General features: G+C 40.8%; 1 protein-coding gene across 1 annotated transcript; it reads right to left on the bottom strand.

The window, feature by feature from the left end:
- Positions 1-447: 447 nt before the first annotated feature.
- Positions 448-71,392, bottom strand: SYT14 (synaptotagmin 14). Its single transcript, XM_033144841.1, is given in 12 exon segments — positions 448-1,848; positions 3,014-3,070; positions 6,296-6,485; positions 13,674-13,939; positions 13,942-14,122; positions 15,977-16,020; positions 16,023-16,244; positions 45,770-45,893; positions 45,895-45,989; positions 48,919-49,083; positions 65,905-65,952; positions 71,136-71,392. Coding segments are annotated over 12 exon segments (1,719 nt in total). The 5' UTR covers positions 71,149-71,392; the 3' UTR covers positions 448-1,534.
- Between the last annotated feature and the right edge of the window lie 50,530 nt (positions 71,393-121,922).

The raw sequence follows: 121,922 nt of genomic DNA on the forward strand, positions 1-121,922 counted from the left end.
ATGCATGAAGCTGCCTTTCCAAGATTTATATGATTAACACATTGCTGAGATTAAATAAATTGACAGATGTCATAGATGTTTATTTCCCTTATTTATTATCTAAGATTACCCAAGTCCTTATTCCCAGCTGTTTTAATCCTTAGATTTTACCGTCTTTGAATTTTCAAAGGTTTGTTATACAAGGTTCATGTAAAGACCAACTGATTTAATGACAAAGAAATCTTAGTAAAGTTATTAGTTGTAGTCCTGCACTCTGCTACCTAAACAAAAATACCACTGGTATCAGTGAGACTTGCCAGAAACTGCATACAGGATTTCAACCATGCTCTACTACTGGGGGAAATAGGATGACTTTAGTTGTGTCCTGGTGCTTCTGTTCATGCAGTGAAACTTTTTAAAAAAAAAACCAACAACAGCCTCCATACTGTGAAAAATCCTCTCAGTTTCAAAGCATGGAGGGTTGCTATTTGAGAAACACATCTCTAAAGCTCCCGTAGGCGCACTGAATTAGTTGTGCAGATCTTTAGATCCTGTGTTTTCAACCTGTCTAAATAGGCCTGTGAGGGATCCGTAGACTAAAAAAGTGATCACTGCATGACATAAAGTAGAGATTATTCCTGAGGTGGATTCAAAGACAATTTTATCAATGCCAAAAATATTGAGACCTGATTTGACAGATCCAAGGAAACGACATGCAAGAGGATCCTGCATGGAAAATTGGCACTCTCACAATAGTTCAAGAGAGCAGAAAGTTTTTTGAGAGAGGCTTCCCTTCCCATGGTGTACACATACATTTTTCTTTTCTCTCACTGCTGCCACTGGTCAAACAAGTCTGTAAGCTCCTGAAACAACACAAAAAGGTGTTTGCCAGGGATGAATTGTGATGGGTTTATGCACACCATTAGCAGTGATTCATCATTCTAACAACTTCCGCTCTTGGAAGCAAATAGGGAGTTACAACTCCCAGCCTAAAGCAGGCACCACAGAGGAGCTGTTTGTGTATCTGATAAGCAGGAGTGCTCTTGCATGTTGTTCTTCAAAATTAAACTCTGTTAAGGAAATGTTAAGTTCCTAAGGGGGTGGGGAAGCAATGTTCCAACTACTGTGTGCCCAAATTCTAATTTTTGTGTTCTACTATTTAACTACTCCCCCAGCTCTCTAAATCTGCTTCTTGACAAGTCATATATAACACAGCATAGCACCTCTAAGAAAACAAACACAATCAGAGAATTTTGCAATTGTAGATGATTTACACAAAATACCTATTAGTTAAATGGAAAACTGAGATGTGAACCAAAACAATCCTGAAAGCGTCAAAATAAGGACTTGGGATTGCTCTTTCTTCTGCGTCCAGTGCATGTCACCTGAACTCAGTGGTGTTAACTGAAGATGTGAAAGTAAATTCTGCTCCACGGCATTTTGTGCATCTGTAAAAGTGGAATGTTGAATTGTAACTTCTGCAACACTTTCTCTTGGTTGCATCTGCGGGGCAGCCTTGTGGAATCCTGACATTACGTGGAGCCACAACTACTCATTAAGATTCTAACAACGAGTGCCACCTACATACTTGTTGTCCTTTGGATTCCTTCATCTCAGTCCAGTGATTTAGTTCCTCTTCACCAGAACTGTTCAAACCTAAAGAAATCCAGCCTATCATTTCCTTTCGTTTCATGCTGCGTTTATTATACACAGACAATATGAGTGTAACGTCAGAAAGCTGAAACAGTGCCACCTGGAAAATAAAGGTCTCTTTGTAGACTGGATTCGGTTGCCCTCTTCGGATAGATGTCTTGCATTTGGACATCTCTTGGCCCATAGAATTCAGCAACGTCAGCTTAACAAACGTATCTACAAAATAAACAATGTCATGCATAAGATGCTTTAGACAAAAGATTTCTCGTACGGAAATATACCAGACTATCTTTAAGGTTATGGCGTATACCATGTTGGATTTTGAGTAGTTGACTAAACTTAAGCCATGTTTAAAAAAGGAAGTAAACATTGAAGCTCAACTTTTACTTAATTGCATTATCCTTACATAACAAGTTTACTTAAAGGTATACCTCATAATCCTTCTATCCATTCACCCCCTGCTCACTTGCATAAAGCAGACGTGTAGCATTAACACTCAGCAAGCTACAGCTGGCCACAACACTGTAAAGCATTTCAGAGTTTTCAGATAATGTAAACAGGTGGATAAAAAGAGAAATGAAATAAACAAATATTTTACAAGTAAAAATATATGTATGAGGTGGAGTGCAGTGATGACATCATGGGTGCTCAGAATGAAATGTTTACTGGGGGGAAATTCTCTGCATGGATGTGGTTCAAGCGTTGTCAGTTTTTTCTTTGATTTGTGAATATTTAAAATGCCAAAAAACAAAATGCATTGACAAGCTGATGCTTACTCATCTGAGTAAAGCTCTTCATGCCTAATTTTTAATATTCAATGTGTTGTTTTGTTACATTATTTGGGCACAGTTGCTTTATAGTGCTTTTAAGAAGTACTATGCTGTAACAATAGCTCAGATATTCAGGCCACGATCCAAAATCCTATCTGCATAGGGGGATATATTCCAATGTTGATAGAAGAGCCTCTATCTGTGCACCAGAGCTACTGAATCGTGGACATGAATTCATTAATACAACATTTGACACAAAAAACTATCAGTTTCATTATAGTGTTTTCCACTTTGTCTGGGAAAATACACTCACGGGCACTGAATGCAGCATGCTGCATCCATATCCTATTTCACGGTATTTAGAAACAGACAGTTTTTGTGTCTTCTTTTTTGGCTTACCCATTAAATTAGACTTCACATTTTAATTTTCAGATCTTTGAAATACCATCATCCAGTCAGAGATTTGGTCTATCTCCATTGTAAGAGTGAAATAGTTAATTAAGGTAAATTGTCAGAAACCAACATGGTGGCGAGTGGTGGAGAGCTTTGCTGCTGGCAACTTTCTTTTGCATGAAAAAGACAACATCCAATTAGTCTCTACAGGAACTCACCTCGTATTATATAAACCTGTCCACCTATCAAGTGTTTTAGACAACAGAACAGTCCGTCTGACAACAGGGGGTGGAAAGCAGTAAAAGAAATAATGACCAGATGTCAATAGTTGGGTGAGAGAGGATCAAAGGTTAAAGTTTAAGAGGAAACACTATTCACCAGAGTGGAAGAAAACGAAACCTTAACAAATCAGTTTAGAGAGAGGGACCAAACAAAAGGATTGGCAGGTACAATTTAATGAAATGAATTCTGTAAGGTTACTATGTAATCTTTAACAGGGGGGAAAAATTACACCGTTTCAAGTAATGGGATATTTTAGTATTAATTTCTATTGTTTCTAACACAGAACATACAGATTCATGCAAAAGATTACACTACAAAACTACAGAAATCATAGTGTCACCTTTACCGGACCATCCTCTTTTTCATGCAAACTCCAGCTTTTTGAGTAAGGGTCAGTTCAATGACCTCAAACTAGTGGAGCCTCATTTGAGGTCAACGGGATTACAAAAGGGTAAGTGGTCACTGAATTGAATCCTGTATATATTACAAACAATAAGGTGAAAGCTAATTGGATTAAACATTAGTTTGATCAATACACTGGTGGTTGGGTTTTAAAAAAAAAAACCCCACAACACTATTCTGTACATTTAATGCTACTTTAGACCATCATTCATCTGAGATAAATTATTATACCAAAGTACAAAATCATGTGATCACAGACCATCTAAAGCTTTTAATGGCTGCTTCAATGCACCCATAAAGCTCTCCTGTAAGCATCGGCTTTCTACTCAAGCTACAGTGTCAGGGAAGCCTGAGTGAAGAACACAGTGAAAATTAGTGCCTAGATCTGTTCCCAACACTGCAATGAACAGACAGAAAAAAATTGGTGTGTGCATCACAACACCTGCATGTGCAAGGAGATTCTAGATCAGGGCACCAGATTCTTAAACTCATGACTGTAATATGGGTCCATTTCAAACAAAATGGAAGAAGATACAGGGCAGAACACATATAACTTTTTTCTTGTCTTGGATGTTCAAGACTGTTTAAAATGTTTTTTTTAAAAAAAATAATGCTTGCAGCAACCCAAACGGATAGATAGAAGTGTATACAATTATGAATGGCATGGAAGAAGTGGATAGAGAAAAGTTTTTCCCCCCTCTCTCATAACACTGGAATTCAAGGACACTAAGCCGAAAGCTGGAAGATTCAGGACAGATAAAAGAAAGTATTTCTTCACACAGCACATAGTTAAACTACGGAATTCACTCCCCCAGCAGCAGAAATAGCCACCAACCTAGATAGCTTTAAAAGAGGATTAGACAAATTCATGGAGAGGGCAATTGATAGCTATTAGCCACAACGACTATCTCCATGGTTAGATGCAGTAATACTTCTGAATACCAGTTGCTGTAAACAGCAGGAGGGGAGACTGCTGTTGCACTCAGGTTCTGCTTGCAGGCTTCCAACAGACACCTGACTGGCCACTGTGCGAACAGGATGCTGGACTAGACGGGCTATTGGCCTGATCCAGCAAGCTCTTCTTATGTTCTTACAACTTAACATCTTGGTAGCAATGGTTGTTGAGTATCGTACCTAGTTTGTCTTTTCTCCTCCCTAGGTTCTGACTACCACTGTGGTTTTCTACTGCTTACTTTTTTCTTTACTGACTTATATATGCGTGGCTCCCAGGGGCTTTTGGGTGCTAGCACAATGTACAGCTGATTCCTGGGCTTGCTTGCACATTCTGGTCCCGACAAGTGAACAAAAGGAAGTCAATTATGCCCAGTTCAAACACATTCCTAGCTCCATCTGAGGCTACAGGGTGGAGCAGTCTAGTGGAGGCAGGAAAGGAAGAATTCACAGTGCAAGAACAGAGCCTTGACAGTCTTGTGATGACTAGGCTGGTAGGTGGGTGCCAGGCCGCTGCAGGGAAAATATGTGGAAGTTCCAATACATCCTTTTCATCTATTGTTGGGGGCATGCCAGGGGCATGGTAGGTAACTTAAGGCCCGTGGGCTGGATGCGGCGCAATCGCCGCCTCAGTCCAGCCCACGGATGGTCTGGGAATCAGCGTGTTTTTACATGAGTAGAATGTGCCCTTTTATTTAAAATGCATCTCTGGGTTACTTGTGGGGCCTGACTGGTGTTTTTACGTGAGTAGAATGTGTGCTTTTATTTAAAATGCATCTCTGGGTTATTTGTGGGGCATACGAATTCGTTCATTTCCCCCCAAAAAATATAGTCCGGCCCACCAAATGCTCTGAGGGATGGTGGACCGGCCCATGGCTGAAAAAGGTTGCTGACCCCTGCTTTAGATCGTGTGGATCCAATGTCTCTTTCATTCTTCCCTGACGTGTCCCCTTTCCCTTACCAACACAGCAGAAGCACTGGTGACAGAGGAAACTTCCAGTTACAGAAGTTCCCTCTAGGGATAGATCTCTGCCTGCAGATCTCCCTCTCCACCCATGGAGTGGGAGGTCTGTAATTTCTTAGGATTGCACCCTTATTTGCCCAGTTTATCCATAAGGGCAAGCCAAACCATGGCTCAGCATGACTGTTCAAGTGCAGGGGTACTTACAGTAGAAATCACAGCCACTTTGCTCCTTCCTGGTCTTGCTACTGCTGTCCAACCCAATGCTACCCCGTGGTTTGGCTTAGCATTATGTCTGAACTCGGGTTTGTTGTCTGAGTACCCCATACAAACAAGAAGCAGGAAGCCAAGAACAAACCATGACTGTCTTCCTATCTATCTATCTCTAGAGTGTGCAACATTTCTTCATATCTGGTACCAGGAATAAATATAATATAAATCATATTATATTATGAGAATATAAAATCTAAATATACATGTCGGTATCAGTTAAACTCTTACACACTGATAAACTCTTACAAGAGGATCCTTAACCGCAGTAGCATCAACACATTTACATAAACATTCATTGGCACACACTTTTAAAATACATTATAACTTTTTATATTGGCTCTGTGATGTGAGGCATTAATAGTTTAGCAATTAATCATTATGATAAAGGCAATTTATTAGTCAGCCAGTCATGAAAAATTAAAAGGATCTTGTCAAATCACAACTAATATTTTGAATTTTAGATTTCTGCCATTTCCCCAATGACTGGAAATATAAAACATGAAACAGATTAACTGATGATTGCAGTATTTCAGTTTGACTGGATAAAGCTAAATGATAGGATTGAAGTCCCCACCAGTGAAATCCCCCCAAGTGCAGAAGTATTAGGATAAAAAAAAAATATTCCACTCACTGGGTGGTCTGTTTGCTGCCAGGTTTTTGAAGTGGCTGCCTTTTATCACTTCTGCTGCTAGTCTTCCAGTTGTGGCATTATAAAGCAGTCCAATGAGGATTTCTGGAGCTGAGCCATGTGCCAGAGACTGACAGGAGGAGGTACTTTCACTGCAGGACATTTCTGACATGCTCATTTGGGAGTCGCAGCCCTAGAGGCAAAAGCAAAGCGTTTGCAAGCATTTTAAGCAGCCAAGATACTGAAGAACCCATTCCCAGTATTTATATTTCCCTAGATTTTGACTCTAACTTGATCTTAACAGCACATGACAGCTTAATGAAAATAAAAAAATGGTGTGGTGTGGATCTGAAAGAACAATACATATAAGAGTGAAATATAACCCTCCTCAAAATATAAAGAAGGCCACCTTCTATGCCAACAGAACCAGTATCACAAATAGGAATAACAAGTTCTCAAAGTGCTTGAAAATGCTCAGTTTTGCTCTTTGAACAGAGCTGCATGTGATAAACTATGGGTGAGGAGGGAAAATCCATGCACAGAAAGGTTTTCACTACCCTCTTGGTCTAAGAATGAATTCCCATGCTCAACGCCTGCAGAGAGACACACAGTGTCCCTGCACCATTCCTACAACATTAAACCAAGGACCAGCCCTGATCACTTTTTACCAGAGATCAATTCCAGTAACCGGTTTCCTCTATCTTTCTATAACAGCTGTAGGAGAATGCAGCAAGGCCAGATTCTAGGGGCCCCCAATGTTCAGAGCAAAGCTGAGGCAAAATATCAAGCTGTGAAATTCGATGCTCAGTTCACCCACCCCAGAAAACAATTAAATCTCATCACATACATTCTAAGCCAGGATTACATTACCATCCCAGCCCAAACAACTGGAATTACCTTGCCTTAAGTCAGAAACGCAGTATGATAAATCTAGTTGCTGGAAATCAAAGGTATGCTTCTGCAGGTTTCCCATAACTGCAGGCAAGGGTCTATCACCGACACTCAGTGTGGTGCAAAGCCACGTGCAACCTTCTACAAATCAGTAGGGTGCAACAAAGCAGCAAGCAATTCAAATGACTCGGCAAGATACAGACAAATGTTCTCCAATAACCCCACATTGTGTAAACGAAAGATCGCTGCAAGCACAAATCTAACACTCAAGGAAGCAAGCACAGAACCAAATGTAAAATTATGTTTTTGAAATGTGTATGTATGTGTATTGCATCTCAACTGAAGGGACAACTCTCTACCAGGGACCTGCCTTTTCAAAACCCTGGTTCGTGTTCTTATAAATTAGGAATCTTTTCCAGAAAGCAGTTGCAAGCATGTGTTTGCTGCTAATAAGCACATTCTACTCAAAATGGGTGCCCTGTATTTGCCTTTGTTTTGGACAGTAAATAATGTAGTGGACAGTAAATAGTGTAGCCAGGATGCAAGATATCACATATCAGTCCATCTTTGTATGTGGGTAGGCATTTGTAGGCACCTCTTCCGGCAGCAACCACATCCCATGCATGAAAACTAGGAAATCTGAGACCTCTCTTCCCACTTGGATTTCTCTCCTAACAGACACCTCTGCTTTTGAGGAAGGTTCACTGAAGAAGAAGAAGAAGAAGAAGAAGAAGAAGAAGAAGAAGAAGAAGAGTTTGGATTTGATATCCCGCTTTTCACTCCCTGAAGGAGTCTCAAAGCGGCTAACATTCTCCTTTCCCTTCCTCCCCCACAACAAACACTCTGTGAGGTGAGTGGGGCTGAGAGACTTCAAAGAAGTGTGACTAGCCCAAGGTCACCCAGCAGCTGCATGTGGAGGAGTGGAGACGCGAACCCGGTTCCCCAGATAACGAGTCTACCACTCTTAACCACTACACCACACTGGCTCTTTTCCAATCAATAGTAAGGGCCCTGGAGACCTGCAGCTCCTGTTAAGCTGGACCTCTGACAAGAAGGGTAAGGTAGTTATAGCCTGACCTCCATCTCCTTGTGCCTTCTCTTGGCTACCAAGAAGCACACCTGTGCCCCATGTAAATATACTTTCTTATTTCTCACTTCATTCCAGATGCCACTTTTGTCTTCTACACTCTGTCACCTCTACTTCAGGTGCAACTGGGTATCAGAGGATGTGTGAAGCAGATGTTCTTCTCTTCCAGGGTTAATACCAAGATGAGGGTAACTACCCAAGATAGCAAGAATCCATTTGGGCCAGATTGTTTAAGGATCTTTTCTACTTTTTGGAAACCTCAGCATGGGGCTTCTTGGTGACTCAGGATGTCCCTTTTTCAACACTGGTGCGAGGCTTTAATGGGGTGGAGAAGTGCTACAATGAGGTGTCCTACTGCCTTCTCAGGAATCAGGTATCAAGAGAATGTGTCTCAAGCTAGGATTGTCTTATATGCAACTACAATCTCTGGCATACACTTAGAACATCTCCATTTTTTCCAGTGGAAGAAGTATGCATGCACAATTTGTTAAATAATCTACTAGCCATTCTTCCTTGGTAGGGGTTGTATTTTCTTTCCATCTCTGACCTAACAAAGTCTGGGCAGCTGTAGTCACATAAATCTTCTGGTCACTTGGATCTCTGCACCTAAGATTTCTAAAAGGAAAGCTTCTGGTTTCTTAGAAAAGGTGATCTTGAAAAAGGAATGTTCCTGTTTTTGCACTGAGAGGGTAACTTACTTTATTTCTACAATTCTACATGCTTCCCAGGTTGACTCATGGTTAGAGACATAGACCATGGGTAGGTAAACTAAGGCCCAGGGGCCAGATCCGGCCCAATCGCCTTCCAAATCCGGCCCGCGGATGGTCTGGGAATCAGCATGTTTTTACATGAGTAGAATGCATGCTTTTATTTAAAATGCATATCTGGGTTATTTGTGGGACATAGGAATTCGTTCATTCCCCCCCCCAAAAAAAATATAGTTCAGCCCCCCACAAGGTCTGAGGGACAGTGGACCAGCCCCCTGCTGAAAAAGTTTGCTGACCCCTGGCACAGACTCTACAGAATTGCATGAAGTACCTAATCAGAGTTTTAGAAGAATTGGTTAAAAGACAACTTCTCAAAGGCCTTTGCTTCTAATTTGTTTGTTTTTTTCAATCTCAAGAGGGCAAACTGGTAGATGCACTATTAAAAATCTCCTTCTGTCTTGGGCAAAAAACACTGATTAAAGTAAAATCAAATGAAAAACATAATTCCTTCACTGAGTATAATCAAGAGACTCAAATCTTTAAAAATTATTACATACAGCTGTAATTTATTACTACCGAGTCAATAAAGTTATATCAAATTTCCTTCTGCAAATCATAAATGATATGTGAAATATATGCATAGGCAAATTATTCTAAGAACAAAAGTATCACACTATTCACAGATCAGCTTTGTTCCCAAACTTAAGCTACTGTGAATAATATACTCTCAAAATGAAATGACAAAACAGAATTTATATGTTTTGGCAAATCAGTGTTCCAACTTTCTCAACAGACATTTGGCAAGGTAAGAATGGCACCCTTGTGCCACTTTTCTCATTTGATGCACAATGCAGTGTCTTTATAAGTTTTCTAATAAAAATTATGCAGTACATCTTAGTGGGTAAAAATGAGAAGATAGATTATTTAATTTGTTTGGAATGTGCTGTGACAGAGCATTAAAATTATTGCCTAGAATAGTGTCATATGCAAGGCATCTTTCGCTGACAAACATACTTCACAGCTATGTAAGAATGTAGTCATAAAAACTTTTCAAACATTTGATTAAAGGGTAAGCAGGCACATATCAGTCTATTTCTGGTTTATGCCTCTTTCAAACAATGTTCTTTCATAAACCCATTTCATCATGTTTCTGCATTAATCTACAAGATTTTAAAAAACTCACAAAAGTCAAATTTAAATAATGTTTTTTTGAACATATTTTATCTCTAAATATGCATTTATAAATGTATTTTACCTCAAATACTTTACATATTTTTGAGTGAAAAACTGCAACAGAAAATTCAGAAGAGTGCTAAATCTAAAGAATAACTAGTTTCAAATCTGCATAATAGCTTGGGAGGTGTGGGTCAGCTCAGTTTCTATCATAATTCACAAAGAGCAACTTCCTCAGGCACCCCCGATAAAGGGATCCCAAGTCAAAAATCACAACCTAACATAGAGTTAACTGCACATGAGGTCAGTAGTAGCATGACACTGGCATCACTGCTGCTTACCTGGACAGGTGTGGGGACAGGCAATGAAACCATGTAGCTCTAACCCACGGGTGTCAAACACAAGGCCCGCGGGCCAAATCCAGCCCGCCAGACCTCGTCATGTGGCCCGTGTAGCCGTGTAGACCTTCTGGTTGTCGAAGTCGAGCCGGGATTTGGGGCTGAAGCCCTGCACTCACAACATGGGCAGCGCATAGCACACGTTGTCCTCCAGGAACCGCACGAAGGCGTACATTATTGTGGGGGGAGCAAGGGGCGAGTAGGGGGGGGAGGCGGCCTGGCGACGAGCTGGCGGGGCGGGCGAGCAAGGGAGGGAGGGGGCCGCGCGGCTCGGCTCCCTCAGCCCCAGCGCTGTTATTGTTCCTGAAAATCCGGCTCGGCGCTCGGCTGAGCCGGTCTAGGCTGCACAGGCTTCTCTTTGGCAAGGCAGCCTCGGGCTCGGGCTGCGAGCAAGCAGCACGAGTCGAGCGCCGAGCGAAGCGAACCTCAGCCTGGCGCGCGTCTCAGAGAGAATCGGCGCAGCGGAGAAAGTGCCGCTCGCTCCCTGCCAGGGGATGGCGGAGAGCATGAGTGGGAAGAGGGAATTCCCAAGTTATGGGTGATTTTCGGGAGCATGCCTCCCATCAGCCAGAGAGAGAGATGCCAGCGGCTGCTCCTGCGCGCCTTGCGGGTCCGCGCTCTCTGCTGGGGCTGGGAAGCGGCGGCCCCGATCCTCCGTGCCACGCGTGGCAGGGGAAGCTGGGGCTCGCGGGCGGGGCTGTCCAACGAGATCGCAGTCTGCTGTGGAGGAAGCACCTTTCCCACAGGCTCCCCATCACCGATCCCTATGAGGAGGCGAGCAAGCGGGGGGTTGCTCTTGGTGAAGTTCAGCCACAATTTAAACGTCTCTCCCAGCGGCCCGCTGGATGCCCCCTCAGCGGCGGCTGCTTCCTCTCCCGGTGGGAAGGTTGTGAGCCACCCAGAGGGGATAGGCGAGCGGGCCATTGCCTGTTGCTAGCTTGGCCTCTCTCTCACCCCCACCCGCCGAGGCGAGGGGAAGCGAGCTGTGCCTTACACGCCCTCCAGCTCCCAGAGGGCTACAGAAGAGGGAGCAAAGGCGGCAGGTCCCCATACAAGTAACAGTGAACAGATACAACCGGCCCTTTGAGGGTGACCAAACTGCTGATGCGGCCCTGCCTTGTCCAGGTAAGCTGCAGAAATGCCAGTCAGAGGAGGCCACAGCACACACTACTAAAATTCATGGTCTTAAATGTTAATTCATGGCTGTGTGTACTCTGAAAGAACAGCCCATTATCAAAATAATGGCAGTCACCTCATGATTATTATTTTTTTGCAAGCTTTATAGAACGCCCCCCCCCCCAGAGAATATTGCATGTGTGTGTATGTGCGTGTGTAGATCCACTATTCTTTGAGGAATCCGTTCTATAAAGAAAGCATATGACCTGTAAGCGATAGATAGCCCCATTGTCCTTAAAGTCTTTTGATGGCAGACAGATGTTTCTTGAATATAGCATATGATGCTCCCCTGTCTCATTGCAAATTCAGTTGGGAAGGATTTGGTTTACCGTATTTTTCGCAGGGCGCACCTCGTTTTTAGAGGAGGAAACAAGGAAACAAGGAAAAATTATTTTTCTGGTTTTCCTCCTCTAAAAGCCCTGTTTTTTTGAGGATCAGCTAAAAGTTTTGCAGCTTTTTTGCAAAGGGGGAAAAGCAAAGCTCCTTTTGCAAAGGGGGAAAAGCAAAGAGGAAAAGCCCCATTTTTATGGGGTTCAACTCACATTTCTGCAGCTTCTAAAGGAAAGGGAGCCTTTTCTACCGTTTCCAGACAGATAATCTAATCAGCCAGTCACATGTCGCTGGGGAAACAAACAACCTCCCTCTGCAGCACATTCAACAATGGAGGGCGGGGCTGAAAGGGAGCCAGGACTCTTATCTCTCTCCCGAACTCTTGCTGATCAGCTGCTGAGCGGGGTCCTTTCAACACCCCCTCTCTTTGTAAAATAAAAAGCATGATCCTCTTTTGGCCCCTGGGCAATTCAGCTCCAGGGACCACCATTCGCTCCATAAGATGCACAGATATTCCCCCATACTTTTTAGGAGGAAAAAAGTGTGTCTTATGGAGCGAAAAATACGGTAGTCCTGCCTGCACCTGATGCAGGGTGATTCACACCATTTGGAAGAATCCTACCATGCTTCTTACAAGGTGATACAATAAACACATATCTGAGGAACCCAGAGGAAACTGTGTAGTAAATGCAGGGAAAACTAACTGGAGCTTAGGAAGCTGAATCATTCTGTTCCTTCTCCTTTCACCCCTCTGTTTCCCTATGCACATTTGTCTCTAGTCCCACCAGTTTCTCAAACCTAGACTTGAGCAACAGTTGTTCATTGTGGAGCTGTTCAGACAAGCCACTTACATTATTTCAAAGAGCTCACACATTCCAACTTAGTAATACTCATCTTGTATTACACAAATGAGAGCCATGTTGTTTACGTTACATTGTAGGATAAAATGATGTGCACACATTGAGCTGGATTAATTATCTCAGATTTAACATTTCCTGAAAGCACTCCCTCAGATGATAATTATTACAAAAACAACTATCAGAGATCTCACATTTCTTTCTGTCTTGGTCTCCAATGGAGTAAACCTTCCTGTATTTCTGATAGCATCCTGTTACAGAGGAATTTCAGCTGACACACAACAGCAAAAGCAATACAGTTCAAAGCACAATTAATAGCATCCATTTTTTAAAAATAATAATAATTAATTAATTTACTATTTTCAGGTAGTTCTCACACACACACACACACACACAGAGAGAGAGAGAGAGAGAGAGAGAGCACTCTCAAAGGCCAAGATAAAGAGGTGTGTCTTTAGCATATGACAAAAACTAAATAATGGTAATGCTGCATGGACCTCTGCTGGGGGGGAATTCCAAAGTTTTAGGGCTACTACCAGGGCCAGTCCAAGACATTTTAGCACCTGACGTGAACTCCAAAATGGATGCTCTCCTTCCCCACCAGAAAAGAGGGGGTGAGCAAATTTCATTAAATAAACCAACTACTCATCACCCCACTGTAACAATTTTCCTGCTGTACAGAAGTATATTTCTTTGTGGCACAAATAACTGTTCTAATCAGAATCCTTGGTTGTACACTTTTCTGCATGATTTAATACTCACGGAAATAGGGTACGCTGGCTCCAATGTCACTGGTACCGACATCTTCCCTTGAAGATTTAATTTGGTTAAGTAAAATATCTTTTCTCCCAAAATCCTCTCTCTTTTTACACGGCGTATACTGTACAGTCTAAAGCGCACTGCATAATTCCCAATCATCTCAGACTCAATATGATTAAATTTAAATGTCTCAGTGAAGACAGGGCATGGACCCCGCTGGATGCTGGTCTTTGCTCTCTGCTTCTTGATAGGAAGAAGAACCAGGTGTACTGCCATAAACTTCCACTTGTCCTGCTATAATTTGGAATGTCTGTGACAGCTGTCACTGTTATCAGAAGCCTCTGTTCCTGCGAGTCGTAGTCAAAAGTCACATCCAGGGTGCCATACTTAGCTTCTGGTTCAGGATCAAAAGATTTAGGGAGCTGTGATGATGATCCTCGAGCTGACAGATCCTAAATGAAATGGAGCAGAGGTTTTACATACATTCACGCCCATTTAGACATCTATAACTGTATTGATACACTCTGTGATACATCTTGTTAAAAGTGATTTCGCAAGTATGTGTCTTTACATAATTGTTAAAATTAAAATGCTTGTCCTCAGTGATGGAGTATGATGTTTTTGTTCATTTCACACACAAGGTATTTGAATATTCAAGGAAGGACAGCATGCTGTCAGGCAGTCAAACAAAAAATGAGAGGGCTTCTTTTACTGCTTGTGAAAAGAGCCAGTCAGAAGAGAGAAAGGCAAGAATAAAATGTTCATAGCAATAAGGGCAAAGTGTTTGGGAACAGTTGGGAGAATTGGCTAGGACAATGCTGATGTGGTTGGGAGGAGTTGGAGAATTAAACGACAATGTAATTCATCAATGACACAATAAACCATTTTGAAATGTTTGCATAAAATGAATAAAACAGAAATAAAACAGAAATAAGTGACAATTTTTGGATTGTGCAGCCTGCTACATAGAAGCAGGGGCTGTAGAAACTGTGCTTTTAAAGGCAAGACTAGGAGATGCCATTCACGACATTATCAATTGTGGGCATGACATTTTAAAAGTTAAAAGCACGTGCAGGAGGTCTGATCTGGATCAGGATTCTGATACAGGAAATGGGTGGGTAAGCTAACCCCTTTCCCCCTACTACAGTCACTTTCAGGATTAGGCCTTCTGCACCTGCTATGTCTACTGGGGGAAAGAACTTCCATTGGTGATGATGATGATGATTATATAGCTGTTTCAAAACACCTGGTGATTCTTCAGAGTGCCAGATTTATTTTAAGGGACGGACAAATAAGTAATCCCTGCATGAGGGTGCTATGTGCTGACACCACAGCCTTTTCCCACCCTGTGCTTTACTAAAAAGAAAACCAAAACCCTGCTACCTGACTGGTCAAATGACCAGTCAAAGTGACATTTGGTATGTGAGAAGACTTAATTAAAAATAAAACACCTTCCTAATTGCATGCTGTACATTTAAACTATCCAAGCACATTATTAATTAAAAGTAAGAATGAGATTCACATGTGTAGCCAAATCTGCTAATAGTTATGGTTGTGGTGGATGACGGTGGCATTATCTGTGTACCAAACATTAAGATTCCAGTCAAAGAATTCCACTGAAAAGTTAGCAAGTCTAACTATAATAGACTTGCATGTATATATTTATTTGTTGCAATTACTTCTTTCCCACCTTTCAGGATACAAATCCTTCCACAGTGGCTTAATAGTGACATTAAATTACTTTTTTAAAGAACGCAATATTTTACTATGAGGATAGTAAAAAGTCATGGCTATTCTTCCCACAGGGCACTTGGTGGAAGAAAGGCTCAGGGGCAGGGATGGGGAAGGAGAAGTTAACTCCAGGCCCTGAGGTGGTCTTCTGATATGTCAGAATTGGGGAGTGTTTTTCAGCCCGGGGGCCACGTTTTCTTCTGGGCAAGTTTCTGGAAGCCGCATGGAAGTGATGAGTGGGGCCAGAGGGAAAGGTGGTTTTTACCTTTTTACAGTAGGCTAGTTTCTACATACTCACACACACTCCTTGATCCTCTATCAGGCAAGCAAGAAGCATTACCACATCCTCTCTGATGTAAACTCTAGTAAAGGCCTTGATAGAGGCTGCATCTCAGTTCTCATGCTCAGCAGGAGGAGGAGCTTAAAGAGCTCTCTGCCTGTGTCTCAGGTGGTGCATGTATGGGTCACTGGGGAAAGCCATCTTTCAAGGCCCAACTGAGCTGTAATGTATTGGACCAATGCTGCTTCATTATATCCTGAATAATTTTGGTACAATTGGGAGAACATGTGTTTACCTCTGGGCTAAGGACTGCAGTGCTGTCACTGGGTACATCTTCTCATATCCTTTGTTATGGAAGCTTTCTATTTCATGCCCAGTGCTCCCTTCGCTTGGGCATTTATATGAGCATCTTGGACTGTTGCTACACTGAGAGAATTCACATTTGCTGTCACCAACTTCGGAGGGCGTGCATGAGAGATGCGGGGAGCCGCTATCATCTTGGTACGGTGGGGGCTGCAATTCATCAAGAGGAGGTGTTTGTCTCATTCTCTGAATGCAGTTTGCTAGGAATAAATAACAGTTATCATAGGCTTTCATTCTGTAAGAAATGTGGCTGAAGAGAAAAACATCGTTTGTTTAGCAAGGTGGTGCTTTACAAGGAATTCAAACACGGTGGCCCTGATCCAAGGAGTTATGTGCTGAGCTTGGTGCATGAAGAAGGGACTGCATCCCTCATCTCTAGGTATGCTCCCTTACCACTCCTGCCCCATGGATCCAGATACTCTTTTGCCCTGCCCTGGTTATCCGGAACTTCCAAAACAACCCAACTTCAATATCCTCACAGTTTTTGCCTCATCTGCTATCCAACAATGCATCACCAGGTGCACCAGGTTGAATTCTACCTCAAAGTGCCACCTGTGCCTTCTCATAAAAAGTACTTCCTAGGTGTGATCTTCTGTCCTTGATAAGATCCTGACAATTTCTTGCACTTCTTTCCTTGCCTAACTTTCCTAGCTTGATACTTGAATCATAACCGGGAGTCTGTCACTATGGGGCATGTGCTTGCTTGACTGCTATAGTTGAATTCATCTCCTGGTTCTGAGTCTAAGAGCGCACCTACAGTTCTGATTCTGTATTATTCAGTCCGAGTCCAGATCATGCAAAGACAATCAAGAGTACCAAATGTTGCGGCTACGTTTTCCAAACATATAGCCAAGTTCTTTTAAATGGATCTTTATTTTAACTTTGCAAGTACTGTAGTATATTTTAAATATTATTAGGGGGCTGCACCATTTAGCTGATTAAACAGTTATCAGTTTAAAAGCTTTTTAACTGATCAAAAGATGCCCCCAATGTATAGGGAAAATTGATTAATTACTTAATGAAGGCTGCAATCTTATACCTACTTACCTGGTAGTAAGTCCCATTGAAGTCAGTAGGGATTACTTATGAACAGATATGTATAAGATTGCACTGTAAACCTCAAACAATTAATTAAATAACTTTAAGAAAGAAATAAAGGACAGCCCTAATATATTTCAAGACAGATGGAAAGTACATACAGAAGAAATAGTCAAGTAAAACCTATGAAAACACTGCATTTGCCCCCTCCCCCCCAAAATAAGACAAAACAGAAACAAATTAGAGTTTTCCATTAGCAAGGATTTATATGAAGTAAAGTTTGAAGTAAAGTGTATGAGTATATGGGATGCATCTAAAAGCTGGATAAGATAATGAAGAAAAGAAAGGTGCATTTTGGAGTCAGGAAAGAAGCAGAGAAGTGATTAATGCTACTAACCAATTTAAGTGGGTTGCAAATTTCCTGTAGAAGGAAACAAATGGAATCTATATTAACAGCAACCATTACTGTTTCAGATGTAAGCTCCATCTTATTCTTTCTTTTTTCTCTCCTTTGAAATGTTCAACTTTTTCGTTTCAATTGCAAGTTTGGTCCCTTGCCTTACATTTTACTTACTCGCAAAAATACAGCATTTGCTAGTAAAGTTCTTTTGCATTGCGTATCTTGCAGTTTCCCACAGGTCTTCATCATCTCCACTCTTCTTGTTCTATATTTGGTTTCCCCAAACCATGCCTACACTGTCTGCCTCATTAACATCTGGAAACTGCTGCCTTGTCTCTGAGGTTCAAAATCCCTAGCCAGAGAACTGCTCTACCAAATCTGGTTTTGCACATTAGCTTTGAGCTTCTCATGAGCTCCTTTAAATATTCATAATAATCAGAAAAAAGGCCTATTGTTATCAATGAGCAACCCAATTCCGGCTTCCTTGTATAGCTTGATAATTTTTGCAAGTAATGCTTTGTAATCATCATGGCTGGTTTCTTTCTCAGCAGCCTACTTGCATCTCTCTCTCTCTCTCTCTCTCTCTCCTGTCATTCCTCCACATGCAGGATTATTCATGTTTATTTTAAGCTAACCTAAGTTTCAAAAGTTTAGTGCTTCAGGGGCTTCTCGGCAAATGTTAAAACAATTTAAATAAAACATAAAATGAAATACATGTTTAAAAATTAAAGGAAACCCTTTATTTTGAATGATTAAATACCCACAGAGGTTTCTGCTATGCTACTCCGATGAGCGCAAATGGAATTTTCATGTTTTAATATTTTTGAGCTGGGAAAAGTTCATCTCACCAAATAACCCTGCACCGCAAAGAGAGTATAGAAGATAAATAATAAATATTAATGAAGACCCTGGGGCGCTTCCCCCCCTTTTAAAACAGAAAGATTACACGAGCGTACGCAAACATTGTTATTTTACAACGAAGTGGGTTGTCTCAGCATCCTGCTACAGAGGAATCTCGGCTTATACCACCTGCCTACCAAAATGGAAACAACATATATTAAACATGAAGGGTAACTTGTGCAGCGAGAAAATAAATATACCTTACGAGTAGATTACTGGGTTGTTTGGGAGGAAGACAAATCATTTTGATTTCATTTCCAAATAAATTGCTACTTTGGACATTCCTAAATTCTGAAAGCAAGCTGAACTCAGGGAATGTGCATTCAAACACATTATAATGCAGTGAAAATTCACAGTTGGCATTTGCATCCTCCTTCCCTTGGGTTTTCATCTACTGGTAGATGAAACCCTTTGGTGAGGGTTCTCTCCTCACTAAGGGTGAGAAAGGAGAGGCCCACTCCATCAGCTCAGCTGAGAAATGAACTTCTCTTTGGCTCCTCCTCTCCCTGGACTGTCTCCATTCTAGCAGGTCATCATAAGAAAAATTAAATAACTCTAAAAAACTAGGGCCCAAGTGGCTTGCTTCCCTCTTTTCTCCCCAATCCTATTTCCTTATGTATCACAATGATTAGACAATACGTTTGCACGCAGCAACTCTAGTTGTTATTTTTTTTGTTTTGTTTTGTTTTTTAAATTTTTGACAGTGGTTAAAAAGCTGCAAGTGCTTTATAAATTATTATTACTGTTGTCAGTAATGGCAACAATAATAAATTTATTAATCATGCTATGTATGTGTAGTGCTGGGTGACAAATGAGGGAAAGGAGAAGGCACTTGTGGGCTGCTCCACTTGATGTGTAGGAAAACCATGGGGTGATTTCATTGAATCATAAAATCATAGAATTGTAGAGTTGGAAGAAATCCTAAGGGTCATCTGGTCCAACCTCCTGCAATGCAGGAATCTCAGTTAAAGCATCCATGACTGATACCATACCTGAAGGAGGGTCTCCACCCCCATCATTCTGCCTGGATACTGAGGTCCAGCGCCGAGGGCCTTCTGGCGGATCCCTCGCTGCTAGAAGTGAAGTTACAGGGAACCAGGCAGAGGGCCGTCTCAGAAGTGTCGCACGCCTGTGGAATGCCCTCCCATCAAAGAAATAGACAACTATCTGATGTTTAGAAGACATCTGAAGGCAGCCCTGTTTAGGGAAGTTTTAACTGACTGATGTTTTAATGTATTTTTAATCTTTTGTTGGAAGCTGCCAGAATGGCTGGGGAAACCCAGTCAGATGGACAGGGTATAAATTATTATTATCATGCCATGGCAGCTTTGATGAGAGTAGGGAGCAGTAAAACAAGCACTAACCCTGAGCTGGTTGGGTCTGGGAGTTATGCTCAGTGCAAGCATAACGCACACCCATGCTGGGTACCATTGACTATTTGGCTAGCACATACCTGCACTGTGTCCTTTTGGCTGGCCCCTGCCTCCACTAAGTTACTATACTTTGTCACCATACCACACAAATGCCACCATATTTTGGTGAACCATGCTGACATTGGAGCCCAAAAGCAATAAATAGCACAGCTCGGGGGGGGGGGAGCATGTTTTGTTTTTCTTGTGCTTAATGAAATAAACTAAAAATCAGTTTAGAAAATAACACCCCCAAAATCCCATTGAAAGCGAGAAACTCTAGAATCTGAACCCTATTAAAGAATGTGTCATAACAAGATTTTCCATCAATAATCAGCTCTGTACTAGAAAGGAGCAGAAGAAAAAGGCAGCCTGACAGAATGAATGAACAAGGAGGGAAGAAAAAAGGAGCGGGGAGTGGCACTTACATTCACTTGAAGACAGCTCAGCTGTCTTGCTCAAAAGCTGAAATAAGCATCAATCAGACAACCCAGTTCTAGTTTGCTACCTACACAACCTATCCCCTTAACTGATGCTGGGCAGAACAATCCAAAAGGAAAGTACAATCAAAAGTGAGCAAACACCCTAATCCAAAGCCACATTGGGCTTGTGTCAGTATGGCAGAAAGCAGTGGTGTGGGTTCTTCCTCCTTTTCATTGGTTCACTGCTACATTTTAAAAATTAAAAACAAAATCCGTGCCACTGCTTCCATGCAGCACACCTGCATTATCTGTTCCCCTGTTCTAGGATTGGAGACACAGGAGTGCCTAGATCCAATGTTCCAAAGCCTCCTTTAACATGCCTGCCCCCCCAACATCCCCCCATTGTTTTCTCTGCTGTCACTCCACGGCAAGCAACATGTTACAACCAATCCCATGATCCCTCTTCTCTCTTTCTAAGAAATGTGGGGAGGCGGGAGAAGTAGTGAAATGGGGAGAAAGGGGAACTTTCTAGTACAGCTCTCTTCCCTGTGGCTACCATTTTATTTCCCCAGAATCCCTCCTTGGAACAACACAATTTAATCATTCTGTGAGAGGCTTCTGTCAAATAAATAAAATGGTGTCCCTTGACCACCATTGCCCCTCTCCCCGCAAAGCTACTTCAGAATCATCCTATTGGGGGGGGGGGTGGCAGCTGCTGGGAAGAGTGCTATTGCCCAGCACCATGAGAAAAGTCGTGTTGAAGAAGGGTAAACTGTAGGGTGACTTTGGGGGTCCTTTTCCCTTGACTGCCACTCCTCCCCCTGCCCCAAAATTTCAGACTGAAACATCGCTGAAGCTAACTTTCAGCTGAGCACTATTTATTTAACCCAATGCAGCCTGGGCAGGCTGTGCGTCTAAGTCAGGGTTTGGGAACCAGTGGACCTCCAGACATTGCTGGACTACATCTCCCATCATCCTGATCTTTGGCCATGCTGGCTGGGGCTGATGGGGTTGGGAATTCCACAACAACTGGAAGGCCATAGGTTCCTCACTGCTTGTGGATGAAGGAGATGTGGGCAGAGATTTAACCTTCTCCCGATCCTGCAGGAAGACGCTTCAGCTCAGAATTGCTCGACCCAAATTGGTGGACCCAAACTGCTTATCACCAACATGGGAAAACATACAAGGTTATTATGCCCATTCAAGAACCAGAATGAGTTCCTTCCTAATGGAAAGCTAATCATCAGAAGACAATCTGACTGTGGGGAGACACAAGTACTGAACAATCTACTCTCAAGTGCTGGTTTTACCACCTTACAGTCAATAATGTCACAATGGAAGTTGTAAAAGCATATTTCAAAGAATGCTGATGTATTTACTATTTACAGTTATTAGTTTACACACTAAACATTTTCATGGGCATAAAATGTAACATTTTAGATACCTAATTTGAAAATTACTGTTTTATACAGCTTGTTAAACAACCCATTTGCAGGTAGCAGATAAGTAGCTAATTACTAACAAATCTGACAGCTACAGCTGCAAAATGTTTGTATGATAATTCCAAAATTGAAAATGGTTTATTGAAGATCCATTCAGAAGCTAAATGACTTATCTGGAAAAAAACCACACGATTAAAACATTCCAATGTTTTTCTATAGGGATACAAACAAAGACCACTTTCATTTCATTTCTTCTACGCGGAAAAAATCGTTGCATGTTGGGACTGCTTAGTCCAATAAAAAGCAAATAAGAAAATATAATTCTAGCTTTCGATGCCAGCACAGTAGAATGGGGGGGGGGGAATGTACAGCCAATCCTTTAAAATCATGTATTAACTGGGCACTGTTTTGAAGGTGTGGAAATTATTTAATAGCAAATCAGGAAAAGAGATATTAGGGGGTGTATATATTACAACACTATGTATCGGTGTTTTTAAGTGTAGGATTTTAAAACATATAATAGGGAGATTTGCATTTAACTCCTTCACTTTGGTCCTGATTCAGATTTATGATTTGCACAGCAGAGGGGTGGAGGACTGTCATTTGCTTTTCTACGAGTGGAGGCATAGTGGAGGACAAATGGTTAAGCCCCTTCTCCCAATCTACACTTATTATTTGTTACATTTATATCTGATATTTCCTCCAAGGAGTCAAGGTGACATACAAAGCTCTCCCGCTACCCATCATTCATTCATTCATTCATTCAGTTAACTCATATCCCACTCTTCCTCCTGAAGTAGACCAAGGTGGCAAAGATGTCAATAATAGTAGTTAGTAGTAGTAGTAGTAGTAAAAGCATTCTTAAAACAGTAAAAAGCATTATAGAAACTGTGAAAAGCATTCTCTCAGCTAGTGATCTGAGAGTTACATCAGACCCTCCAAGCTTCCCTAATTTCCAGGGACACCCCTGATTTAGAGAAGCCGCCTGGTTTCTATTTTCATTGCAGAAATGTTGGCAGTTATGGAATTATCAAGCCACCTGAAGGCAATCCAGTTCAGGGACGTTTTTAAAAAATGTTTTTATATATGTTGGAAGCTGCCCAGAGTGGCTAGGGCAACCCAGTAAGATGTGTGGGGTATAAATAGTAAAATTATCATTATGGAATGGAGTGTCCCTATTTTCATCGGAGAAATGTTGAAGTGTATGTTATTTCCTCACAACAACCCTGAGTGAGAGGTGAGCCGAGAGGTTATGACCAGCCCAAAGTCACACAGCCTCATGGCTGAACAGGGATTTGAACCCTGGTCTCCAAGATGGAAAACAAGGTACTTAAATGCAAAGATATGTAGCTAACATATTCTTAATATAATATATTTTATTTATACCCTGCCTTTTTTCCTGATGGGACTCAAGGCAGCTTAGAGTTAAAAACAATAAATGTAGCATCTAGTCAATGGGTAGACAAACTAAGGCCCAGGGGCAGGATCCAGCCCAATCGACTTCTAAATCCAGCCCGCGGACAGTCAGTGTGTTTTTACATGAGTAGAACGTGTCCTTTATTTAAAATGAATCTCTGGGTTATTTGTGGGGCATAGGAATTTGTTCACCCCCAAAAAAAATATAGTCCTGCCCCTTACAAGGGATCCAGCCCCCAGGCCTTAGTTTGCCTACCCATGTTTTAAACCTTCCCTACCCACATGGAATGTTATGATCAACAGTTGATAACAACAATGTGGAAGGGGGTAAAAATAGGATGGGTAAATTAATGGATATGTAGCTAAATAAGATGCATCTGAACTGCCATGGAAACCTGGGTGGGGAACTCTATGCAAATTATTGTATACAGATGAAAATATGACCTGTAAATATGAAATGGGGGGGGAACCATTAACCTTTTTTAAAAAAAAACAACAACTTTTCTACCCACATGCTAACCACCACCTCTCTCTGTGCCCGGTAGTATATGTTTTTAAAAAACTCACAATAAAACATTGTAAATATAATATGCAGTTAGGCCTTGAGCACATGCAATCACATATTCTTTTCCTGTTTGCCCATGCTTCCCTTCTCCCTTCTCCTTCCTATCATCATAAGATAGGTAAAAACTTTTTGCAAATCTCATTAGACTTCCATGAATTCAACAGCCAATGCTGCTATAAAGTTCCCTTGCCTGGAATATTTTTATTAAGGTTTCCATAACAGGAATAAAATTATTTCATGGCTCTGTGCAAAATCCACTTATCTGCTTGCTTAAAATGTTTATCAAAGACGTCGGTAGGGACTGCTGACTGCACCCTACCTTAAAAGCAGTGAATCCTGCAATGCAGGGGGTTGGACTAGATGGCCCTTGGTTTATCTTCCAACTCTCCAGCTCTATGATTCTAAAAGAAAATGGTTTGAATATAATGCTCACAGTAAGATTATTTTGTTTCAAGTTTCCATAGTATGTATACCACTGTTATGGTACTTGTCCCACTTCACCAAAGCAGCTGTTTTAAACTGTTATCATAGAAGACTGGTTTGTTTATAGAATTATAAACCAGAATAGAAGTCGCAGCATAATCAAATACTTTCAAATTAACTCCTATTAGAAACAATTGTGGCTGAACAATGTATGACCATGAAATGAAACAAAGATTGGGCTTGCAAAATATCATGTGTTTCCCGAGCTGTCTGAATTTCAGTTAAAAACAACCATAAGTAAGCACTCTTGTTTTCTTGTACAAAGTTGCAAAAAAAGTAGGCAGGGACAGTTTTCAGAAACATAATTGCATTATCATTTTGGCCATTCAACATTCTTGAATAATGAAGTACATGGTTTAACCAGACACCATATTGCAATTTACTTTGAAATAAGAAATGTGTATTGTAACATAGGGTAATGTTAGAATTTTGATAGGCGATCACAGCTGCACCAGAATTAGTTTCTATAGCAACCAAGAAGAAATAATGTGGTGAATTGCATTGTAATACACAAAGATGGGTTCCTTGCAAACAGGATTATTTTGCTAAAAGTTTAGCTCCCCCCCTTTCAAATTAAACATTTTCTCTAAATAATTATTCTGTTTTTCCTATCTAAAAATGTTGCTTGTTGAATCCCCCTGCACCCTCGTGCCTGGACAAATATTACATTGCAATTGCTGTTCCTATAAATAAATTCAAGACATGTCCTTAAAAAAAGGGATTTCTAGTCTAACCTGAAGTATCATTTTCAACAATGTTCGTTGCAACATTCCCTTGGAAAGAAAGGCATATATTAAACATACCTTTGAATAATTCCTTACACAATGCACCATATGGGCAATGCTTTACAGTCCAAAGTCATCGTAAGAAATTGCATGATGGACTTGGGAATTAAAACTGAAATGCACCATCTAAAACCTTTAGACATATGAGATTTATAGAAGCTTTTATCAGCATGTACTCTCTCATGGCTGGCACACGATTTCACAAATATTAGTATTCAAGGTACCAGGCACTTTTTCAGGACAACAAGGTTTTTTTATTTTAAAAAAAATCAGTTCAAACATATCTTTAAAATCTCAAAGGTTAGTGATTTCTACCAGCAAAATAAACCATTACGTTTTGTTTTAAGCTATTTATGGCAATTAATTACAAGCATATGTCTGAGCCTTTTATGCATTTTGCCTCATAATGCGACCCATTACTGTGGCACAGTCTATCCCCCAGAGTTCCAAAGTATCTTTGGCGTTGCCATGGATACCAACGACATGCTTTCTCTTGCAAGTGCTTTGTGTGTCTTATCAAACACCAGAAAACTGACACAGTAGGAATCTGAGCCATCTATATAGGATGAATTTCTAATCTCTTGGTACTGTTCCTTAAGGTTCCCACCCCCACCCTTAGAAACAAGCTGCACAATACTGTATACACTTGAGTTCTAAATGAAATGAATTTGTAGATTAATGTTCAGGGGGGAAAGGAGTCATTTAACCCAACTGACTGCATTCCAAGAAAGAGAAAAAAGTGTCCAAAAAAAGGTTAGGGTTTCAGTTTCTAATGCTGCCGCACTGACTAGCGATGATATGAGAGTTTCAGAAATAACACTGAAGTTCTCAAGCAAAGAACAGCTGGCATTCAGCTTTGGCCCTGAGCTCACGTGGCACTGTGAGACATTTCGAAAATTATTCAGTGGACCAAATTTAGGGACTCTTTTCTTATATTTATAACTATATCCTGCCTTTCTTTTAACTCAAGGGAGCATATTCAAGGTTCCTGGGCAATCTTAGAGCCTGGGGATTGGTGATGGGACTGGTCAGAGGAGAAGAGGGAGCCAAATGAGAGGAGGTGGTTTTGGAAGCTGAAGAGGTAACAGAATTTAGTGAGCAGGAAGAGACTGTGGCAGAGAGCTGTGCAGACTCAGAGGCAGGAGAGAAGGGGGGTATGGTTGGGCGGTAGCTGATTTTCAACACCACGATATATCACGAGCTGAATATCATGGTATCTTGATATATCACAATATATATCTACGGCGGCGGAAAGCCTTGCCAGGCCTCCCCCCGGTGGCAGAGGATCCCGCCATACCTCCCTCAGCAGCAGAGGGCTTTGAAGACCCCCTCTTGGCAACAGAGGGTCCCGCCATACCTCTCCACAGTGGCAGAGGGTGTGCCACGCTTCCCCACAGCAACTGAGGACCTTGACGAGGCTCCCTGCAGCAGTGGAGGGCCTTAAAATGTAAACTAGTAGATTAAATAAAAATATTAAATAAACTTCCATATATTTAATATATTTTCAACTAATTTAAGAGTTGTTTAAGTGATTTACTAGTCAAGTTACATCTGCTTCCCCACTCAGAGGTCTAAGCATGCATGCATAAGCCCCACTGAGTTCAACTAAACTTACTTCTACTTTCCTGGGAGTAAGCCTCATTGAATTCAGGAGGGCTTGCTTGTGAGTAGACATGCATTAGCTTGCACTGCTTACAGCAAAACACTCAACCTCCCATTTCAGCATAAGGCAGCCAGCTAAATCTTCTCCTCTCCATGTCCCCCCAGAAGCCCCCCCAAGGCCTCATCCCACCAATCTCTCCCTTTTTATCAAAGGGAGGGAGGGCAAGCAAGAAAAAAGATAGTCTCCTTTGAATAAATAAATAAAACCTTCCCTTTTGATACGGAGAGAAACTATTTAGGGGGGGAAACAGCATAAACACCACCAGAAAATAAAAATAAAAACTCTTCCCCCTTTTTTCTAAAAGAAAAAAGAAAGAAGTGCTATCTAGTTCTTTGTTTACGTTCTTTCTTGTCCAGTCTCCTCCTGGATTGTTAGCAAGCTCTGCATAATTAAAGGTAAAGGGACCCCTGACCATTAGGTCCAGTCGTGTCCGACTCTGGGGTTGCGGCGCTCATCTGGTATTACTGGCCGAGGGAGCCGGTGTACAGCTTCCGGGTCATGTGGCCAGCATGACTAAGCTGCTTTTGGTGAATCAGAGCAGCGCACTGAAACGCTGTTTACCTTCCCGCTGGAGCGGTACCTATGAGACATGCAACAAAATGTTACAGTGTGTCCTCTTCATCCCCTAACAGAAGTGCTTCTGTTCAAAGTTAATCAGATGGACAGGGTATTATAAACTGTAAGCTGCCCAGGCAGGACAATTCATCCCACCCCCATTTTCTGTTTTCCTTTCCAGCTGACACTCAATGTCCTGGAAGTCACTAGGCATGCTCAGTCCTCACTGGGTTGTGGTTCATTCAAGCACTCTAATACAGCCCTCTCATTTCTCAGTGGCCATTTGGGCTCCAATCCTGTTGGCATCACTCAACAACCTGGGTTTGCTATTAGATGCAACAAGTGGCACCTGCAAAGAACATTGTGATAATATATCATCACACCCTGGCGAGCCTGCCATGATTTTATTAGCTGTAAGGAGCTCAAGAAAAACAATCCATTCTTCTTTCCTCCTATGTCTTTCACTTTTTAACAACGGACCCTCAGCTCAGTCTTTAAGCAGGGGGAATCTCCTTAGGTATTTTTTGTATTTTTGCAAACTTTGGGATTCCCTCCATAAATGCTGCTTCTGCCTCAGTGTCTCCGTTTCAGATTCCTTCCTGTTTGCACTGACACCTGAGTTTGCTATTAGACAGAGTGATGTTATACAAACTAAGAAGTCTGAGAAATAGGTTGCACAGTTCTAACTGATGACACAGTGATGTTTTTTGTTGTCAGCCTTTCTTTTCTCCTTTCACCATGCTAACTTAGGTAAATTCAGACCACCAGATAACCAAATCCAGGTTCGAGGCAAAAGTATGGCAAATTATACCTCAGTGAAAGCTCCAAGTTTATATTAATCCAGCTCATAAAAAATCAGTACTAGAAAAAAATTATAGACTACCAAAAAAATTCTAAATTCACATTTCAAGTGTGGCCTGCTAATCAAAATAAATTTGTAGGCGTGTCCTTAGCACCCGAGTAGCAAGTCCAATTGGCTTAGTCCCAGGTGAGTATTTATAGAATTGCCATCTATGGTTGCAACGCTAACCCTTAACAGGACTTCAATAGATATGGCTATGGTTGCACTATAAAGTATTTGTGACAAATTTCAGCAAATAAATCACCCTCCCCACCTATGTACATGGATACACATTCTTTCCATCTGAGGCCTTGGGTAGTAAGTCTATCCTCACTATAATGGCTATTCATCAGCAACACATCAATTACTGAATCCCCTTGGCCTTTTGACTTCATTATTTACAAATATAATTGTCCAGGAGGGGCTGTAGACAACTGATTAAATGTTGGGAGACAGTCCATTTAAAAGTGGTAGGTAGTAAGTGGTGTTCTCACTTTCACTTCCTGTTCTCAGGCCCAGAACCATGACTACCTGTAGTCTCAAACTATGTGATAAGTTTAGCTTTACATACCTCTGGCAATATTAACAAGCTCCATCAGTGTATTTCCAGTAGTGATTATGTTAGCTTACCACATGGCAAAAGGCCACAGATGGTCATCTCCCCTTGCTGTTAGCATCACCATGCTGCAGGTCATGTGTTTCCATCCTAATTCAAGTTGCTGGGAGTGATCAGCCTTCTGTTCTGAGCTTCACATCTTCCAAATATGTACTCTTATTAGCTCTATTTTTAACCTGCCACTCATATAGTATACTTAAAATTCAGAGCATGTTTACATTATCCAAACAGCAGGCTAATGGAACTGCAAACCAGACAGTCATGCATAATTCAAATCAGTATCCTAAGGCTTGCAACTTCTAGTCAAAGATGCCTCTAAATTAGATAGGGTGTGACTTTAACATGAAGAAAGTGTAGCTAATTTCTTCCTTTATCTGACAAATTGATGCATTTTGCAAAGGAATGCTATTAATGTGCAGCATCCATATAATAGTGCATTTGTAAACTACTGGTAGAAGGATGAACTACTACAAAATAAAATTAACCTGAAGACTGTAAAACCAAGTCAATAAACTCTAAATACTAAAAATATAAACTAGCTCACAAATTGGAAATGAAAAACAGGTTTTAGAAGGTTTCTGAAAACATTTCTATACACGCCATGGAAAAAGGCAACATGCTGGAACTGCTGAGAAAGGCCTCTACAAAGGCAAGAGGAAGATGGCCCAGAAACTATTGGATCAATCTCAGCAAGCTATTTCTGTGTCCCCGAGGGTAAATTAGACAAGATGCCATTAGCAACTGTGTCAGTGTTGCTGTTTTAAATAGTTAGCACAAGAGGGGTCTGATTTGGACCAGGACCCTGGCTAGCAATGGGATAGGAAGCAGGGCTTTAGCACTTGCTGTGGTCCCAATCTTGATCATGCCTGTTATTTCTATTGGATTTCTATTTGTGGGGAGAAGGGTTAAAGGCTCAAGGGCCACCTTTCCCCATATGGACTGACCCAAATCCCACATTCATCCTGAGGCCCTTCTTTGTATGCCTCCTCCACTAGAGGTCTGGAGGGTGGCAACATGAGAACGAGCCTTTTCTGTAGTGGCTCCCCTTTTGAAGAATACTCTCCACAGGGAAGTTCAGCTGTTGTCTTTATAATACACATTATACATCTTTAGGCACCAGACAAAAATGTTCCCCTTCAACCTTTTGGCTGAAATGTGTTTGTGGAAGGGGGAGGTGGTTATTGGTCTGTTTGTTTGTTTTTGTTATGTATTTTGTGTTTTTTATATTGTAATTTTATGTTGTGAATGGCCCTGAATCTACAGATGAAGGGCAGTATACAAATTTAATACAACAATTGTGGATACATAATTGTTAATTGCACAAATGGCATCTCACCTAGTTGAACCCTGAGTCTGAATATCTGTGAGGAAACAGGATATGAATGTCAAACATGGTTTGTAAAGCCATGACACTAAGTCAATTTAGAATTAAAGTCTCAGTACTGTAACTTATTTCTAAATATGTATCTGGTCATGTAACAATAAAGCAAATGCCTCCAGATAATACTTTCTGTTCTGTTAGCAGAAAGCAACCTGTTGGTTTTCAAAGCAGATGAGCAAGCTAGCTAAAGACAAAAATAAAATAACTTTGAGCTGAAGGAAGAAGGTGCTGATCCACGTAAAAAAAAAACTGTTCTGAGAATGTACAATTCTAATGCTTCATCTACAAGTAAAATCAGGTCAAGGTAGTAGATGACAATATATATGAGCACAAACTCACAGACCAAATGTAAAGTGAAAATCCACAATACTGAAAATATGTAAACCAGATATGCGAGAAAAAATATTTACATAATTACTTTGATATAAAATGAGAAAGGTCACGTGATGAATTTAAAACTGCAGGCAGCCATGTAAGTCCATGGGGGGGGGAGTTAATCCAAGAGCAACAGTAGTGTAATACTTTCCATTATGACAAAATTTAGTGAGCAAGATTTTAAGTTCCTCAGAAATTATTTTTCATACTGAATTCTCTTCCCAGCAAAGAAGGGAGGAATAAGAAAAATGAATTATTTTAGGGACTGAGCTTCTGGGAACCAATCTTTGGATAGGGCTAATTACATGATTCCTCCCTAGGCCAATGCTGCTCTCCCCAGGGTAATAATAATAATAATAATAATAATAATAATAATAATAAATAATATTTATTATTATTTCCCCAGCCACTCTGGGCGGCTTCCAACAAAAATCAAATACATTAAAATATCACACATTAAAAGCTTCCCTAAACAGGGCTGCCTTCAGATGTCCTCTAAATGTCTGGTAGTTGTCTATCTCTTTGACTTCTGAAGGGAGGGAGTTCCAAGGGTGGGTGCTACTACCGAGAAGGCCTCTGCCTGGTTCCCTGTAGCTTTGCTTCTCGCACTGAGGGAACCGCCAGAAGGCCCTCGGCGCTGGATCTCAGTGTCCGGGCTGAATGATGGGGGTGGAGACGCTCATTCAGGTATACAGGATGCATGTATACCTGTATACATGTATGCATGTGACCCAAGACACACTTATTTACTCTTTAATGAGCAGAGAGTAATTGGAACCTTGTTTAAGTGTTCAGTGATCAGTTCCAATTGGCACTGGATGCCTAAATAAGGCTTTCAGCAACCCTCCCAGTTTTGATCCCCTCAACCCAACTCTGTAAAAACTACACTCATTTATCTTCTCACAAAAAAACCAAACAAACTCCAAGTTTCTGCATCTCCCCTCCTCAGAAGAAGTTGGGGAATTCTCAATACATCGCCAAACATGTGCACCACTAATCCCATACATTTTAGAAGACGAAACAAAACAATGGGTGTACGTGAAGATAGAGATAATTGGAAACAGCCCCACCTTAGTGTACCTATTAAACCCCGGCATCACCTTGGAAGCAAACATGAAGGAGGGAAGTTTGGTAACCTACTCCCACATAATCTTTGTGTTAGTTCAATTCCTGCTAAGTCAAAAACCTTTCACAGGCCCCAAGGCTAGCACCTGCAAGCCACCTTCTGCTGCCGCTGGGGATATATGAGTGAAATGCACATGGGTTACAGCTGTTGAGGTTTGAAAGACTGAATTAGGGTTATTCTGGCTCCCAGGCTTTTTTTTTTAAGGGTTGGATATCTCTACCATTACTACCAATATAGTGGTATATCTCCTCTTTAGAAATAGATATAAAGACAGATGAAGTATCAGACAGTTTCCTACTTACTGAATATCACTCATTGGAAATGTTTCCGTCTCTGATATTTTCCAAGTACATAAGCTCAAGGTCATCTTAAAGACTTTATTTTCCTTTCCTTCTTACACTTCAAGCCACAGACTGGTGAGTTGGCAGGGTAGGGGGACTGAATGAAGCAGTCCTAGCTACATACAAGCTTTGTGCTGTTCTCCCAATACTGTCTTCATGCTTTCTACAATATGGCTCTCTATACCTGGTAGAGTTCCCACACATTGTGCATCCTGCAAACTGCCTTTTCCTTCAAATCACCCTCAAAAGACTTCTACACCTACAATACGTCTTTTTCACCACAACAACTCCACCGCCTCTTATTATTGATTGATTTTAGGGATTTATAACCCACCCTTTAACAATTCCCAGGGCAGCTTACATAGGTTTAAGTGACAATAAAACAAACTAAAACAAAAACAAAAACCATTATATGCTCATCACATGTATCATAAAGGTAACGACTCTGGGGTTGCGGCACTCATCTCGCATTACTGGCTGAGGGAGCCGGCGTACAGCTTCCGGGTCATGTGGCCAGCATGACTAAGCAGCTTCTGGCGAACCAGAGCAGCGCATGGAAACGCTGTTTACCTTCCCGCCAGAGCGGTACCTATTTATCTACTTGCACTTCATGTTTTCGAATTGCTAGGTTGGCAGGAGCACATGTATCATACCAAAATCCTATTTTTTTTATAATTCTGTGCAAGGCAAAAAGTGTATCCAATGAGTTGTAAGGACAAACTTGGGTAAAAAAGAATTTTTTATGACATTTGAGATGTTTTGTTTGTAGCCCACACTTGTTAAAACAACTGTGCATCAAAACCAAAATATTAAAGCAGTAGAACATTCTCCAAAACCGCATAATAGCAGAACTAGTAAAATTAACTTCTCTACCTATGAGGGGGAATCCTGCCCTTGGAAGCCTTCTCCCAATCTCCATAGAAAGGTTCACCATCAATACCTCCTTAGAAGACAAGGCAAAAAAGGTGGCATTCTGTTGTTGCATCTTGATCAGATGTCATTTCAACACAGTCTGGAATGTGAGTAGTATGCCAATCTGGGGTGGGATACTTAATTTCTATTACACTGAAACATTTTTAAAGACCACATATATGGAAAAGAAAAGATAAGGGGAGGACACTCCTTCTGCTCCAACAGTGCCCTGGATCTGGCAGTTCCTAAACCTCAAATTCTCCCTGCCTCGAGCCTGTTTTTATCTGCCTGATAAAAACTGGCTACAGTAAAGCCTCTCTGGGAGGCTCCATATGCTCTACTACAGGGCTACATTCCTTCCTTGAATAGGTACCACAACCATGGATCTTAAGGTTATGGAGGAGTACTGTGTCTCACAAGGCCAGCATCCATGACAAATCCAGTAAAAGTTGTGGGTGTGAAATCAGGTTTTCTAGATGTTTGGCAGCCACTCCTCCTTTAGAAGAATGTTCTTTGAGCAATTGTACTCGTTAAACCACACAGACACAAACAATGTTTTACTTGCAAATCCTTGCCAATAAATAACTGGGATGATGCTTAAACACTAGGGTACACCTGATCCTGTGAACAGCTAACTCACTGCAAAACACTACAACACTAGCTGATAAACCTAAAATAATTTCTTGCATTTTAAGGATTAAACGGGCACGTGTCGTTCTCCTTGAATAAGTAGTATTAAGCAGCAACATGCAGAGTTAAACAGAAGTATTAACTCCAGTCGTGTTGTTCGCTTAATAGTAAAAGAGAAAGGAGGGGAAATGATTTCAGACATAACCATCCTTCACCACAGAATTCATGCAAGCTGATGCAGTCTTTAATCTCCCCACAACTGCATACATTATGACAAACCGCTTGGATGCAGCACAATTCAACATGTAACCCTATCTTCAAAACCTTCAGATCAATTACAATCAATGGGATTTTTGCCAGTGACTTGGATAGAAGGTGGGTTTGCACCCACAGTGCGGTAGGAAAAATTTTAATGTTCACTAACTATAAACACATTACAAACATCAGCCTTTTCCAGGAGCCTACAGTCTGTTATTGCTTTTAACTTGGCAGCTTGTAGCTGGAAGATTCTGATGCTGAATTGTTTGGAGAGAGAGAAAGGAATTGGAAAGAAACAATGACACTAGGTTATCAAAAATGCTTGTTTGTTCCTTTTTGTCAGCCTACTTTAAAAATAAAATAAAACTGTCATGGAAAACAGCTTTAAAAAGCATTTCACATCTTCCCCTGCACTCTTTCATTTTCACTATTTAAAAAAAATAATTCTAAGCAGGCCCGCTTCTATGTTAGACTCTATGTAATACTGATACCTAGCAAAGGTATGGCTGAAAGGGCTGTTGCTGAAAAGGCAAAGATGTTCTTTAATTGCTATTATTATTATTATTATTATTATTATTATTATTATTATTTCTACCACCCTCAAAAAAGCTAATTCAAAAAAGGCTATATAAGACATGTACTAAGGGCTCATCCAGCCTCCAGCCTTCGTTTTGTGCCACATTTCTAGGCACAGGTCTGGGCATTAAAGCTCTGTGTCACAGCAGGTGGAATTTTTTGTCCCAGCACATTCCCTGAGAAAACCTGTGTTTTACGGCTGAACTGGAGCAAACAGCAAACAGGTTTTCCATGCAAAGCGTGGTGGAAAAGGAAGTGTGGATGAGCACTAATGTACCCTTTGGGAAAGGCTATACAAGATATGTACAACTGTAATGATTTTCCTTAAGAATTCCAAAGGAAACTAACCAAAACATCATGTGCAAATTCACCTAAATAGTAAATTAGAAAATTTGCTTGTAAATTAGTTTGTTGAACACTTAGCTATATCTGCAGCAGCAAACTGTACCTGGGCACATTTTAAAATTAAATGAGAATTGTATTTAGACTACCTACCCATATGAATCTGCATGGAAAGTTAATTAGATTAGGAGATATAGAAGAAAGTGCCTTTTCAGTGATGGCTCCACATTTTTGGAAGTCTCTCCCTAAAGGACATATAGCTTCATCTCTGTCTACCTATCAAAATATTTTCATTCTTATTTGAAAGTTGTTTTAAACCTACCTTAGGAGCATTTTTGCCCTAAAAGACATAAATTCAACTGAAAATGAAAACTCCAGGATCTAATTAACTAGATTACTGGTTGCTTGGGATGGTAGGGACAACAAAGATTGCAAGACAAGAGCAGTGAATTGCAAACTGTGTTCTAGGGCCTCGTGATACTCCTTAGAAGCTTATTATTATCTTTGGCTGGCTGCAGTGGGATTTGCTTATGTGTGGGTGAGGGGGGTTGTCGGGTTAGCCATATTGAATCGTATGCTGTCGGTGGGTTATGAGCTCTTTATAGTGTGAGTGGCCATTGTTATCTTGGAAGATGTTCAGTAGGGCCGGTTCTGGGGTAACGTCTAGTACCTGTTTAGTTATTTTGCTTATTTCTGGTATGACTGTGCACACTCCTTTTCTGACTGGGTCCTCGATTAGCCTACTTGGTTTGGTGGGATCTGCTGGTTCAGACACAGCATATGTCTGAGAAGGATCATAGGGAGGTACGAGGAAAAAACTGGTGTGACATTGATTTCTTTGGCAACTTGGAAGGGCTGTGGTGGGATCCAGAAACGGCAACCTGGAGCCCCACTGAGCACTTAACTGCTCTCTTCTCCATCAGCTTGGGAGCTTTTTCTGACACGCTTGCGGGGCATGATAGCATCCTTTGTCATTTGAGCATCTTTATCAAGATGCTAACAGATCTGCCTGCCTTTGATCAGTTGTGCTTCAAGGGAAGCTCACCAGACCTCTGATTCTTTAATATTTTCCAGCCCAGATAGATGTTAACCAAAGGACCTCATAATAGTCATCTCCTTGCAGGAGCAAGGAGGCATAAGAGAATCAGATGCACCACAAGAGCATCTTGGATGGGATGGCTTTCAAAGAGGGCTAGACAACTGCATGGAGGAGAGGCCTATCAAAGGCAACTAGCTGTGATGGCTATGCTCAGCCTCACCTGTTGGAGAGAACAATGCTTCTGAAAAGCACTTGCTGGAAGCCACAGACTCCCCAAATGTGTTTCACAAGGACCCCTTCCTTCCCTCTGCCCCAGTACCTGAGGGTCATCAAGTCTCTCCAGGGATTTGGCCAGAACAAAGTATATGTTGGGGAAAGGATCCCTCCGTGCAAAGAAAATGGAGGAATCAGCAGTGCCTGGCTCCCAGCTATGCTAGCACCAGTCTGGCGCATGAGGGTGGGGGACATGGGAGGGAAACATTCCTATAGTATAGGGCACTCAATTGGCATTTCCACCTACCTGAACTCTGAGCCTTTCCCCCCTTGCTCTGGGCTGCCTCTCCCCTAAGGAAGATGCAAGCTCTTGCTGGAAGCCACTGGTGGGGAGAGTGTCCTACGATTCCCAAATGTTTCAGAAGCATCTTTTTGTTCCTTTATATAATCATAGCATGGCAGGGAGGGATCCCAAGGGTAATCTAGTCCAACCCCCAGCAATGCAAGGATCCTGCCCACAGCCAGCCCTGGTTGGGCTCCAAAGCCCAGCCTCCTGGTTACTATTGCAATTCTGCATGGTGTGGAGAAAGGGGAGAGAGAAATGTGTTGCTTACACTCTCATAACACTGATATGAGATCCACACCATGCAGCCCTTTCAATAACTAAAGTCTAAAGGGCTGTCACATGGAGGATGGAACAAGCTTGTTTTCACCTGCTCCAGAGGCCCTTAGCAGTGATTTTTCTTGAGTAGCCAGTAGGGATACACAAATATGTCCATTTCTGTTTCTTTCAGGTTTTCCAACCTTAAACTCAGTTCTTCACATATGCACATCTATTTGCAAGTTATTTTTTAAAAAGTCCTCATTAAAATTCATCAGCATTTGAGTGCTAATTTCTCCTAATATACGTTTGTATGCAATTTTCCTGAACAACATGCATTTTTGTATTCGTTTTCAATAATATATACATTTATATGCATATCTTACACTAGTTTATGTATTTTTCTACATGTTATTTGGCTGGAGAACTGCATTGCATAGGCGTGCAAATTTATTAGATTCAGAGCTATTTATTCTAAAGGGAGAATAATAGTATCTTGAAGTGCCATATCTGCTTGAAGGAACTGTCATTCTTATAACATTTTAAGTTTTATATATGTACTTCATTATTTATATAAAATGTAAAATGAGAAATAAGAGAAAAATTATAGGAAATATTACATGTCAAAACATGTTTAACCATAGCTTGATCTTCCCATATTGGTAAGTCATCTTTTCTAAGTATTCCCATGCTAAAAAAAGAAAGAAAAAAGATTAATATGGCCACTAATATGGTGAAAAGAATAATCCTAAAGTAGCCCATATCTGAGTATTTTAAACTAATAATCATGAAACAAGTATATCTTGAGCTGGTATGCCTGCCAGGGAACACCAGAAAAGTGTCAGTACAATGCATTGGTACATAGTACTTTGTTTTACTAGCATAACTATTACTGTAGTTCAACCTAGTATAATGACGCAAGCTTTCTGATTGGTTTGGCCAAGCTAAACTTGTAGTCATTTTTTTTCACACTATGGTGAAATATGAGTTTACAACACTGCTTTTTACAGTATTCAGTGAAGTAGGAATTGACCAGTCTGCTCTTCAATACAAAGATTCCCATAATGTTAATTTAAATCAGCAGCAATGAAGTTAAAAAAATAATTCCTCAAAAGAACTGCATATTGTTTTGGAAAGTGTGAATTAGATAACTTGCATTCTATGTGCTGTAGGTGGGTAGTTAAATTCAATCCATCCATCCATCAATCAATCGCCGGGGAGAGGGTACAAACCCATGATATGCATCTAGTTACCACACAGACCATTAAGGCATGATATTACACACCCACACCCTTATCTATCTATCCATATACACACAGCCATTTGTGTGTATCATATCCATCTTGTACTATAATGTATATTTTTTGTATTATGCACACATCTGTTCCTAATGAAATTATCCTAGGGGTGGTAACTCTGTTTCTATCAAAGGAATCTTTTTTTCTCCATACAGTATGCAGTATGTGCCAAATGTTAAGTCATTGAATGGCAGTGATTGATGTGTAAAATACATTTCAGATGGAAAGTGCTCCATAAAATTACATTCCTTAAAATCCATTATTTAGCAGATATCCTTAGGAAAGGACAAAGCTCAGTGGCAGAGCACACACTCTGCATGCAAAATTTAAAAAAACCAAAAACAATATCCCTAGGTGCCCCAATATAAAATCCAGAAAGGTTCAATCCCTGAGGCTTAGAGAAAATCCTGGTGAGCTTGCTGTAGCAGCAGTGAGGTTAGGCTACTCAGCTTGTAGAAGATAAGCTCAATAATATAGTGAAACAATCCAGATCTGTGTTCAGGGTAGGCATTCATTTCATAGCAGTGAATCTTTATCTTCAGTTGGGGTTTGTTGGACACTTCTCTTCCTGTACCAATTTTCCAAAGCATGCAAGTTACCCCAGCAGAGACAGATCACAATAAACCTTTATGCACTACATATCGGTTATGGTTATACTGACCTTGCATGGGAGTTGAAGCAGAAGCTATAGATAGCACTGTATCCTAAAGAGGTCATCTCTAGGCTGTATGACAGAGCAGTGGAGTCTAGGATGGGAATAGAAAACCTCTGGCCTTCCAGATGTTGGACTCCAGTTGCCATTGTCAGGGATGAAGGAAGGTGTAGTAGAATCTGGTGACTGAAGTTGAGTGTGTTTCTCCCTATCTCAGAGGCAATGAGTACCATGCAGGGTCTAGTGTACTCCCTCCTCCACAGCTGTGATTCTGCCAGTGGGTCAGATCCTATCAATCATGTTAATATTGGTGCAGTTAAGAAAATATTCCTTTCATTCCTCAAGGTGACTTCAAACAATTCAATGTTGTTTAGGTAGAATTCTCATAGCTATAAAATTATATATATATGACTCACAATGAATAATAATCTTCCTAATTCTTTCTATTAGCTAAAATATTATTTAAATAACTATTAAGTACTATTTTGGGATATGAGAACCTACTATATTTTGAAAGATGGCTTTTCTGTTTCTACGGCCACCTCGTGAGATACTGTTACCAAACTTGGGACAAGGATTTCTGAGACTGGGGCATTGGTTTTCATTGGTGTTGGGCACCCAGCCACCATTTTGAATCAAGATGCTGGTCTGAAATGTGACTTTGGTGTGACTTCATCCGGTTTTTGATGTGATGAGTACAACTGTGCCAATTTCAAACTCAGCACAAGGGTTTCCAAGGTGGGAACTGCAGTTTTCATCAATACTAGGATGCCGGCTGCCAATGGGACATTGTGCTTATGGACAAATCAATCATTTCACAAACGGAATATTGATTGGTGGGGAAATACTCACACCGTCTATACAACATTGTATCCTTTTAAATACTTTTAAGACAATCAAACCTGCTTTTCACCCTCCATTGACTCATGGAACCTTATGGAGAGACACTTTAATTTGATTGCCTTTCTGGGAACATCTAAAACTACAATAGGCATCAACTATTTTTTTTTCTTTTCTGTACAAATACTAAGCTCTGTTTCTTTCTATGGGTATGTTTGTTACTTGAAATTTAAAAAAAAACAATTTGAAAATAATAAACTGATACAAAAAGGTAGAAGTATGATGCTCCTGACAAGAAGTAGTATGAAATGACAAAATAGGAGCAAGGCTGTGAACTGCTGCCGCCCCATGCACTATAGCACATTTGAATGCAATTTGCCACATCTTGTCTTATTTTCACAATGGAAGCATATCCCCTTTATTTCTGTTTTTCTTTTTACATTCTGGAGAATCCTTTGAGGAGATCCTTTACTTAGCCTCAGAGTTTCAGGCTCAATGATCCAAATCAATATCCTTGCCCAAGGGAGTAATTTATTTATTTCTCATCCAGCACCATCCTTAAGTACATTTCTTGGTAACAAGAAAAAATAGTTCTCTATTATTTATATGTGTGTTTTATATAAAGTTACACAGATTGTTATCTATTTAAAACTTCTGTATTAAGGTTGCAGTGATATTTTCTAAAACCTAAATATATGTTTCAATATATTTATGTTGAAGGTTTAAAATGTCCCTTGATGTCAATCACTTCTAATCTGAGATAGAAACTTTTTTGTAAAAAAGTTCTTTTAAAAGTTATACAGGTTGGTAGTGCTTGTTAGCCTCCTTTATGGCCTGCTGGTTTCTTGCTTTCTCAGCCACTATAATTCCTATGCTGCGCAGATTTTCTCCATCACGAATCTGATGCAACTGTGAACGTCCTTCATTATGTTTTCCTGCATTCAAAGTAAATTATTTGTGATATTGTAGTAATATTTCAAAAGTTTCTTTAAACGGAAATAATTTAGAAATACCCTAAATATGTTATACATTTCAGGAGAATAGTACTGATGCTTCTAGTATAAGATCAGTACTAACAATACCCTGACAGACAACTTGTGTTTAAATGGTCCATGTACTTCCGCACTGCTAACATTAAAGCTGCAAAGTCATGTAAGATCATGACTTCATTTTGTTTGACTGAAATGCTGAGATCGCATGTGAGTTCAGCTTTCTGAAGTTACATTGCAACAAGCAACAGAACTGCTAGCGTGAGCCAATTTTTAGTGCAAACTAATCAAGAGGTATGTTGCTAGAACATAAAGAGCGGGGAAGATAACAGGGATGAGAAACTCATGGCCCTCCAGATGTTATGCTATGTTGCAACTCCCATCACCCCTGTCATTTGGCTATGCTGGCTGGGACTGGTGGGAGTTGGGAGTACACAAAATATCTGAAGGCCACAGGTTTCACCTTCCTTGTCCTAGAGAGTCAACTCCATTTCTATTGTCCTACTTGGTCACCTAGAAGCAGATGTCTTCAAACCTTTCAGACTAAGGATCGACTTTTAACCCAAACATGCATTTGAGGACCCATTTCTTAATATTTTCTTAATCTTTTACCATATATTTGTATGGTGGTAGTACTCCTGTTGCGACCCCTTTGAATCAGGCTACACCCATTAGGCTGTACCCTAACAGATGAAGACCTAAGGCAATTCTGACTCACTCCTATTGAGAAAGTGACTGTGCTATTTACAAACCTAGTGCTGTGTTGCTTCCAGTAACACAAATGTAAATCTTAATTTACTCTACCTCACCTAACTAATACTCAGAGTAAACCTACTGAATGAATGAAACATTAGTCATTATGAAATCAGTCCATTGGTTTCAGTGTCTACTTGGAGTATGACTTAGTCGGATACAATCGTATGACTTCAGTTAGATTTATGCATGAATAACTACATAGAGCTGAATCAGAAATGTTTTCATTGAGTACATTTAATACTACAGAAGAAATATCAGAGTGGTAGATTGTCAGAAGAAGGGCATGGCAGGTTGTATTGTCCCACTGAGCCAACACTTTGATTATTATTTTAGAGAGTTTCCTGGTCTCTCACCATTATTCCTACACTCTGCCTTACACAATCTAATGTGCAAATATACCAACAGATCTAGAAAGAACAACAAATCCCTCCCACTCACATTTACTAGACACAAAGACTGCTGATTGTAATTACATCAGGCTTGCATGGTTCACGTCCAGTTTTTGCAATAGTCAAGCATCTGGTAAGCATAGCATCTTACGCAGATGAGAAGCATAGGTGATAGTCATTTGCATACCAATGACTTCTAACTGCAATTGTCATACCGTATTTTTCGGTCCATAAGGCGCTCCGGACCACTAGACGCACCTGTTTTTTAAAGGTTTTTTTCCTGGTTTTCCTCCTCTAAAAGGCAGGGAGGGGAGCACTGGAGGGGGAGCCCCTTCTCTCTTCACAGCGGCTCATCCCCGCTTGCTGTCGCGGTCACTCTCTCAGACCTGAGCAGCACCCCCGGGACGTTTAACGGTCTATTGGTAACTGCCCCAACGACATATGGTATATCCGCTGCCACCAGCCAGTATTCACTCTGGCAATGAATAACTCACTTCAGATTCAGATTGTGGGTAAAATAAAACATAAGTTTCTTTATTGTTTGTACAAAGCGTAATGGTTTCAAATGACTTGGTAAAATGTTTAATATAACTGTATGGTTATTCAGATAAGTATATTTCAACTCTCTACCTAGTATTCCAATAACTATCCCCTAATGCCTCCTGTTAAATTCAACCTGCTCTAGCTCTGCTCTTTAGCTCTATCTCCCTCTCTCTATCCCTCCCTAACTCAACTGCCTAACTTCCAACCTCTAACTGCCTTTTCTTCCACACTCTAATTGCCCTGGAGAGCTCCCATGGACAATCTCCTCCCTGCCAAGTTAACCCTTGGAGAACCTTTAGGGGTGAAACGCTACACTTGCTTTAAAGGGACATGGGATGAGGGGAGAACGCTTCGTTTCTCCACTCCTCCCCATGTCCCTTTAAAGCATGCGGGGATGAACCTGCTTTTCGCATCGGCGCGCGGGGTGGTGGAGAAAGCAGCAGCATCCCTGCTGTCTTCACCACCACCCCGCACCTTGCACCGATCCCAAAAGCCTGCTTTTGGGATCGGAGGGCAGCGCGTTGGGTGGTGGAGGAAATCCTCCACCAACCTAACTGCCGCCCACCGATCCCAAAAGCAGGCATCACAGCTGCCTCCCCCCACCTCCGCCGAACGCGGCGGGGATGGGAGAGGCACAGGAAGCAATGGGGATGTTGCTGGATCGTGGCAGCACCTGGCACAACCAGCAACATCCCCGTCGCTTCCTGCTGCCTCCCCCATCCCCCGCCGTGTTCAGCGGGAGGTGGGGGGAGGCAGCGAAGATGTTGCTGGATCGTGCCCAGCACCTCCGTTCGCAGAAAGAAGCTTCTTCAGCGAACGGGAGGTGCTGACACAATCCAGCAACATCCTGTCGCTTCCTGCTGCCTCCCCCCATTCCCCCTTTTTAGGAGGGAAAAAGTGTGTCTTATGGAGCGTAAAATACGGTATATTTCAATACAGCCTCTATATCATAGGTAGGCAAACTAAAGCCCAGGGGCCAGATCCGGCCCAATTACCTTCTAAAGCCGGCCTGTGGGCGGTTCTGGGAATCAGCGTGTTTTTACATGAGTAGAATGTGTCCTTTTATTAAAATGCATCTCTGGGTTATTTGTGGGGCCTGCCTGGTGTTTTGACATGAGTAGAATGTGTGCTTTTATTTAAAATGCATCTCTGGGTTATTTGTGGGGCATAGGAATTCATTCATTTTTCCCCCAAAATATAGTCTGGCCCCCCACAAGGTCTGAGGGACAGTGGACCAGCCCCCTGCTGAAAGGTTTGCTGACCCCTGCTCTATATAGTGAATAGGCAAGTGTGAGGGGAAGAGGAAATACTATGAAACCTTAGAGAACTTCACATGAAGCCAGAGAGGTAATAAGTAGGCATTCATCCTTGCTCTTCCAGGAATGAAACAGATCAACTCAGCAATGTCCTATTTCACTGTCTTATGAAAAATCATAAGGATTCCAGTCATAGTACCAACACACCATCATGTCAAAATCTGCTAAAGTTCTAATAGGATTATCATTATCACAACATCATTAAAGCATGCTAGGAACTTCACTCAACTCCTACATAAGACACTGATCTACCTAAAAGTGAGACTACATCCAGGGCTGTCTTAAAGGGATCGGCCGCCGTTGCGCAACGATCCCTCGGCGCCCCCGGCGTGCCGCCTCTCCGCCCGCCTCCCTCCCACGCTGGCCGCCCCTCGGGAGGGGGGGTGGGCGAGCGGGGGATGAGGGGCGTGGCGCTGGTGCGGCGTGGCGCTTTGTGCGGCCCTTCCCAGCGCTCCAGCTGGGGCTCCAGAGGGCGGGCGGCTTGCAGCTCGCCCGCCGGCGCGCAAGCACTCGCCCGCCCGTGGAGGCGGGGGCGGTTGGGGAGGGGGCGCCCGGTATGCCGGCGGGCTCGCGGGGGTGCCCCTGGGGGGCCCGGCGCCCTGGCGCACCGCGCCACCCAGCATCTATGACGAGACGGCCCCTGGCTACATCAAAGGGAGATGAGGGAAGCAGAGTCACCATCAGTCTGTAGAGAAATAACCAGGCTCCTCCCCAATCAACTGTCAATGGGCAGCAGCCATTACATCAGGTGACAGCAGAAAGAAGCAAGTCACTCCATTGGCTTGGCTGAGAGACTAGCAACTTTGGATCCCTCTTTTTCCTTGAACTCTTTGTAATTAAACATTAGTGCCTGGGTTTGCTTCCCCCCCCCTTCTATCTCAATCTATTTTTTTTATTGTAGCTTTTTAGACTGGAAGCCTGAGGACATGGACTGTATGTTACCTATAAGAACGTAAGACTAGGATGCTGATCATTTCCCAAAGACTTGTCACTATTTTACTATGAGGGGAAAAAACTATTTGCCACTTTAGAAAGGGAAGAAGGGTCTCCAAACACTTAAGTTACCTTAAGAAAAAGCAGAAGGAACTATCTCAAAGGTGGAAAGAAAAAGCATTTTGTTAACACCACCCAAAAATCATCTAATTTTTGGCAAGGCCAAAGTTGGTAAGACTCTTCGTTAGGGAAATATGGATTTACAAAAAATATCTTATGAAAACACTTCATATAATTAGTAGTTGACACAATATGCCCTAATGAATCAGGAAATATTAATTGATATAAGAAAAAGCCTTTTGGATCAGCCAATGACCCATCTGATCCATCCTGTTCTCAGTGGCCAGCCAGATGCCTATGGGAAGCCTGGAAGAAACACCTGAGCACAACCACACTATCCCTACTTGTGATTCTCAGCAACTGGTAGTCAAATACATCCAACAGTGGACGTATAACTTTATTGATTGAGAAGCTGATACTTTCAGATGAAAGACAAAATAACAGACTATTCAAATAAACTTATGCCCTACTTTTATTATCTCAGAGACAGATTCTATCTCCCTTTTAACTAGTCCTCAATCCAAAATAATATGTCTGTTGTTGATGATGAATCACTTGATGATTTCCTGACCCAAACTCTGAGCACACACCAGAATTCCACTACCTTATTAGAAGTCATCTAAGACAGAAAATATAAGCGTCACACATGGTATGGTACCTTAGACACTCTTGACATTCCCTTAGACATTACAGTATGGTAATGATGATGATTACATTTATGAATCATCTTCCAAGGTGATTTACAGACATTATGTGCCAACAAGTCATCAGGATTATATTTCTTCCGAATTTGCCCAACTAACTTTTTCTGTCTCAGAATAGGTCCTTAAATAAACTGACACATATATGTAAAACTCTAAATAAATTCTGCTATAGTTACACAACTGAACCAGGTCATCACCAGAGTTCTCAAAACCCGAGTTTTCTATCATCCAGCTGGTATAGAAGTCTCAGAGGATGTCTTATCTGGTATCCCAGTAAGAATATAATAGGGCTAGAGCATGTACCTTTGGTCACAACAACAGTGATTTCTTAACAATCTCATTTATAAACAGTCAGTACAAACCAGGGTGACAAGATGAAAAAAAGAAGTGCACCTTTAAGACCTGCATAGAAGAGGTAAATTTGGGGTGGTGTTGCTTGTATGACAAGTAACACATACTGAAAACACTTCTTTTACATAACTATTAAAGGTGCAGAGCCCAGTCTTTTTCATCTAGTCACCCTAAAACCACCATATACCAAAGGCAATTTATTATCAGGAAATGTTTACAAACTTTTCCATACATAACAATAAATTGTAAACATCTATGCTTTTGTTAAACGTTTCCTATATGAATATAGGGGAAATGCTTGGAAAGCACTAAGAACTCAGAAGGTAAAAGATCAATAAAAGAAATCCAGTCTTTCCCCTAAATCCCTAACTATTTCAGTCAAGGTTTTAGATTTTACTGGCACCTTTACAGTTAATATCTTGCAACCGCTGTATCTTTATCCTATAGTGCTTTTTGATGAATGTGAAATAAGATGAAGTAAAAACTATTGTAAATAATGTCATACCTTCATCTATTGAGGCTTCACTACTGTACCCATCATACTCTGCAGACAGAGGGCTATATTTTTGTCTGGTTTCCCAAATATAGTTTTTCTGTTGTCTGTTATCGCCTGCTGGTGGCCTTGAATTTTTGTGTTCTGGATAAGGCTTCGTGATATTTACCCAGTGCCTCATCTTCACTTTCAGATGATGAACCATGCTGATCTTTATTTATGTATGAGTTGTCTATTTTGGAAAAAAGGAGGGGGGAATGATAACAGATGGCACCATAAAGGAGAGTGCTAAAATTATAATGGGTAAACATTAACTGTTAATACATTTTCCCCCTAAACAGAAGGTAATATAGTTCACATTTTAACCCAGTTTAGGCAAGAGCTCAAACTTGACAATAAGTGTATTAACATTAACATAATTATTTTTGTTTCTGCTATTCCTGGAAATATTTATTTTAGCCTGAAATAATCAGGCTTTTAAAGGTTTGTTTCCTATATACATGCTATATACCAAGGTTGTTTCCTATATACATGCTTTACTGCAGCCCATGGGGAAGATTAACACACACCCCCCCCAATGCATTTCATGTTGTTTTGTCTTCTCTCTTTGCCCTATCACCCTTAGTGGATTCAGAAAGCTCTTCTGTAACTTGATATAGGGGTTTATCCTTCCTGTTGGATAGATACATTTATGTCAACATTTGTTTTCATGTATCTGCAAAGTTTGGGATACCTTCATGGCTTTGCTAGCAATAGATTTAAATGTTTGTTTTCCTTCAATTATTAGAGGTGTGACAGAGACTATTTTATAATTTATGCATTGACTGATTTTAGAGAAAATATATTTTTGATAATATTATATATATATGACTTGTTGCATTGCCACTTCATGATTTGTATGTTAGTTTTCTCTCTTTTAGTATTACTCCTCATGAAAAGTTATATGTAGCTTATAATATGTTAAGTTCCCAGATAGTATTTGTTATAATAAAAAAAACCTCTGCACACTATGTCCTGATGCGCTAAAATCAGCCAAAATCAGTATTTGTTATAATAAAACAACCTCTGCACACTATGTCCTGATGCACTAAGTAAACAAACACATATAAATATAGAATTCAAGAATCATGTACAAAATATTCTTGTTATCCAGTGTCATCCGTTGAAAGATCTAGCAAAATTTAAGGGAACAGAAAGATATTTTTTTAGGTTGATTAATCACTATTCAAAAGTTAGTAGCATTAATCAGAAAAGAAAATATGTAACCAGTTTTCAAGGAGTGTGAATAAAATTAGATGAAGCAAATTTCAGAGAAAATAATATACATATCATAAAGAGTTTCTACCAAGGAGACTGTTTTAAAGATCATTATGAATGAAATCTAAAAAACAGTTGGGAAAAGAAGTATGTAGTAAAAGATCCAGGAAAGGCCACATGGATAAAGTATGATATAAGACACCTCACCTTTTTCTGGTGTCTTCTTACTACTCACTTCTTTTGAACAACATTCTGATTGCTTAGCCTTTTCCTTTTTACTTTCTTTTGAAAGAATAGGTGGTGCATTTTCTTCCTGCTTTGTTACAGACTGTCTGTGGCCATCAGAAAATGGTTTGCATTTCTTTTCTTTTACTTCATGAACCCCATGAGCTTTTTAGACTTTAACTTCTGCAATTCTTCATTTTTTTCTGAATTCCTGGAAGCAAAACTGTGCACTTCTTTGGTGTTTTTGAAATCAAGTCCTGGTGATCTTTGTTTTGCTTTTTTATGGGATGGGACCCTCATTTTGCTCTACTACGGCATGCAATTCTTGATTTAGTTCTTTATTAAGGGACTCATCTGGTCTATATGTATTGGAGTTCTGCCTAATATCTTTTGGAAAGGTAACATTTTTCAAGTCTTCTTTCTCTTTATTTTCCTCTTTATCTACTGCAGATTTATCTTCTTGTGCGGTAGCAGTATCATCTGTCCGAAGGCTGTTGATCATACTTGTTACCTGTTCTGTAACTGAGTCAGCTACTGTATAGCTGACATCTCCAACAGCACTGGTTAGATCATCTACAGCATTACTGAGTGTGTCAACCAGAGAAGACATAGAAGGAAGGCTCAGATTTTGTTGAAAATTTTTGAAAAATGCCATGTTTTGATTGTTAGTACATTATTGTAGAGGAAGAGCTACTACTGCTTTGAGAATAAGGTATTCCTCAAATGCATTGCTATTGTATTTTTTTAAAGTATCCTAAACCCTATCCTTTAAATTGTGGACTCTGCAGATTAGTCATTCTCTGAATTCTGTTACCTTAAAAGCAATAAATAGGAGCAAGTGTTTTCTACTACACGAAGCCAAAATCAATTGATAAATATCAATTCTGTTTTTTATGTTGTGTTGTATGTTGTGTTGTATAACATAACCAGACATTTTAAATATTATATGTAAATTGTTGAATTTACTCTACACCTGTAAGAAAAAGTTTAAACATATTTAAATAATATATTATAAAGACAGATACACTGCATTGTTTCGAAACACTAGCATATACCCTGCATTGTATCAGTTATTAAGAAACCATAAAACATAATTCTTAACATTGGACTACATTCTTAACATTGTATTCACCCAGACCACAATAATGCTGTACCCATGGGCAACAGTCTGTACAACCCCAGTAAAATCAACAAGTTTATGCAGTCTAAACTCTATGTTGAACTGTGGTCATGGAATATAATTCAGTTCAAATATGATTATTGTGTGTCTCCCCTTTAACTTTTAATGAATGATACACGGCAAATAAAAGAGGTTCGTCCTACCACTTTTGAGATTCAGAAATATCTAAGATTTTGTCCCTCATAATTGAGAAAATATGGTTTCCTGGTATATAAAAGCTGTGATCTAATTATTCTTATTAAGCATATTTGGGAAATATAAAACCATTTGTTTCTTTCCACTATCTAAAATGTCAACCCCTTACACAAGATTCAACAGAGCCCAAAACCATTAAATTCTGACTAAGCACTACAGATGGATTAGTAAAAGTATTTTGGACTATATAAGATATTTATTTTATTCAAGTCAAACTTTTATGCCTATATAACATTATTAATATGATATTACACCAGGGGTTTGCTGACTTTCAAAGCCATAGACCATAGAATTTGATACTTACAAAGTTTGTCCTGTGAATTTTTTCTGGCATTGTATCGTGAATTGAGGTCTGGGAAACCTCCAACATTCTCAAAACACATCTTCTTGTTAATATATAGAAAAAGAATCAACAACAGGATAATAAACAGTCCAACTGCTGACAGAAATCCAACAGCCTCAGGAGATACTAGAAAAAACACAAACAATGACCAGCCTGGAAAGCCAACACATTTCATTAAACTAGATGGTTAGTAAATCACACCCAGACCCAAACTTCCATGCAAGTACATAATAGGGGGAAGATGAAACAAGAGGCCTTGTTTCATATTCCCCTTCAGTCAAGTGGTTACATGGGCACACTGCCTTTTCAGTGGTGGTAACAAGTCTGTGGAACTCCATACCCAGGGAAGTTGCTTTGCTTCTTTTTTGTTAGTTTTTTAGGCATCAGACCAAGATGGTTTTATTTCAGGCTCAACAGAGTTCATGGAATAGATTTCAACTGCTGGTGCTTTGAATGCTTTTATTTAACTCTTTTACCTTGTTTCATTTTATTTGCTCTTTAAGTTATTTACTAACATTCATTATATTATCATATTGTTTATATATTTGCCTTATATTTTAAAAGAATAAAATAAAAACCCTTAATAAATAAATATTAATCGCCATCATTTTCATTACAATATAATTTTTCAGCCTACTTTCAATCAAGTCATCAATCACAGATCTACTGTCAAGACCAATGTGTATATATATCCCCATCCTGCCAATTGTGAAATCTATGAGGCTTTGGCTGAATACGACAGCAATTTTATGTCTACTTTTATGAATTGTGTTTACTTTTATATTTCATAAAAGCAATGTGACCCATTAATGAACATAATGTTTAAATCAAAGTTTAAAATCTCATCCTTTTGGATTATAACCAGGAATGTTTTTTGTTTTTGTTTATGTTTTTTGCTGCAAATAAACAGTTACCACACATGGAGATCTATGTGGAACCTGTCATTGTGAATGAATTCAACACATGCTTTCTCATGTCCACTACAGATATATCGTAAAATCTTTGACTTGGTCAGGTAACAAATTGACAGCCAGTGCATGTTTAATGTGTTGATTGGATCCCACACCTGTCAGTAATCTGGACCTTGTTTTGAAGCCACTGCTTTCTCACTCCAGCTTCTTGTTCTCTTTGCTTGCCTCCAGATTGACTAGGGGCCATCCAACACCCTCTAAAGTTCTAACATTTAGTCTTCCAAGGGTCTAGAGTAGACACACAATTCTAATGTTATTGTATGAAGTTTTTTTTTTTAGTTTTTATGACATATCAAAGGTACATACACTAGATAAAATACATATTACATTCCTGATACATATAATATTTAACTTCTAGATTAAATTCAATTCAGGTAATAGAACAAATAAATTGAGTACAGAAAGTAACAAATTATCACCCGAGAGTAAGAAAGAGTGAAAATAAAAGATAGAAGTTGAGTAAGAAGAAGAGAGAAAGGAGAGCAAAGAAAGTGAAGGAGGGGAAAGTAAAAAAGATAGAAGGTTTCTAACAGAGACCTTCCTATTTTAAATACAAAAAGAAAACATTCTCACTATAGATGACTTCCACTGCTGACTACAGCGTTTCATTAAGGATTAGTGCTTGTAGTACAGAGCAACCACTATAGAGGGATCTACATGCATTTTTGTATGTCTGCATGTCTGTGACTGCAAGAGACTGTGAATCTGGGGTGGCCACACCAACTTGAGTGACTTCCTCATTCACTTGAGCTATGTCCACCAGTGGCATGCAGCCCTGTTTTCATCTCTAAATTGTTAACAATGCCTTGCTTTAAGTGCTGCATCTAATTTATGAAAACTACTTGCTGTTTCAATAGGCTTTTTTATCAAGTTGTGGCCAATGCCTTCAAGCATGCAGTGTTTCATTTGCCCCCATTTACTTTGACTATATAATGCCATAGCACAGAAACAATCAATTAAAACAACAGCATCATCATGTGAACAGCACTGAAAGATCACAGAACAATTGAATTCAAACCCTTTTATTGTAAAAGGGTACATATTTCATAATCTTTGGAGTCTATTAGAACCCAAATGCATAAAATAGTTATTAGGGTTTTTAAAAAGTAAAAGTAAAAAGGTAAGTGATTAACTACATATTCTTGAATTTGTGACTAGCCCTATTTTATTGCAGAAGTTACTCCTGCCTGTATAGTTCTTCTGCAAGGGCACTGTCCCAATAGGATAACACTTTTTTCAGCCATAGAGTATAGCTGGTTTGCTTATTAGCTTAATGTTAAGTTTAGTGTTTAATGTGATAATATCAATTACAGATCTAAGGTCATTTTCTGAGGTTAAGAGAATACAGCAATTAATACCTTACGAAAGAATGTTACTTTAGCTTCAGCTAGACTAATTAATTATTCATCTACTTTAACACCAAATGCAAGTATTTGGAATTATCTATCTTGTATCAATTTGCATACATGAACCCATCTTTAGGACTATAAGCAGTCTGAGTTTATCACATGTGAAAAAGACGTGACTATTCTGATAGTTTTCTTAAACCTGTAACCAGTATTTCTATAACCCCATGAGGGATTATGTGCAGTACAGTATACTGTGCTGTTTGCATTACACTGTTTAACATTAAGCATTTAATTCTCTTAAATGAATTACTAAGCACAATTATTTTATAGACAGAAAATAATAGTAATTATCATAAAATTAAATATAAGGAATTTAATACAATTATGCAGAGGATGCACTCCATTAAAAATATTGCTAAAGTTATACCTAATTAATGACCCACAATAGTATTAATTGCTTCTTGAAAAGTATTACAACTTTCAAAATACAACCGATTTCGTAAAGACTATCTTAGAACTGTTTTTATGAGGTTGAACAGTTTTATTCAACATAGCAGATGTACAATGATGAAAAAATGTAAGTTCTATCTAATGAACTAAAGTAATTCAAGGAACATTATTAAATTTCATTCACAGAATAACAGGTGAAAGAAATTCACTGAAATTAATATCATAATGCACTGTCAATACTAGCAATGAATTCAAAGGTTATAAATTATGCTAACAAAATTAGTATTTGGCAACTTGCCATAAATTAAATTTCATTATATTAGGTCTTTAGTTTTCTATGCCACAAAAATCAACATATGTTGTATATTTAAATTTGTTTTTATCTCTTTCCAAAAGCAATTTCAAACATACTGGGAAAGTATTTTTGAAGAGTAACAGTATCACAAGCATTAAACCAAAACAAATACCTTTAATTTTAAGAAAGGATAATTGCTTTAAAATAGCATTTATAAACTTCTTTTTTACTTACATAAAGTGTTGACTGTTCAATTGCTGCAATAGTGAATGAAACTATATATTTATCTTACTGCATGTCAAGACAGTTTAATTATTAATGTGGTCAATGCAATAGTATCTGCCTTGTGTACAAGCCAAACTGGTACTTGATCTGAAACCCCATGATGGTCAATGAACATACTCTTATTTTAAAAACACAATTCAATGGTTTGTATTCAAAGTAGCACTAAGGGGAATGTTCCATGACAGCAAGGATTTCTCTTTGCACAAGGGAATATTCACCCTCTCTCTTCTCACCTATGTGTTCCCTAAATCTGTTTTGGGGGTTACCCCAGCACTCGAGAGCAGATTTGGGGATGGCATGGTATGTAAGGAGAAGTTAAGTCTCTTTGCACAAATGGAACTCATTCCGCTTGTGGAATTATTTAGTTGAAAACTGCTTAGTATTAAAAGTTATGCTATTTTTACAGTGTTAAGGTATCAAATACAGTATTGGTATTTAATTTATAAAATAATTAATTCACTATAACTGAATCACTTCATTTCTTTCACAATAGTATAGAATTTAAAAAGTTTAAAATAGGCATATAACAAAGGAGTACTAAAAAGTTCTTATTTTAGCTGCTTCTAAAGATCATCATTAATCAAAGGGTATTTAACCAATCCTTGCTCCATTTACCCACTGGATACATGCCACAACAAAAAAACCAAAGTCACTATTGACAATATGTGTAGCTCTTTATTTGCTTTCTTGGCTTAATAGGCCAGTGTCCATTTAAGACAGAGACAGAATCATTATCTGCCATAATGTTATCCCAGAGACCAGCCCCAGTGTTAAAGGGTAGCACAGATATCACTAAAACTATGGCACAAGAAAGCAGTCTGTTTCAGTGGAAGAGGCATATTCTTAGAAGATTATGTTACTTGCTCACAGCAATCAGAAAAACAGAAGTCCACAGCAGAGATGTACAAGTGGGCCACTGCCTTAATTGATTCAGAAATAAACCAAGGCTCAGAAAATATTCCTCCTTCCAGTCAGCCCTCTTTGGTCCCCAAAGAACCCTCCCCATCAACTCCCCACTTCAACTTCCTTCTCTTCTTTTTATCAAGTCCTTACCTGACCAAGACAGTGGTGACAGCAGGTGAAGGCACATATGCCCAGCTATCCTAGTATGCTGGCTTGCTGACACACTGTATATCAGCCCACACCTTGACTTGTGAGAGATGAAGTATGTGACTACTGCAATTTCTGCAGTCTTCTGAACCCATGGGTAATCTGGGCTTATACGTTTAAAACACATGTTTAAAAACACATGTCTAAAAATACATGTTCAAAAACATGGCAGGGAGATCTTCTTTATGACAACCATAGTTTAGTAGTTCACATTAGTAGTGACATCCACTGCCCCATATAAAAAAACAAAGTTTTTAATAATTATTGGCAGCTTCAGATTATTGTCAATTAATACTGCTTAGTTTAAAAAAACTATCCCAGAATCAACAGAAATAAGCTTGTCTTTACTAACTTAAGTCCACTGATCTCAATGGTTTGAAGTCCACTGATCTCAATGGCCAAAAACAATTCATAGAGTATTCTTTTGCATACCGTGTTTCTCCTAAAATAAGACACCGTCTTATATTTTTTTTCGCTCAACAAAACACAGTATGGCTTATTTTCAGGGGATGTCTTATTTAAACCGCGTCGCATCGGTACGCTGCATAGCCACGCCTCTCCAGGCTGTTTTAATGGGAGGTGCCACGTCACTATGGCTTATTTTCGCGGTATGGCTTATTTTTGGGGAACGGCTTATATTTCACAAATGCATAGAAATCCTGCTATGGCTTATTTTATGGCCATGTCTTATTTTAGGAGAAACAGGGTAGTATTCATTAGACCATGGTTTTCATGGGGAAATTTTTAATGTATTTCATAAATTAGCCATTAGATGGCACTATAGGTCAACTAGATTACAAAGTGCAAAACCTACACTTTGAATGTTCTGTTCCCACTAAATAAGTACCACAGATAGTAACTTTGATTTCTTACTCAAATATTGGGTAGAATCCAGATACAGCTCAACATATTTAAATCCTATTAATTTCAAAGGGAGGGAACTGAGCAAGTGCTTAACTCCAAATGAAACGAACAGGCCTTCAAAGTGCTTCATTTAAGATGGATCATACTTTCCTGTTTTATGAAGATAAACATAATTTTTGATTTATAAAAGTAATGAGCACTGACCCATGCAACAAGCTCATCTAATAGCTCATCATTTCTAAATATAAGATTTGTCCTTTTTTGTTATTATTATCCTTATTTATGAACAATGGGTTACAATAAAGAGTAAATTATCTCTCTAGAAATCAGCAAGCTGATGCAATTACTTGAATTTATTGTATTTATTTTAGTGAGATGCAAATGCACATAACTGCGTCACATAAATTAAGTAAAATAACTTAATGACAGATTATTGATTATGTCCAACCTACATCTCTAGCTAAACAAATAAACTGTGACTACAAGACAATGAAAATATTTAAAGAAACATTTAATTGCTACTGTTTAACCAAAGAACCCTGGGGAATGGAATACCTGCACTGAGCAGGATCAGTTATGCTCTACATTATTCAACATCTCTAACGTATTCGTCTGATGCATTCTAGATTACATTCAGCCTCATTCATAACTCAGGGCCAATTTATATGTAACCAACCACTGAAATGTGAGAAAGGTTCTGCATAGAAGAATCACATGGCACACCAGTAGTGTCTATTTCTAGGAACCACATGGGACAGTTTAATTATATGATTACACCTACATCAACACAATACTTGTGCTAGTGTGAGAAGTAACCACATTACCCACTGATTTCAGAAGACTCCTGTTGTCAAACGACTTAGTTGTCAAACAAATCAGCTCCCAAATGCCACAAACCAGGAAGTGAGTGTTCCAGTTTGCAAACGTTTTTTGGAAGCCGAACGTCCGACGCAGCTTCTGATTGAGTGCAGGAAGCTCCTGCAGCCAATCAGAAGCAGCACCTTGGTTTTCAAACCATCTTGGGAGTCAAATGGACTCCTAGAATGAATTAAATTTGACAACAAGGTACTACTGTACTAAATAAAAAATAATTATTATTATTATTAAAGTGTCTCTGCCATATTCCTTAACATTCAAGAAAGGAGCAAGTTTTTTTCCACTGTTGAACTTTTATATTATATTGAGCTTTGTGAAGCTCAACGCTTTCAAAAACACTGCCCTCAAAATTTGCTGAAGCACTAAATATTGTAATTATTCATTATATTTCCAAAAACAGAATTTTTATATTATAGTTATACACACATTGGTCCTCTTTGCACATAAGACACAGATCATTCCAAATCTGATCCTGCTCTAGTACAAACAAAAGCAATAAACCATTATCCCTGGCTTAGCATTACATCCACGAGAACATATAACACCGGTCCTGAGAGATCTGCATTGGCTCCCAGTACATTTCTGAGCACAATTCAAAGTGTTGATGCTGACCTTTAAAGCCCTAAACGGCCTCGGACCTGTATACCTGAAGGAGCGTCTCCACCCCCATCGTTCAGCCCGGACACTGAGATTCAACGCCGAGGGCCTTCTGGCGGTTCCCTCATTGCGAGAAGTGAGGTTACAAGGAATCAGGCAGAGGGCCTTCTTGGTAGTGGCGCCCGCCCTGTGGAATGCCCTCCCATCAGATGTCAAGAAAATAAGCAGCTATCCTATTTTTAAAAGACATCTGAAGGCAGCCCTGTTTAGGGAAGTTTTAATATTTAATGCTGTATTGTTTTTAACACTCAATTGGGAGCCGCCCAGAGTGGCTAAGGAAACTCAGCCAGATGGACGGGGTATAAATATTATTATTATTATTATTATTATTATTATTATTATTATTATTACTATTATTATCATCCAACCCAAAGATTGTGTTTTATTTTTCTTGAACAAGTCATGTTCTGAAAGCCAAAAACAAATTTTGGTTTTAGATTGTAATTCATGTGAAGCAAATCAAACCACAGTTGCTACTTCAGACATAACTCTAATTCAGGGACTATGGTTTGTTGCTCCTATTTGAGCTAGGGGAACAGCAGGTTTACTGCAATATTCTGATACAGTCAGTGTCTAACTTACTTTACGCTATATAATTCTGGTTTCACAGAAAAAAAATTATCCATAGTTTAAAACTAAGAGATCCTAGTCATCTTTACTCTTTTAATATATCTGCACCACAAATTCAATAGGAAATGTTCATTACTTTGCTTTTTTTTTCTTTGAGACATGTTACCTATGTCAAAGCTGCTTGTCTCGTTCTCTACCATCCTTCACACTTTCATGTGCTCTAACTACACCCAGCAGAAGGTCTATAAACTAGATGAAAAGGGGGAGGGGAAGAAACTAAATTACTTTTTTGCTTCGAAATCCATATGTTTAACAAAGATTTAGACAAAAATTAGCCCTTTTCGTAATATAAAGTTTGAGTCTATCAAGCAATTAAGACTTGCACAAAACCTTAATAAACATTGTGAAATACGTATTATAAAATATATGATATAGTGATGGGGATAAAAACTAAAAATATAATTCAATGAAAATAAATTAGGAGTTCATATTATTTTTAAAAATTATTAAGGTTACTGTTAAATAAACACAGAACAAGCGGAAGTCTGAATTTACAGCACAATCTTATGCATTTTTCCACAAAGTAAGTTTTATTGTATTCAGTGAGGCTTACTCCAGCTAAGTATGCACCACAATCAAGACTGCCTCCATGCAGCACAATTCTCTACATGTCTACTCAGTTCTGAGTACAGTGGTACCTTTGGTTACGTACTTAATTCATTCCAGAGGTCTGTTCTTAACCTGAAACTGTTCTTAACCTGAAGCACCACTTTAGCTAATGGGACCTCCCGCTGCCACTGCGCCGCCAGAGCATGATTTCTGTTCTTATCCTGAAGCAAAGTTCTTAACCTGAAGCGTTATTTCTGGGTTAGCGGAGTATGTAACCTGAAGCGTATGTAACCCGAGGTACCACTGTAAACCCACTGATTTCCTTGGTACTGTATTTGCTTCCTGGTGAGAGTTATAGGATTGTGGTTATAATCATTTTCTCTAGTCCATATAATATTGATTGGATGTACACAAACTATAAAGGCTTTTTAGGCTTGGAGAAGAGGGAATGGAAGGGAACGCAGAGAGGGTGTAAGCCCCAATTTAAGGAATGTAGGGAAAGTGAAGGAAATATGTACCACATGTGGTGGACATGCAGGAAAATCAAAGAGTTTTGGAATCTAATTTATGATATAAAAATAATAATGATGTGTAAAATAATAACAAAGAAATAAGGGGAAATTGTATGATACGTTGTAAGAATATATTAGAAAATATGAAAGATGATTGTAATAATCATATGTACATTTGATATTAGAAATTTAAATGCACCGGGAGTTGATGGGAAGTCTATTACACATTAGTAAGAGCGTTGAACAAAATAGGTTTTATAAGACTGAATCAATTTTATTCGTATATTTACATAAGATCGCTTACACAATATCGTTTTTTGTTTATATAAGTTTGTTTTGTTATGTATGAAACTTAATAAAGCATGGAAAACTTTTTTTTTCAAAGGAATGGTCTGTTTCAGGAAGGAACTGTGCCAGTGGTGTAGCTAGGTAATTTTAGACCCTGAACTTAGTGGTCTTATTGGGAGGGGGGCATATACACTCATATATGTTACTTCAGTCATGATGCCTACTACAGTATTAGCATTTCTTCTGCCCCACTGCCATTCTGTGGTTTAAAACTGCTTTTTATTTTATTTTTATGTTAGAGCAAATCATCATCATCATCATATTTATTACCCATCCTTAACTGTTTATTAGAAATAGTTTCATAAAATAATAATACACTGAGCATAAGTAGTTTTGGATTTAGAACTCAGGACTTATCATGACCATGAGAATAAAATGTGGTTTGTTTCTGTACACATTATCCTTCATCATCTCCCCCTGGCCTACACTTCCGTCCTGAGGTCCAGCCCTAGCTGTACCAACTATGGCCTACCTTGAATTGGGACTGCTCTTAACTGACATGTTTATAATAAGCTCCATATTTATAAACAAAGCAATGTATAGATAGATATGTATAATCCCCCCATACTTTTTATTCTGTGTGAGAGTGGTAATAATTTTTTTATAAAAAAATCTAAAATACAATTAAGTGTGATCCTATGCATGTCTGCTCAGAAGAAAGTGTCATTGAGTTTGGTGGGACTTACTCCCAGGTAAGTTGGTCTAAGACCCAAGTGGAGCCACATAATTTGCCATAGGTGGCATGTATATTTAGCTCTTCCACAGGTACAAGGAGGACACCCATGGGAAGCGGTCACTGCATGAGCCTTACCAAATTTTCTCCCACTTCTGAATCACCACCTCAGAAGGAACAGCAGCTACTGCAGCCCTAACTAGCACATAGTCATGGCAATAACTAGTACACAAATCTGACCTCTTTTAGCCCCTTAATTATAGGCGCCTCCAAGCTGTATTCCAGGTGCACTAAACTACTATCCCAAAATTTCTTAATTCTGTAACCTCAGCCTTTCTATGGGCATGGCTAATCTGCTGAAGACTTTAGATCAAGGACATCTAGCTACTATGATTACACTGGACCTTACAGCTGCATCCCATCAGATATGACTGAACATAAGCTGCCTCTTCAACATGAGCCAGCTTGAATAAAATATACCTACAAAATTTATACCCACAAGATGAGAATGAATCACTAATGATGAACAATTACGTGTTGTTCCAAAGAGATTTAAATGTGTTCCTCTGCTGTTCTACACCCATGATTCAGTAGCAGACACTTAAGAGTAAACATAATGTATCTCTTACCCCTTTGCATCATAGTACTTTTTTCTCTGACCTGAAGAAATCCTGAATATGGCCTGCTGGGAAGACTGGTGGGGAGTGTATGAAGGGTACAATATGAGGGTATGAAGGGCACAATATGAATGTCCTCAGTTTCTTTTGCATTGACAAGTTCAGACCAAGGAAGCGGGTCATCATCATCTTCAAATTTTGAATACTGAGTTTGAGATTGATGTGCTAATTGTGATTTTATTTGTCCTGTGGTGGTTTTGCCTCAATGGTCCCTGGTGGTCACAAAGCTCAGTTTCCGCTATTTCCTCCTTTATGGGCCTCCAGTTATGTTGCTTTGTCACTAAATTGTTCATAACGGAATAGCATAGTTACTTACTGCTCTAAGCAACTGTGATCATATCATATCTGTCCTGCATTCCTTACATTTAGTGCCTTTAGATTAGAAGATAATTTAAAATTGTATTGCTAGTTTTTTAAGCCTTGACAACTTAAAATTAGCAGAACACTGGATTCTAATGGTATCTCATCCAAGAGTTCTTTAAAAAACACAAATGTGAAATTGAAATAAAATCAGTCTCCATACTTGAGAACAGGAAAATGCCCAGTATAATAGCTTTTTAAAAAAGGATGTGGGGGTGCCAAAAAATTACACACTTGTTAGCTTCTAGTATATTCTAAATACACTGAAATATTGTTAAAGATAAAACTACCAAGCACCAAGAAGAACAAGTTTTGCTGGGAAAAACTCACGTGCTTTCTGCAGAATAAGTCTGCCTCACTATTCCGTTCAGAGTTCCTTGACAGTGGCAACAAGCACATTTTATCCTTCTGCTTTCAAAAAGTGTTTGACTAATCCTTCACCAAAGTAAACTTAGAAGCTAGTGGATAGAGGTCAGAGCACAAATGGATGGTTTTCACAATGAGGGAAGTAAGGAACTGTATTGGAACAAGAACTTTTTAAATTATTCATTAATTATCTGGAGCTAGGCATAAGCATGGTAGAGTTTGCTGATGACACCAAGTTATTCAGAATGGTTAAAAAAAGCAACAAAAAAAACTCCAAAAGGAGCTCTCCTAATTAGCTGAATAGGCAATAAAAAGGTGAAATTATCTTACCCACTCAAATGCTTCGATCTGCAAAGCTGGCACTTTCACAAGTGCCATCTAATGATGAAAAGCCTCACTGTAGTTTCTGGTAAGTGCTAAAAACTTTTTTGCTTAGGTAAACCTACTAGACAAATAATTTATTACATCTGTTTGTTGTAAAACTGCAGATTTTTACTTATATTTTGATAAATTTTACTTTGCATATTGTTTTTATTGGTGTTTTAATGAATTTTTGTATTGTTTTATGTAAAACTTTAAAACATAAGAGGTTTTTGTTGTTTAAACAGTATATAAAACTTGTTAAATAAATAAGAAAAGTGTGGTTCCATGTAAGTAACAGCAAAGTGATAACATTTCATGGTAAAAAAAAAAAATCCTAACTTTACAAGGCAATTTATGGAGTCTGAGCTGGCACTGACTGACCAACAAATAACTCGAGGTTGTGGTGGATAGCTCAATGAAAACAAGTGACCAGGATGCTGCAGCTGTGAAAAAAGTAAATCCCATGATAGCTATTGTTAGGGAAGGAATCAAAAATAAAACTTCTAGGATCACATAATTAAAATACAAATATATGGTGTGCCCATGCTTTGAAGTATAGTACTGTGTATGGTGGTACCTTGGTTTTCAAATGTCTTGGTTCCCAAATGCCGAAAACCCAGAAGTGTGTGTTCCGGTTTTCTAATGTTTGTCGGAAGCCGAATGTCTGATGCAGCTGTCGGCTATTGTTTCCAGGGCGTCTACACCAAACAAAAGCTGCGCCTTGGTTTTCAAACATTTTGGAAGTCAAACGGACTTCCGGAGCGGATTAAGCTTGGCGCTTTTGTTTTTGCTATTTATTTTGCGTTTTTGTTTTTGAGGCTTTTTCGGTTAATTTGTTTATATGACTGTGTGGAACCCAATTCAGCTACGGATTGGTAGATTGTGTGACTGTGGAAATGGATAAAAGTCCCCCATCTAAACATGACTATCATCAGTGCAGGAAGGGGAATTAAAAAAAAAATTATCATCTACAATACTGTCTTATTTATTTTATAGTACAGTACAGTACAGCCCTGAGTGCTCACTGGAAGGACAGATCCTGAAACTGAGGCTCCATACTTGGCCACCTCATGAGAAGAGAAGACTCCCTGGAAAAGACCCTGATGTTGGGAAAGATTGAGTGCACAAGGAGAAGGGACGACAGAGGATGAGATGGTTGGACAGTGTTCTCGAAGCTACCAATGTGAGTCTGACCAAACTGTGGGAGGCAGTGGAAGACAGGAGTGCCTGGTGTGCTCTCTGGTCCATGGGGTCACAAATAGTCGGACATAACTAAACGACTAAACAACAACAACAACAGTACATTGATTATTGCTTTCATTTTATGGACCAATAGTCTCGTTAGATAGTAAAATTCATGTTAAATTGCTGTTTCAGGGTTGTTTTTAAAAGTCTGGAACAGATTAATCCGTTTTGCATTACTTTCTATGGAAAGTGTGCCTTAGTTTTGGAACACTTTGGTTTTGGAACGGACTTCTGGAATAGATTGAGAACCAAGGTACCACTGTATTGTTCTGGGCATGCCCTTCTCAAAACATATGTAGAACTAGGGGTGGGCGGGGAGAGTTTAAAAGGGGGGTAACCAAAATATTCAAGTGGGTAGAGCAATTCCCAGTTTATGCCAGAAGGTTACAACTGGGTTTTGGGGGTTTGTTTGTTTTAAGGGCATTTAAGCAGGGACATGAGACATGTTAGAAGTTAGAAGTGTGACCCTACTTTTATTTCTTAACTACAGTGGGTAGCCGTGTTGGTCTGCCATAGTCGAAACAAAATAGAAAATCTTTCCAGTAGCACCTTAGAGACCAACTGAGTTTGTTCTTGGTATGAGCTTTCGTGTGCATGCACACGAAGAAGTGTGCATGCACACGAAAGCTCATACCAAGAACAAACTCAGTTGGTCTCTAAGGTGCTACTGGAAAGAAGTTTCTATTTTGTTTATTTCTTAAGGATACTTTGAGGATATGGCAATTTTGCTATTAATACAAAAAAAAATTGGTTCTGTATTTATGTATAATTGTGTTTTTATTCTATGTTGGAAGCTGCCCAGTGTGGCTGGGGCAACTCAGTAAGATGGGCAGGATAGAATTATTCTTATTATTACTATTACTACTACTTTTTAAAGAGTTGTCTAATAAACATTATGTCGTATGGAAATGAGTGGACAAAGCTACACTATGCAACATTTTTAAGCTGGAAATCAGCAGACAATAATTCAGTTGATTGTTACCAATGGAAATTCAATCACCATAGCCAAGTACTTATCTAGTTTCATTGGGTTATATAATCTTGATTTATTAAAGAGCTAGTAAGTGGCTTTCAAAACAAAAGCATTATGATAATAACAGACTAAAGGAAAAATACGTATCTAGTTTCATACCTTCTAAAAAACAAACTGGTGATGACAAAGTTATTTGCTAATGCTTAAAATATTTATTATTAACCATTTTACTTTCTGTTCTCAATCTCAAGGCAACTTATAACAATATAAAAATATGTTTCGTCACATCCATTCAGTCTTAATTATTTAAACAGGGGCAGGAGGTCTGGAATAGTTTCAAAACTCTCTATATACCCACAGGTTATTGGAATTTAGGCCTCTTTGCAGATTAGACTTTACCCCTTTCAAGTGTCAGAGGTGGTGATAGACCAACAAAAGGAACAATGATTCCAGTTCAGTGGAGCATTGGTTATCTCTACAAAACATTTTGCAAAACAGCCCCCCATAAGCACACTTCTGTTGCTAAGAAAACAAAACTAAAAGGCCTGAACCTGAGGTAGGCATAAGATACCATCTGAAGGCTTGTGGCCCACAAATAGTATCATGGTGTAAATTATCAGCAGCCAAGGTGTATAAGGGTTCACTCCTAATAAATTCCTCTTTGCACAGTTTTGTGATGATTCCATGTTTGTCTGATACTACTCTGACATGTGGTAGACATGCAGGAAAATCAAAGAGTTTTGGAATCTAATTTATGATATAAAAATAATAATGATGTATAAAATAATAACAAAGAAATAGGAAAATGGTATGATACGTTGTAGATATATTAGAAATATGAAAAGATGATGGTATAATGATATGTTCATTCGATATTAGAAATTTTAAAATGCACCGGGAGTTGATGGGAAGTCTATTATACATTAGTAAGAGCGTTGAACTTATATAGGTTTTGTAAGATTGAATCAATTTTTATTCGTATATTTACATAAGATCGCTTACACAATATCGTTTTTTGTTTATATAAGTTTGTTTTGTTATGTATGAAACTCTGACATAGCATTTTGGTGTTGGCACTTTGGTGCTGAGATAAACCTGTATTTATCCAGGCATTTACAGGATGTTACTATGCTGCTCTTACTGATATGCCAGACTTATATTCAAATTGTTAGCTGTAAAAGTATTACACCCGAAATCAATCATGTATTTTGAATAGGTTATATTTTCCAAGTACTTTAATTTAAACATGAAAGGAGAATGGGCTTACTGAATACATATGTACTTGGAATTTTTAAATGTAAACCGCTTTGAGATCTATTGACAGTAAGCATTCTATAAATGACTTAAATAAGTAAAATAAATAACTTTCACTAGCCTACAATTAATATTTGACACATATAGCCTATAGCCTGGATCTAAAGAACCATACAACTATGGCTATGCATTAAAATAAACTTTTGACTTGTGTTTCTGGAACAGCAATTTCCATGCTGCATTGCAAGCCGCTTTTGAAACTGAAAATTTCAATGAAGATTTGATACTGAATGGGAGTTTGCCATGCAAGAAGAAGAAGAAGAATAAATAATTTGCACTGGACAACCCTAGTGCTTTGGCATGCTTAAAATAGCTTAATAAAGGTTTCATTTATTTATTGAGATTCCTGCATTGCAGGGGGATGGACTAGATAACCCTACAATTCGATAATTCAATTATTTTATTATTCTATCACATTTGTATTATTATTATTTTTTTAAATATTTTTATGAAGAATTTCTTGATTTACAAAGGTATTGCAATGTCTCTCTCGTATTTTCCGTATCACATTTTTACAAATCAGTTTTTGTTGTTGATACATTAGGAAGAAAGGGGGAGAGAGGTGGGTGGGGTGGGAGATAGGTGGGGTGGGGTGACGATGTTTCTATTTTACTTAATATGGCTAGGGTTTGGTGTCAGCGTTGTTTGTGTGGGTTCTCTGTTGTTCGCTTGTGCTCCATTGGCGGTGAGAGAGGTCGGGGTTGGCTTAGGGTGTGATTGTTCATTTGTGGTTGGCTGTGGTTATCTTTGGTTTCCTCTGTGAGTGGGGTTGGTGGGTGTTTTGGATCAGGTTAGCCATATTGATTTGTATGCTGTCAGTAGATTTTTTGTCATTGTCTTGTTGGGCTGTGTGTGTGATGAAGGGGAACTATACCGGGGTGAAGGTGTCTTCTTCTGTTTGTCCCCGTGTCAGTTTCAGGTTACTGGTTAGTTTTTCTAGTAGAGCTGTTTCCCATACTACTTGGTACCATTGGTGCATGTTTGCTCCTGTCAGGTCTTTCCAGTGTCTGGTTATGATGTTTCTGGCTGCTGAGAGTAGATGGATTATGAGTTCTTTGTGTTGTAAGTGGGCATTATTGTCTTGGAAGATGTTTAGTAAGACCAATTCTGGGGTGGTTTCTAGCACTTGCTTGGTTATTCTACATCACATTTGCATTATGTCCTTCCTTGAAGTGAGTTGTGACAAACTGTCCATCTCTGGACCAGGTCTTGCCTTTCAATTCTTTTGAAATGGCCCACCAGTCATCTTTCACCCAAATTTTTGCCAGCAGCACTTCACGCTGAAGGAGATTTGAACCAAGGTCTTTCCAGGCCGAATATAGGATTCTGTCCACTACACTACAGTGTAGGCTATACAAATTGCTCTGTAGCAAGCATTTCTCACATGAAGACTGCAGGAGATAAGTTTGCCTGAAATAGGCTTTACTACATGCAAAAATACAGAAACTAGATTGAATTTGAAGCAACTTCCTGGAAATCTGATTGCAATTTTTAATTAACAGTCATTTATCTGATAGCCTGTGATGAGCAGGAATCACTTAAAAACAACCAGGCGAGAAAATTTAGTTATATTTTTATTTCCAAGAACTACATACTATCGCCAGATAGTCTATTACACATTTGTGTGCGTTAGAGAGCAACCCTAACTCCCACCCCACCAACAATGCCAGGCAGAGTAAAGGAACAACCACTGCATCCATAGTCCTACCACTAATGGCAGTTACAGCAGAGTAAGAGACAGGACAATTGGGCCCAATTCATACCTGATTACTATGCCATCTCCCAGCTAGCACAATGGCTAGGTCCAATGATGACATACAAGTTGTGAGGCTGGCCCAGAATCCAGCAGATCTTGAGCCAGCTCAGCATCAGCCTCTTCACAATCTTGGAATGCCCCATTCCAGGGCTGTGTCCCGCCGCCGCTGGTGGGGACATTCATCAGTCAGTGGGAGACCAGCTGAGCTGAGGAGAACTGAACATAAGGGAGGGTCTGGATTGCTCTTTCCGCTTAACTCTTCTAGGCTGTTCCACTATTTAAAAAATGTTTACATAATTAAAAGTATTCAAAGAAGATGCTTACCTTTTCTAATGCAAATTAGTTCATGTACGCCACAGGGTCTTTCACCACCTGTTCATGGAAAGAGAGTTAAGTGGGGAAACGATAAAATATATTTCAGTATTCATAAACTTATCTTAGGCGGGCTTAATAATCATCCAATGGTATTTATAATTATTTGAAAGACATTCAAACTTACTTACAGTATCAAATGGGGGTTATTAGTTTCTTATTCTATCCTCTATAGACAACAGTAGATTCAAAATATCTAAATTATAATTATAACTCATATTGGAGCAATCTACCTTGGTACTTAAGTATGCAAGCTTTGCAGTTATACAGAGTACTTTACTGGGCAGAATGAAATTTCAAGCTAATGAAAATGAGTTGTTCCCCAGAGCAAGTAACCCAATCAAAAGCCATTTGTACATTTACAATACTGAAGTGTCTAAAATGTTGGCTTGGCTTACTAGCCAGCCCTTACTTGTGCTTGTCACCAGTCACTTCCCATATCTTAAGATGCAGGGTCATCTCACATTTTGACAGCATATGGGTAAGATAAGAAACAGCAGCAGTCTTTCTTATGCTGATGGGAAGGGAATCCTGCTATTTCTTACTTGTTTAAAAATTGCAATGGAAAACGAGCCTGTGGGCTGCTGTGTGTTCTAGTCCCTGACAAGTAGATTTGTGGATACCTGTAATATTATACTATGCAAGACTATACTGCGAGGAGTTTGGGGTGTTGAGATGTGTGGCAGAACCCTCTAATCCCTGGATCCACCAAGTGTTAAAAGCTAACCAAGCCAAGTTAGCTTTCTGATGAGGTGATTAAGGAGCTTGGTGTGAGATGGCAAATGGGTGGGGCCCCCTCAATCAAGAGACAAGCCAGAGTTTGGAAGAGAGTTGAGAGGGCAGTGGTGTGATCTAGAAATAAAGCAACAAGCTGGAGAGAGAGGCAGAGCAACATTTGAGAGCAATGTTTGATTTCTATTTGAATCTAAGGCTGCGGCTATGGGAGAAACAAGATCCTTTTGGGGTATTGTTGCTGGGAACCCCTCCATTGTAGGCTCGGGTTGTATATACAGTGGGACCTTGGTTTACAACCATAATCCGTTCCAGAGGTCCGTTTGTAAACCAAAACAGGTTGTAACCCAAGGCACGCTTTCACCAATGGGGCCTCCAAAATTTGTTTGTAATCCAAAAAAAAGGTTGCAAACTGAGACACGCACTTACAGGTTTGACGTGTTTGTAATCCAAAATGTATGCAAACCAAGATGTATGCAAACCAAGGTACCGCTGTGTGTAAATGAACCATATATCATAAAGACACCACAGTCTCCACTGTGCCTCATTTCCAAAAGGAAACATAAACCCTGGGAAAGTGCCCAGCTTGGAGACTGGGGTGGCATGCAACAATATTAGACTATATAATTACTACAAAATGTGATCCTCAGTCCCACGAGTCAGGTTTATTCATTAAGTCTTTAGCAGCCAGAGATTCAGCAATATTTCAAGAAATTGTATAAGAAAGTTTATTTCACTGTATATAAAGTAAATCCCTACATCCATGTACAGTGAACGAACCTATATGCTTCTTAATTTCTGAATTTCAGAGCCTGGGGTAGTTATATTTACAGTACTGTGGGGATAACCAGCATCTGGGACAACCAGTAATTCCCGGAGTTCCTGCTCCCACTGGCCGTGAAAGGGTCCGCTGGTTATGAACCTGAAGGTCGTGTGATTGCACCTTAAAAACGTATTCCCACACAGTACCTCACTATTTCCACTACTATTCAATCAAATTTGCACCATGGACCTTTTTTAATGCTCTGGATTATGACAAGCATAATTACAAAACCACACCAAGGTTAAGCAGCAATATTATGCTGCTAAAAGCAGCGTTGACCCAGGCAATTGTGCTGGGTTATACAGGGTGTGGGACTTGCTCTCACTAGACCAACTACATCCTTTTGGATTGTAAGGGAGATAGCACAAGAGCCACAAACAAAATGCCTTTCCTACTCAGATAATTTTGGAAATAAGACTTGCAAAAGCTCTGTGCCTGAAGGCACTCACATCACAGGGATTGTTTGGCAGATAACAGCAACCCCAGGACTAACAAAACATATCCCTCAATGAAAACTATGTGTAACTCGCCCTCCAAAGATAGAGTAGGGAAGGGGGGAAATGAAGTGAAAAACAAGAAAAAAACCGAGATTTCAACCAACAAAATGCAAACACTGACAATAAAACAGAAAACAACATGAGAAGACCACAGAAAAAGATTTAGAAGCAACAGAAGGTGAAAAGAAAGACAAACCGCAAAACACCCATAGCAAATTGAAAGTAATTATGACAGAACTCTTCAGAGCTTAGGTCAGACCCAACCTAATCAAAGCTCTGGTCTGGAGGGCAGGATGGCTCCTCCCTACAAGGGAGAGGCAGAAGACTTACAAGGACCCTACCTATTCCACCCTGAAGGAGTTATCATCCCATGTGTTAGGAATGTCTCCCAGCATCATCTGGCAAACAATGCTTTAAAAAGCTTAACTATAGTGTGACATGATGTCCGAAATGATGAACCATGTTTTGTAAAGCAGAATCGCAACCCATGTTTTGAATTGACGGACCATAGTAATAACCACTGCTCCACCAGCAGAGGCTACTGTACCATGAAAACAGGAGAAAAAGTGCCAAGATTAAGTCTCAGTTCAGGCATAGAATGGTTGGAGGGACTCAGAAGGGCCCATCACTGATATTTCTCTTGTATTCTACGTAACAAAATTAACACCTAGAACCATTCACTACCATTACAGGATCTTCTCAACACTTTAAGAATGCATTTTCCATTTAGGAGTTTTAACAAATATGCTATCTTTAGTAACTTTGGCTCTGAAAAGTGCACTTTAATGAAGGCAAGATGTATATCAATAAAAAGCTACAACAAAACACCCAACAATATTAAGTGTCAGGCACCTCTGGAAGAAGATGAAGGATATAAATTTAATAAATAATATGTGTGTTATCTTGTTATTAAATGTGGTGAATTGGAAAAATAATTAAAATAGTTTCAGATATAAGACATATTCAGATATTTGCATGATAATCTCCCTCATTTTTTCTTAAAAAAAGAAAATCAATGTCTACAAGATAAACAAACAAGGATAATAAAGATGGCAATGACTACTAATTAATTTTATCAAGACAAATAACTGTCTTCTAAGACAGGCCAAAACACCAGACAGCATAGTTGGAAATGATCAACAAAGATTGCACTACTCTATTAATGTCATGTGTTGTTACACACTTTTCAAGACTATAAAACAGACACAAGCTAGTTGGCTAGGGAGAAAATTACTCTTGTCCATACAGCTGCAAATAAAATGTTTTAAATGTGGTGTAAAGTACAATATACAAATGTAATACTAGATGACTACACTGAGCTATGCAAAATTCAATGTATTTTTCAAAACACTTTTTTAAAACAGCATTTTCACAGCTTTTTAAATATTTGTGTAGATTCCACCTTAGTATGTTATTCAACTGAGAAACTGTGAAATATTGTTTCCCAATGTGCACTTCCAATAACATAATCACACCTTCTATTCCCACTTGCGATGCTTAAAGGGAACAAATCTTGCCATAAATGATGACATGTGCATGTGGATTATTTTACTGCCATAATTGTCTGCCTTTATATACCTTACATGGGAAAGGACTGATTCAGACTAAGATCCTATGCATAATTACATGGGAGTAAACTTGCTGAAGCAACTGTGACTTATTTTCAAGGAAACATGCATTGGATCAGACTGCCAATACACAAACTAAATAAATGTGCATGTCAAATGCATGAAACCAACTATTCTCAAAGGATAGAAGCAAGGAAAACTGGAAAAGAAGACAAGGTCTTCACTCAAACTTTAGTTTTATGGAGAGAGTACAAGTAAAATCCGTACCTCTCTCTAAGAATCGAACATATTAATAAGAACATTTTCCAGCTCATCAGCAGCAATGAATTCTCTCCCCCCCCCCAACTTCCTGCAGTGTCAACCAAATGCACTGAATACTCCCACACACTACAAAATTTAAAAGGTATATTTGAAAAGAATGGAGTTCAGAAAGACCAATGACTGCCTCCAATGACTGCCTTCCTTGGGAAGTGGGGAAAGAGAAGCTCCTCTCTCTCTCTCTCTCTTTTGTTTGCAGTATTTTAGTTGTGAAGCAGCTGATTAAAAAGTCCGCCTGAAGTCTACCCAAGTCTGTTGCTCTTTCTTTATCATTTGAATAAGACGAGAGGGTGTATATATACCCCCTCCTCTTGTTCAGATGATAAAGAAAGAGCAACAGACTTGGAAACACTCCACGCAACCAGCTGTATCCAGGGTTGAGAGCAGCATCTCTAGGAGATAGGTCAGGTGGCGGGAAAGGGGGGACGGGACGTTGAACCCTGCTTGTTTGCAGCCCCCCTGAAACCCAGCTGCCTTTGCGAGGCTGGTTTTATTTCTCTCAGGCACTTATTAAAAGCATTCACATAAAGGCTTGCCAGAAGGCGTTTGGCGAAGTGAGAAAAAGAAAGCGGCATTCTTCCGCCCCACTTCTTCTTGAGGCACCTTTTCGCCTTCCAGGAGCAGCTGCTGCCTGTGGCACAGGGCGGGGGGTGGTGGTGCCTAAGACAGACACAACTTCTAAGTAAAACGGGTCAATAACGGTGTGGCAACTACTACTGTATTCCTGAAGGGGACTTAATTTTTACATGTCACTGAAGAGTCAGCCACCTACACCATGTAAACAGAATATACAGGACCCCCACCATTATATCGGCGTGTGTTTGCGGAGGCGGCTGCCTCTCGTTTTCGGCGCCCACAAAAAAAGCCTCCTCGAGCAAACGGCCGCCGCTGCCGGGGGTCGAGCTGAGGCAGCGCCTGGCACCACAGTGGGGGAGAGCCGCCCCGAGCGCCCCTTCGCCCCCGCCGCTCACTTTGGGGAAAAGACCACTCATCATCATTCCCCCGCGCCCGCCACCCTGGTTTGGGGTTTGTTTTTTCTCATTCTCATTCTTTTAATTTATGCGTTTGTTTATTCCGCCGCCTCTCCTCAGGGGCAGGCGCCCCCCCGACCACCACCACCACCCACCGGCAGGCACCACAGCGCCGTTGCTCGCCCCTCCCCCTCGCCTACCGCGCCCGCTGCCCAGGTAGGGGGGAGGAGGGGGGTTATTCGAGAGGAGAGGAGCCCGTTATTGGCCTACTTACCATCAATCGCCATGATCTTCCAGGTGGGCCGTACCAAGTGGAACGCACGTAGGAGGCACACGCTGTCGGGTAGAGCCGGGAAGGAACAGCGGCGATGGGGAAGGGAAGCGCCCGAGGGTGGGGGTGGGGGGAAGGAGGAGGCAGCGGCAGGAGGAGGGGGGGCTGTTAAACAGAGCGGAGCGTGCCAGGGCTGTGGACCTGCGCGTGACTCCTCCTCCCCCACTCTTACTCCTCCTCCCTCCCTGCTCCGCGCGCCCAGATTCGAAAGTGCGGCAGTGGCTTTTTCTTCTTCGGCTTCTGCCGGCGCGCGGCGCGGGAGTTGACACCATCTCGCGGACCAACGGTCGTCCCACATTCTCTCCCGCTGTCAGTCAAACCGCGCGGCGGGGCTGCCTGCCGCTGCTGCTGCAGCCTCCCAACGCGAGCCAAGCCTCGCTGTTCAGCCTCTCGAAGGCTGGGCGTGGGTGTGAAGGAGGAAGTGGGGTGTTTGGGTGTTGCCTCACCCGCCGCGGGCGTCGCCGGATAAAAAGGCCTTATGTGAAAAGAGACGAGCTTGAGGCAGTCTATCTGAGGAGAGTCGTGCGCATCCAGCTTCCAGAGGGGGTTGCTTCATTAGTTCAGCGTCGCAAGCGGAGCCAGCGCCAGCAAGGTGAGGCGACTGCCTCAGGTAGCAGGATCCACCCGAGCAGCAGATCCCCATATCGATCTATCTTTCCCCACCACCACCACCCCTGCCTTGTTTCTGATGTAGATATTCCCGTACTCCAAAGCATGTGCGTATCCGCGGGGGGGGGCAGCCCCCCAAATCAATACAAAGCTGAGGTTCTCCCCCCCACACACACACAAAAAAAACTCTGGCTGCACCCATGTTCCACTGGGTAGCATAACCAGTTTGGCTGTACTGGGCGCCAGAGAGGGCGCTGCAACAATGATGTAGAACAGAGGTGGGTAGGTGGGTGCCAAATTTTAGTGCCACACAGGGCGCTGCTGAAATTTGAGAGTCCAAAGTCTGCTACTGCTCACTCTTCCTGGGTGGGGAGAAGAGCGTCATTTCGAGGTGTCCCTCAGGTGCCAAAATGTCTTGGGCTGACCCTGAGCAGAGCAAGGGCTCTTGTGGCAACTGCAAAGCAGTGGCGGGTCTTGTGTTAGATTTCAGTGGCGCCCTATGTGACGCCAAAATTCAGTGCTCCTCCGCCTCTCGTGCTCCATTGTAAACCATAGTGGTGGCGTCCAGAAGGCTCTGCACCCAGTGCGACCAAACCAGTCACGACCCCCTAAATTTGCCTCTGCATGAAGACTTAACAGATTTCTTACACCATAGATTTTCGTGGTGTAGTGGTTAGAGTGTCACACTAGGACCTGAGAGATACTGGGCTTCATATCCCCACTCAGGTTTGAAGCTCACTGGGTGACGTTGGGCGAACCACCGCCTTGCAGCCTCACCTACCTCACAGGGTTGTTGTGGGGATTACATGAAGATTCAGGAGAACCATGTACGTGAGCTCCTTGGAGAAAAAGGCAGGATATAAATGTAATAAATAAGTCTTCAAGTGTATGAAATGTTATCCTGAGCTACAGGAACATATACAGGGGTGCAGAAATTGTACATTCAAATACATATATGCATTCATATTACTTTCAAATATAGACTTACACCATGGCTTAACTCCCAGATAAGTAGGGTTAGGGTTGCAGCCCAAGAAATTGAATAGGACTAAAGTCAGCCATGATGTAAATTTGTTACAACTAACTTTAATCCCATTTAAGATCTGGGTTACAAGCCAGTCTTTATTTAGGGCAGAGCCATTGCTGCTTCATCCCAGAATCCTTGGTGTGTAAAATGAAAAATTGATGACCAATTTAAATCCCATCTAATTCAATGTAAGCTTTTATAACGAGAGAAATGTGCCAGTGGCTGTACAAAGATGGTGGGTTGGTGTTTGTCCTCTGTGGTCTTTTGTTAGTGTCATTAATCTGCATGCCACTTTACAAGTATAGGTGCATTTCCTAGGTTTGACAACCTTATTTTATTAAATTCATCGCAGAGCTGAATACCTAAATAGTGGAAAGATGGAAAATAAGCCTTTATTTACACAAACCAAGAATGGGTGTTTTAGTGCTGTTTACAATTAAGGCAAAATTAATCTATGTTATATGATACAAGTAGGCAGTACTTATATTAAGGGGGGAATTGCCAGATTTACTCCACCGTTATTTGGAAGAATCCCAACAACCAGCAGGTGCTAGGGGTCTACCAGAAACTAGAAACTACCTTCTGCCAAAATTTGGTTGTTTCTGAACCTATTTTTTGCCCACCTTTTCATCAGAATGTATGACTGATACCTGGAAGGTTTAAAATGAATTTATGTTAGCTGAACAAAATTGGCGGAGGGGATTTCAATCATATATATAAGAATTGTTGAGAATACTTGAGCTTGTTTGGAGGTTCTAGCAGGGGAGCGCAGCTATCGTATACCCTTGACCGAAGAACGGTACACTCCTTCTATCTGGGATGGTCGTCCTCTTCCACCGAGCGCGCAGCTTCGGGAGGGACGCACATGGAGCGGTGAGGGAGGAAGGGGACACCCGCCTAGCCAGCCAGATCAGCCGAATCAACCCTGGCGATCAATGGGGTGACAGATGTCGCAGCCAGATCGCCCTCACATCCAGAATTGTTGAGAATACTTATTTTTCTTTTTAGAGGCTGGTGTGCTTTTTAATGTTATCATGCTATTTGTGTGTTTTGCATGTTTTAGATTTGTTCTGTGGCTCATAGAGACTGTCAGTATTAGACAACTACCAAATTAATAAATAATAATAGTGAGCCACCCTAGAGGTACATAAGTTAACATTTCTATGACTTGTAAGACAAATGGGAGACTGAAAATGTTATCCCTGTGCCCATTTTCCTGTGCCACTTAATTCCAATTAGCAGGCTGCTTAGTCACGAAAGTGTTCCAGTGTTAGAATTAAAGGGGTGGCTTCAGGTCAAGAAGAGTGTAAGTTGGCAGACATAGATGAAGCAGGTACTCAGTGTGCCAGTACTATGGCTGGCTATAGTTATTGCTTCCTATCTGCTCCTTTTCATTTATACCTTTTTTAAAACCCAGATTCTCTTTAATCTGTCCCCCCCCCCCTTATTTTTAATATGTCTGGTTTTCTCTGTCTTTTCCTCTGTCTTCTGAAAGCTTTCATTTCTGGACCAGTTTTCATTAGTATATATATATTTGCACTAAACATTTATAGCCCATTATAAAAGAGCAGGGAGGCTAACACCAATTAATACACATAAAAGATTGAAGACAATGCATAATAAAGTGAAATTCACAATATATTAACTAGACCAAATATCATTTTAATTCATCAGCATATTAAAAATGTTTTAGCTTGACTCCAAAAAGCAAGCAATGGAAGCTTCTATAACAGGGGTTGGCAAGATTTTTCTCGCGTGGGCCGGTTCACTTCAATGGAGGTCCCTCTGTGGGCTGGGTCGCGGGCGCGGCTGTGATTTCCGGCATCTGTGCAGACATGATTTTTGATGTCTGTGTCTGAACAGACGCAATTTTCGGCGTCTGAGCATGCACAGACACGATTTTCAGCACCATGGAAGCAAGTCCCCATGCCACGCTGCACCGGTTTAGCACAGCATGTGGGGACTCGCCGAGCAGGCAGCTCAGTTCGGGGGCTGGTTAAATGACCCCTGTGGGCCGCTTGTGGCCCATGGGCCTTAGGTTGCCTACCCCTGTTCTATAACAAGAGAGCTCCACAGAACTTGAACTGCATTGTCTACACTTCATTTACATTGTCTTTCACCTGTAGAAGGCCCAAAAGAGCAAAAGGTTTTAGGATGATTATGTAATAGCATTACCATGACAGTAGCAGGGCTATCAGAAGGAGCCATAGCACCATTATAAGAATAAATAGGAATGAAGGTGCTGAGCTAAAACTCAAGTGCAGTTCTGTATTCACTTACAGACACCAGAAATGAAAGCTCAGGATGTTGACTGATTCTCTCCCCCCCCCCAATGCTTTGTGGCTGCTTACTCATAGTTTGTTTTGCATCATGCCCTCCAGCAACATTCTTCTTCAAATCTCTTATTAGATTTCCTTGCCATCCCTTCCCTTTTGCTGCTCCCTTTCATTTTGTCATTTCTTTATTCTTTCTGCTCTTTTACTCCTATGTACACCAAACATTTGAAAGTGGAAGTGGTCCCAACACACATTCTCTGCATTTTTAGTGATTTGTGTTCAAACCTCTCTTCCAACATTTAAAATCATATGTTTGTCTTCACCTGTATTTTATATTCACCTGACAGGCACAACAGAATAATAAAGCAGAAAAAGACTAATAATAAACCTAATTTGGGAACTAATTTGCTGGTCCTTTTGCGCGCTCTCTCTCTCACACACACACATTCACAGCTGGATTAAATATAAATTGATATAAAATACTGGTTAATGGGAATGTTAACAATCCCATTCATTATATAGTTATTTCATAAAATTTATACACTGCTTAGTTGTAAAACAAATAACAAAAGCCACAAAAAACACCCTCAAAGCAGTTTACAAAAAAGATTCATTAGTAATAGTAGCAAATACCAATAAAGATACTCAGAGGGTGTTCAAGCAAAAGTCTGTGATTTTCTTCTCTGGGATTTTCTTAATCCAGCAAATGAAAGGCAAGTTGAGTTAATTATAAAGCAGTATGATGACCTTTATTGATTTGAGAACTATGTTTACATCTTTCCAAAATTTTGGCAGCAATACCATATGTTTTCTGTTCCAATGAAGGTAATGTCCACCTTAATTAGTATATCATGCAAAATGTTTCTCATTTGATGGATTTGCATCTTTTGTTGACACAAAAGAAACTTATCACTACCTGAAGGCTGACTACATTTTAAATGGCATATGTGTCTGCTGGGTTTACACAGATGACAGGTTTGACACTTCTAGTGTCAATTGGCATTTCCGTGTGCTCTGACTTCCGTCACAGTGTTCCTCTGCTTCAGAAGCGGTTTAGTCATACTGGCCACATGACCCAGAAAACTGTCTGTGGACGAACGCCAGCTCCCTTGGCCTGAAGTGTGATGAGTGCCACGCCCCATAGTCAGTCGACTTTGACTGGATTTAACTGTCCAGGGGTCTTTTACCTTTACCTTTACCTTAAAGGTAAAGGGACCCCTGACCATTCGGTCCAGTCATGTCCGACTCTGGGGTTGCGGCGCTCATCTCGCGATACTGACCGAGGGAGCCGGCGTACAGCTTCCAGGTCATGTGGCCAGCATGACAAAGCCGCTTCTGACGAACCAGAGCAGCGCACGGAAACGCCGTTTACCTTCCCGCCGGAGCAGTACCTATTTATCTACTTGCAATTTGACGTGCTTTTGAACTGCTAGGTGGGCAGTAGCTGGGACCGAGCAATAGGAGCTCACTATCGTGGGGATTCGAACAGCCAACCTTCTGATCAGCAACCCCTAGGTTTAACCCACAGAGCCACCCGCATGCACCCGTGCATAAGAATGAATATATTAGTGAAAATCACATATACTGCTGACCTTCTGATCAACAAGCCCTAGGCTCTGTGCTTTAACCCACAGCGCCTTAAATATGAACTTGATATATTCAGTTCCAGGTAGGTAGCCGTGTTGGTCTGCCATAGTCAAAACAAAATAAAATAGAAAATTCATTTCAATAGCACCTTAGAGACCAACTAAGTTTGTTCTTGGTATGAGCTTTCATGTATCTGAAGAAGTGTGCATGCACACGAAAGCTCATACCAAGAACAAACTTAGTTGGTCTCAGGTGCTACTGGAAGGAATTTTTTATTTTATTTTGTTTTGATATATTCAGTTAGAAAAGTCAGAACTCATCAGAAATATAGATGCTAGAGATAGTGCTGGCTTGGATTAGCTAGACTGAGAGCCTGTGGAGCAGCTCCTGGTAGAGCATGAATCATCTCACTCCAGAGATCTGATAGAAAGCAACAGATGTAAGATCCCAGAAGACAGGATTCAAACAGCAGGATGAGGTTGAGTCTTTCAGGACCTGGGAGAGCTCCCAGCAAATGTAGCAACCAAGACAGGCCTTGCTTAGACAATAATCTGAGTTTAACTGAGAGCAAAGGCTACTGAGGCAGATGTCAGGCCTGCAGGATCCATTTTGTTTTTTACTAGATCCTGAGGACCACCAACCAGAGCCAGGTGCAAAATTGTGGCTCGGGATGTAGATATACACAGAAGTTAGGAACAGGCTGCTTCTGAGCACATGCTTAGCCCAATTTGCTTTCAGTCCCAGGTTTGAGTTCAGTTCTTTCATGTTCACTCCTGACTCATACCCACTAGCTTTCTTTATTTCAGCAGTCTTATTTTGGAGAGTGAGAGCCTTTTAATGGTTGCTTTTGCTAAACAATTGGTACTTTGAAACCCTTTCTGATGTACTGCAAATCACTCTGAGATCTACCAATTCCTAATGTACCTTCAGGCTACGCCTGCCTCTGGAGAAAGTTGGCAAGAATGCTAAAGGTCAGAACCCTACTTTAGAGACATGTGCCTGCTGTGCTTGGCTTAGAACTGTATATGGCTCCCCATATTGGCCATTGGCCTGATCAAGCAAGCTCTTCTTATGTTCTTATGCACTGTCTCTCTTTGTGGCCTCTAGGTGTGTTTTCTCCCTCTTCTCTGCTCTGAATTTATATGAGAGTGAAGGCCACTGGGCACTTACTGTGGTTGTGGGACTGCTTAAGGTTATACTTAACTTTAGTAATTTGAACCCCTGGCCTCAAAGGCACAGTCTGATATCAAATCCTCTTCTGTGTGGTGTATGCTGTCCCTCAGACTGTCATATGTGATCCCTAAGTCAGAGCCCTGTTGACCTGCATTTGGAAAGGACACCTTCATGCATAGGTGTCAAGTATCCCATTTTGGGCGGGATTCTCCCGTTTCTAAACGCGTTTCCCGCTGCTGTCCCGGATTATTGAAAAACCTATATAATACCGGGTTTTCAAAGTTTCAAAGGACTGCTTTTTCTGCCCAGCTCAGAAGTCACGGGTGATGAAGGGTTAAAGGCTGCAGCAAAGAAATCCCGCCTCCTGCCTTTAAGGATTGGATGCTGCAAGCCAGGGGAGCAGAACAAGAACAAAAAAAACCCACCAAGCTGAGCCTTCATTGGCCGCCTCGGCTGCTACTCGCTGGTCCCTCCCAGAGCTCCTTTGCAATGCCCCACTGGAACTTTGAATCGGCTCCAGACAGACCCGTCTCTCTCATAGGGCTGTGTGTGTGTGTGTGTGTGAGAGAGAGAGAGATGGCGATATGAAGCGTGGGGCGAACGCTAGCAGCAGGCGGAGGTAAGGAGAACCGGGCGGGGAGGCCAGTTTGAGGTGGCTAATGCATCAAGCGCACCACAGGCAAGGCACGGGCAGCCTCAGCGATGCTGCCCCACAGAACGCCAGCTGCAGGGCGAGAAGGAGCAATATGTGGGAAGCGGGAGAGCAAAATAATAGCGACCCACTACCATACAACTGAGAGGCACAGGCACGCACAATACAGACATCCTTTGACATCCTCAAGGCAGTGTCCTTTGGTTGGTTACCTAGCCCCACACACTCGCATTGGCAGTGTCAGTGCCCCCTCTGGCAGCCGGTGGCAAGGAGACAGAAGAAAAACCATGCTAGGCACCACCTCTGTGGTGTCTGCCCCAGCCAAATCTGCCCACCGGTACGGGGGGGGCAACTCCTTTGCGCTCGGCTCCTTTAAAACGGCGAGGACTTTGGCTCACTCCACCTTCGCCCCCCTCCCTTCCTCCCCATCCACCCCCTTTTCCCCACTGCCGTGGGTTCTGCCAAGTGCCCTGAGCAGCTAAAGCCACGAGATTTCAAGCGAGCAGCTGACTTAAAGGCTTCATTTCCGTAAACTTTTCCATGTGTGAGGGCCTCTCTTGAAGCTCATGTTCCAAAAATAAACGCGCCGTCAGGCCAAGTTGTCCAAGCACATGGAAACCGGGAAAGAAACCCACTGAAAGAAAACAGCACCAGCTCCTGCCAGCAAACTTGGGGCACAGTTGCCTCAAGGAGGAGAGAGGGGAAGAAGAAGGGGTGCCTTTTGGGGTGGGTGGGGGCGGGCTGGTTACAGAAGGGAATGTTTCCCGCCTCCCTCTAAAACACCATTCGGAGTTCAACTTAATTCCAGGCATGCATTCGATTCCCTCGCCATTAGAGGGATCCTGGACCTGTGTGTGTGTGTACCTGTACGCGCGCTTGCTTGTGTATGCATCATAGACCTGGGGGCTGCACTTTGGGCTGGGTGCCCCAGGAGTACCGTCCTCACTCCCCTGACCCTGTAGCAGCAACAGCACTAGAACTTGTTTAATAGTCCCAAGCTGCATTTTCTGCTGGGCTTGCCAGCCTCTACCAGCCTCAGAGCTAATTCTCCAAAGCTGGGGCAGAGTGGAGGGATGACAACCACATATCCGCGTCTCCCGTCAAAAGCTGCAGCAATCTACCGCTCGGCCGCGTGCGTACCTGTCTGGGCAGTGGTTGGCGGTTGGCCTGCTGGGCTGGGGGTGGGTGGGAGACTGTACTTGCACAATGTACAAATATGGAGTTTACATTGCTGCTCTGCCCACTTTTGCTTCTGGCTCTGCCCACCACTGTCATGTGACTGTCATAGGTGAGGCTGCTGATCCCTTATTTTCAAATCTGAAAGTTGACAGCTATGGCTTCATGTCAAAATCACTGTCCAAGGAGACCAGGCACACTGGGATATTAAAAGTATAAATGGAAATTACATCATTCCAATGAGCTGAAAATACCATTCTTTGTACATTTCTTTGTACATAAATCACAGAAAGAGTAGAGTTATTATTGATTGTTCCCACTCCTATAAGGGTAAACTGAAATAATATTTTGATATCTGAACTATACATTAATTTTTTTTTATTCAAGAATCCTCTTTTAAACAACTGGACTTACTAGCTTGTTCAATAAAAATCTGGATACCATTTAAGATTCAAAGGTTGTTTTAGCAAGCTCAAAATCAGCACATCATGGCTATTCCAAAATGGTCCTCATTGAAACTCAGCACAGAATTCAGTTACATTGAACACACAACTTCACTCATCTTCCATTTTATAAACAGAAACATATTGAATTTATTGTATCCATCATAACAAAACAGTGCAGTATCATAATGCTGAGTGCAAAAATGAAATGAGTGGATGGATGAACCTATAGGATTCAGTTACATAAGTTTAAAAGGGAAAGCAGTAAAAAAAAAGAAGGCTGGTGAGGGGTACTCTTGAGAGAGAATTTGTGTCCCCTGCCCCCATGAACAGAATATCATGTAATATATGGGTGGTGTTATGAGTATTGTCCTAATATTGGAGAAAAGATATAAAGCAAGCCAAAAAGAGAGAAGCTCCATGCACATGATCCCATACCATCCATGAAAAGGGAACAGTAGCAGTCATGTACACACTTCCATAGAAGTCAGCTGCAGTGGCAGTTAAATAAGCAAAGGGAAAGGGGTGCAAGCCTCTCACAACAGCTGTCCTTCTGTTTTCCATAAGTATTACTGCAGCCTTCTGCTTTGCTTCAGAAGTGAATAAGGAACGTTAACTGAAATTAAAAATCAATAAAGATATTTTTCTAAGAGAAAGAAACAGTGTCTCCTATTTGCCTCTCTTCATTCTTACAAAAGTCCCCATAATTGATATGGAGTTGAATGAGCAGAACTTGCTAAAGCACTACCCTTTATTCCTGAATACATCTATAGCACCTTGGATTCAGGGTGTGCTTTGCTATGTTCATCCCCCAAGCCAAAGACCAGCTCCACGATGGTCTCAGGGTTGAAGGAGGGGAAGAAAGCACCCACAACCTCAAATCCATGCTGGGGCCAACTTCCCCGTGTTCCCTTACGCAATGGGTGAGAAATACATGAAGGAAAGGGGAAGGGGAAAATATAAAGTGTCTGCTCTCCCTCACCCCATGGATTCCTCAGAACACCTTGTTAGTAGGACTAAATGAATTGGCTTTCTTAATCCCATTATCTTTATCTTTGTGCACAATTCTTTATACAGTACATGATTTTTTAAAAATAAATATTTTAGTCTCTTTCGTACCATTAGACATATGTGGCAGGGCCTTAGATGTGTACCCATTGTATCTAAAACTGCCTCCCCAATATTGTTAAGCACTCCTCATTTAGTTAACACTACCTATATTGTAAGTTGGATCCATCTTTAAATAGCAGTCTCAACAGAAGAAATATTAAATTTAATAAACAAATAAATGCTTGTGTCTTCACTTTGTGCTTTTATGTTGTAAACTGCCCTGTGATCATGTAATTAAGGGCAGTATACAAATTTAATAAAAACAAACAAATAAAGATAGTTTCACTGAGAATTATCAAAGGTCAACAGGTGTGAAATGAATCTGCTGTTAACAGTTGTGGCAAAACTTGCTTTTAAGATGTGATTATTTACCCTTCCAAAAGCTCAGTGAGGAGTCATCAGTCTAATGGTACATGGGCATAATTTAGGCATTAAGATTTATGACAGAATTGGATTAACAAATGTGTATTGATTTCTTTAAAGAAGTTTTCTTTCCATAGCTCTTTGAAAGACCTGATGTTTGAGAGCTTGCCCTTTTATTAAAAAAAAAAAAAAGGCTTTAAAAACTAATTTCATGTGCTGAATTCCTGATAAGGAACTCCTACACTACAATAGTTGCCCAGAAACAGAAAAATCATTTCCACCCTTTCTGTTCCTATCTGTTCTATGTTAGTTTCAAGGATGCAACTAGAGTGGCATTAACAATTATGTTCACAAATGAGAATAGATTATTTTCAGTGAGTACTGTTTTCTGTCATTTCAAAAGTGCTTGTGTTTGGGAGCTTGCCCTTTTAAAATATATTTCTTTATACTTAAAAAATCCATAAGATGATTCTTTTCACTAAATAACATTTCCTGTGTTTTATTATTGAGCACAGCTGAAACCAAAGCTCTCCCAATATTTAAGTTATATTTATATACAGTTCCCAAAAGTTCACTGTGTACACTTGAAACTGAGAAATTCTCACGACTGTTGAACGCAGTACAGAAGTTGTAGGAGGAAGGATATTGTAGTAGCTCTATAGGAGAGTGAATGGTGCTTAAAAGTAAAGGCTTCCCATTGGGCTCCATTTCCATCTCATTTCAACTCTCTATTTCAGCATGAAAAGGAAAAATATCAAAACCTTGGATGGTGGGAATACTGTGGGTGAGTGTCCCACTGAGCATATAACAGAGATGCAGAAACTTTGCATGTTTTCTAGAGGCATTTTTCCATTAACAAACACATTCCATCGTGTGTGTGTGTGCCAAAACAGCAATCAAGTAATTATTACACCTGCAGAATTTTTGGTAAGGAACACCTTAGCTGCACAATTTGCCAGAAAACAGTTCTGTTCATTGTTGTTCTTGTGTTTGCTTTGTTTTATTTCAAGCATGCTGTTCTTAAGGGTGAAGTTAGCAGTAATTAGTTTAAAACTACTGAGTCTCACATGATCATACAAACATTATTATTTGTAAAATCACATCTTTTTAATTGATTTGAAGATGTAAATCACATTAACATACATACAAATTCTTTATTCCACCGATAGTCAGAAAGAAGAAAAACATTTCTCAATACAAAATTATAGAACTAAAAACATCAGAGGGATACACAATTAAAAATAGGACAGCACTAGTAAACCTCATACAGATAACCCACATCGAGGCATTCGATTTTGCGCTTCTGACACTTGAGCGCCAGGAAGAGGAATTTAGCCACAGATAAGGCTATTTTCCCAGTGGGCTTATTCAGCAGATATGCTACCTGCCTTTCTCTTAATCGAGAGCTAAACTGAGATAAATATGGGGCTATGAGATACTGCCTTAAATCGTTATAAGAGGGACAACACAGTAGAATGTGTTCAGTGGATTCTACCTCTCCTAAAGCACAATGGCACGTTTTCGGATCATATGGAACTCCTCTAAATCTTCCCCTCAAAACCGCCGAATCAAGAACGTTCAGTCTGGCCGCAGTGAGAAGTCTGCGGTATTCCACATAGTGGATATCCACCAGGTAACAGGCTGGTGCAGCCCGATACACCTGCTCCCCCAGAAACATCCCAGGTTTCACGCGGGCTATGTCCTCGTGTCTGACGATATCCCCAATCTCTGAGCGATCACCGCTTTAGCATGTCTATACGTCATGGACTCTATATAAAGGGAGGACAGTCCGCACTTCTGCACTTCCTCCACCACCTCCCCTTCCCATGGTGATTTAAAATTGTCCCTCAGTATCAGGGGGGCCAAACCCACCGATCTAAAGCATAACTTGAGCCATAGCCATAATTTCGCTTTCAGGGCCACATACCTAAAGGCTTGGCAGCCGGTCTCTAGTCTCATGACCGCACCCGCCGCGGAAGGGGGGATCCTGAGAATGGCCCTAAGGAATTGCGACTGGATAGATTCCAATCTTTCAAAGTCTCTACGTGAACCCAAAGCAATGTAAATCACATTAAGTATCTAGACTGTACTTTGGATAATGAGAATGCCGACATCGTAATTTCATCAAACTAAATATATTTTGGGAGCTGTTATTATATCAACAACTTTGTGAGAATATTGACACTTTTATCTATAAAAGTGTGGAAGGAAACCAAATGAGCTGGATTATTTCAAGGTCTACCAATCCAGCACCCAATTTCCAACAATGGCAAAGACTGGAACACCCAGCGAGATAGCATGCGGAGAAAACCCTCTCCTGACATTTGCCTGTTTGTGACTACTATTCATAGATACACTGTCTTAAAACATGAGGCTTCCATTTAGGCATCATGGTCAATACATGCTGTTAGAAGTATACCTTTGGATTTTTTCTTAACTTTTTCAAAACCATCTCAGGTGGTTACCATCACCTCATCTTGTAGCAAATTCCATAAGTGAATTATGTATGGTATAAAGAACTGCCATCTATTGACAATCAGTTTGTGGAGTGTATGATCCTGGTTCTAGTATAAGAGGATAGGAGAAATGCCACTTCCACATATCTTTCATCTACCATATATTTTGGAAAATGGTTTGTCCATTTGTCTGCTCGTACTCTGTGTGTAAGAGAGGGAGCAGGGTGGAAGAAGAGGGGCAGTGGTGTTGCTGTTATAAAGAGGAGAATTGGCAGGGGTTGGAGGTGACAGGGGCATCAGTCAGACTGAGCCAAGGGCTGCCTGAAGTCAGCCTTCAGCCCCAAAGAGAGAGCAAAAGGCAGCTGGTGCCTCAGCCGAGCCAGTGGAATATCTTTGCTTCCCTTCTATGTAGATCAACACACACACTTCCTTTTCAATATATTTTATATCCAAGACTCACCATAGACTCATTGGGGAGGAAGAGTGGGATATCAGTTCAATAAATAAAAAATGTCCCACCAATTATATTCATCCCACCAATATTCTGATATTCCCATTATATCTATGTTCACTTTTAGTACCAAGCACTCCAAGATCCCACATCTTGGCTTTTGAGACTTCTGGCATTAGGGCATGAACGCCTAAACATTGTGTCCCTTTCCTTATTTCTTTTTCTTTTTGCATGACATATGCAATGCCAGCAAAGTCATTAGATAGATTAACATCTTTTGTAGGGGCAACACAGAACAGACCTTCTCATTTTTAAAATGAAAGAAAACAAGTGGGACTTGCAATGAAACACAGAGCTCCTGCTGTTCAGGGTTCCAGCCAAACAACCATACCTTCTTCCAGAATATTTCATTTTATGCCCTCCCTTCCTGGCATATTTCTCCACCCTAGATCTGAAATATTCATGCAAACTCTGGGTCTCCCTTGAGCCTACTGTTGCCTCCCTGTTAATGTAAGAACATAAGAATAGCCTGCTGGGTCAGGCCAATGGCCCATCTCGTCCAGTATCCTGTTCTCGCAGTGACCAACCAGATGCCTGTGGGAAACCAGGGAGCAGAGCATGACTGCCTCCAATTGTGGAGGTAGAGCATAGCCATCATAGCTAGCAGCCTTGATAGCCCTCTGCTCCATGAATGTCATTGCTTGCGCCATTGGGCTGGCACTGGGAGAATTGAAATCATTATAGGGTTTAGTTTTTCATTCATATAGCAGGACTTGAGAGACAGGCAACCCATTCCTTAATATACTGTACTTGGAAGCAAGTGTGTTAAATGGAGCCGATTTCTAGGTAAGTAGTTGTTGCTAATCTGTAAGAAAGAAAAACTAGCATGGCTTGGTTTTTTTTGCATTGTGAACAATTGCCAGAAAACCAAAGGACAAGGATTTTGTTCCTTTCAGCTGTGTGTGTACTGTTGTGCCAGCAGTAGACTACCACTGATGGAACCCTTTATGCCAGTGTGACTTGCCAGTACTGTACAAGAGAATTGAGTGAAGTTGGGGAACAGCTCCAGTAAGGATATAATGATAAATCAGCAAAATACCGGTAAGTGGTGTAAATGAAAACAGTCCCATTTCAGCCAATGGAACAGGTATTTATTTAAGTTTAAAAACAACAACTTAAACTATTATTCAAAACTCTCTCTCTCTCTCTCTCTCTCTCTCTCTCTCTATATATATATATATATATATATAATTAGATTTTCAACAAGAAAGAAAGAAAAAGAAAAAGAGAGAGAGAAAAAAAAGGATAAACTTACATCAAAAGATCATACAAATTTCACATGTTGAGATTACTCTTAATCTCCTGACTTCCCCTCCCCCAGCCCATCCATGGGTCCTCTTAATTCTATTTTCAACTGCATATCAATACTTCTCCAGTTTTTCATCTTCCTAAGTTATCTATACTTTCTGTTACATTTACAGGTGTATTTTTGTTGTTTAGTCGTCTTAGTCGTGTTCAACTCTCCGTGACCCCATGAACCAGAGCATGCCTTGGAAACTCTCACTTTCTTTTCAAGGCTTCTCCTTTTTTATGACCATTGAGTTTTCTTGGCAAAATACTGGAGTGGTTTGCCAGTTCCTTTTCCAGGTGGATCACATTTAGTCTATACTCTTGGCTATGACCTGTCCATCTTGGGTGGCCCTGCACGGCATAGCTCATAGATTCTTGGAGTTATTCAAGCCCCTTCACCACGACAAGGAGGTGATCCATGAAGGGGACAAGTGTATTTAGAATCCTGCTAATGTTTTGACCTGTTTGCAATGATTTTGTATATACATTATAAACATTTCCCATTATTTTTTAAATTTCTTGTTTTCTTTGTCCCTGAGCTTCCCAGTTAATTTTGCCATTTCAGCATAGTCCATCAACTTGATCTGCCATTCTTCTTTGGTCGGGGTTGTTTCTTCCATCTCTGGGCTAGCCGCATCCGAGCAGCCGTAGTAGCATACATGAACAGTTTCTTCTGATCTTTTGGGATCTCAGTACCTATAATTCCTAATAAAAAGGTTTCTGGTTTTTAAGGAAAGGTTAATTTAAACATTTTTTTCATTTCATTATATATCATTTCTCTTTTGTTATTACATTACAATTCCACCACATATGATAAAAGGTACCTTCTTTTTCTTTGAATTTTCTTTGAATTTCCAGCATATATTGTTACTTGTTCTATACATTTTTGCTAATTTTACTGGGGTTAAGTACCACTGATACATCATTTTCATATATAGTTTTCTTTCAATGAAGAACATGCCATAGATTTCAGATCTGTTTTTCATAGCCTCTCCCAATCCGTCATCTGTATATTATGTTCCACATCTTTTGCCCATTGTACCATCCTACTCTGATTACTGATAATACCCTCACGAACCCACATCACCGCTCTTAGTGAAATTAGTATTCACTAACTAATACAGAGCTGCTGCTACCATGCAACTAATACATTAAATAACCTTAGCAATATGTAATTGTGTGTATATACTGATATGTGGGTGTCTGTGTGTGCTACAATCAATATTTATTAATAAAGCAAGTGATTGGAAGCGCAACCTATATAACTATGACCAAACCCTCTTCCATTTACATGGAGAAATTCACTCCTTTACATGTAGGCTAACTTTATCTTATTTTGTATAAACTTCACTGTCCTTTCAGTGTTGCATCTTTTCTTCTTTGTTCATGGGAAAGCAAGAGCCAAAAGTGAAATAAAATTTACTAACCTAACTGTAGATGATGGGACATCCCAACATTTTCTTACTGTTTGTTGTCTGTGGTTACCTTTCCTTCACCTTGTTGTAAGTTTACTAGGTCCAGCTGCTGGTTCATAACTAGAAACTATGGTTTCCCAATGTGCACAAAGCTGGACATTCCAAGGCTTATGCCACACATTCCACACAAGACTTTCCCCTGTACAAAAAATAAATAAAATCTTTTTGTGCAATTCCAATTCACACTGCAATTTTTTGGCACTTCAGACTTAAAGAAGCTTGCCTCACCTCTGGTAACCATGGTTTCTCTCCTTCAAGATTATTCACCTGATGCTAAATCTCTATCAGATGCCCCGCAATCCATATTCAATTCTGTTGCGTATCTTTAAAATATTCTATTGGGTAGCTGATCTTTTAAAGTACCAGGCAACTTTATGTATTTGCAATTTTTCTAACTGTAGTTTAAAATAATTAATTCTAAAATGGTTCTGTTTTAATATTCTGAATATTTTCAGCTTTCAACCATTCTGCATGAATTTTCCACGTCTTTAAAGATTCATACACATCTGAAATAATCGAGCCATTGTACTTTAGTACTTACGTATGTACTAAACAAATCTTACTCTTTCCACCACTTAACTGCCCACTCTTTTCCTGTCCAACTCAGTTCAAAAATTGCCCAGACTGCTTTCTTAAATCCTTTTCTTTGCAACTTGAGCCCACTTACCAAAATAATAACTTGGAAATGTTCCCAAACATTTCAGCCCCAAAGCTGGAAAATCCAAGTCTCCTATTGCTCATTTTTTCTTCTTCTAAAAGCTACTGCTGTTACCAATGAAAAATGACAAGTATATCTTGGTAACTGTGATTCATGTGTCTATAATCTCACAAATGGACAGCAGTAATGCACTATCATGGTGGCTTCCTTGAGACTGATCCAGAAGTTATTCCTGGTGCAGAACACTGCAACCAGGTTGCTGAGTGCACTACCTGGGTGTGCACATATTACACCTATTTTGAGGGAACTGCGCTGGCTGCTGATTGGCTACTTATTTCTAATATATAAAGTCCTGAAAACTCAGGACTAGGTTACCTGAAATACCACCTGCCCCCATATTGACCTGTATAATAATAATAATAATAATAATAATAATAATAATAATAATTTTTATTTACCGTATACCCCACCCTCCCTGGCCAAGACTGGGCTCAGGGCAGCTAACACCAAATATATAAAATACATTAAAAACACAAAATCAAACGATTAGTTTAAAATACAATTCAAATCACATTTAAAATCAAATCAAGATCACTTAGGGACCCTCCAAACATTCTTTTAAGTGTTCATTCATAATGATTTGTGTTCATGATGCTATTTCAGCATTTACATGCAATCCCACTTTCCACTACTGTTTGCACCTGCAAAATATTTTGGGGTGGTTACACTGCTGCATTACCTATGAGTGCATATCTCATAGCTTCCTGCTGAAATCCCACAACTTTCTATTTTTTGTTCTACCTTTGTTGCTCTATGGCTCCTATTATGGCGAAGAACATGTTGCAGAATATACCTTAAATAAAACACCAATCTCAAGAGACCCTTGGATCACCTGGGGACATTTAACTCATGGCATCACACCTGTGACATTCGGGGGGGGGGGGACACTAGCATTTGCAGTTGGGAAAAGTCAATGAAAAAATAGTAATGACCATTCCCCACATCAAATGGGGTGCACCCAGGGCCGGCGCGTCCATTAAGGCGAACTAGGCAATTGCCTAGGGCGCCAAAATGGAGGGGGCGCTGGCCAGGCTTGGGCGGAGGGGCGGGGCGGGCTAGCAGCAGCTTCTCTGTAGCGGAGAGGTACTGCTTGCCCCCTACACCACTCCATAGCTCCCGCTACAGCAGGCTTTGGCGGGGGGCGGGATGGGCGAGCAGCAGCTTCTCCGCTACAGTGGAGAAACTGCTGCTTGCCTCTCCACCCCCCCCCGGCTCCCACTAAAGCAGGGGGGGCGGGGGCGGGGGCGGGGCGGGCGAGCAGCAGCTTCTCCGCTACAGCGGAGAAACTGCTGCTCGCCTCTCCACCACCCCACCTCCCGCTAAAGCAGGCTTTGGTGGGCAGTGCGCGGCGCCAGAAAGTGGTCTGCCTAGGGTGCAAGAAACCCTAGCACCGGTCCTGGGTGCACATTTTGTGTGGTTGCGCGCAGCCTCCTTTGATCCCAGAGCTGCACCTGGCAGTTCGGACTGGCACCACCTTCCCTGGCTGGATACCTGAGGTCTCCACCTACCCAGTCAGCTGCCCAATCCCGCCTGGGAAGGTGTCACCAGGGAGATCGGCCAGGTAAGGGGAGGGACTACCCATCCCACACAATAGAGGGTGTAGCTTACCTGGGAAACAGCAGTCAGCCCCAGAGCTTCTCCCACCCTCCACTCCCTCAATGCTTACTTTGCAGGTTAACCTCTTCTCCACAGGCACACAGGTGCTGCTATGTCAAGGCCACTGTTGAAGGGCCGGAAAGGAATTTCCCTGCATTGGCAGGTTTCGCCTTTCCCGTAGCAATTCGTCACAACTTTGGTGGTTGCAGGCCTTGGGCGGAATCCTTTAGACATCTTCCTAAATGGGGGGACATGGGGTGGTGACCCCACGCCCCCATTGCGGCATCAATACCAGGGTTCCCGTTAAAGGGGTCTTGGGGGAGGCATTGGCCATATGCCCAGAGGTTATAATTGCCCTCCCCCTCCAGTGGCGGCGAACAGGGGGGCAGGCTATCTGCAGATAGCCTGAACATATGTTCTCCAGAGCTAGCCCAATCCCCTCACATGCTGGATAACCCTGAAGTTACCCAGATCCCCAGCTGGAGGCTGGGAAGTATAAACGCCCAGTGCCTGAGCCAAGTTCTCCCTACATCTGAATCTTAATAAAGTTGTGGCCAATTTTAATCCCATAGCACATTGTCTTGTGTCATTATTCCGCTCAGGGGCTGCCTGGGGTTTGGGGGACTCCGCCTGACCACACAATGAGACAGAAAAGAAACTTACTATGTACCAAAAAGCACTTTTTGTTAATACGTATCTCATGCCAATAGCAAAAGCCATGGCTGCAGAGTTGCCGCCCCTAGAAACTATTATAAAGGTAGTAGATCAAGTGTTTTTTTGTGCAAGGAATTGTGTTTTTATTTGTTTATTTTTTAATTTTTAAAAACTTATCTAAGTGATATACAACATAAAATAATTAAACAATATCATAAAAAGAGATGCAAGCATAAGCATATTAAAACAATATTATCAAAACAGATAAATTCAGTAATAATAGGGTCCAATCTTATAAGTCAAGAAAAGCCTGGGCAAAAAAATATGTTTTTACGAAATGTCTGAAGCAACCGATGGTTGATGCTTCGTGTATAGCAGAGGGAAGGGTATAGGGGCAATGATGAAAACCTTGGAGGCAGAGCATAGCCATCATGGCTTGTAGAGTTATGTAGAGTTCTGTAAACTTCTACCATATCACCCCTTACTCACCTTTTCTGTAAAAAAAAAAAGTCCCAAATGCACTCACACTCATTAGCCCAGGCCCTTAATGAATGAACAGTGTTACATTTCATGAAAAACTGAAAGACCAAGAAACAGGAATTCTATTTGGTTCATCACAATCAGTGATGAAAACAATACCAGTTTTGAGATTTGTTGACAATATATCCCATGGTTCTGTTTAGTCTGTTCGAGTATAAGGCATATTTTCACTTTCTCACATTCATTTTTTTGCTGCCATCTCCAGCTGGAATATCTCCAGCCCTGATATCATTCTGCATGGCTGCTCTGGCTTGACAGTCACCATCTGTCTCCTTTACTTATGATTATAAATCTAAGAAATGGCCCAGGTAAAATGGCATGCCAGCCAGTCAGCATACCCTACAGAGAACTCTTATCATGCACAATCACAATAATGTATTCTCCTTCTGCATTTTTGTTAGTTTAAGAAATTAATTTCTGTTAATTTTGTGGTCTTCTTTATATGCATGGGAAACAAATTTTGCACTAGAAAGATAATGGAAAGCAACAATGAGCTTGTCCTACTTTATCTTTTTTGAAGCTGTTTCAGGGAAAGGAGAAAGAGAGAGGGAATTAGCTAAAAACATGGAGCATGGGAAGGGAAATGAACACAAGTCAACAGTGTGATGCAGCAGCAAACAAAGCTAATGCTATTCTAAGCTGGATAGTGTCCATATCAAGGATTGTGCCCTCTCCTTGCATTAATTGCAAGATCAGAACAGAACCGACAGATGTACAATTCAACATGAATTCAGGGAACCTGCATGTTGCAGAGTTCACTTCCCAACCGCACAGAGGACTTATGTGCATATATATTCATACACACACTAACTCTCTTCTGACCTTTAGGTGAGCAGGTGAAGGTGAGGGGATGCGCAGCAGGTATGATCCCTCTCTCCATGCATTTCTCTCCATAGGTATGATTGCTTGAATGGGGTTTAGTTTGGCCTTCACATCAATATGTTTCAAGAGATCACTTATATATTGCACCCTAAGACTGAAATCTTATACTTACTCAAGAATAATCCCCATTGAACATGGTGGGACTTATGACCAAGAAAACATGCATAGTATTGCACAGTTAGATTCAGGAAGGGTACCATATTAACTGTATATTGGCATCCAATATTAAAATAATATGCAAATTATGCAGTTACAGGCTCTGTCCTCTGTCCTGCTTATTTGTGCTGAACAAGTTACACAGCTCTGCCCTAAGGTTTCTAAGCAGATCTCATCTTCCATTGTATTTCTTTGGTTAATTAAGCTTTGAAGTTATTCATTTCCCTAATTTTGGTATAACAGCTGATTTGCTTCAGCTGCTGGAACACAATTTCTAAAACTAAGAGGATGTAGAGTACAAATGGAATAGGTTAGATATCTGTGGTAGTTTTAAATAAAAGAAACATATTGGATTCAAGCCATGGATGGCCATATTAATAGCCAAGTTATAATTATAATTAACTTGGCTATTATAATATATTGAAACTACTTGTTTTATGCACACATTCTATTATCCAGCTACACTGCAGCAATTTTTTTGGGGGGGAGCCCCAATTTACAAATAAACAACTCAGTAGGATTCATAACAGCTCACTGTTTTCTTTGACACAGACAGAAAACTATTCCCTTAGATGAGGCTAATATGGGAAAGTCTAGACAGAAAACATTAAAACTGAACTTTTCACTGGAGTTACATTATTCTATAGCAAGGTCATAGCTTGCATTCTGGCAAAATGATAGAAGACAACACAGTAGATGCAATATTTTTCAGAAGTAGTGCTTCTGAATGTCATAGCAGCATACACTCCCCTCCTATAGATCTGTATTTCTTTTTTTTAAAGATGTTTATTCAGACATCGTGAACAATTATGACATAACTAATTAGCTACTGAAAATACAAAAATTCACACTGGTCCTGGAGCAGGGGATAGGTGCTGCCTTTTATAAAATCTACTTCTCCTAGTCTAATGACTATTGACTTTTTATGGAGTTATTCTCTTGTTTTGGTTATCTGAACGATTTTTGCACATGAAAAGTTGTATAGAAATATTTTAAATGAACAAAAAGTGTGGGATGTGCAGGTTTTGGATATGCTCACATCTGTCCATGGGGGGAAATGGAGTGCTAGCTAATCCTTCCTGCCCAGAGAAGCAGCCCACCCCATCCTAGACCCCCTTAGCCACGAGGGGTCAATGTCAGAGTGCAATTCCCAGCTGTGCTGCTTGCCTTGGCTTTTGGATACCAGTCAAGCAGAATGTTTTAATAGTTTATGAGCAAGTGTTTCACACTGCTTGGTACATTCTGCCTCAGTTACAGCCAGGCAACTTGGCAATGTCAGGATACAGGCAGAATGTATTAGGTGGTGCATCTTGCTACACTTCTCTGAAAGAGGGGGGGAGAAAAAGAAGCACAGACAAGTTTTAGGCAAGAAGGAAGAAGCAGGTTTATGCTCCAAAAATGGAATGGCTGTGTTCAAAGGCTCAAGTATTGTGGCTTCAGGAAACAGACATTATTCAGCAAATAACTGGGGTAATGGTGTGTCAGGGACTGTGCTGAGGAGAGCAGCACTGAGGAGGAATGGTGGGAGCCTCCCCCTCCCCTTCCCCCTGCTCCTGATCCAGACCCTGAATCTTTCCAGGAGCAAGAGGACAGTATAGATTTGGAACATTGGTTTGCAGAGGGACATAATTCAGAAGGCAGAAGCTGGGAAATACCGGGTGGGGAACAGCTAGGAGAAGAAACACTGGAAGAGAGAGTGTTAACAGATTCACAGTCTCTGGACAGCATCCACCCTCCTTCTCCAAAGTCACGGAGAGCTCAGAAAGTGGCATAACAGAAAGCACAGCGGGTACAAGCTCAGATTACAAGACGTAGAAGTGACGTAGATTAATAAGGACATAAGACGGTGGGATCCTTAACTGAGAGCACAGACCATTTCTAGGAGATGTGTTCTTTGTTCTCTCAGTGTGATTATTAACGAGACTCCTTTTCCTTTGTTCTGCTTATCTACTGCCACGGGGGAGGAAGCAGATTCCCTGAAGCCTGACATGGTGCATCCTCAAGGTCTGATACTTCTCCAGAACATGAGAGATCTAAAACAGCTAGTTTATTAATTCTAAACCTGGAATGAAGGCACAACTGGGGTTTCTTTGGCTACCCTGAGTCAAGGTTTCCCAGTCATTCCTGCAAAAGCAGAAAGTCTATCTGAACTAACTTAAAACCAGTATTTGCTTGTGTGAATTACCCTCAAAAGCAGCCGTGTCTAAATCCCATGGGATGTAATGTATGACCTTGGAGGATTGCAGCATTTATGAAGAAGACTTGTGTTGATTTCTCAGGATTCCTGTCTCTGATATACTACCATATACAGTAGCTTCGTTTACAGCAAAACATTCTGAGTCAATATGGCAGACCAAAGTGTGGCCTTTGCATGACTTCATCCTGTTACTGGCATGATATGTGCAAACTGCACTGGTATGGATGCCTCTGAAGATCTCATCACCCCCATTTGGTGGGACTTCACTCAATTTGGCATCACAGGTCCAATCTGCACCAATTTTGATGGCTCTGAAGGTACTGTCACCCAATTTGGCATGATGGGTGCAACTGTGTCAGTTTGGATGTCTCTTAATATATTGTCACTGAACTTGGTACAAGAGTTCCTGAGGGGGGGAGGCAGAGATCTTCCTCTATGTTTGGATGCCAGGTGCCATTTTGAATTAAGATGGCAGACCAAAACATGAATTTGGCATGAGGTCACCCAGTTTGGCATGATGGTTACAAATGAGGTTTCCCAAGGTGGAGGAGATGGTTTTCACCTACATTTTGATGCCATGGGATGCACTGAACTGTGCGTGTGTGTGTGTGTGCGCACACACACACAGTCCAAAAACACACAAGACATTTTGGTTTATAATATCTCCTGGGCAGTGCTGAACACTTTCTGCTAGTAAATACAAATATATGGAAGAGAATTTCAAGAGGCTGTTGGCACATAGATCTAGTGCAATGCCACATTTCTCTCACAATTTTCAGATTTCCAGCCTCTGCATAAAGTAATCCTAGAGCAGTGATGGACAAACTTGGCCCTTCAGCTGTTTTGGAACTACAATTCCCATCATCCCTGGCCACTGGCCCTGTTAGCTAGGGATGATAGGAGTTGTAGTCCCAAAACAGCTGGAGGGCCAAGTTTGGCCATCACTGTCTGTCCTAGAGCAAATGCAGCTTGGTAACCGTTGGTAGTTCAGACAGTAGAGCATGAAACTCTTAATCTTAGGGTCATGGGTTTGAGTTCCCTTTGGGGCAAAAGATTCCTGCATTGCAGTGGGTTGGACTGGATGACACTTGGGGTCTCTTCCAACTCTGATTCTATGAAAATGGTCAGCATATTGCAATCAGATTATTAGGCTTTCATGGAATAGTTTTATGTCCCAGGGTCCCAGACCCCTCCGAACTTAGATAGCAGTCCTTTCTTCTTTGAGGCACAGATCTCCTTTTCTTCTCCCAGCCTTCTTGTCAGACCATTGAAGCCCTGCTGGTGAGGTGCTAAACAAGCCCACTTAACACACAAACTCCATTATAGATTACATTATCCTCCCAGTGCCTCCCAGCTTGCTAGCCCTTACTCAGCTCTGAACTATCCTCGCTGATTACTAGTTGGGCTACTTGTGAGAAAACAGCCAGTTTAATTGCTTCTTCCTCGCATCTTAAAAAACAATCAAACTGTAGATATTGGCTATTTCAGATTGTACTGGTAGCGGGTTTGGGAACTGGAGAAAAGCACTTAAATCTGTGAACTAGCAATAAAACCACCAGCAGCAACAGAGGTAAATGTTGAGGCGGTGAGACTGCATCACATTACAATCCCACTGGGTACACCTTCTTTTCCAAATGATTAAATTTCTAGGAGTTGTAACAAGTTTAAGGTTATAACATTGTGTTATAGGTAGGAAAGGAAACAGGGTGTACTGCTGCATGAAATAATAATGAGTACGATGGACATTTCAAAAACAGCAATACATACTATGACTGGAGGTGAGGGGCCTGTATCCTGGTTTAATGCAGCACTATGAAAGCGGTATCTTTCTAGCACTGCCCTATAGTCTAGTATCATAGCAAGTGTGCTAATATCAGCTGCTGTTCATTGTAAAGACGTATCTGTGAGGTGTTACAGGTCAGTGGTTCAACAGAGCACAAAGGCAATTTCAGAATCTAAACAAGACAGACTCTCAAAACCATTTATCACAATGCTAGCAACCCTTTCATTCAAAATCTAGCAAAACTGAAAATGAGCAAGGGATGGGCTCCATAGCAGACAGGATCTTCCTATGATCGTTCAAGTGGAGCTGTGAATCTCACAGCTCAAGACCATAGATCTATATTGATTTTCCCTGTAGGTTGTTTGGCGAGGAGTGGGAGGTGGGAATAAGCTGCTAAGAAAGTTAGATTAAATTCTATGTGAATTGAAACATTCTGATTAAAAAAACTAAGCGTTTTGCAAAATTGTAGGCATTAACACTAATTTCCTCAATATTATTTATGCAGGTATGAGGCTGTCATATTCTGAGAGACCTTTGGTCTAATGAGCCCAGGATTTTTCTCCTGGGCCTCAGGAAGAGTGGTCTTTTCTGTCATTTGCTACTTGATCATTTTAACTGAAGATGCCAGGGATCGCTAGGGACAGATTCTACCAACTTGGGGAATCGGGGTAAGTCATCTCCTTCATCACCTAGGCTTCTTTGCTGCCTTGGGATTGTATCACTGGAGCATCATAGGCTATCAACACTCTTTTGCCAAGTCGAATACTGTTGTTGTTGTTCAGTCGTTCAGTCGTGTCCGACTCTTCGTGACCCCATGGACCAGAGCACGCCAGGCACGCCTATCCTTCACTGCCTCTCGCAGTTTGGCCAAACTCATGTTAGTAGCTTCGAGAACACTGTCCAACCATCTCATCCTCTGTCGTCCCCTTCTCCTTGTGCCCTCCATCTTTCCCAACATCAGGGTCTTTTCTAGGGAGTCTTCTCTTCTCATGAGGTGGCCAAAGTACTGGAGCCTCAGCTTCAGGATCTGTCCTTCTAGTGAGCACTCAGGGCTGATTTCTTTGAGAATGGATAGGTTTGATCTTCTTGCAGTCCATGGGACTCTCAAGAGTCTCCTCCAGCACCATAATTCAAAAGCATTAATTCTTCAGCGATCAGCCTTCTTTATGGTCCAGCTCTCACTTCCGTACATTACTACTGGGAAAACCATAGCTTTAACTATATGGACCTTTGTTGGCAAGGTGATGTCTTTGCTTTTTAAGATGCTGTCTAGGTTTGTCATTGCTTTTCTCCCAAGAAGCAGGCGTCTTCTAATTTCGTGACTGCTGTCACCATCTGCAGTGATCATGGAACCCAAGAAAGTGAAATCTCTCACTGCAAGTCGAATACACTGGTCAGGAATTACCAGTATTACCTCAGCCAGTGAAAGGACTCCCACTAAAACAATAAGGTTCCCTCTCCTCTCCCTAATCCACTCTGGAGGGTTGGGCAGGGGGCGGGGGATATTGTCGCATCAGACAAGCAGAAATGCTTGTGCTGGTGGAATGATCTCCTTAGCACTATATTGAATTCCACCCCATGGGTTCCTAAAAATAATTGGTGGTAGTATTGAATAAATGAGATCATTGAATTTTTTTTCAACGTTTTGTGATTATTCCATGAAGGCGGCTGAATGCTGTCGAAATGGCAGCCTGGGAGCAGCTGCTACTGTTTTGTATTCTGTTCTGCAGCCAGCAAAAAATACACAAAAAAGAAAGAAAGAAAAATGTATCATGAATGTCTTAACTATTTCCGGACCAGCCTTGTTTCTTGCTTTAAAACGGAATCATTTGCTTACTTATTAACTCACAAATCATGGTCAAACCATGGTTTGATGGTTGCGAAACAGGCTTAAGCCTTTCATACTCCCTTTTCTCTTTTCCTGTTATCTATGTGTGCTCTGATTCCCTGACTTCTTGTGTGACATCCTGACTGGACAAGCTCCCATAGTTTTACCCGCATGCTTTCCGGGCCTGGTTTCCCGGAGAAATCTATGGTTTGCAGTAACAATAAATTGCTCCCTTTGGATATCACTGTTTATGGTGGGAGTTCCTCAAATTTGAGACACCATTAAGAGGAAGAACTGTATGAGAAGTAAGTTTATTTAGAAAACTGGCACTGTTTGGATGCCAAAAGTGGATTGCTAGCTCTGCTTCCTCAGTGTACCACATTTTGCTTGAGGGAGTTGAAAATCACTTTGTAGGATAACCTCTTATGTTCAAAGGCAAGGCTTTCCCCACAAGCAAACATGGTAAGCATACTTGTTTCTTGAAACACCTGCTACTTTAGATTACTAATGCATGGATGGATGGATGGATGGATGGATGGATGGATGGATGGATGGATGCCACAATGAGCCAAACTGTGACACAATAAGCCAAACGCTGACCACCAGCCTGTCCTTCATAGCAGCTAAGAATCCCTGGTTTTATTACCTGAGAGTGACCAAAACAAGAGAATTGGGAAGCAGCCAGCAGGCTAATGAATACACTGCTGTGACTAGAGGGATGTGCAAGCTCACATTAAGCTCTGTATATATAATTATGACAAAAGGTACTTGCATTGGAAAACATGCCTTTCTCTTCCCGACCTCCACCTCGTTTTTTCTCACTAGTGGGTGTCATTCCAGGGCTGTGGAATTAGGAACACATGACATGAGTCAAGTAAGATCTTTCTCTTCCACTGCTCCTGATATGTTGCACACTCCAGAATGTCACATCGCTGCTAAAGCACTGCTGCCAAGGACATCTGTTTATAAACCCAGACTTGCTCCCTTATTTAGAGAATTCTGTTTCCTCTAAAGCTAATTTGGTCGCTCTGAACAGGAAGCCAGGTAGGCTCCTTTTCATATGCTAGGCAGACTGGGCAGTGCAGTTGGTCGATTCACAATGGGCATGTAGTGGAAGAAGGAGAAATAAATGGCAGTTCCAGGAATACAATGGAGGAAAGGAGTTAATAATAATTAAAAAACAAGTATTGCTTTGATATTGACTGGTTGTCGCCTAATCTACTCCCTGACACTGTTTTCAATGCACAAGGTAATTTTTCATTTCAATTTCAACCCAATCAATGAGAGGTAACTTCTGAAGTGAAAGAGCTCATCATGACAGCCCCCATCACCATACCCCAAATAGAGTCCAAAGTGCAAGCAGCTATGTTGATCCCTTACATATAATACAGCAACATATCTATTATACTTAGCTTAAGACCTGGTTTGCTTTAGCAAGTTGTTGCCTTAGTAGAGCATACCCTGGGGTCACCACAAAACTATTTAAGAAGAAGAAAATGGATTCTTTGACAATCCTAAAATCATGTCATCTGACATGCAGGTACTTTTCATTCTTCCTCTTCACAGCAAATAATTGAATTGGAAGTGCGTGATCAAATTTAACATAAAAGAACATTGAGCACACTTTTTCCCAGCACGCATGTAATGCAATTAGTGACCTAGCTAATTCCCTGACAGCACATTTAGTGAAGCTATTGCAAACAATATTTCTTGGGTAATTGTCTAAAATCTAGAGAATGCTAGAATTGGTGGGGCGTGGGTAATTTTTAAACAGAAAAGATGGTTGTGCAATCATTTTGGCTCCATAGAGTTAGAATAATAAAACAGGTGACCTAAGATATTTTATTGATCCTATTTTGTGAGCTTTCCAGCTCCAATGTTTGAGTTTGAAGACTGTAGGACTAGATCTTCACAGCATGAAATTGATTTTGCTGTAGTTTGCCTGACTATGCTGTTCTGAGAACAAAGGAAACAGTGAGAAATCTGACTCCCAGTTGGTACATTAATGGACAGCCAAGCATTTTTCCATGGTAAGGGCATAATGAACAACTCAACTTTCCATAGTGCTCCTCATGCAACCTATAGCATGGGGGATTTTTGCATTAGAGCAGTGTTTCTCAAACAGTGGACCTACTGGTAGATCTCGGCCCCCTTTCAATACAGACTATCAACATTTCAGCTTTCTCCATGTATGTTTGGCTTTTTCAGCAGATACTTTGAATTTTTTATTTTTTATTTTTATTTACACCCTGTCCACCTGGCTGGGTTTCCCCAGCCACTCTGGGCAACTTACAGCATATGTAAAAACAAAATAAAAACATCAATTCTTAAAACCCTCCCTAAACAGAGCTGCCTTCAGATGTCTTCTAAAAGTCAGATAGTTGTTTATTTCCTTGACATCTGAAGGGAGGGCATTCCACAGGGAAGGTGCCACTACCGAGAAGGCCCTCTTCCTGATTCCCTGTAACTTTGCTTCTCGCAGTGAGGGAACCGCCAAAAGGCCCTTGGTGCTGGATCTCAGTGTCAGGGCTGAGTAATGCGGGTGGAAACGCTCCTTCAGGTATACTGGGCATAGGCTGTTAAGGGCTTTAAAGGTCAGCACCAACACTTTGAATTGTGCTTGGAAACGTACTGGGAGCCAGTGAAGAACCTGTAGGACCAGTGTTATATGGTCCCAGCAAGATCTTCAAGCTTGGGGTCCAATGAACACATTTCAATTCAATGTGAATCTGCAGCTGAGATGAAGACTTATACAGTCTGCTCCTAAAACAGTGAACATGCTGTTTCAGCAGGCCTCTTATATATCCATGTCCTCTCTCGTCATTCTCTGTAGCTCTTTGTTTGCTTCTCTAGCAACAGGTACCTTCTGGCGTTGTATTTGCCACTATAATTCTGTGACTTAAGGTTGAGTGATGTATATACCAGTTCTCTTATAATCATCTGCTTTTGATAAGGTGTTTTTTCTTGGATAGCAAACTTTTCCCCATGGGTGCCAGCAGCCTCCTGGCTCTCAATTATGGATAATTATGAATATCTTATGAATAATATGTTACCAACAGATGTAATAAAAGGCCTCTATCATAGGAGAGAAGTGTACTCAAGGATTATTCTCCTGTGCTTTGATATATATAGAACTGGTGCCAGCTATTTTATGCCCTGGGCAAGGCTAACTACTTGCACCTCTGTCAAAAAATTGCTGACACCAATTTTCAAAGGCTATAGAAAAATAAAAAGCACAAAACTTGAAACTGCTAAATTTATTTTAAAGCGCAACATTCTTTGATTGTCTTTCTCAAATGCAAAAGAAAATATTTTAGCTGCACACAAAGCTTATTGAATAATCTTGTGAAATGTGATGTTAAAATTCAGGTCTCTTAAAAGTTTCAATTTCAGGCACATCAAAATCTCGCTTTGCGTGCCTTTTCCTTTGCAGATTTTGTCACCAATTCCTTCAGATCAAGGGCTGGTGTTTGGCCAAGCCAACCAGTCTCTTTTGCAACATTGTTGAGTGCATGTAAGTTTTGAGAAGCTGCATTCACCACTTGCCACTGACACCAGAAGCATGAAAAGGATCTTTAGAACAAAAGAAACATTAGGCACATTATCCAGGAGCTTTTGTTGTGGAATGAAGAGAAGTACTCTCTATGGCGGCATCAACTTTGAAAGTCTTTGAGCTACTGCTATAAGTTCACACCACAGATCTTCAACATTGTTATCTTTGTTTCCACTGTGCATCAATTATTTTTCCAGATTCTTGCAGTCCTTAAGTACATCTGTAGTAGAGTTTTTGTTCATACTGTAGGCTACATATTATACAGAAAGACAAATAAGGAATTATATTATTGTAGCTGTTGCAGCCTCTTCAACAGATTGTATGATTGGCCATGTCTAAGGCAGCCCAGTAGATAATTTCTACTCTGAATTTCTACTTTGAATCTGGCGGTGCTTCTTCTTAGGCCTCATACTCAAATTGCCATTTATTTCTCCCTTTTCTTTCTCAGAGTTTGGTAGTATTCCTAGCTTCTTTGCAATCTCAGTCTCAGCTATCAAAACTTGTTGAAAACCCTCATCACACTTTCAGACCACAAGGTAATTCTTGGTCCTTTGCAACTGGCTTGTAGCTGAATTTAAATCAGCTTCCTTATTTTGTTGTGGCTTGATTGTAAGATTGACTTCAAAAGGGATGTTGTACCGTGGAACAAGGGATACCACAAACTTGAACTTACAAATTGCATCAGCAAGGGCCTTGGCAATGGTACCTTACCTTGTCCTGTAGTTGTGTTGCCTTATGAAGCATCTTAGTGAGTTGACCCGTGTCTTAGCCTTCTGTTAGTGAGAGGCAGTGCTACCATACACATAAAATTCACTTAAATTGTTTTATCCTGTACATATGCAAGAAGAGACTGTCATGTGGGCCTTGTCTTTGTTTTGCAAAATGTAATATAAAACTCTTCCTTTAGTGTTCCTTTACTGTTTTTCATTTTTCATTATATAGTGATTCATTTCACTTGGTCCATGGGGCTTGTGAAGATAAAGGGACCTTGGCCCGCAAGGCTGAAAAAAGTCCCTCACCCCTGATTTATATGATTGCACCATAAGTGGAAATGTGGGTTTTGAAGAGTTGAGGCACCAAATAACTGTTCAAGAAAGAGCTATAGCTCTAATAATTCATGCACACTGGGTATGTTGTATACAGCTTCCTGGTTTATTTACCTTTTTAAACAGAAGTTGATTTGGTTGCCAAGAGATGCTGAACAATTGAAATGGGAGTAGCATTGGGAAAATGTGTAGGAAGTGACTGGGCAACAACAAAATATAACGCTGCTCACATGCAGTGGTCTAAACCACTGAGCCTCTTGGGCTTGCCAACCGGAAGGTCGGCAGTTCGAATCCCTGCAACGGGGTGAGCTCCCGCTGCTCTCTCCCAGCTTCTGCCAACCTAGCAGTTCGAAAGCATGCCAGTGCAAGTAGATAAATAGGTACCACTGTTGCAGGAAGGTAAATGGCATTTCCGTGCACTCTGGCTTCTGTCATGGCCCTCCATGTGCCAGTAGCAGTTTAGTCATGCTGGCCACATGACCCGGAAAGCTGTCTGTGGACAAACACCGGCTCCCTCAGCCTGAAAAGTGAGATGAGCACCATACCCCATAGTTCTAGATTCAGGTAGGTAGCCATGTTGGTCTGACGCAGTCAAAATATAAAAATTGTCTGCACCCTGTGTGACTAAATTAGGTAAGCTTTCGTGTGCGTGCTTATACCAAGAACAAACTTAGTTGGTCTTTAAGGTGCTACTGGACTTTTTTTTTTTTTTACTTTTTTATATATTTTGACCATACCCCATAGTCACCTTTGACTGGACTTAACTGCCCAGGGGTCCGTTACCTTTATCTTACGTAATTTAGTCACACAGGGTCCAGCATATAGAAAACGAAATAAAAATTGGTTTGTTTTTACCATTCTTTATCACAAGTTAATCACCGACTAGTTTATTTAACTACATGTCTATGGTTTAATATACCATTATGTGTAGTTGGGCCCTCCCCTTGCATTGAATTCTTCTTAGTGGTTCATTACATTATTTAAGGTGCTTATTTATGTAGCAGACTGAATAATGCCTTGCAAAGGTCTTTCTTCCATTTGTCGGTCATTCATCTTACTACTCAAAATTTATCACAGTGGTAAATCAATACTGCTAATGGTAATGCCAGATCATTGAATCATAGACTTGTTGAGTTGGAAGGGACCCCAAGGATCATCTATTTCAACCCCCTGCAGTGCAGGAATATGTAGCTATCGACCTTGGCATTATCAGCACCATGCTATACCCAATTGAGCATGTATCTTAGTTGGAGTTTGGTCTTATGAGAAATCAATAATGATCAGGTTATGCAGGAGGAGTGTTAGATAAAAAAAAATACTGTGGGCAGATTTCTCCTATGGGGTCTAGTGCCAGCACCCCACACTGCCCAGATTCAGGTTTGTTTGAGCCTCTATAGTACTTGTTGTTTATTGATTGATCCAAGCAATTACAGACAGAAATAAATGCTTTAGAGCAGAGGTGGCCATCTCCCAAGAGACTGCAATCTACTCACAGAGTTAAAAACTGGCAGTGATCTACCCCCTTTTTTGGGGTTCAGGTTAAAGTTGTTGAGTTTTTTCAGAGAGGATGTAAAATGTTGAGCTTTTTTTAGGGGGGGCACAGTTATTCAGCTTCTTTGGGGGGAGCCGATGATCTACCAGTGATCTACCGCAGATGTCCAGTGATCTACCAGTAGATCACGATCTACCTGTTGGACATGCCTGCTTTAGAGGAATTTTATACAGTCAGCCCACAACTTGCACACATTTAACTTGTGCACATTCAGCTTTATGCACTTGGCAGAACAATAATAAAGAATAAATAAGAGAGCAGGAAACAGCATGCATCCAGGAATAAATACATTGGCAATGCCACGTGCCATTGAACCCAATGTGTTTTGACTATAGACAATTATGGTTTTAGGCAATCTTACAGTATTGCCACCAAGATTCTTAAGTTACAGGTTTTTTTAAATGATTGCTCAAGATTCTTAAGTATGTTTTTAACAACTCAGAAGGCATTCAAACATTTTCATGTGAAGGTGGTTTTGGTTCATGTCTGTTATTTATTCATTTATTCTGCTGCATTACACCCTACATTTCAGCCAAAATTGGCTCCCAAAGCTGCTTACGAGTAAAATGCACATGAATGTACAGATATAATAAGAATAAATTGGGATGTGTTCCGCAGAATCGTCTGTTCCCTAGCAGTTGATGGCAGCCCAGGTTCCATCTGATTTTTTTTAACAACTTGTAAGTCGGATAGCTGCAGAAAGAGATGTTTTATTAATGCGAGGAGGGTTTGCAGGTTTCTGAATGGAGTCAAAACATTGCAAAACCTCTTGGACCAGAATTATTGTTTGAGAGAAAAAATGGTGAGTATACTGTAGCAACTATGGTTTGCCACCTTCAAGTCCCTTCTTACCACAGATTGCTGTCCCAAATGCAAGTCATTAAAAAAGCTAACAGCAAAGTCATGGTATCTGAAGAAGTGTGCATGCACACGAAAGCTCATACCAAGAACAAACTCAGTTGGTCTCTAAGGTGCTACTGGAAAGAATTTTCTATTTTGTTTCGACTATGGCAGACCAGCACGGCTACCCACCTGTAACAGCAAAGTCATGGGGTTCTAATAAACAAACAGACAAAAAAAACAAAACTTCAAGGATGTGAGCACAGAGCCAACGTAACAAGGCATTGGCCTGGTTTGGATGACATGCTGAGCCAAGGATGAGGAAGTTGTGGGCTGCTAGCCAAGTTTGTTTGAGCATGGATTCCTCTTTGGCCCACAAGGCTGTTTTCCCCCAAACCATGGCCACTTGCTCCACACCTGGCATCATATGTGATAGCAGGTAGAGACATGGCTCAACCAACTATTCAACTCTGTTCCCTATGGGGAACTTGATCACGCAGCCGATCTCTGCAGAAAGCAGGCTTAAAATCACTCTAAGTAAGCTTGAACTTTGATAATGCTGCTTGCTTATCTGGATGGAGGTTGTGTGTGAGCGTGTGTAAGAAGCTAGCCTATAGTACAGACATAAATTTTACATGTGCTTCTGGCCCCACCGATCCCTGGCATGTGGCCCTTAGCATGCTTCCCAGGAAGGAATGTGGCCCTTGTGCTGTAGAAAGGTTCCTCATCCCAGCTATTTGCTGGGGAGGAAGCTAGATTGACCTCAGTAGGATTTACTTCTGAGCAGACATGCAAAGGATCACACTGTTAATGAAGGTAAATGTTGAAATGGAAAAGAACAGCACGAGTGGTTTAAATTAGTCTCCTGTGATTTTGAGAGATAAATAAAAATTATCCTTTGAGTCAGCCTCTCGCTATTCAGCACTTTTGGTCATGGATGGTAGCACTTTGCATCTTCTATACATCTTATATAGCTTTTACTGTCTCCATAAATCAGAAAAACAGTTACTTGGAGCCAAATGCTAGTATTCAAAAATATGTCCCTAACAACTGAGGGGACCAATGAACTGTGTAAGGGTGTTAGCTTCCTCTGTTCCAGTCAATAGAGAGATAAATGGATGTTCCATTGGGAAGAGGCTGCAGTAGTTCAGATCTGACAACATTCCTTTACCTTATCTCTGTTAGGATATTCATGGCTTCTATGTAAATGCAGAAAAATAATACTAAGAGTAGAATAATTTCATTTATCCATTTCCCTCTCTGATTTTCATAACACTTTTCAATATATGCTTTACAAACATATCTCTCTCTCTTTCCTACAAGCAGGGGCCATGCAATAAAGCCAAGTGTTGGAAGATTCTGGCTGGAAAACACAAGGTGCTCCTTTTCCCAAGTAAACTACAGGTATTTGCAACTACAAGATGTGACCATGGCCACCAACTAGGATGGATTTAAAAGTGAGGTACATTAAAGTAATTATGAATAAGGCTAGCTGTGATGGTTGTATTCTGCCTCTGAATGCTGGTTGTTAGCAATTACTAATTGTTGTGCTCAGACAAGATCCTGCTCGGTTGGCCACTGTCACAACAGGATGCTGGGCTAGAGATCAGATCCAGCAGGGCTCTTGTTATGTTCTTGTTGAGGTAAAGAAAATGCAATGAAAAAACCGTAAAAACAGCAGGAGAAAAGATCCCATCAGGTGTGCCAACTTGAATAAAGTATTGAATAAAATATTGCCACCTGGAGTGGCTGGGGAAACCCAGCCAGATGGGTGGGGTATAAATAAATAAATTATTATTATTATTATTATTATTATTATTATTATTATTATTATTGAAGCCCAGGTAAGACCTGCCCCACATAATCAGTCACATGATGCAGTTTACGCACACCATTTGAATGGGAATGGCCCTCAACTTTGTGGGGGTCCAGCCCTCTCAAATATTTTATTGTGGGGACCAAAGCCTGCATGGTCCCTAGGAGTTGGCACCGATGTTGGCCATTGTGAGAAGATGCTGGAATAAATGAGCCGTTAGCCTGATCCAGCAGGTTCTTCTTATGCGAAGCATGAGAAAAAATTAATAATGGTTACTTCTTCAAGAATTAAAGATCTGGGTTAAAGAAATTGTATTTGTTTGAGCCTGAGAAGATATCAAGGTAGTAGACTACCCTTCCTAGGAGTTCCATAAATGGGGCACGACGTTTATTGCCCCTCCGTCCAGGGGGCGAGGTGCTGGAGGGGACAGGAAGAAGAAGTTCCTTTGTATGCACAGAAATCCTTTGCACCAGCAAAGCTGCAATATTTTCTCAGTTTCTCATTTTTGGAATCTTGAATTCAGTTTTCCACAATTTAGCAGGAATTTGTGAATTTTCTTTTAAAACAATCCTCATGAAAATTCTTCAGCTTTTTCTCTAAATAAAACACATTTTTGTATCTGGTTTTGATTAATGAACACGTTTGCCAGCATTTTCTCCCAATAGAATGCATTTTTGTATGTGATTTTCACTAATATATTCATTCTTATGCACGGGTGCATGCGGGTGGCTCTGTGGGTTAAACCTAGGGGTTGCTGATCAGAAGGTTGGCTGTTCGAATCCCCACGATGGAGTGAGCTCCTATTGCTCGGTCCCAGCTACTGCCCACCTAGCAGTTCAAAAGCACATCAAATTGCAAGTAGATAAATAGGTACTGCTCCGGCGGGAAGGTAAACGGCGTTTCCGTGCGCTGCTCTGGTTCGTCAGAAGCGGCTTTGTCATGCTGGCCACATGACCTGGAAGCTGTACGCTGGCTCCCTCGGTCAGTATCGCGAGATGAGTGCCGCAACCCCAGAGTCAGACATGACTGGACCTAATGATCAGGGGTCCCTTTACCTTTACCTTACATTCTTACCTAATATATGCATTATTGCAATCATCGTTAGGTTGGACAACTACACTTCAAAATTTGGATAAGTGCAGTTTGGGGAGGATGGCTAGGTTTCATTTCTCACAAAGTGTTAATTTGATAAATTTGGCTTTAAATGCGAACTGAATCAAACCCCCCCCCCCATCCCTAGTTGAGAGTTGAGCAAGTGTTTTCCATCCTGTTGAATATTCATAGAGTACTGAAAAACAATCATAAAGGAGATTTATTGTAAATCTAATCCTGGCAAGGTGAGGAGAAAGTTCAGTTCCTTCAAGACCGCTTGGCATTTTTATGAGTCAAGTCTAAAAATCAATGTGCCCTTTGCAAGCCCAATCTATATCAAGTCTAGATCTCGAAGAGTTTGTTAACCTTTGGGACTGGACTTAAATTATGAAACTATAATTGACTTTCAAATAGACACGGGCAGAATTATGGCTGTCAGCTAATCCGAAAACTTTTTAGTTCTGCTGAAAAGCTATCACTTGTCTCAGCCGTTATTAATTAATACCCTAGATCCTTAAAGTTTTTTTACTTTTGAGAAGTCCCACTGAATTCAATATTTGCACTAAGCGGCTTCTGCCAGGTGTGTCCCTCAATAATTCTGAAATAGGATTGTCATATGTCCTGGATTTCCCAGACATATCTGAAATACTGCACTTGGTAGCTGAATGGAGTCAAAACATTGCAAAACCTCTTGGACCAGAATTATTGTTTGAGAGAAAAAATGGTGAGTATACTGTAGCAACTATGGTTTGCCACCTTCAAGTCCCTTCTGACCACAGATTGCTGTCCCAAATGCAAGTCATTAAAAAAGCTAACAGCAAGGTCATGGGGTTCTACCGGTAATAAACAAACGGACAAAAAAAACTTGGTAGCTGCAGTGTCGTGTGGAAATAGTAGCCCATGTCAGCAATGCATTTTTTTGTGATTTTGCTCAACAACTTTGCTTGAAATATGGCAACCCTACTAATTAAGACTGTCACCTGATGAAGGATATCTTTTATCATAGGGCATAGGAAGCTGCCTTTTCATATCTTATATCCATCTAGCTCAATATTGTCTGCACTGACTGGCAGTGACTCTCCAGGGTTCAAGATAGGAGCCTCTTCCAGCCCTACCTAGTGGTGCCGGGGATTGATCCTAGGACCTTCTGCATGCATAGCAGATGCTCTACAACGGAGCTGCAGTGCTTCCCGTTGCAGTCCTTCACATGGCTACTGAGCTAAGGATAGTAGGAGAGGATATAGATTAAATATTATCCTTCCTTCACTCACGCTAGTGAGTCATGTACTGTAGCAGAGCAGATTCCCTTCAATACAGCAGGAAACTAGTTTGCAGATTCATTTGAATCTCTTTAGTTAAGCGATCCAACCTGGCTTGCCCAGATTGGATTATTCCTGGTAAGTACCCTATGATGCCTCTTAAAAGAATAAAGACTCAAGAGTCTTTCCTTAAAAGTAACAAGAAGTTTACTCACATTGCGTTCACAGTATAATCCCTGAAGGCAGGCTTTAGCATGTAATTACGAAGTGTGAGTTCATCCTATATGGGGACTGAGCCCATGTGCTGCTGGCTGAGAGCCAGCAGACAGCAAAATACATTAAGACAGGCTTCCTCAAACTCGGCCCTCCAGATGTTTTGAGACTGCAATTCCCATCATCCCTGACCACTGGTCCTGCTAGCTAGGGATCATGGGAGTTGTAGGCCAAAAACATCTGGAGGGCCGAGTTTGAGGAAGCCTGCATTAAGAGAACAGCATCAAGAGAACAAAATGGCTGCAGGAGAGCAGCATGGCATCAAGAGAAAGATGGCTGCGTGACTTGGCTCTTTTATGGAGTCAGTCAGGGTCACACCCATCTGCCTGGTCACATGCAGCGAGGACACTCCAGACCAGTGGAACAGGAAGTTATACTGGCTGGAGTAACATCCCCCTGCCTGTGTCCACTCTAGGGAAACAAGGAATGTTGTATTTGACTGCTCCAATGGATTACATCCCACACTGAGAAATTCCACTGAATTCAATGAGACTTACTTCCAAATAAGTGTGTATAAGATTGCAGCATTAGGGGGCAATTCTAAGGCTGGATGGGGCAGAATCCAAATGTGTATTTCACTACATATCAGACTGGCACCATTCCTATTGTATCTGTAGTGCCTATTGAAGTTCTTTTCTTACAAGCCTTCTAAGTTGATATCTTTATCTCAAACAGTACGTGTATTGAGTCTGAAATTGCATTTTACCCCCCCCCAATTGTTATAATTGTTTTTGTATATATGATATTGTTTTAGAGGTTTTGTTGCTGATGTTTTTATTGTGAAATCACTTTGAGATATTTTATGGGCAGCAATTAATAAATGGAATTAAATAAACAAACAAGCAATAGACCAGGACTGAACTACAGTTTCCCAGTTCAGGTGCAATAGGAAACTGTGGTTTAAACGTTAAACAGACCATGACAGAAACACAGAAGTTGATGCACAGGGTTAGGAAGGGAGGGGGTTTGATTGATGTTTGTGTTGACTTAATAAACTGGGGTTTAGAAACCATGACAGAACTGGCTCACAACTCTGCAGCAATAACAGATAGCTGTAACAGATAGCAATAACAGCTGTAAGGATGAAATTGGAGTAATGAGGAAATTATCCACACCTTCCTGAATTCTGCATAAAATGTCTAAAATGTTGCACATTAAAAAAAAAAACCAACCTACTGTAACACAGTGGTTTCACATGGCAAGTTAAGACTTCAGGTAATATATTATAGGTGGGCTATTTTGAAATCTATGTGGCAATCACTTGTCATAACATATAAGTTTCCATTCGAGGGAAATTCAGCCCCCTGGGCTTCCTCATTAATTATTATTTTTAAAAATCCTCTGAGTATTATAAAATAATGACATGTGAAATTTAAGTTGTGGGGAAATTAATGAGCCGCCTCAGTAGCATCTTGCATTAAAAAATTGTGACAGGTTATAACAAATCTGTCCCAATTGTAACATTTTACCTGATAGATTAATAGCCACTGCTGCTTCCCACCCAACCTTTGAAAGGGAATCGGAAGTTGTCAGCTTTATTAAGGCAAAGCTCCAAGTAATTTCTGTGAGACATTGTCAAATGGTGCCTTGCTCTTTCATCTTCCATTTCGCACTCTAGTTATTCTTCTCATTAGCTTTAACAAGGTGCTATTTATTAAGTTGTCACAGCACTATGGAAGAGCGCAAGGTAAGTTGAACTTGGACTTGTGACACCGAGCTGCAGTCAGAATTGCTAGGTTACTGAACCTGAATTATAACTGTGAAAATGGGATGTGCAGGGACATCTAGAAATATCTGTGGACATAAAAAAAAAAGCTAATGAGGCATCAAGTTTAGCTTTACATATGGGGAAATATGGGTTGTATCCAATGAGGTCATTGCACAAGCAGAACAACATCCTATTGCGCAATGGAATTTCCCCTCCCTCTGTCCCTGGTGCACCCCCCGAATCTGTTTTGGGCCCCCCCCCCAAGCAGATTTGTGAAGGTGCAGGGGTATGTGTGGTTGGAGAAAAGGAAGGGGGGCAATTACTTCTTGCACATTTACTTAGTTGGACTCAAGCCTATCTCAGTTATAATTTTGTTATTTGTACTCCACTTCCCAGCCAAGATAGCTTATAATTAATACACACAAAAAGCACAATATAGGTAAAAAAGGTAAAGGTAAAGGACCCCTGACAGTTACGTCCAGTCACGAATGACTCTGGGGTTGCGGTGCTCATCTTGCTTTACTGGCCGAGGGAGCCGATGTTTGTCTACAGACAGTTTTTCCGGATCATGTGGCCAGCATGACTAAGCCGCTTCTGGCGAAACCAGAGCAGCACACGGAAATGCCATTTACCTTCCCACCAGAGCGGTACCTATTTATCTACTTGCACTTTGACATGCTTTGAACTGCTATGTTGGCAGGAGCTGGGACCGAGCAACGGGAGTTCACCCCGTCGCAGGGAATCGAACTGCCGACCTTCCGATTGGCAAGCCCTAGGCTAAGTGGTTTAGACCACAGCGCCACCTACCACATAGCCCAGTCTTCTAAAGGTGAGAGATTTCAGGGGCTCCAGTGTGTGCCCCAAGGAAGGTTTCTTTTGAAGGTTGCTAGAGACTTGTGGCATTACTGTAACGTAAGGTTTAATTCACACCCACCTATAGGCTGCCTCCTGAATAAGCTCAGTAGTCATGTAATAAGAGACATCTGCTTGTGAATCTGGTTAAGAAACAGGGAGCTGTTTCTTAACAGAGATACACAAAGAGTGGTACTGGGAACCATACTTTTCAACTTGTTCATAAATGGTTTTGAGCTAGGGGTGAGTAGTGAGGTAGCCAAATTTGCTGTTGATGGCAAATTGTCAGGGTGGTTGAAACAAAAAGGAACTATGATGCATTCCAAAAGGGTGTCTCCAAAATGGGTGAATGGGCCATAAAATGGCAAATGCAATGCAGTGTAAGCAAGCATAAATTGATGCATATTAGGTCAACAACAAAAATCTAAATTTTTAGAAATGCTAGTGATGACCACCAACTTGAATGACTCAGAAGAGGATTAGGCAAATTCATTTAGCATAAGACTACCAATGGCTACTAGCCATTATGGCTCTGTTCTGCCTTCACTGTTCTGCCTCTGAATGCCAGTTGCTGGAAATTGTAAGTGTGGAGGTGAAGATGATAGAATACTGAGAACTTTCTAAAATGACTGGGAGAATAAGAGGAAACTCAAATCAGAGAGTGTGTGAAGTTTGGATAATATTTAAAGAATACTTAAAACAATATTGTGGAAATGTAAATCTGGCATGTTTAGATTGAATCTTGAAGATTTTAAAGGAAAGTTACAAATGTAGATAATTTTAGATATGTAATAGGTACAATAGAAAGTGCGTACTGTATAGGTTAAGACTACGTTGAAAACACAAGGAGGTGAATCGGAAGTCAAAAGAGTTGCGATGTTAGTTGATGTGTTGTTAGTTAATGTCTAGTGTTGTTGTTGTGGTTTTGTTTCTTTGTTTTGTTTTGTTTTGTTTTTTGTCCCAACTGTTTTCTTTCTTATTTGTTGTTGTTTTATGTAAATTGTTTTGCAAATAAAATTTAAAAAAGAAAGAAATTGTAAGTGTGGAGAGTGCCTCTTGTGCTTGGTTCTTTCTTGTGGGTTTCCCACAGCATCTGGCTGGCCACTCTGAGAAGAGGAGTCTGGACTAGATGGGTCATGGCCTGAACCAGCAGGCTCATACTTTTTTGTGTCTAAGAAACAACATTCTTTTGCACAGAATGGTGTGAAAAGTGCACATTTATTATATATATATATATATATATATATATATATATATATATATATATATATATTTTATTTTCATACCGGTATTACCTTGTACTACACATGTATCACAACCACCACCCTTACCCCCCCATATCTTTATATATCGTCAATCATATTTATTCTTTTCTCCCTCCTCCCATTTCCCTCCACCCCAACTTGATTTCCTTCCCATTATATTAGTTACAGTAATCTTTGTATTGTATAATCTTCCCAAATTTTCTATGTATTCTTATTTTCTATCTTTACACATTTTTCTTCTATCTAATGCTTCACAGTTTAATCTAGACATATTAGCATATCTTTTTTGAGCAATACTTTACCATAAATTCATCAACACATTTACACTCCTTTTTAAATTTTTGATTCGACTGATTTCTAATAATAGCCATTAATTTTGCCAAAACTAAATATTAATTTAATTTACAAATCCATTCCTCCTTTGTGGGTATAGTTTGTGATTTCCATTTAGTAGTTATCACTACTCTAGCAGCTGTACTTGCATATAGGAACCCCCCCCCCCCATGGTATCTCTTCATTTAACAGTCCAAGAAGGTATGCCTCTGGTTTCTTTGTTAATGATATTTTCAACATCTTCCTTAATTCCGCATGTACTACTCTCCAGAACTTCTTAATTTCCTCACACCTCCACCTCATATGTATTGTTGTTCCTATTTCTCCACCACATCTCCAACAGAGGTTGGATTTCAATTTGTATATCTTGGCCAACTTAACTGGCATTAAGTACCACCTATGGAACATATTTACAAAATTTTATTTAATTGTACAAGAGGCAGTAAATCATATATCTTCTTGCCAGAGTTTTCCCCATTGCTGTAGATAGTTTGTCCAAGATCTTGAGACCATTTGATCATTGTTTCTTCCTCCATCAATTCCCAGTCCAATAAAAGATTGTGTGTTTTGGATAGTATTTTCTTGCTATTCTGTATCACTGTGACGTTAAATTTCGAATCTTCTTTTGTAAAGCCTTTCTTCTGGGCTGAATTAAATATGTTTCTGAGTTGCATATATTGCCATCTGTCCACTTCATATTGCCGTATCTCTTCATAGGATTTTAATCTGAATTTCCCTTGTTCCTCTTCTAGTTATTGTCTGTATGTTGCCAATTCGCCTTCATATTCATTTTTTTGATGCTATAAGCTTCCATCGGTGATATCCACCAAGGTGTCTGCGGTTCCAAATGTAATCTATACTTATTCCAAACTTTATATAATGCACCTCTTAATATATGGTTTGTAAGTTCTTTATTGACTTTTACTTTCTCATAATTAAGATACGCATGCCAACTGTATGCAACTCAGAAAAGTGCACATTTTAAGCCATGAAAAAATAGTTGCTTGTTTTTGAAACGGAACAAAAAAAGGGGAGCTTACAGACAATGTGAGGTTTATAACAAAATATTAACTGCGTTGATTCAGAAGTCAGTCCTATTTCATTCAATGGGACTCACTCCCAGAGAAGTGGGGTTAGGGTTGCAGCCTTAGTCACCAAGCTATAGTCCTCACAAAATGTATGGTAGAAGAAGAAGAAGAAGAAGAGTTTGGATTTGATATCCCGCTTTTCACTACCCGAAGGAGTCTCAAAGCGGCTAACATTCTCCTTTCCCTTCCTCCCCCACAACAAACACTCTGTGAGGTGAGTGGGGCTGAGAGACTTCAAAGAAGTGTGACTAGCCCAAGGTCACCCAGCAGCTGCATGTGGAGGAGTGGAGACACGAACCCGGTTCCCCAGATTACAAGTCTACCGCTCTTAACCACTACACCACACAGGTAATAAGGGTACATAGAGATGGTAGACATTTAAGGAGTCCTCCCACAGCCAATCTTATAGCAGAAGGATAGGGTAAATGTAGTGAGCACTTTACATATATTATCGCTCCTTCAAATGAGGCATTTGACAATGCAAAGAAAAATGTTGCACAGGCACCCCACTCACAATATTTGTTTTATAAAATGGACAGTTCCTCATTGCACAGCACCATCAGGTTTCTTTCGAAGTAGCCCCTGCTGTTGCTTAGGGTGCCATTTGGTGCTTGTGGCTCTCCTAAACACATCCAGAAATTCTACTCATTGGTGATTCCTACCACGTTCACATAAAGTGAAGTTGGGGGGAAATGCTTGTGGATAGCTGTTACATATGCAGATACACATGTCTGGGATGCCAGGCTGGGCAAAGCATCCCTGAAACATATCCACACAAGATGCATGAATTTTTATTATTTGCATATTAAATTTCTGCTCCACCTTCTTTTGGAAAGGCTCCTCCCACTCCAAGGCAGCCTGGATTTTCTGGTTAAAAACCAATCATATTGTATAGCCTTTGTTCTCATCTGATGCAATAATTATTCATGGGTGGGTGGGGGGAAGGGAATACTATTTCTGTTTCTGGTTTATTAGAATCCCTGTTCACACATCATGATGAATATGAATTCCTAGATGGGGAACAAAATCATCCCAGATTTTGGCCTCCCTTTTTATTTTATTCCCTCCCTCTTTTTCATTTCATCCCTTGTTTTGTTTTTTATTGCTCCCCTCCTCTGACAATGTAAATATTCACCAGTCAGGTGATCTGTTCCTTGCTGGAAGTCTTCAAGCAGACAGCCATCTGTTGGGGCATCTGGATTACTTGCTTGAGCAAGAGGTGGACTTGATGGCCTGCAAAGACTTCCTCAGCTCTGTGATTCTATGAATAAGAGTTGTAATACAATCCAGAAAATATTACACGTGCCCTAAAATATTAATAGTCACCAGGGAACTGTGCCTGTCTCTAGCACCAAATCTGTTTGTCTCCCAAGAACTGCAGCCAAGCAATATAAAAATGGCTCGCCTTTGCTTTTCATCATCTGCTAACTTCCCTATAATTAATAGATCCTGTGTACTTTGAAACCAAAATGAAAGCATCTGGAATGTCTTCCCTTTTTGGCTGCCTAGCAAGTGAGCAGCTGCTAGAGACCAAATAGAAGGGAGCAGTCTTGATCAGATTGCAGCCTTGCGCAGAAAAACTGAACAGAAACATCACAGAATAAAAGCAAACTGGGTCAGATTTATTTCTGGCACTGCTCCACAAAAATCGGTGATGGATTGATCTGTCAATGTTTGTTGGTGGCGGAAAAGCCACCGCCCTAAGGGAAACCACTGTGTATACTGACAGGTGAGAAATACGTGTGTGTGTGTGTGTGTTTAACAGCCACATCATGTTTTATTTCAATGACCGGCACTTGTTGCAGCAACATAGTTGGACAGGTTAATCTTTCTCAGGTGATACGCATACAGAAGATGAGAGCCGATAGTGTCCATCTCCATGTGGAACGCACACTACCAGCGGAACAGATTTCTCTTCCACGTGCAACCTCCTGTGCACACCCCAAATCTGCTCTAGAAGGTTGGGAACTCTCTAGATCCTCCTAGGGGGAGGGGGGTGCTGCGTGAGGAAGAGAGGATGAGGAAGGACATGAGCCAGTGTCTATTTACATAGTGTTGGATGTCATCCAATGCCATTAATGTTTCATTATAGCTTGTGTAAGTTTCAGTCTCTTAAGAGACACTTAAGGCAGTTAACATTAGTTGAAATAAAACAATCCAGAACGATGAAACCATTGAAATGTCGGGGTTTGGGGAGGGGCAGAGAGAACAGCAGGTTTTAAATAAACTTTGCAAAACCATCAAATCATAATAAAACACCTGCAAACTGAAAGGTTAAATACCTGTTGAAATAAAAAGGTTTTTCTGAGGTAGTGAAATACTATGCAGGAAAGGGATAGGCAGCTGTTCCCGGGGAAGCAGTTCCACAGTCTGTCCAACTACAGTGGTGGTGGTGGTGGTGGGGAATTCCTTTGAGGCCTGGCCAGATGTACCACTTGATGAGAAACGGGGAAAAGCCACCCCAGCTGATCTTAATATCATGAGATCTTAAGATCATAAAGCTTTTTCAGCTTCTAAAGCAGCAGGACAGGAAAGCAAGGGAGGCACAGATTATTAAGAATGCCAAAGTTTCTTGAAACCCAACACATTTTGCAAATATATTTCCCTTTTCCGGGCGCAATCACAGTAAGTATAAGGGGAGGTGTTCAGTGTAGGAATATGTCTTCCATGAATATGGTCTTAACCAGTACTTTTTTCCTTTAAAAATGTTTAGGGGTAATCTCATTTTGACTCAAGAAAATCATCATTTTATAATCAGGGGAAATAAATACAGTAAATGGACAAAAATACTGTACAAAGAACATGCATTACCTCATCAGTAAAAGACAACACACCCACATTCCACACTGCTTCATACATTAAAACACTCGCTTCCGTCTGAGACTCAGGAAACACCGTGACAGGAAATGAGGCCGCCATCAGGGGTAGCAACGGAACTGATGATTCGTCCCGTTAGATTCACAAAATGTTTAGGGGTATGTGTACCCCTGCGTACCCCCAGAAAAGCACTGGTCTTAACTGTGTGTCCGTAAGTGATTATGCGAACACATGTCAGTGTACTGGAAGAAGCAAAGATCAACAGCATGAAAGCAATGATTCTTCAACATCAACTTTGTTGGACTGGTCATGTCGTTCAGAGGAGAGACCAAGCCAATGAAAACAGGAACTGAGCAGGAAGAGCTAACAGTCTCTCAGGCACCATGGAGTTCTGAAGGGATATTTACGGAGACATTTTGCAATGCCACTGAAAGCACAAGGAGGACACACTATGGTGGCTATGAGTGCCATGGCAATTACTGCTGCTATAAGACCAAGCAAGATCTTGGCTGGTTGGCAATCCTAACTCAGAGTGAGCTCTAGAGCAATGGGTTTTGTTCCTTCAAACAGCATTCTTCAGCATGTTGAATGGAGTGGATTGCCCTGGCCCTATATATCTTTTCTCCCTCCTCAACAGCTCTGGGATGCAAGATAAGACAAAGAAAAGAGAATGAAGCGATTCATATTATAACTCTTCCAGTTTTGTCAATTTCCTGGAAGAAAAGATGAAAAAGTTAAGAAAGATGAATCTGCGTTCTTCGGTAAAATGGTACAATTGAGAATTTGGTTATTTATGATATGTGAGTTTAAATTGTATTCAAAGCTCTTATCATTTCTTCTCCAAAGTGCTGTAAATAAATGTAAAAGTTTCCGTAAAATATATAAAAAGTGACAAACCGGTAATTTATCTACCCACTTACTCGAAAATGGCTGTCAAGCACCAGAACTGAGAGATCCATTTGGCAAAACATTAAGTTACTGCAGTGCATCAACCTGGCACGCTCATGAATAATCTCAAGAGTCACCATCCAATTTCTTTCCTATGCCAAGTCAAAAGCGGGTGGAGGAGAGACAACCAGCAATGCTTCTTTGCTTTAAATTATTAAGTGAAATTTGTCTGAGGAACAATACAGATTTCTCCTTAGCCCTCGTCTATTGACAAGCTGTTGCCGCTTTCTGGCAAATGGAGCCACATGACATAAGAGGAGCCATGTTGAATCAGGCCAACGGCACATCTGATCTAGCATCCTGATCTCACAGTGGACAAACAGACCTGAGCATGACAGCGCTCTTCCCACTCACGATTTCCAGCAACTGGTATTCAGAGGCAACGCCGTCTCTTGACATTGGATTTGCTTTGGGCTTTGCTCATCAGAGAGGCTCCACAGACACCATCCATTCTCAAAGCACGCCAAGATTATGCCTAGCAGGCTAAAGGGTCTCGGTTGTGTTTTTAGAAATTACTTTCATTTTCAGCAAACCTGTGTGTCCCTGGTTCATGGCACTGGGGCAGTTAAGTGACTCTTTGGGAAGTTCCACACATATAGGGCTGGCAAAGCCAGGGCTTTTTTTCAGTGGGAACTTACCAGAACTCCGTTCTAGCACCTCTCAGGTGGGTGTCATTGCCATTATAAGAGAACCATGGAGGTGTTCGTGGTGAGTTCTGGCACCCCTTTTTCTGGAAAAAATAGCACTGGGAAAAGCACTTCCTTCTCCTGCCCCCATCAAGTGACAGGCCGTGGGGAAGGAAAGCATCAGCTGCTAGCGGGACTGGTCCTACATCTGATGGGGAGAGAAATATGTGTTTCTCAAAGCACCAAACATTGGGCTGATGGAAACGGGGGGGGGGAGGGCTGGTAAGAGCCATGCACAACAAGAGAGGGAGGGAGGAGAGAGATTATGTACTCCACGCTGTTAAGTTGTTGTTGTTCAGTCGTTCAGTCGTGTCCGACTCTTCGAGACCCCATGGACCACAGCACGCCAGGCACGCCTATCCTTCACTGCCTCTCGCAGTTTGGCCAAACTCATGCCAGTCGCTTCGAGAACACTGTCCAACCATCTCATCCTCTGTCGTCACCTTCTCCTTGTGCCCTCCATCTTTCCCAACATCAGGGTCTTTTCTAGGGAGTCTTCTCTTCTCATGAGGCGGCCAAAGTATTGGAGCCTCAACTTCAGGATCTGTCCTTCTAGTGAGCACTCAGGGCTGATTTCTTTGAGAATGGATAGGTTTGATCTTCTTGCAGTCCATGGGACTCTCAAGAGTCTCCTCCAGCACCATAATTCAAAAGCATCAATTCTTCGGCGATCAACCTTCTTGATGGTCCAGCTCTCACTTCCGTACATTACTACTGGGAAAACCATAGCTTTAACTATACGGACTTTTGTCGGCTGTTAAGTACCATTACAAAAATAACTGAAGCAGCAGCAGCAGCAGCAACTTCAAGCTTTAGTCAAAGCCTTTTGTTCCAGAGAGAATCAGTAAGAACTCTGGGAAACGGGCAAGTACTACCCCAGATCTTGATTCAGGTTATCACAGCCTATCCCTCTGGCCAACTGCTTCAAAACCAATTGTCATGTGGAACAGGTGGTACCTGGTTGGAATAACTTCCTTGTTTTCTGGGTCAGGCCAATGGTATTGTCAAGCAAGCGTTGTTTGTCACAGATACGCATAATAAAGATCTGTCCCAGTTACCAAGACTTTGCTCCACACTTTAGAAAAGACGACCACTTGTAAATTCCTCTTCGCTACATTCCCTCACTGTTCCCAGCATGCTTGATATCATCTGGGTGAACAGATGGGCTTTATGGTTCATTTCAAACTGTTCAGTCAGTCAACCAGCACAAATTGCATTAATTCCCTCACAGTTTGAGAACAAAGAGCCAAATATTCTGTGAACGGCACACTGTAGGTGGGAATCAGAGATTCCCTGCCATTAATTCAAAGCTGTTTTAAACAAACACACACCTATATCTATATCTATGATCACCAGGGCATCACAAAAATATTATCTACCACAGGGGTGAGAATTTTTTTAAAGACTAAGTGCCACATTCCCTTGTGGACAGCCCTATGGGAGCTGCAATGGATGTGACTCTTAAGATTATATTCTAGCCATGCAATTAAATCAGGTTTCCAGACAGACAGACATAGACAAGGGTGGGGGAGAAAGTTGCTTCAGTTCACTTTTAAAGATTAGCCAAAACCACACTTTGTCAAAAATGTGTTTATTAGTAAAATGTGCACTAAAAGGCTGGTGGATTTTCATGGGCATCACAAAAATAATAATTACAAATTGTAGAAATGTTGAGAAGTGAAATTAAGATTTAAAAACAAAACAGAAGGTTGGAGAACTGAAATCGACAGAGATGTCTGTCTGTTACTTATCCACACAAGCAAGAGACATTACCATGGGGAGGTGTGTGTATCACAGGAAGTGTGCCAGCCCAGGGCCAAAAGGAGTGGCCCCTGGCCCCGAGGCCCCCCACGCCTGATCTACCAAGACTGTGTGTGCAAAAAAGAAGTGATTACACCAGCCTTTCCAAACTGTACTTGTAGTGCCTAATTGTTTTCAAGCCTAACAGACCCCAAACTTCTTGGGAGTGGGGGGCAAATAATGAGATGAGGTTCCTGACTAACTGCCACAGTGGGGAAATTCCCAGTGGATGAGATACTGGATAGCCCATGGAAATAGACAGTATGGCAGCGTAAGAGTGTTCTCATGGGCAATTTGGATGCAAATGACTATTCAGTCACCCTGGGAACCTTAAATACTTGTTTTTTACCATTTCAAATTTGTTGTCTTATTATCTGAGAAGCATCTCACCTATTACACAGCTGAGGAATATCCCGCTTGCTCAGATCTGAATGCCACATATATTCCCTTGGATGCCATCTGGGCAGACACTCTCTAATTTGTCTCCTTTGCTGTAGAGTTGGCTATTCAGAGAAACGAGCATTAATATAGGCCAGGGATGGGGAACCTGTGGCCCTCCAGATGTAGCGGGACTTCATCTCCCATCATCCCTGATCACCGGCTATCCTGGCAAGGGCTGATGACAGCTGTGGTCCAGCAATACCTGGAGAGTCACAGGAACACATCATGTTCTTTCCTCTGAATGGCTGTCTTATATTGTCATTGCTTAATGCTTCACAAACATTTAATTCCAATAATGTGTGCTCTCATTCCAGGGATGAGGGATAATTTCTTGGTGGTTTCCCATTAAGTGTTTTGGACCTCAATTTATCTGGCTTTCAACAACCAAGAAATTAGCACACAGCCCTTAACGCTGAAAGCTTTTTACACAGGGCATCATCAGCGCTTTAAGAGGAGCCAGTTAATATGGTATTACTTAGCTTAATAGGCTCTCAGGAAACAGAGTAAGGTCAAATCAGCCAAGTCAAAGGGGCAGTCCCATTCCAGCTCAAGCAGAACAGTGGCATGAGAATATACAGGAAAGAGGGATTACCCTTTTGACATTTTATATGGAGGAATTTCTCTGAGAGTGAAATGGCTCTAGGCTAGTTCCACTCCTCTGCAACTATAAAATGGTATCTGAGACCTGTTTGGGGGTGCCGCCAATTTACAGCTGACAGCAATGTACTTTGTGTGGTGGGGATCCAGACCTAAGCAGCGCTAGTTCCCAGCACAATACAAATGACAATAGTGTGTGTGAGCAAGGCAAATGAATTTGCTCTGCTCACACAAGATGTCAGTCAAACAGTATCACAGCCAC

Source organism: Lacerta agilis, chromosome 3, assembly GCF_009819535.1.
Source record: "Lacerta agilis isolate rLacAgi1 chromosome 3, rLacAgi1.pri, whole genome shotgun sequence".
Taxonomy (NCBI): Eukaryota; Metazoa; Chordata; class Lepidosauria; order Squamata; family Lacertidae; genus Lacerta; species Lacerta agilis.